Consider the following 144,179-nt stretch of genomic DNA (forward strand, 5'->3'; position numbering starts at 1 on the left):
CAACCCGAAATGCTTCACAGTAAAACACATCATGATTTATTGTTCTGTGAAGCATATCTTTCCGAAGATCATCTCATTTTCTAAACATTTATACAAACCCTTTAATCCGCGCAAATATACGAGGGTCTGTGGTCTCTACAGCACCTGAGCTTCCAGTCACTTTGACTTGATTCAATAAAGTTTGTGTCACGTAGGTGTTGACACAGTCACAGCATCACCTATATCTACACAATGCCTCTTAAAATCTGTCCGACCAGGCATATCCAGAATGACGTGAATGAACTGTTAAAATACCTCGGACACTTGGTATCAGTGCTCTGGTTTCAGTATCACATTTGAACCAACGGCGGAGATCTATCCCTGAGGATTGTTTGTCATGTTTTGTCTTGAAAGTTTGAGTAGGCGCATTGTGATTTCCTTTACGATAATTTCTGTTCATAATGACACGAGAAAACAAAAACAGGGTCATCGACTTTGTTATCAATTGCCCTTGTACCACTTTGTGGTTGTCAAGGGATTGGCAAAATCATTTGCCTTTAAGCGCTGAAATTTATCTCTGGAGATTGTTTGTTACGGAGTTTTTTGTTTTGTCCTGACGGTTTGCAGATCATGCACATCATATTCAAAGGTTTTCGAGAGGCTAGTCTGAAACGATGAAACACCATCCAACAAATACATTGTAGTGCCATCACTAGGCTATTGTTTATTCAAGGGCATATGATTTTCACGAATGGCATTTCCAAACACAAGTTGAAAATGATTGCAACCTACAGACTCCTGAACTGACTTTCTTCCTAGCAACAAACAACAACACATAAATGCCTCATCCAAGTCTGTCTCAGTCCCAAGTCAGTATGCCTTCATCATACTCATAGGTGTCTGATGACATCTTTCTATAACTAACTGCCATTCAACATGATATGTCATAGAATGAAACACTGCGGGGACTCTCAGTGAGCATGTATTGTTTTAGGCAGAGGTCCACCACAGATAAATGTGATCAACTTTGGGCCACGTGCCACATGCCATGTACGGTGATGGTGATCTTTGGCCTGTTTGGGTTTTTGGGGGGATTATGTATTGTTGGAGTAGTGTTATTATAATTTTAACGCTGCATGTTATTTTTAATTCTTACTGTGATACCTTTTTCGTTTTACTGTCCATTGAAGTCAGGTTTCATGGTATTTCTTATCAGTTCGTGCCTCGTCCATTCCAATATTTTGTTCATTATGTATCCAAGTACCTAAACGTTCCTAAAATGTGGTACTGGGCCTGAAACGGGAAATTAAGATGTCAAATATAACACCCATCAAGTAAGTATTCTGTATTCTGTGCGGCTCAGAGTGTCTTTAACGGCTTTGCGCTCGCTCTCTCTCTCTCTCTCTCTCTCTCTCTCTCTTTTCTCGTAGCACATGTGCACATATAACTATTTAAAATGTGCACATTTTAAAATATGTGTGACAAAATATAATGTGCACATCTTAAAATATGTGTGACAAAATTGGATCACCTGTATCCTCTGCACAGAATTCTGAATACCCATTCAGCTTACACTTACACTTCACGTGATAAGTATTGTACAAAATACAAAATCCACTTTCTGGAGTGAATAATAATTGTGTTTTCTTCAACATGTCATTCATGCCAGGGCGCGATGCTGCTTCCTTTGTTGTTTGGATGCCAACTGATGGTTGCCACGGCGACTCTTCGACTAGGCGGCCCTTTGGTGGATTATTTCAACCTAACGGATGCAGAACTGGGAGAAATAGTACTACATGCTCTGGAAATAGTGAAGAATGAAACTAATTTACGGCACACCTTTGCAGATATAGGTACATATTTAATGACATTTATATTATTTGATGAGACCAGTGCAAAGAAATAGAACGAACACGTTGCATGTCCGGCATACTCACAACACCTATCTTGTTCGTTTTTCATGTAAGTGAAACCTGGAAGAAATGTTCAGTTAGATAAGAAGACCATTCAACAATCATTAATTTTAGTTATTGCATTCACCGCTGAAAGCGAAGTGTCCATTCACCGCTTAAAACGAATATGGTTCAATTAAATCTGTGGCAAGAGATTCAGTTGCAACCACATGACGACATCATTGTTCAATACATAAAACTTTTTAAAAAAATAATTTTGATAGATATGATGACTGAAAATATGGTTTACGGGAAGCAAATTGTTTAAGTTCTTTTATATAATATCTCTAACTAACAGAAAAAAACATAAACTGATCAACTCAGATGTATGTTTCAACTGTTCCAATGTTTGTGTTTTGATTCGTTTTGCAAACAGTATCCTCACAATAGTGGTTTCTCCTCTTACAATGGCTCTAATCAGTGGTTAAAAGATAAAAATATAGTGAGTGAGTGTGTTTAGTTTTTCTCTGCTTTTACCAATATGCCATCCGTATAAGGGCGTGGAACAACAGGAATTGTACCAGTGTGGGGAATCGAACTCGGACGTGCGAATGCTTTAACCACTAGTCTGCTCCACTGCTCCTCTAAAATGTGAACAAATATGCATATTCAGGAAAAGAGGGTGGGTTCAGACTTTGTTAAACGTTTATCGAAACACTGTCGCCAACAACTGGATAGACGAAAACGTAAAATGTTTCTTTCAGTTATAAAAGAAGAAAGAATGTATTCAGTTTAGTTGCTTTGAGTCATTAAGCCATTATTCTTGATTTTCTCGTGAAGAATGTTTTCAAGCAAAGTTGCTCCTTCTGGCGGTAGGAATACTGTTTTTTAACGATCCTAATACCATGGGACTTCGCATAATTTGTGTTGCAGATAAAGCTGCAAATGAGCGTGCAAAGAAGTTCAGCTCAATTACATTCACGTCGCTCATCAGCAGTCGTCGGGGAGAGGACCATCGTCTGAACGTAGTTATATCAAAGCTTATTTTGGAACAGTAAGTTTATTTTCCTTGGCTTTAAGGAAACAAAAGTTATCTGTTTTCAGATTTGCTCATGTTACTGATGTTGATGCACAGAAAGGACGAGGTGGTGCATAAGCATTCAGCTCTCTCAGATTTGAGTTGTTTATTGATGTTTGATAAGCAAAAAGGACAAAGTGGCTCATAAGCATTGTGCATTGTTAGAAATGAGCTCGTTATTGATGTTTGATGTCCAGAAAGGAAGAGGTGGTGGATAAGAATTATTCGTTTTCAGATTTGAGCTTGTTGTTAATGTTTATGCCAGGAAGGAAGAGGTGGTGGATAAGAATTATTCCTTTTCAGATTTGAGCTTGTTAATGTTGATGCCCAGGAAAGAAGACGTGCTGGATAAGAATTATTCGTTTTCAGATTTGAGCTTGTTGTTAATGTTGATGCCCAGGAAAGAAGAGGTGTTGGATAAGAATCATTCGTTTTCAGATTTGAACTGATCATTGATGCTGACGTTCATAGAGGAGGGTGTGGTGGATAAGCATTTAGCGATTTCGGATTTGTGAATGTCAATTATTTTGCTACTCAGAAAGAAGGTGGTCTGGAAAAGGAATATGCGTTGTCCGATGTGCAGGTGTTGTTGATGTTAATGTTCAGAAAAATAGAGACAGCCTTAGTTTCCCCTTCACGTTTAAAACCCAAAGCTCGATATAACAACATCAGTTAGAGTGCAAAGATTTCGAACCTCAAGAAACAATGCAAATATTGGTACCATATACTTGTACTATTTTTGTTCACATCTCCCGAGGGAATCAGTTCTGTTCAAAAGGAAACGGACAACCAAACTATCAATTTACCTTGACGTGTTTTATGTAATCGGATCACTCAGTAAATAGAGAATGTAGAATAACCAAATTTTACACAGGGTTAGGCACATGTTTCACTACGCTACGTTCAGTCATTTACTGCCCTTTGGACATCTGTGTCTGTGACGGCATTGTGACAAGGTCAGTACCTGGTGTGACCACCGCGAGCATCGATCACTGCTCTGAGCCTCCTGGGCGTGGACTGAATGAGTCGTCGAGTCTGGCGTTGTGAAATCCTTCTCCACTCGTCCTGCAATGCATGGCTCAACTATTGTAGCGTTTGTGGTAGAGGCTGTCGGTGTCGCACACGTCTGTCTAGCAGATCTCACAAATGTTCAATACGGTTGAGATCCGGCGATTTGGAAGGCCATGGCAGCACATTCACAATGTTGTTGGCAAGATAGTCTATGGTAACACGTGCACTATGCGCTCTGGCGTTGTCTCGCTGGAAGACCTCTCTTCTGAGGTCAGTTGCGGGAATAAAGTGATATTTGAGGATTTCATACGGCAGCTAAATTTCCCTGTACGTGCACCAGATCTGTCCTACCATTAACCTTTAGCCTGCTGAATTAATTTCAGCATAAGGCGCTAATAAGAGGGTGGGTGATTTCAAATACTCAGTGCGTCACTAAATAAGGGACAACTGAAAAAATATTCAGCTCATAAATACTACATACAAAAATAAACATTATTATCAAAAAATATCCAGATAATTTCAAACGTACAGATATTAATTACAAGACAAACATAAATATAGTAAATTTTCCTGAATTTACCTGAATTACTCGATTGGTAGCCGGATGCGTTTTATACTAGGAACCGTATAAATTGTCCAATTATCGCAAACCGATTTCAATATTCTTACTACTGATATTTCATAAGTATCTGAATTTAATTTTTTTATTGGCAAATATCCGCGCGACGACAAATTAAAAAATAATTCTGAAAAAAAAATAATCGAAAACGTTCAACGTAAGCAAATAACATTTTCGATGTCATGACAGGTCTTACTGAAATGGCACTATTACGTTTATTTAAACGTGTCATGTAATGAAAATAGCAGAATAAAATACATGATTCATAAGCATTCATGAGTGCAAATATCACGTTTTATGGTTCATTAATTTTTGCACAAACCCACAAAAAGACGGTGTTAAATCGTGTTACGCATACTAAAAAACAAACATGGCGCGCTTCGTCGAACTCCTACATAAAATATAGCTTTTTTGGTCAGAAGAAAGATTACAGAACTCTTCTGTGTAAGACCTGGTGAAAGAGGGAGAATTTCTCATTCTACAAGTGTTCCATGTATCATTTTCCGTTTAGCATGACGAAAGACGGACGAAAATTAAGATCGTGAAATCTAACTTGTTTTCTAGTAAGTGCAAAGGTCACCGGATGTGATGTCACAGACGGGGATTGCCTGATGAAATTCATTCGCTATTGAATATGAACAGAAAAGTTGGAGATATTTCGTCTGAATTTAGCACAAATAACTGTTTAAAGTGATTAATCAGAGCTCATAGAATTTTCTTGGTGTATTTTTGACTATATAATTCGCACATAGCCGAACCAGTTTGACCTTGTATGCTCCCGTGACCCGGAAACAGTAGTCGATCAACACTGCAGATGCAAGTTTTTCAGTATCTTTCATTTGAATTTTTGTTCATATTAGGCACATTACTTTATTGTCCGCTGAATATAAAGATAGCAAAGATATAATTGTGATGCATGTTGATCCCAGCTTATTCTTTTTTTCACATGGTCCAATACAGAAACGTGTACAAACATCATTCTCAACAACAGGTGCGCGGATATGGGCGTGGCATTTGTGTTTCAAAATAACATTCATGCTTTTCTTTTTATGACGATGTAGTGTAGTAAGAACTGCAGTATACATGTTTTATAAATAAAAATATATTTTCAGTTATAGTTTCACATGAAATCGGAGATGATTTGATAAAAATTGTTTTCATATTACATGATTGGGAAAATTATATGTCTCACTTTAGAACAAGTTGAATTACATTCATAATTTTATGCAATGAATTAACGTTCTTGATGAATAATTACGATAGATTTGTCAATGCTTTATGTTTCATAACTGGTTACAACTTTAAATCTTTTCATATACTTTAATATGTTAAATGATATTAATAATATGACAATTATTTTTCTCTCTCAAATAGACAAGGGCAAAGACACTTAAAATCTGTCAATGCATTAGCAACGTGTAAATAACCAAATTTTAATTAATGTCTTTCAGTAATGTGGAAAGCTGACAGTTTTGCACAATTTTTTATTACAACTACATGTATGCCATAAAATATATGGATAGATGTTACAAATTATTTTGTGTATTTTATTTCTTCATAATATCGTGACAAAATGTACATCAAATACAAATGAGTGATGAGTTATTTTTGTTTTCAACAGTACCACTTTGTTTGCTGAATTATTTTGAATCGCATGTGACAAATAATGTCAATTATGTTGTTGAAGTAACAGTACATGTAAATTTATCAGAAAATGTTATCATTTGATAAAAAAAGAAACCATATACATATAAGAAGTTATATTGTCTCTGGTGAAAGTAAACAGGCTTCATATTCTGTAAATATATATTATTCTACCTTATTGTCTTTTCCTGGGTTTAGGAACAATGTCACAATATGAAATGGGTCTAATGAACTTTCAAGGATTGTTTCTGTTTGCTGAAGTGTCTGATGGTGATATACTCCAATTATTTAGTGTTCAATAGCCTAAACCATCATGAAACAAGAAACATGAAGAACTGTCTTCCTTGAATAACAAAATGCCAAGGACTGAGCAGTCTTCCGTTAAAGATCTGGAAGCATTTGATATATATGTCTTTGCCATATACACATGGCAATGAAAAAAATCCAAATTGAAATCTTAAAGAATAGCTCCAAACTGGACAACAAAAACCACTCACTGCAGAGCTCAGTATTAGGAAAAAAGAAATTTACTTGCCACCACATGATTACCTTGATGCCAAAGACTAACATAGGTTGCACCTCCTACTCAACACTTAATTATCTGTCACTTGTAGTTTTGATATTCCATATTCAAAACATCACTACAACAAAATTATTCTAGATCTGGTATGATAATTTCATATTACTTCATGAAATTTCATCACAAGAAAAAAATGAGTCTGTCTTTCGATCACTGTCAGTGTAATCACTGCTCCAAGAGTTTGGATCATCAGTCTGTTTCCCAGATGAAGTCTGTTTTAACAGTAAAATATGAACATAGACAGTGTGCAAGTAGGTAAAAAGTATGGCCATAAACATGAGGTACATTTTGCAGTTCAGATTGCACTAGTGCAATATCTAAAAGCTGTATGGAACCACGGACTGAGCCACATGACATGATTTTTTTATACAAATATGCACACACGTCAAACAATTTGATCTGAAACATTACCTGCATTATACTAGGCAGAATTAACTCCGAAAGCTCTGCTGTTTGGAGTAACAAAATAATTTCAATTTTGCTCCAAATTCGTGAACAAAAGATGTGATGTTTAGCTGTTTTAATGTCTAAAATAAATACTGATTCACAAAGACGATGACAGTTGTTTTCTAAGCAGTAATTAATTTTTATGAAATACATTTACTGTACGTTACATTCTCACACTAGCTCTGGTTTCGTTCGTTTCTGTAAAAGGAAAAATGATTTTTTTTCATGACATCTTCATTCATCAAAATTGTACTTCTTGTAACGATATACACAGAAGAATATTCTGTTATTGTTACGACACACTGACAATTTATATGTCTCCCCGTGTCAGAACATTCTTTGAAAAAAATAGACCGCGAAAATCATCGACTTCGGATTTGCTAAACTAAAGATCAACACATCGACTGCTAACTTCATGAGAAATACTACAACACAAGCAACAAATGACAACTGCTATTGAACACAACTAACAGTAAATGACTGAGGATGACTGAAAGGTAATTCTGGTGTATAGTATGGATCTTACGGGAATTTGAATCAGTTTAGAAAATGTATCAATGGTCGTTTTCCAACTCGTTCACATTTTACTTCCACGAGTGCCATGCCGTGTACGTGCTTCCGGTTTCATCAAGGGTGGGTACAATTACAAATATTGTGATACTGTTTCACGATCTGCATTATATAGGTATTGAGTCGTTTTCTTTCAATGTATATGAGTTCAGATTCTGCTTATGAACGCATATTTTCAAACATCCTTCGTATCTTGTCACTTAGAAAGACCGCGAGTTTGGCCACGCCCTTTTGGGTCACCAACGGCTGTCAACTTTGTGAATGTTCGAAGGTTTATCAAACCAAATCAAAATAAAATCGCTAAATCTGGTAATTTCTGTGCAGAGGCAATAACATTTACCTATTCACACCGTGTAATTAATTCCAGATAAAATAATTGGATATGTCAAAAGGATGGCACATTTTCTTCGGCATCACGATACATGTGGAGTTGTTTGTTTACCGCCGTTGCCATGATCGTTTCTATTCGTCCAATCGATGATATAACATTGAGATTGGTTTTGTTTATATTTATTTGAGCCGAAAGTTACTAATTTTTAGAAAATGGGAAACTTATGAGCTTTCTCTTCGTCAAGGAACAAAAAATATCGACTAAACTATCAAAAAATATTTCATTATGAAGAAAATATTAGACTGGGTACCACACGGCGTGGTGCGCTGGAAGTCAACAATGGCCGTTATTTTCAACTGCGTGCCGAGAAATTCGGCGATCTCATTTTTAATTCGCGGGCATTTCGTTTTAATGTATATAAACGTATTGAACATTACATATTTAAAAAGGTGAGAATTAGTACATTCCATACATAATTCATATGACACGTAAATCCGACTCGTTGAATAATTATTGCAAGTTTTATTTGGAGATGTCATTATCCTGCACTCCTGTCGAATGGGTTCGACGATAGCATTGAGAGGATTAAAGGATATACTTGCCCACGTCATCATGCTTCCAACGCCGTATCTTTCAACTTTACGAATACCGTGTCGAGTGTAGAGTTCGTTTCTCCGTCGGTAGACACACATCCTACCATCATGGCGATACAGCAACAACCGCCACTCATCACTAACTCAGATCCTCCTCCAGTGCACGGGGGCCCATGGCCGGACGTTTCTGCACCATTGCAGTCATGCGCAACGATGATGATACCGCAGAACATGTGGTGTATATGGTCGCATATCCTATGCTGTCGTAGGCGATTTCTGATGGTATGTGCTATACGAAATCCAGTAGCATTATTGGTTGTGTATGGTGCTCTGTTTGTCCGTTTGCGCAGATGCAAGATCCACATGAGTTGTGACCCCTGGCCTACCAGTTCCCGGTCGATCTCTTGTAAAGTTGTTGAGTTCGTAGCGCTGACATGTTGTGTTTCTCCTTCAAAATATTACCCATGGAATTGCAATTAAATGCAATTAACATGAAAAGGTTTAGAGTAGCACTTGCTCAGTTTAGATGTTGTTCACATGAGTTACGCACTGAAACTGGAAGGTATTATAATTAGATAGAAATAATACAATAAGCTTACAGTGCGATGAGAGTTATATTGAGGATGAATACCACCTTCCCTTCGTGTGTTCCAAATTTGAACAGCTCCGCTAGAACCGTTTACTTAAAACCTTGTATCGTCCAGGTAAAGTCAAATTCAAACTCCTCATTTGATCAAGAGAATGTAAACTTATCAATAATATAGGTAGATTAATCTAGTATGCACTGTATCTAAGATCTAAACTTATCAATTTATACTGCACACACCATGCCTTGACATGCACAATGTAACCTGTGTGGTTATGACCCGATGGCCTATACCTCTGTAATAAACGAATTGAATACTAGACTAAGTATATTTCATTCATAAAATCATTTCAACTGACTCTTTTGAGGCACTTAAAGTGGTTATAATTCCCATGGGTTCATTCCAAATTATGTGAAAAATTCTGATGACTCTACTGTATGTTAACAGTCATGTACAGGGGCTGTTGTTTATTTGGTTGCATTACTGAATCGCTAAAGCTTATAGTTGCATGCGATCTGACCAATCAAGCATAAAACATGTTTATATAATTAGTGCACCTGTGCTAACATAACGTGCGTATTCACTATCACTGCGATAATTACTCAGACCATTGCTCGTAAATGTCCCTTCGTCGATTTACACAAGTGTCTTCGGCGTGACGAGCGAACGCTTTAACCATGAAGCTACCCCACTAGACTACCCGCGAATACCCGGATTAGACTTCAGTAACCGATGCTTTTCGTAAGAGGTGACTAACTGGATCAGGAGGTCAGGCTCGCTGACTGGGTTGACTCATGTCATCCTATCCCAATGCGTAAATCGATGTTAATACTGTTGATCACTGGATTGTCTGGTCCAGACTCTATTATTTACAGACCACTGCCATATGGAATATTGCTGAGTGTGGTGTAAAACTAAACTCACTCAACTCACTGGTGTCATTCCTGAGTTTCAGGGATATATTCAAGGTTATCACAGCTAATTTCGATTTACACCAAACGGATTTTATGATAGTCAAGATTTTTTTCTTCTTTCTTTTTTTGGCATTTTATTATTTTTTAAAATATTTTTATATATTTTTTTGTTTGTTTTTTGCACCGACGTTCTACATCATGATACTGTCGTTCGGTTTTACTTAAATGCAGAGATACTCTAATGTCTCACGATTGTGGAAATGCCTGTGTTACTACTTTTTCTAATTACAGTGTTCGAACATTAGGAACAGTACCACCGTCTCTTTTGGAGGAAGGATTTGGACCCCAGATCCGCTGTGATGTTCAAAACGCATGTAACACGAAATCTTACTACCGGTCAGCCGATGGCAGTTGTAACAATCACCTTCACCCTAGATGGGGAAGTGCGTTTATTCCAATGAGACGCTGGATGCCTCCGGCATATAACGACGGTGGGTGTACTGTCATTTACATAATTATGCAATGCGACACAGTACAATATATTTTATTTATGTGCCACCATTTGTACAGCAAGAGTTAAGATACAGCAGTCTGAATATTAAAAGGGTAAAAGTACAAATGCCCCCAAAAGGGTTAAGGGTCACAAAATCAGTGAAGGTCATAACTATATGAAAGCAGATAAAGTGTTACAGATCATCTTGAACAAAGGCACAGTATAAAAATAAGGAATTTAAATTTTGAAATACACAATTAAGGATAGATTATTAAGTCTGTTGTGAAATTTCCTACCTATAACCATTTTGAAGCACATGCTTATAGTATTCCCAGAAATTATTGAGAATCATGTTGCGTCATGTAACTCATTACGTTTATTATCTTCTGGCGTTTTACTTACATAAACATGTTAAAACATCATCCTTTTACAGTCTCAGTCTTGTTTTAGTACTTTGTTAGACCTCCTCGCTCAGCAATGCATGCCTGAATACGCCTAGGCACACTACCCATCAAAGTTTGTAGGTAATCGTGTGACAGGGTATCCCAATATTGGACCACCTCGGCCTTCATATCTTCAATATTTCTCAGTCCCTTTTGGTTTATTCTGTCCTTCATGACTCCCCACACATTCTCAATTAGGTTTAGGTCTGGGCTGTAACTGGGCCAGTCTAAAACTTGAACATTTTCGCCCGGCAACCACTGTTTTGTGTAGCGCGCAGTGTGTTTTGGGTCATTATCATGCTGGAAAATCCAATCATCTTCATACAATGTTTGTGCTGTCGGAAGAAAGTGACCATTTAGAATGTCAACGTATCTTTCTTTTGTCAAGTTTCCCGTGAAAACACACAATGGCGTCACTCCGCGAGCCGATATGCCACCCCACATGTGAAACTTCGGGCTATGTTTTGGTCGCTGGTAGATAGGTTTGACAGTATCTTTGGTCCAAATTTTCACACATTTAGGGAAAGGCCAAACAGAACTTTCATCCGAAAAGAAAACATTATCCCAATCTTGATTTTCATGAGCCCGACACCAGTTTAAACGTTTTTCCTTTTGTGCATCTTTCATCAACGGCGAGGGAATTCCACGTTTTTTCACCCAATTAAGTCTCTGTAATTCCTGCCTAACTGTTTCATTGCATACCTGAGGACTTCCTCTGCTAATCATTTCATTTCTGATGTTCTCAACACTTTTCAATTTGCCCCTACTCACAATCTGCCCAAGTCTTCCGCTTTCCACAACACTGAATTCCCTAGGCCGACCTGCCCCTGCTTTGTGCTCTATCCCGATTCCTATTTGAATATTCTTCAAAGTTCTATATACTGTAGACAGAGGAATACCATGTCTACACGCTAACACTTTACCATCAGCCTCACCCCTTTCAAAATCATCTAGAATGAGCTTTCTTTTTTCTCTTGCTGTAAATTCTGCCATGTCAACACAGGAAGCCGTCTGCTCAGACAAGGGAGATAACTCTTGACGAAATGAGCTGCCTTCTAAGCCTTCAAGAGTTGTCTCCCTTATTTAGTATGCTTAGTGCATAGTGAAAGCCCTTTTTCCAATCTTAGCATCATTAGAAAAAAAAACAAAGATTTTCTCAATAATTTCTAGGAACACTGTATTTATGGTTATATAAAATGGTAATATCTACTGGAGGATTATAAAACATATTCTTAAAGTATAAAGTAAGGGTATCGTTACGGCAACGTGTTTCGTTAGGGGTTGTCGGATGTGGGTATTGCATGCAGGTATTGTTTAGGGATTAAAAAATCAATAGGTATAATTGCTAATACTAATACACGAATATGAATTATGTCACAAATATGGTGAAAGTTGACATTTTTACTGCAAATATCATTTGCAAATACATATATAAATGTCTGATGTCACAGGATTTCACACTAAACGTGTGCGCACTGAATGCTCAACTCATGTCATATTTGATTAATTTTAACGAATGATTTCACTAATCATTATGAACTGTGAGTGAACTTGGTGGTGAGTAATTATGCAAGCTCAACCCTAATCCGCATATAACCAATTAAAGCACAGGCAAAAATAGAAAACGCTGTCTGATGGCCAAGCAATGTGCGAAATAGTTTCCAAATTTTGCTAGTCATTCGTACCAGCTTAGCCAGAAAGTTACTTGCCCACAAAATAATTCACTAGCCCGAAATGTAGACAAGGGTTTCATCATTAAGCTGCTATTATGATGAGAATTTCTATCATGCATGATTTAATCGTGCTCTACAACTTAACAAGTCGTGAAAGTTATGTATTCAAAAAATGACCCCATGAAAATTCCTTGCCAGTCGGGCCGGGAACCATGTACATTTGCTAGACCCACTCGATTTTTATTAGCCACGGCCTAGCGGGCTAGTCACTATTTCGCACACTGTGGTCAAGTGAGTTGAAGGGTGAAATGTCTCATGTTGTTTCCATCCATGACAATTTTAGAATGTTTGTGTGAGGGATGTTAAAGGTAAGCTCACCCATTTATTACCCAGTCCTTCAAGCGGGTGGTTGACTCATGTCATCATAGCCACTCATGATTGAGTAGATCGTTGCTCAGATATGTCTACATAGACGATGTATGTGTTTCAGTTAACGTGGGAAGATGTGTTTGTTTGGGGGTGTTTTTTCTTTGTTTTTTTGGGAGGGAGGGGGGGGCTGTTTTTGTTTTTTGTTTTGTTTTGTTTTGTGTTTTGTTTTTGCCGCGTTCACAAGTATTTCAGTTATATGGCGGCGGTCTGTAAAGCAAGTCTGTTCCACACCTGCCAGTGATCAACAGTATGAGCATCGATCTATTTGGTTATGATGACATGGATCAACCAAGTCAGCTAGCCTGACCACCTATCCCGTTAGTCGCCTCTTAGGACAAGGACGGGTTGCTGAAGATCAGTTCTAACCTGGTTAGACGTGTAAAGAACTCACAAGGTACACTTACACAGGCAATTTAGTGTTTGTCACAATTTTTTATGTTTGTGAAGATACAGGTGAATATGATACAATTTACTTTGAGAACAGGTGTGGCGAGCCCAAGACAGTACAGCAAAACAGGCGCAAAACTACCCAGTGCTCGTACAGTCAGCACTACCGTCCACGCCCCTTCCTCAGCAGATGACGTTAACCCAAAGTTCACCGTCATGCTGATGCAGTGGGGCCAGTTCCTGGACCACGATGTCACCAGCACACCAATACAAGAACTGTCACATCTTGAACGTAAGTGCCAAGAAGAGTCAGTGAGTGAGTTTAATTTTACTCCATACTCTGCCATATTCCAGCTTGTTACGAGTATGTATTTCCTGTATATTTTGTTATTCAGTAATAATTATTATTGGGTCACAATGTTTAGTGTTTTGAATATTAAATATGATGGGTCACATTTCGTTTTGATAGATGGTCAGCACTTCTAGGATTCTGGTTTTCTGTTCTTAGTTTTCTATGTGTTTACTTCCGGGAGACTTATTCGAGGGCATTCCGCAGTGTTGACGATTGTCGTAAGTGGCCGAACTTTCGGGAAATCACTTGGTATATATAAAAAGGCTGATTGCCGTGTTGGGGGCGACACTCATTCATATTAACTGGTGGATATACATCACTGCCAACTCTTTATCATCAAAACCCGTCAACGCCTGAATCTACATTATCTGCAGTCAGGTGGAGGTCTGTAAATAATCTTTTGACAAGCATGGATCTCTACGGGTGTCCACGAAGATATTTCAGTCCATAAATACACCAAGCTTTGATAACTCTGACCCAGGATCGTTGATTACAGACAGTCAGCCAGAGTTAGTTACTATAGTGTCACATGTCAAACACAAAATTATGAATCAGCAGTAGAAATTAAAATAATATTGAACATCCAGCCATATCCTGGCTTTTGAAACACTGGCGTATAAAACATATTTAAAACACATCAGTACAAAATAAAGGTGCGGTATAAAATGGGTAAAAAATATATGGAAAACGGATGTAAGTGGTGGCGGGAGTTAAATGAACATTTGGGATCTAAAAACAGTTATTATTTGCCCGTTGTAGATACTGCAGTGCAATATTTGTACGGCAATATTACACTAGTATAATACCGCTTGACGCATGACGTCAAAATGGTTCAAAGGTGCGACGTCACAATGTTAATATCGCTGTCGCAATTTTACTAGACCTTGCTTGACTCGCCGCAGTTTCTGTCAATTTATGTTGGCGAGTAATGAACAGAATATTCGCTTTCGTGAAATACCAGTTCATTAAACTAGTATAAGATTTAGTATTAAACTCGCCATCACTCGTTTGATACCAAACTCGTTCAATAAAAATGGTATCACACGGAAGGTCGTTTAGTATCCTCTTTATCTCGGAGTTGGGGAGGGGGCAGATGGGTGCATCCAACCGTATCGAACTTTTAAGGTGGGGTGGGCATAGTTACATTCCATGAAAAAACATTACGACTCATACGAAACGAACAATCTGACTTTTGGGTTTAAAACCAAGAAATTCGGGCGACTTCTCTGATCTTTGTTCATAAAATGCACACGAGACAGATGAAATGTAAACCCGAAGGTCTTCAGTTCTCAATAACTTGTAAGGCATCGTCGCCCCGAGAAACCAAGAGGTGTCGAGAATGTGATATCTGCTGCAGGTTTAGTTGCATGTTTCACTCACCTTTTCGTATCTTATGGCCGTGCATTAATTTACCTGCACAACTCACTTTTTGAGAAATTCATATTTGGTATTCATTTTTACATTCCTCCTACCTTTGCTTTTATCTGTTTTGGAGTGTATACGTTCTTTTGTTCGGCAATATTTTCCAGGTGACCATGGAGCACTGATTGCTTGCTGCACAGGCCTTGTCGATAGTACCAACATAACAAAGGCCGAGTTAGATGAAAGGTAACTTGCTTGGGTCTTTGAAATACTAATTAGGCCATTGTTACATTTAAAACAAGAGTAAATCAGGTGTCGCGAACAAGGTGTATTTTCGTAGATCAACGTCTCTGTGTAAATTCACCCATTGTTATCACTCCTAGCTTGACAACGGTCTGCAAATCAACACTGCACCATGCAATAAACGCATTGTTATCCCTAGGGTCGTATGCTTCATTACTGACTCACCAGTTTCCAGAATTCAGATAAAACAAAATCCATTTTTGCATCGGGTGTTTTTCGTCAAAGCATGTAATTATGCCAGGATGGCATTCCTAAAACCTGTATCTAACATCAAGTCCCTGTTTTCGACAGACCCCAGTGCTTTGCTATTGACATTGAACGGAACGACAGGCGCTTTCCTTACAGCTGCATGAATTTTGTGCGATCTGTGCAAATCGAGAACGTCAACTGTAAATCAGGTATGTGTTTCTGGTATAGCTTGTCTGCCTGCATTAACCTGGCATGAAACAATGCATGGCTTTTGGGTGTAAATACACACTGTAGTTGTTCGGCTTCCGGGACGAACGGATACCTGCACGGAAACTGATAATACCTACCTAGCAGGAATTCAACGCGTGATTCAAGGATGCCAATACCCGTGTTGTTGTGTACCCAATCTCAATCTCAATCAAGTTCCAATACCAGCGTTGAAAAACGTTGAAAATATCTTAGATATACGGGTATCAATACCTGAACTGGGTGACGAGATTAATGGATGGATGGGACTTACAATATCTCCACTGAAGGATCATTATACTATCTTACCAATACTTGAACTGAAGGGTGAGAACAGAAAAATAGCAGGGTGCCAATGTACGATTAAAGGGTTAGAATAAGTAGCACGATATCGGTATCCAAAGTAAAGTGAAAGAATGCTTGTGCTGAAAAAAAGAGAGATAAAAACGTTAAAAGGTTGTGCTGAAGAGTACCGATTTCTGAACTGTAAGGTGGGGTGACCTAATTTGTAGGGTAGCAATATCTGACGTGAACGGTGAGAATAAACGAGTGGTATGACATTAATAAATGTACTTTGTGATTACTTGGTAAATAGGATATCATAGTTATTTGCAATAAGGCAAGCATGAAAGTGTCCTAATGGAACGTACCAGTACACCTGATCTAAATTCTAAATCTGCCCGACCTCTTGTCCAGACCATGTGGTAAACTTGTACCCTGATCTGGGTCTCCTATCACGAAGTAACTTTTAAGTAACCTTAACTCCCATCCTTTAACACTGCACTAAGGTCACCTTAGTGACTTACGATCACCTCAGTGCTTTGTGAAAGGACCGCCGGATCACGCAGCTCTTGAGACAAGATGTTTGTGGAACTAGGGTACCTGTTGTCCTTATGTATCGTTTGATAATTCACAGCTCCAGAAGAACAGATGAACCAGATTACTGCCTTCATTGACGGCTCTCAGGTATACGGGTCATCATATGATGAACAGATCAAAGTACGGACATTTGTTGACGGTAGGTTATTAAGGACAGACTGTATATTCCCCTTTATTTGCTCCAAATTGTAAGGCTTTGATTAATAATTTTAAAAAACCTACATCACATTTTTTATATTTCTTCAGGGCAGAATATGTTTGGTTCCACCATCCATGGAAAGAGAAAGCAGTTAACCAGTTTATCTATATTATCAGATAAGATAATAAAATATCCACACATCCTGAATTATTTAAAATAGTGTAACGAAAACACATGAAAAACTCGTTCTTTAATAATGTTAATTTTGGTATTGGGCTGTATGTGCTTGTGACTGTGAAACCTCTGTGTTATCAGGAAAACTGAAAACTGCAAACCACGGCTTCCTTCCACGGGACTTGGAGAATCAAGACGCCTGCAGGACTCAAACTGGTCCTGATTATTGCTTCCTCGCAGGTTAGTAGACTAGGCAGTGAGTGAGCCATGTTTCCGTTATCATGGCACAACACGTTGGTGAAAACCTGACTGTGTTTAAGTCAATCATTGGCATTTGCCGCCATGACGCTGTTGGAGTACCCACTCACCTACTTAACCCACAGTGACCCTCATTTGTGGCCACGGTACTTTGTCTGATGTGGAGTGGTGGGCGCCAGGCTATTGATCAAGTGAACTTAGAGGTGCCGGGATCGAGCCCACCTGCGACCGAGTGTAAAAATCAACCTTTTGTGCAGCCTCTTACAGTGTTGCCACAACCCCAAGTGTACAGTACAGAACACTGTGCACTTAACAGAATCCACGAATCCGTCGGTGGATGACCAGATGCCACATGAACACGTGCAAACACCTGGTTGCGGGTACAGTAACGTGCAATAAACTTGGACATGACTATGCTAAGCGTTCCAGTCCACCAGGAAAACCCCAATAACTCGATGCGCCTAGTGGCTCCACAAATTGTATGTTTCCCAGGGAGTTGATATTGAAAATACGATGTCGTCGTTGAGATAGGTATCCATTGATCGAGAGAAAGATGCCAGGACGTTGAGCACGTCCTAATTGCTTGGATTTGCGTTCTATATTAAAATCCTGTGATAATAAAAATAATAATAATAATGACACTCTGGGTAATGAAGAAGGCGGCTGTGTTGAGGAGCCTTCATATTCTCCGGAGAGTTCTTTGTGGGTTCGATTAGGCAGCGTTTCCTGGGAAAAGTCCCATTCGGTATCTAGACTGCGTCTGGAGGGGGCAAGGGCCCGGTGCTGCTGATGAGCTTTACCAACCTGACTGTGCCAGGATCACTCGAACCCTCTCTGCTGCAGTTTCATTTTAATCTGTAAAAAACATATGTATAAACGAAAGATTGTTCCACTTTCCTAGGTGATCATCGGGTGAATGAGAACCCTGGACTTCAGAGTATGCACACGTTGTTTATGAGGGAACACAACCGTATAGCCACAAGACTAAAGGAATTGAATTGTCACTGGGAAGATGAAGGGATTTTCCAAGAAGCCAGGAAGATAGTTGGGGCCATCCTACAGGTACAGTATCCCCGTGTAAACGCATGGCAAACAAGGATAAGTTGGGCATCGACCTGACTATTGGCCTGTATTAGCATGTAGGAGTGCCGCCCACTGGCGCTTGTCATTGTGAGTGAAAGGGCCCCAGGTTATCCATGATCAAGTGCAGTGCTAAACAGAGTGAGAGTTTTATGAGTAGGCCTATGCGATGGATCAATTTCATCGTCATGCACTACACGTGCACCAGCCTACATCTGCTGTCCCTTTCATTTACCTAATGGGTTTGTTCATTGCCATGAACCGCCTACTTCTAGTAAACGCGTCCTCTGTACAAGTCCAACTTATCCTTGTTTTTTAGTAATACTGTACACAAAATCTCGAGATGCATCCCTAAGACAAATAGGTTCTATGTGAACTCCAAGACGTATGCTCTTTATAAAGACTGGAATCAATAGTAACAATAATATTCATAATTCGTTCAGGATTCAGGACTCCTGCATTCAGTCAATAACAACATATCTATAAAAATACTTTGATCGAAACCTGATTAAGCTGCATTGCTCACAGATACGCACAGTGTTGTCATACCATTCGAAGTGTTTTTGGACATGTTTGTTTTCAAATGTATTGATTAGTTATTTTAAGCATCGCTGCAGTTATCTGGAGATCTGAAGACGTATCGATCCATTAGCTCCTTGAACAGATACCTCCCATCTTTTTTTATCCCCGTGACCCTATATACAGTATAATACATGTACCGCTAATCAAAAGACCGCACGTGCAGATCGTACATACAATAAACTTGCAGCAGTCTTTTTATATGCCACAAAATAAAAGAGATATTCAATACCATAAATATACTCTTCAAAAACGCAGGGAAACCTGAACTTTGAAGTCTGGTAGAAAGAAATCCTATTGAGGAACGTTACAATGACATTCATCTTATGTATGCAGCATCATGTCACGTTATCACCGCACGCAAACACAATGTGTGGAAAGCACGTCCACAACGTCAAAGCCTCCCACACGTGCATGCGGTGTCATCATGAATCCTGACGTTTTTCAGGCAGGTCGATAAATCATTGTAGACCATTTTTTCAGATAATTTTCTTGCATCTGTGCATGGTTAGTTTTCCAGGGTCAAATCACACACTACTGACTGAAAATTGTAAACCTGAAATTTTCATGTCATACTGCAGTCACCTAGCAAGAGGGATAACTGAACGAATAGCTTTGAATGAAATCTATCTGGTGATGCATTCTCAAAACATTCATTATTGTTGTACCAACATTGATTCAGTCCAATATATCTCCCAAATGCGACAACCGCACATTGAATGTACAGTTCCCCTACTTTTTTAAAAAGTATACATGTAATATTTGCGGGTTATTTATAAGCATGTTTGTCATAAACGTCGATTACCGTATTTTCCAGCCACATGTTCTTATCCGTGTCTGATTTCTTTTCAAAGAAAATCACCTACGGCGACTACCTGCCTATTATCATGGGGGATCAAATGTATACATACAACTTGAGCCTCCTCTCATCAGGTTACTCCACCGACTACGATGAAACAGTCGACCCCAGCATCAGAAACGCCTTCGCAGCAGCAGCGTTAAGGATGGGTCACTCAATGGTTCGGGTATTCTTCGCAAGCTACAGTCCGGACTATGACGACCTCGGACGAACGCCTCTGAGGGACGTGTTCGAAAACACACATCTTATTATTAGCGAACAAAACAGAACCGTCGGTGGATTTATCAGGGGTTTGGTAACGGAATCTGTACAGTCCGTAGACCGGAAGATATCACAAGAGATAACCGATCACCTTTTCCCCGATGGACACAGGAGCTTGGACCTTGCATCTCTTAACATCCAGAGAGGACGAGATCACGGCATACCGCCTTACACTGCATATAGGACCTTCTGTGGGAATCCGAGTGTTACCAGTTTCGACGAGCTGATAAATACGACCCATTCTAACGTCACAGTGAGCAAGTTCAAGGAGGCATACGCGTAAGAAACGTTTTAATCTCGGGGTCTCGAATAAAATACAATAGCAAAACAACTTGCCGGCTATATACCGACGACCTGTACATAATTACAGCCAAACATCATTGTGTCGACGCTTGAAAGTGAGTGAGTGGGTTTAGTTTTACGCCGATTTTTAGCACTATTCCAGCAATATCACGGCGGGGGACACCAGAAAATGGGCTTCACTCATTGTACCCATGTGGGGAATTGAACTCGGGCCTTCAGCGTGACGAGCGAACGCATTAACCACTAGGCTACTCCCCCACCCCCCGAAGCTGGAAAGACCAACCTTGGTATTTCGAGTTATCCGTTGCTCGACACAAACGCGTTACGTTATAAGAAAACGCTGGGACTAGGCTTTCAAATCGGACGAACCAACAGTTCGACATACCGTTGTTTCGCTGTATGTCCAACAAGTCCCTGAATCGGGAACGGAATCTCAGTGTGAGCCAATCAGCCAGGACACAGGCCTAACGTCCTGATCGATGTAAGCCAACAATTGTCTGGATTACATAAAAATTAGGAACGCGGATGTTCAGTCGTCCAGTTCCCTTTGCAGAGTTGCGGCCCTTCGCTGTTCCAGAAACAAATGATTGGGTTGACGGTCGTACTTTTGCTCGTGTGTGTTACGGTCTAAGCTGTGTAGTCCTCTTACGCTAAGCTGACAGGCCGTGGGATTATGGAATACCGAGACTTCGAATAACATTTAGAAGTGATAGAAATAAAGGCAAGAATTTTATGGATTTCAACTTCTGTATCGTGATTTACACGACGTTTCGAGGTATATTCTTGCTACTTCAACTACTGAAGGAGTAAGCATGTATTTCGAAACGTATGCCAGGAACGTTGAATGTGTAAGAATATACTTCGAAACGTCTTCCAGGAGTGTTGAATGTGTAAGAATATACTTCGAAACGTATGCCAGGAGTGTTGAATGTGTAAGAATATACTTCGAAACGTATGCCAGGAGTGTTGAATGTGTAAGAATATACTTCGAAACGTATGCCAGGAGTGTTGAATGTGCAAGAATATACTTCGAAACATATGCCAGGAGTGTTGAATGTGTAAGAATATACTTCGAAACATATGCCAGGAGTGTTGAATGTGTAAGAATATACTTCGAAACATATGCCAGGAGTGTTGAATGTGTAAGGATATACAAGGAGTGTTGAATGTGTAAGAATATACTTCGAAACGTCTCCCAGGAGTGTTGAATGTGTAAGAATATACTTCGAAACGTCTCCCAGGAGTGTTGAATGTGTAAGAATATGCTTTGAAACGTCTGCCAGGAGTGTCAAATGAGTAAGAACTAAGAAGCTGACATACATATAATTCTTCCCTTAAAGGAAACATTGTTCAAAGCGGTGTTAACCTCAACGCGTCCACTCATTCACTCGGATTCGACTATTTACAGACCATGACATAATATGAGTAGCTTGGCCCAACATTCACTCATAAACACGAGGTTAAATATGACAGGAGCCATGTTTGTCTATCGTCATCTGAGATCACTGTATTATAAATTATCACCAACTATTTTTCAGAGACGTGAACGACATCGACCTGTGGTCAGGGGGTGTAAGTGAGGAGCCTATAGAAGGAGGGATTCTCGGACCAACGTTCACCTGCCTTCTGGGAAAACAATTCCAGGCTTTCAAGAAAGGAGACAGATTCTGGTTTGAGGGAAATAACGAATACGTTAAATTCTCACCCGGTAACGTTATACCCCATTTGTGTTATTCGCCGGAATATATACTGAGCAGCAAAAGAAACGTAGCTCTGACTTTGTCAGGTTTCAAATAGAATACATAAACGTGAACACTTAGTTATGTGAGAATTATTCGAAAATTGCGTTTCTTTTGTTGTTCAGTTGGGCCATCATGTGTCATTATGTCATTTGAAATTTATGTTGTAACGAGTGAGTGAGCTTAGTTTTAAACAGCATTCAGCAATCTTCCAGTTACATGACAGCCGTCTATTAATAATCGAGCCTGGACCAAACAATCCAGTGAGCCAACAGCACGAGCATCGATCTACGTAACTAATACGATGACAACCCGTTAGTTGCCCCTGAGGACAAGCATGGCTTACTGAAGATCAATTCTAATATATATGTTGTAAGAACAAAAGCTACAAAAATCTTATGGATTATAATTAAGAAAATTATTAAACGAATTAATTCATGCATTGTTGCAGTGTAAGGTGTTAAAGAGAGGCAATATGTTAAAGAGAGCAATATGTTTTACAGAGCAGTTGGCAGAAATCCGCAAGGCAAGTTTGTCGCGTATCATCTGTGACAATACCGACACTGTCACCATACAGAAGAATGCATTCGGCAAGGGCAGCAAGTAAGTTATACTAAAGTCGTTCACATTATTTTATCTTACCTCACACATAAATGTCGCTTTCAAAATGGCTGAGGGCCCTTCTGATATTTTCAATGTATCCCACTTACAAGCGAGTAACAACTTAACGATGTTTTGCGGATGCAAGTCGATGGAAGGGAGATAACTCTAAATCTGTTTTTCTTGTCGCCTACTAAATCAAGCGAGGACTTCAAAAAGTTTTATACCAGTGCTTCAAGCAATTCAAAAATCAGTCTAAGTAAACTTAGTCTCTGTGCTTTTCGTTACACTCCACCACTGAGTCTAACAAAACCTTATGGGAGGTCGCGTCAGATAACCTTTGAGATTGATCAATCATAACACAGCTTACCAAATCGCGAAAGTGGACATTAGCACATACCTTTTGAACTTTGTATCTCGAAAAGGTTCGTACCCGAACGATTCCAAATGTTATTTAGCTTACGCTCTCTTCCGGGTGATGCACACGGCTTACGTACAACCACGACAACGGTGAGTAAACATTCGCTGAAAATGGTGTTTTTGGCAATATTAAAGCATGTCATCTTGCGGTAATATTAGCTAATGGTAACCATGTCAACAGAAACAGAAACAGAATCAAATAATTGTGTTATATGCGGATTTTTGTTTGTGGAGAGTTCTATGTCAGTGACCTGAATATTTTGAAAGTCCCTCCGATCCCTAAATAGTAGCCGTTGTTTGATCGGTTAAATCTATTTAACCGTCTCACGTTTGATTGGACGGTTATAAGTCGCTCAAAGGTTACCTGACACGACCTTCTACTAGGTTTTGTTAGACTCATTAGTGGAGTGTAACGAAATACACTGAGACTAAGTTTACTTAGACTGTTCAAAAATTAACCTTGAGGTGTTCGGTGAGATAAAGACGTTGTTCCCTTGTCCATCGGGCTCAGGGAACACACACATTAACAACTGCTGTTTAAAACACACACTTAAAAAAAGAACCGCACACCCGTTTTCAGCAGGTTTTTTTTTCAGCATTTCTATATATTTTGATAGCAGTCATCATTAGGACAACTTCTTTGTTTGAATCTCGTTCATCATGTCGAATATTTTCTGTAATTTCAGTTGTGTCTTTCTCTTTAGTTTAATTCTAATCTATAAACCCGACAAACTGATAAATGAAATATTCCAAGCATCGATACAAATCGAAATTTCATCAACATAAACAATTAATTGAAATATCGAAAATTTCTGTTTACAAATGATATACCAAAGTCACAAGTCAAAGTCAAAAGTCACACTTGGAAGTCAGAGAACATATCGAGAGCAGTTCAAACACCTCGGATGGGGGTCCTTACTCAACTTCCTACCGTTGCAGGCAACACAACGTGGCATAAATCTGCAACATAAGCAGATCCAAATCAATCCTGTAACGTGTGTAAGAACACCCAGAAGGCAAAAAGAGAAACCTGGTTTCCTACGTACCAAACGGGATACAATACGCGATACAATACGCTATAAAATATATACTAAATCAAACCTACACAATAAGAGCAAAAAAGTGAAAATAAAATACATGTAATAGGTAATAAACAGATTGCCCACTAGTAGTGAGTGAATGAGTTGCATTTTACGCCGCACTCAGCAATAATCCAGCGATATGGCGGCAGTCTGTAAATAATCGGGTCTGGACCAGACAATCCAGTGACTGACAATTGGGATGCGATGGCATGCATTAACCACCCGATCTCGTTAGTTAACTCTTGGGCCAGCATGGGTTGCTGAATTTCTAACCCGGACCTTAAAGTGTATTTGAACCCTTCAGGAAACCAGTTGCGTAACTCATGTTACATTTCAGATGTGCTTCCTGAGTAAACTTCAGATTCAAGTACTTCGTATAGGAGAAAACACGCCTCCGAGGTTTTAGTAGACAATGTAAAACCGGGGGTGGGTGGGGGGGGGGGGGGGGGGTGGGGTGGGGGTGGGGGGGATCCCAAACCGATGAGAAGTGTTTTCTCTATCATATGTACCGTCAGTGATGGGTAATTACAATGTAGATGATCATTTATTGTAGCTACATAACAATAACTGAAGCGAGCGTAAAATCAATTTAATGACAGTAACTGTAAGTAGATAATTTAACCCCTCCACCTTAGTCGGCACGGTGGCCGTGAGGTAGAGCGTCTGAGAGAATGGTGGTTCCACTCCCACTTCTGAAAACCTTTGTATTGTGACCGTAATCTCGAACGCTATTTTTCAATTGATTTCAAACACTCATGTAACATTTGAATGTTGATGTTCATATAAAGTTAGAAAAAGTGAACCCTTGGAAACGGTCATACTAACGAAAACAAAAACCTCAAATGCGGTTATTCTGGGAAAACAAGAGATGACCTAATATATAGTGAGCAGCACACTTTAGGTTTATATTTTGAGTCCAGATCTCATACTATATATGTACCCATATGACAGGTTTAAGACTTCTTGCTAAATAATTATTCTTCCTTCCAGGGTGCCCTGTAGATCACTGGACGCGATGGACTTGACCCCATGGAAGTATAAGCTGGGGTCGTGGGGCCCCTGGAGTGCATGGGGACCTTGTCGCAGGCGTGTCCAGACACGGACACGAACATGTGAGCCCTGCAACTGTGATTGTGATGGTCCAAATGCTGAGTCCCGTTCTTGTTAATTGTCGTTTTAGCCTGCTTGTAAGAATTCGTTTGTGTCGCGCATATGACGACACAGACCCTGTGTTTCATACAAGAAATGAATGTCCATAACGACATGCAGATTGTTTGGTCTCTTGTGTGTGTATGAGTTTTTGTTTTACACAGTTTTAGCAATATTCCAGCAATATCACGACGGGGAACACCAGAAATAGGCTTCACACATTGTACCCATATGAGAACCCAGTCTCAACAGCGTTACGAGCGGACGTTTGCAGCACAAGGCTACTAACACGCACACACACGCACCGTTTGTCCTGAAACTGTGTTATATGACCGTTGAAACCCGAGTGAAAATGAAATGTGCATCCCCCGCCTTCTCAAAAAGCTGTATAGGCCCCTGTGCATGATATATCTGTGGAACTACCATGTGTCAGCATCTACCTTTAAGCCTTCTATTATCATACTGATAGTCTTTTTCACTCATCTGTTCCTGTTTCAATGTTTGTCGGTGTTTATCTGAAAGATGTACCATGGCTTAGTGGACCTCCAACACTTAGTGAGTGATTAAATGAATTGACCTCCGCTTCGAATCTTCAGATCAAGACTGGGAAAGATATGACCCTTGGGTACAGGTATAGTGCTGACCAACGTTCACATATGTTCAGGGTAGGGTAAGGCAATAGGGGGTGGCGTACAGAGATAGACCCAGCCCTAGTTCAAGGCGAAACAAGACCCGAAACGACAACCATGACGTTCACAGCTAGACAAAGGGACGCAAATTCGTACAAGGAACTCGGGCATTTTGGTAGCAGGCGCGTCCGCATTGTATTTTAAATAATGCGGGCACATGCGCTCACACCTTGTCTTCTCACACTCACTCTCTCACATACCAACACTTGTGTGTGTGTGTGTGTGTGTGCGCGCGCGTGTGTGTGTGTCTTGCATTAAAGACTTGCAGTCATTTATCTGTCATTTACTTCCAATTCACGAAAACATGTATCATGACAACTCAACTCGTTATTGTTGGTGTTCACAGGCACACGCGCCCACATTGTGGTTGCCACAACACAGCCATCCACTATATATGTATACTGCACAAAAACAGTTAGGGATATATCCAAATTTTTAAGTATGAATAATGATTTATTTCTTCACTGAAGCACTGAAGAAATATCAATCATAAAAATACCAATATCCCTAACTTATTTTGTGCAGTATGTTTCACCAAATACAGGCACGTGCATCAACATCGTAGTTCACGCCCGTCCCCCGGCGGACGCTCTAACCATTACCTCACAAGTGTCGGACCAATGAGCATCGGCCTAGTTTTAGGACAGGCATGAAGACCTCTTACTACGGCACTAATCTACTTCACACACCATAGTAATCCTGGGTTAAACACCCCGATTGGGTTTTATGAAAACGCAACCGGAAGTTTTTGTCAATGCACCATTGTCAGTTCTGACAAACCTCTTGTGACGTCACGCCACGCCACGCCACGCCACTATACATTATACGCATGCCTTGAAGACTGATAGAACATCGCCCTCCTATAACTGAATGCGATCGTAAAACACCACAACATCGATAACTTCTACGATACAGTGCCGATACCTGGTTTCGAACCTTTAAACTTCGCTTTGTAGCTTGGCGGATTTATCCACTTGGCTACGAAGGATCGCTGTGAGGAATGAGACTGTTGGTCAGCACGAATCGCGTGTTCCTAGCAAGACGGTTAGTGCGGGCAGCGCACGTAAGACTGGGTGACAGTCTCATCCCAGTTGATTTCAACAATAATACCAGATATTGAAGTTATATCTAAAGTATAGGTTCAATCGGTTTGTAAGTTTTATAAAACATGAGATTTAAAGCCCCAACCCTTGGTATTTTTAAAAAATGAAAACCGTCTGGCATGTTTTATCATACACAAAAGTATCACACAAGAAGGCATATAGACAGATGCGGTCGTAAAATACATTTTCAGTTTTATTGCCTATAAATCCAAATGTTACATCCGTATGAATATTTGTTGTTATTTTCAAAAAAGAATAAAACCGTCAAGTGTCAACTACAAAGTCGACGTATGCGTATAGATCAGTTTTAGGAAGTATGTGACTGGTTTATGTGTACAACTCACCTTTGAACGTCTTTCAAGACATCTCGCGGCGTTTTATCTTAGGGCAAGACTGAAAGCCCGAAGTGTGTAAGTCTCAGAGGTTTGAGGAGTGGTTTAGGTACTACAAGTGGTTAAAGCGTTCAGGGTTCGATTGTCCTGGTACAGCGTGTGAAGCCCATATCGGGTGTTCGCTGTTGTGATGTGGTTGGAATATTTCTAAAGGGGGCGAGCAACTATACTCATTCATTCAGACGTTTGCTAAGAGAGGTTTGAAATTTAAGGGTGGCAAACTAATAATTCTGGGGAGTCTGGCGTTCGTAAATGAAATAGTGGGGTAGTATAGATGTTGACACGTTCACTCGTCACTCCGAAGACAAGCACGGGATGTCGAAGACAAATTCTAACACGGAGCTTCAGGGGTTCCCTATCGAAGGATTCAGTGTTGGCGGTTGAACCTTTCGGATGAAAACGCTCTCTTTCAAAGAAACCCATTTGTATGGAAACTCTCAACGCTGTTGCCGGTCACGGGTAAACTTGTTTACAAAATTCAAAATGTAATTTTATGTTATGAATGTATGCAAAAACGTACACGAAAATTGAAAGATGAACAAAGTCGCAAAATTAAATTTAAAACCATTTCGCTGAGGGCGACACTGTTTTCCTTTGATCAAAACTCAACTGTTTCTCCAAGAAAAGATTGTTGCTTTTGAGAAACCCCTTTTCATTTTTCCACCATATGAAATACCAATGACTTCCTTTACTTTGTCTCCATTGTCTCAAGTTTAGAGTCAGCATTTAAATGTTTTACAGTATTTAGTTGGAAATGACCAGCTTCTAAAAAGATTTTAATGAATGTCACGCAAGTCATGCAGAAAGGGTGTTTGTTCAGAGTTTAGATAATCGAAGTCCAATTACAGCTATCAGAGAAGTTTGTGGAGGACATGTCTACGCCACAATGACAAACATAATGTCTAATACAGCTACAGCATTGTCTTGACTTTGCATGTGTTATTGGAGGTTGCCATTAACAACTATAGCTGCGTGTGTTCGAACAGGTGCCCATTTCACGGTTTCTGAACCGACGCTGTCACAGTAGTGTCGGATTCTGAACCAACACTGCGACTGTGATACCCGTGAAGGTCCCGGGGTAGAATGTGCCTTCAGCAACCCACGATTGCCATAAAAGGCAACTATACTTGTCGTAAGAGGCAACTAACGGGATCGGTTGATCAGACTCGCTGACTTGGTTGACACATGTCATCGGTTCCCGGTTGCGCAGATCGATGTTCATGTTGTTGATCATTGGATTGTCTGGACCAGACTCGATTATTTACAGACCGCCGCCATAAGGCTGGAATATTGCTGAATGCGGCGTAAAACTAAACTCAGCCAGTAACTGTGACAGTGATGTCGGTTTCTGTACCGTCACAGTGGTGTCGTTTTCTGTATCAACACCTTCACTGGTGCCGAAGTTAATACATTGATATTTGAAAGTGCGAAGATTCGAAAGATAGCAAAAGTGAAATTAAAGTAAATCTCCTTTGAAACTGAAACTAGAAGTACTTTCGGGGCAAACAAGAGAGAGTGTCTCGAGGAAGAAATTCATCCTCTGTTCAGAACACAAAACCTGCATAAAGTGATGAAATCTGAATTCGAGTTCACGACAAAAACAACAAATGATTTGGACAAGGCTGGACACTAAAATCAAATGTTGCAAAATGTTTCCGCGATTCACGAGCTTTAAAATGTACTGAAAGAAGAAACAATTTCCCTGCACATTCTTTTGAAGTCCACAGTTGTGTGTTTATGTATCTGTGTTGCCATCATCAGAGCATCAGTATTGTATTAAAACGTTTTCCACCAAGATCTGCTACAGCCGATTGCAAATGTGGCAGTCTGATACAATTGCAGTGTACGCATCCTAGGTCCCTTTACCTTTACATATCTGTGTAACAGCTAAACAGACATTATATAAAATACCAAGCTACGAACTTGTTGCAGGAAATAGTTCTACATCATGTAATGTAAATATTACCAGCTATTTATGAAGGGTAGCCTTCTTAAAGCTCTCGCTCGTTACCTTGAATAATCTAGTTTGATTCCCAGTTACATATGACAGGTCCCTATCTCGGAGATATTGCCGAAATATGGCAAAAGGCGGCGTACAATCCATATCTTACCAGATTTAATATGAAGTATTTGAATCGTTGTGCTTGGCCAGAATATCAGACAATCGTGTGTGGATTCTGGATTAAATTCTGAGTGAGTGAGTGAGTGAGTGAGTGAGTGAGAGTGGGATTACGCCGCTTTTAGCAATATTCCACGTAAGAGGTCGTAAGAGGAGATCCAACTGATAGTGTGGTCAGGGTGGGTGATGAGCTGACAGCTCCTGGATGGGTGGTTGGCTGCAATAATACTATTTTGTGGAACAGGCAGGGCAGGACATATTTATCCTTGTCCCAAACACATGGTGTCATCACAACATACATACAATTCTTATTGCGTCCTTTGTATCAAATGATACTCTTTCTGAGGCCAATCCAGACTGGATGTTCTTGTTCTTTTCCAAGGACTTAATACATTCACACTATTGTGGTTTCAGCGATGTTTATTGATCAACAGGCATATATGCTCGGTATAAATCCTCTCACTATACAAACACAATCACAAACTAGACTGAAGATTAGGAACATTTACAAATTAAAGAAATCGCGGGACTGACTTCATTTAAATAATTGGAATAAATTGAAGAGATCAAGCAAAACCGTTTTGCAAAGGTAATACAACTATGTACAGAATCTATCATTTTTAATGTCAACCTGTAGAAAAATATTTACAAACAACCCAGTTTAGATTTGAAGTGAGCAGAGGAGCCGAAGAAATGTATATCTGCAATGTTATTAGGTCGAAAATCGCCAATTCTGACAACCGCCACTAACTCGGTGAACTTCAATGTACAAATATTTCATGGACAAGACTATTAGAAGGAGACACTTCATGTTTCAAGTTCATCCCGTTCAGTCTAAGATATATATGTCACCCAAAACTGGCTTCCAAAGTAGAGAACGCTTGTATGAGATAAAGTGAGATATACATAGAGGATATTACATGTATATGAGTTTCAATGCCATACGATGTTTACTACACGAGTACCTAAATGTTGATATTTCCCGAGCGAGAGCGAGGGCTATACCGATATTTAGCCACGAGTGGTGAACATGATATGATACTGGCACGAATGTAATATTCTGTTTATTACCGAAGGGGTCAAATTGAAGAAAATAGACTAAATCTATTTTCCTCTCACAGAACCCAGCGTCATAGAAGAAACGTGGCCATGATGTCATAAAACTGATGACGTCACAATGCTATGACCTCACTGAGATCACTTAATGGCAGTTTTGTGTTCAGATAAATTCATTCGTTTATTGAGACATGATGGAGAATGATTTTGGATGATAAATAAAATCTCACCCTCGTAACTGTGTGAGTACTTAAATACACAATACTTATACATATGTTTCCTTTCCAAAGTTTTCGATATTTACAGAAAAGCCTACAAGAAACCACCCTCAAACAACCTTTACAGAGTAATTCAAATCTGTGTGTTTGTACTTAAGGATTGACTGTGTTTTTTCTCTCGTTGCATTGAGGTGTGGAACTAAAAACCAATGTGCAAACTTTTGTAAGAATCCGCTACTACGCGAGCTACAGTAAACCGCGTTTATTACGTGTACACGTATAAGGTATTGATGGATTGAAGTCGACTATCAAACCAAGCCAGATCGTGAGCAACGATCTACACAAGTAGGGTACGGTGCCTTGTGTCAATCTCTGTGAGCATAGATCGTTTAAACCTTGTCCAAACATGCAAATGTCATATGCAAAATGCTTCATAGCGACGACAGTATCACTGTCTTCTTGGATGGTGTAATAATACCTTGAAGTTGTATGAAAGAATGAGTGATATAATAGCAATAGCAGTAGATTTTCAGCAGAGATGACTCTGGGGTATTTTTCATTTCTGAATATTTGGGAAACCTTTTGACTACTTTTCACGATGATTCTTGAATGTGGAGAATACCACAACGAATATAAGGAACAGTTACCATTCTATCCTGTCAGTAAATCCATTATATAATAGTACATTACCACACTTGAAACGTCACTATTGTCTGATTATGGAACTAGTCAACCTAAATTATACCGGGTTTAATTCGCCTGACTCGTCTGACCTTTGTAACACCAACAGGACTTGATTCCAAAATTCAGCTTCGTTCTGACCACTCCCGGGCCAGCTTAAAACGTTACTCTCTTGTAGAAGACGGGAGAGAAATTCTGACATATATCTGTCATCAATATCCTCCAAAAGGACCACAACAAATGCCTCGTGTGTGTCCTCCAAGCGTTTCTGTACCAAGGACAGCTCGAACTGACATCCGGTGTCTTTACAGAAACTGGTGGACACAACAATAAGAACCTTTCTGCATCCATTAAGGTTCTTCACAATGCTGTCCATGATGTGAATCTTAGGATCAAAGTCCCGTGGACGAAAGCAAGTCCGTAAACGACCTTTGTCTTCCAAATTGGGCAACGCTTGATGCCTAACCCAAACGAAGTCTTCATCTGAGTACAGAAGGTAGACGTCACTTGTTAGAAGAGGTATGGTTTCGGGTGAGGCCCTACGTCTTCGCCTCTTCCAAACCAGAAAGTAGCGGATATTCCACCTCCACTTGTAGCCCAACGCAAAACACACAAAAGACATCAGAACAGCTACAACGGCACAAACCAACAGAGAGACGTACTGGCTGTCATACAAGCAGACAAATTTTGTAACAGATGGAACATCTACCAGTCTCTTTCCTTTGGTGTCTGGGGGACTAGAACAAGTATAAAAGGATAAGCGACGACTGAACAAACTCCGGGCGCCGATCAACCAATCTTTAAACCACAGTAAGTCACAGTTACAATTAAAGGGATTGTTTTCAATGTTAGCATATTTGAGACGACTTCGTATTGAGACTGGTATGAACAAATAGCTGAGATTGTTGTCATTTAATGACATGTTCTGAAGTTTAATGTTCTTGATAAACGCGTTGTCGCTAATGGATTTAATGTGATTATGATCTAGAAAAATTTCCTCCAGCCCAGTCAGTTCCGATGTGACCTCCGGTACTCTTTGTAAGCTGCAGTTGCTACAGTCAAGGTATTTCAATGATTTAATCAAAGGTCGCACAAGGTTTTCGAGTTTGTCTGCAGTGATATTGTTGCCAGAGAGGTCAAGATAGTTGAGGTTGCTGCAGCCGACGAATGTCTCGTCATCGATATCAGTCTGGGCAGATGATAACTGTTTCATTACAAGCATTTGAAGACTGGGAAACTGACTGAAGGTCTCACTACCAATCATTTCAAAGGGATTGCCTGATATTTGCAAATGGGTCAGACACCTTCCCGTACATTTTGACAAACATCCGAAAGTATTCTTAGACAGATATGGAATCCGATTGTAACCAATCCGAAGGCTGTACAGGTTAGGAAAGGAAGACTTATTATTGTAACAGAAATCAGGCATTAATGTGATATTATTATGATGTATCCACAATGTAGCCAATGTCTCGGAAAATACGCGACTGAAAGAATCTGGGTATAGACTTATTCTGTTCTGACGTAGATTTAAGGTTGTCAGTTCCGGAAACTTAGCAAAGTGGCTAAAATTGAATTTAGATAAATTGTTTTCAGCAAGATGAATCCCTGTTATTCTGTTATGGAGACCATCTAGAAGATTGTCTTCAAGATCCGAGTCGCTGATGCCAAGGTCATTTAGGTAGATGTAACCTAAATTAGGCAACGAATGAAAAGCAACAGCCAGCGAGTTCAAAATGATGGGGTTATGACTTAGTTTTAAGCTTTGTAGCTTAATCAGTTTGCTGAAAGCATTTTCAGACACATTGGATATCTTATTGTGTTCAAGATTTAGATGAAGAAGGGCTAACGTTGTAAGGTTATCAAAGGTATTGTCTCTAATTCGTGGAAGGAAGTTATTTTGGAAGAGAAAAATTGTTATATTATATTCGCTTCTCACTTTGGGGACATATGTCAAACGGTCGCCATTTCCTCTACAAATAGCAGTACTATTACAGCACCAACACAGGGTTTCATAACACGGCTTCCCAAAAGGGAAAGGATATCCCATACAATGTATGTACAGAAAAGTCAAAGATCCCACCAGCAAGAGTGCACGCAGTGGCATCCTGATCGTTTTGCCTTTCCTCTTGCAGACAGTATTGCCACAAATGATGCTACTTTTCTCAGACACAACCCCGGAAATGATTCCTTTCTATATACACATGGAACTGTCTGTATATCCTGCTAGTTTACTTCCTGGACAAGAACGTATCCGCTTAGATGAAACACAGCGCACCAGTAGAAAAATACTGTAAACCCAGAGCGAAACGGTATTAAAATATATAAACTCGTGTTCCTTGGATAAAATGCATATCATGAATCAGCCATACACAAAGTTTCAGGATGATACTAATTATCCTTTAGATCTCACAGCTGTGTAGGGTGTCACACAGGTTACCTCCACTGTTACGTAGGTCTCACACTAGTTACCTCCACAGTTAGCTGTCACTCTGGTTACCGCCTCAGTTACGAAGGTGTCACTTTGGTTACCTCCACAGTTAGCTGTCACTCTGGTTACCTCCTCAGTTACGAAGGTGTCACTTTGATTACCTCCACAGTTAGCTGTCACACTGGTTACCGTCACAGCTACATATGTGTCACAGAGGTTACCTGCCACAGTTACGTAGGTGTCACATTGGGTACCTCCACAGTTACGTAGATGTCACATTGGTTACCTCCACAGTTACGTAGGTGTCGCACTGGTTACCGTCACAGCTACATATGTGTCACAGAGGTTACCTGCCACAGTTACTTAGGTGTTACATTGGGTACCTCCACAGTTACGTAGGTGTCACTTTGGTTATCTCCACAGTTAGCTGTGATGCTGGTTATCTCCAAAATTACGTAGGTGTCATTCTGGTAACCTTCACAGCTACATAGGTGTCACATTGGTTACCACCACAGTTACGCAGGTGTCACTTTGGTTATCTCCACAGCTAGCTGTGATGCTGGTTATCTCCACAATTACGTAGGTGTCGCACTGGTTACCGTCACAGCTACATAGGTGTCACAGAGGTTACCTGCCACAGTTACGTAGGTGTTACATTAGGTACCTCCACAGCTACATAGGTGTCACAGAGGTTACCTGCCACAGTTACGTAGGTGTCACTTTGGTTATCTCCACAGTTACGTAGGTGTCACTTTGGTTATCTCCACAGTTAGCTGTGATGCTGGTTATCTCCACAATTACGTAGGTGTCACTCTGGTAACCTTCACAGTTACGAAGGTGTCACTCTGGTTACCTCCACAGTTAGCTGTCACTCTGGCTACCTCCACAGTTACGAAAGTGTCACTTTGGTTACCTTCACAGTTACTCGGGTGTCACACTGGTTACCTCCATAGTTATGGAGGTGTCACTCTGGTTACCTCCACAGTTACGATATGAACGGGTCAGAATGGTTACCTACACAGTTGCTGAGCTTATTCTTACAGTTGCACGTATGACATATTGCTTACCTCCGCAGTCAAGCTTATTCCGAAGTGATTATACTCACAGGTACACAGTTTACGAATTACTGTAGTGATTACCTCTATGGTTAAAAGCATGCCATCGTTGGTGCCCATGTCAGTTACGCAGGTGCTCTGCAGACTGCATCCACAGTTAACAGATGGCGCTCTGGATTCCCCCTAAACACGTACCTCCTGAAGAGACGTGGTTACCACATTCACGCAAAATGTGATTCGGTTACCCCAGCAGTTTCAGTGATTTTGTATGAACCAAGATATGCTGCACGGATACGACAAGCACAGCGTAGACGTACCTCTGATTGAAACCTATCACGCAGATTAGGCTCAGGTAGCCAACACTACTCATCAAGGTAAATATCGCACAAGACAGCCATGGTAACCACAACTTCTCAAACCAAGGCAACTGCCAGACAAGTTACGCTGTAGGTGTAGTACCGCTTAATCCAGTTCCTGCACTAGTCACTGCACACACATCGGATTACAACAATCACCTTCACATGTCATGCTCAGGACACAGCCATCACATCTCGATCCTATTATTAGCGGACCCCCCTCACTAGTGAGTCACACGACAAATTTTACGAAGCGAGTTACGAGGAAATTTATACTTATTTTCAACAAAGTCTGACAGCCGCGAGCGATAGTATCATTTATACAGGGAAGTACAACGCTCACGAAGCAAAGAAAATATGCAATCTCAAAATTGATTTAAGAGAATATAATGACTCTGCAGTGTGTTCGCTAGTCAAGAACAATCGTAGCCTAGAGGAAACTATTTTGAATTCAAATCACCCGAGAAGGAAAAGAAAAATGCACGACAATCTGTGACAAGATAACCACCATTAATGGACTTCACACATAGCATCTATGTGTCCCCTAGACATTAATTTACTACCAATTACAGTGTTTGGCATCTCCAGCCAACATATTTTCACAATTTCAGTGTGATAAGCCCATTTGTAATCAGACATCTTTTACCGTCAAAAGACATCAATGGCCTTATGGGTGTTATTGCATTTAATATTTCAATCCCAGGCTTAAGTGAATGCAATATATAACAACACACAGAAGATAATCTTACACGACAAATCAGGACAAAGGGACTGCAAACTACTACCTGTGGAATTTTGCTTCTCTGTGGGACTGCACACTGATTCATTATTCGATACATGTCATTCAAAATGTCACTTTCATCGTATCAGATCTTCTATTCATCAAATGTAATGAAAAGCAACAACAGAAATCAGGACATGTTGACCCCAAACGAAAATACAGTCCAACTTTTAATCAAACATATTCTTAGTGCAAAGAAACCTCCGCAAACTCCATCTTTGATGTGTCCAAATTCACTCATAGCACTTGATAAGTCTGAACTATATACAATGGAATATGTCTATTACAGACAGCGTCAACAGTGCCTCATCCTAACCTTCAGCCTCAATCTCACAGTGATGGGACATCATGTAAGTAAATCCACGTTTATCACCATTGATAAAGAATAACTATTGTCTCATTTTGCGGTTGTCCATAAGAAATTGTAATTACATTGCATTTAATGCGCCTGACTCGTCTGACCTTTGTAACACCAACAGGACTTGATTCCAAAATTCAGCTTCGTTCTGATCACTCCCGGGCCAGCTTAAAACGTTACACTCTTGTAGAAGACGGGAGAGAAATTCTGACATATATCTGTCATCAATATCCTCCAAAAGGACCACAACAAATGCCTCGTGTGTGTCCTCCAAGCGTTTCTGTACCAAGGACAGCTCGAACTGACATCCGGTGTCTTTAAGGAAACTGGTGGACACAACAATAAGAACCTTTCTGCATCCATTAAGGTTCTTCACAATGCTGTCCATGATGTGAAGTTTAGGATCAAAGTCTCGGGATCGAAAGCAAGTCCGTAAACGACCTTTGTCTTCCAAATTGGGCAACGCTTGATGCCTAACCCAAACGAAGTCTTCATCTGAGTACAGAAGGTAGACATCACTTGTTAGAAGAGGTATGGTTTCGGGTGAGGCCCTACGTCTTCGCCTCTTCCAAACCAGAAAGTAGCGGATATTCCACCTCCACTTGTAGCCCAACGCAAAACACACAATAGACATCAGAACAGCTACGACGGCACAAACCAACAGAGAGACGTACTGGCTATCATACAAGCAGACGAATTTTGTAACAGATGGAACATCTACCAGTCTCTTTCCTTTGGTGTCTGGGGGACTAGAACAAGTATAAAAGGATAAGCGACGACTGAACAAACTCCGGGCGCCGATCAACCAATCTTTAAACCACAGTAAGTCACAGTTACAATTAAAGGGATTGTTTTCAATGTTAGCATATTTGAGACGACTTCGTATTGAGACTGGTATGAACAAATAACTGAGATTGTTGTCACTTAATGACATGTTCTGAAGTTTAATGTTCTTGATAAATGCGTTGTCGCTAATGGATTTAATGTGATTATGATCTAGAAAAATTTCCTCCAGCCCAGTCAGTTCCGATGTGACCTCCGGTACTCTTTGTAAGCTGCAGTTGCTACAGTCAAGGTATTTCAATGATTTAATCAAAGGTCGCACAAGGTTTTCGAGTTTGTCTGCAGTGATATTGTTGCCAGAGAGGTCAAGATAGTTGAGGTTGCTGCAGCCGACGAATGTCTCGTCATCGATATCAGTCTGGGCAGATGATAACTGTTTCATTATAAGCATTTGAAGACTGGGAAACTGACTGAAGGTCTCACTACCAATCATTTCAAAGGGGTTCCCCGATATTTGCAAATGGGTCAGACATACATCAATACATTTTGACAAACACCCGAAACTACTCTTAGACAGATATGGAATCCGATTGTAACCAATCCGAAGGCTGTACAGGTTAGGAAAGGAAGACTTATTATTGTAACAGAAATCAGGCATTAATGTGATATTATTATGATGTATCCACAATGTAGCCAGTGTCTCGGAAAATACGCGACTGAAAGAATCTGGGTATAGACTTATTCTGTTCTGACGTAGATTTAAGGTTGTCAGTTCCGGAAACTTAGCAAAGTGGCTAAAATTGAATTTAGATAAATTGTTTTCAGCAAGATGAATCCCTGTTATTCTGTTATGGAGACCATCTAGAAGATTGTCTTCAAGATCCGAGTCGCTGATGCCAAGGTCATTCAGGTAGATGTAACTGACCGATTTCGACAAAAAGTGAAACGCTTTGGCCAGCATTGTCAGTATGAAGGGGTTATGGTTGAGGTTAAGACTCGTTAAGCTGTTCAGCTTGGCAAAAGCATGGGACGAAACTAATGTGATATTGTTACCGACAAGATTCAAATGTTGGATATTCATGTACGGAGTTGTAATGTTATCCAAAGTATGGTTTAAAATACGTGAAAGGTGATTGTATGAAAAGATGAATATAGATATGTTCTGAGCTCCTGAACAGAGAGGGACAAACGTGAGACTGGGATTCCGAGTACAATTAGCAGCAATGTTGGTGCACCAACAAAGTTTCTCGAAACATGGTCTTGGATCAGGGCTGAACGCAAAGATGCGAGCAACAAACCACACAGCAAGAAGTACATGCATTATCTTTGACGACATATTGGAACTGCTGGATATGTTGTTTGTCTGCCACAGACGTTTCTCGTGTGTCTTTGGGCGTAGATGAAAGTCTAGATGATGCAAGATCTGTTCTGTTAAAGTCAGTGATCTCTAACCCCTTACGGTTGGTGATTTCTTAATATCACGTGTGTGCCTTAACTAAATAGATCAATATCCGTGCTGAACGTAACCGTAAGTATGTGTAGCGCTTTGGTGAACCATGGATTCGCCTACTTCAATCAGTCACTTATAAATGGCCTACAAGTAATTGTTAATGGGTAATTGTTTTAAGCGGGATTATTTTCAGAGCATGTTTGCTTTACTGAATACTACCTGATGTTCTGAAACTGTCGTGGTATCCATATGGCACTGGATATTTTAACTATCACAAACAGCGTCAAAATTGTTTTGCACAGGAGACCACTACTGTCACACTGGTAATGTACTTGATTCCAACTGGTGTTTTACTGCATACCAACACTGTTACAATGGTGTTTTAATGGATACCAACACTGTCACACTGGCGTTCAACTGGATACCAACGCTGCCAGACTGCTGTTATACTGGACAACACTGTCACACTGGAAATGTACTGGATAGCAACACTATCACACTGCTGTTATACTGAATACTGGATACCAACACCGTCACACTGCTGTTATACTGAATACTGGATACCAACACCGTCACACTTCTGTCATACTGGATACCAACACTATCACACTGCTGTTATACCGAATACTGGATACCAACACCGTCACACTGCTGTTATACTGGATACCAGCACAGTCACACTGGAACTGCACTGCATACCAACACCGTCACACTGCTGTTATACTGAATACTGGATACCAACACCGTCACACTGCTGTTATACTGGATATTTTAACTATCACAAACAGCGTCAAAATTGTTCTGCACAGGAGACCACTACTGTCACACTGGTGATGTACTTGATTCCAACTGGTGTTTTGCTGCATACCAACACTGGATACCAACACTGTCACACTGGTGTTCTACTGGATACCAACACCGTCACATGGCTGTTATACTGGACACCAACACCGTCACACTGGTGATGTATTGGATACCAACATTGTCACACTGGTGATGTACTGGATACCAACACCCTCACATGGCTGTTATACTGGATACCAACACTGTCACACTGTGTTGTACTGGATACGAACACTTTTACACTGCTGTTCTACTGGATACCAACACCGTCACACTGCTGTTATACTGGATACCAACATTGTCACACTGGTGTTGTACAGGCTGTCGACACTGCCTCACCGGTCTTGTTTGAAATTAAAACCATTCACTCAAGCTGTAAGTGCAAGCATCCTTGTTCACTCACTGGCAACAACCTGAGGTGATTCCACAAGGAAGTATCTTCACGTTGCCCCGTCCTGTCAAGCACAACAAGCTCCGCCCCGTATCAGACCAACGACAATACTGGCAGACCGGACGTTGAACTAGAACGGTGTCCCTTTCAAGGACAAGCGTGACATTAAATTTTCAACTGCATTTGAAAGTATTTATCTTTTGAAACAAATCTTGGAACGAGGCTTGCATTATGCTGTTAGTGTTAAGATAACAGTTATAGGGGGCGTTGTCAGGGGATATACGACGCTTGAAGAGACCTTGTGGTATGTCATCGCGGGTGCTGATCGCTGCAATGAAATAGATCCTATGAAGATCCGGGTTAATATTTATATCCTGCAAGCAATGCTAACGGGTTGTGATTAACGGATTCGAGTGTTCATAGCATTTGTCACTTTGCGATACGTTATATCCCTTCCCACTTTATCCTACGCCCTCTATCCACTTAACCTATAAGGTTTAATCTGGTGCTTAATTATTTAGGTACGTAAGAGCTCTAATATACTGGACAAAAATAGTTAGGGAGATTTGTACATTTTGAAATTATGAATATTAATGTGTGTATTTATTCACTGACATACTGATAAAATATCAGTCATAAAATACCAATATCTTTGACTTGTTTTGTCCAGTATAGGACAGAGTTATTTACAGTTTTTTTTAAGTCACGTTTTCATACAATTCTCAGATCAACGCCATTTCAGTTGGCCTGCTCCTTCATTTCAAATGAGGTCACGACAATTCTTTTTAAACCTGCAATGACTTCGATGGAGGCGTCACTGTAAATATGAAAGGACGGCCATTTCTACTGGTCCACTGATATCCAGCCACAAACAAATGTTATCCCATGTAGTCCATTGTTCTCTTTAACCTACTTTTATGCAACGGGTCAATTTATCTTACGATCATACCATGGGACAATGGATGTATAGCTTAAGTTTTTACCATGGGTCAATGTAGTCTAAGTTTATATCATGGGTCAGTTTAAACATCATTTCTACTACTGGTCACTTTATCCTACGTTTCTACCACTGGTCAATGTATCCCACGTTTATGCCAAGGGTCAATTTATCCTCCGTTTATACCACGGATTAATTTATCCGACACTCATAAAATGGGACAATTTATCTTAGGTTCATACCATGGGTCAGTGTATCCTACATTCATGCCATGGGTCACTTATCTTGCGGTTATGCCACTGGTTAGTTTATCCCACGTTCATACCACTGGTCAGTTTTTCCTACATCTGAAACATGGGTCAATTTATTCTACTTTTATATCGCTGGTCAGCTTTTCCTACGTTTACACCATTCAGTCACTTAATCCTGCGTTTTTACCGCTGGTCGCTTTATCCTACGTATATGTGGGTCATTTTATCTTATGTTAATACCACTGATCATTTTGTAATATCTTCTAGTGCAGGGCATTTTATCCTACGTTTACACCATTTGTCACTTTATAATACCTCACACCACAGGGTGTTTATACCATTGGACACTTTACGATCACTTTAATATCATAGTTTGTGGTTGCATCATGTTTTTATAATGTTGTCAAACAAACTACTTTATTTTTACCCAACCAGAAATATGTTGGTGAAGCGAGTGTAAAATGTCTTCATGGGAGAAACTGAGACATTGCGTCTCACTCATTTGTGTAGTCATTAAATTTTTAACAAGATGTAAACAAATGTATGGTATCTGTAAGATTTGATTCAAACGGCCATGTTAACGTTCGACATCATACATGCTGCATGGTTTGATACACACACACACACACACACACACACACACACACACACACACACACACACACACACACACAGAGGGAGAGAGAGACACACACACAAACACACACAGACACACACAGACAGACACACACACAGACACACAGACACACAGAGAGAGACACACACAGACACACACAGACACACACACGCACACACACACAGACGCTCGCGTAGGGAAATGTTCATAGCTCAATAGTCTGCATATCTGACTGGGCATATAGTTGTTTGAGTCCTTCGATCCTTTTGAAAAAAGTAATAGTTCTGGTTAAAGGTATGAATAGTCTTCTCATGATAATATTAAACCATAAAAGCATTCGGTGGTATAATCGTGTATGGCATGCATTATACACGCATATGCTATGGTGTGTGTCTCATGATGTGTCTCATATACCATTTGGTCTGACATTCTACACTGTTTTCATAAACATTTCTATCGTGTTGTCAAACTTGTATTTTGCAATTTGCTACTCTTTAACGAAAAAGGGTTCTCCGTCTTCAGGAGAAAAGAAGGGTAATGCGTACAGAATATTACATGAGAGTGTCATACGACTTGTACGAAACGAGTGTGAAATTTGGACAATTTTGCACAGGTTTCGTATTAGCTGTGTGACACACTTACAGGTGTAACAATTTCTTTATTATACATATTATTATTATACATATCACTCACGTACATTTGTACAGTAAAACACTGTATAGCAAGTGTGACTGTCCTGTTCAATCGTTTAATGACGTCACAGGGGATGAAATACAGAAACAATGGCTGCTAGGGCAAAGTGACCTGTGCACATATGCACATATTCAGGACACTAAACGGCCTTCCGTGTGATGCCATTTTATTAAACGAGTTAATGATCTGGTTTCATAAATATGGTATTACACGGGACACAGTTTAGTATTTCATTTATTACTCACCCAACATGCGCATAATATTATCGCGCAAAGTGCTTCACTCCATAGAATTCAACCATGATGACTCTCAGCCTTGTAGCAGAGGTAAAAACATTGTGACGTCATGCATACGGCATATGAGTAAAACTATTAAAACAGTGATATCTTCAACGGGTGAACAATATATGGTATATGACACGAGTTATCTAGTACCATATGGATAATACTTCGAATTATCGGACGTTAGTCACACTCGCAAAAAGATCACTAAATATACAGGCCAAGTCTTTATTTCGAGACATCAAACTTTGACACAAGGATGTTTGACAATAATCAAACAAATCAGTTTCATGAGTTTCATCATTTAGTCATAACGAAACGGGATACGACTAATCATGTCACGAAGCCACCAGTATAGAAAGGATTCCCCACTTATGAGTAATAGGATATGAAACCCTTAACTCGACATCGGCCTGTCTCTATCTTCGTAGTGTCACTGCACACTGCCCAGCGGAATCTCACAACTCCAGTTTCACTAAGCTGTTGTATCTATGTGAGGTTTGGTGTTTCGGAATCATGCCAGGAAACAAAAGGGTGAGCTATTGTGATGCAAACAGTTCTTCAAAATTATTAGACGACAAATTTCCGTGTTTCAGCGTTTCACAATACATACTTCTTCCGTGTGTGCGAATGTGTCGTTGTAGTTTCTGCGTGTACATTCGCATGTATAAGAGTTTCGGAAAAACAGATGTTTTGTGTAATGTTAAAGTGGTCATTTGCTTAAGTGCAATGCAAACATTTTTCTACACATTTTACGATATTAAGATCTGTAATTAATGATAATCACAGTGATCAGAAACAGCCATACGTTGTTTTGAGAATGTGTTTTCAATATACTCTCAGACTATGTGCCAACAGTCACCTCATTTGTTTTACCTACGTTTTTCAATTTACTACACGTTCCAATGGAAGATCCGGTAAAAATCGTACGTAACGTCCCGAGACACACCCCCTTTGTTGTAAACATGGAGTTGTCGTCCCTAGTTCTATAGTTACCCACAAGAGGTCGGTGTGAGTGTGTCAAAAATGGAGACTCAATCTTGTTGACTGGATGTCAATATAGTAAAGTTAGTCGATAATTATCCAAAATACTGCGTTAACATGTCGTCCCTGCATTTACCAAGGGTGGTTAGTCAAAGAGGGAAGAGTTCTTTGGAAGTTGAACGTGAAAACTTTGAAAAAAGACAGGTAAGTTGCACATTTTGTTTTGACAAGTGCCAGCCTAGGCTCAGATATGCATGTGGAACGATCAGTGGATTTCGGTGGCAATAAGTTAAAGAACACCGTGTCCAAGAGGGAAATATTGTGTTGCGGTTGACCACAATTAATGTATGCATCCACATGTATGCGACCTAAGTAACCACCCAGTAGCAACCCGCAAAATATCACCGAACCGGAAAATTGCGCAAGAATTCTGTATTAGTTATTATGCAATGTGTTTCTTGAAGATGGTGTTGATTATTAAAGACGCATAGGAAAGAATTCCTTCAGTTCCCATATATTCTTTCCTCCTGGGATTAACAGAGGTACCAATGAGTAGTTCAACTCTATATATTCTACTTAATTGTTGGACTTTTAGTTATTGTTGTGAGTCATTTTAGTATTTGTTGTTAGGTTTTGTTAATTATTCTAGTGTGTATCAATTGATAAATATCATTTGGAATGTGGGTAACGGGACAAACTCTTGCTGATACATAGATGGTTATGGTCAGGCAGCCCTTGCAAATGAATAAAAAATGTGTGGTGCAAGGTATGGTACACCAATGTTCAATATTATTATATAGATTTGGGATAATGATTTATGTGTATGTGTATCACTGTAGCCAACAATCCGTGGTTGAACAAGGCAGTGTCATGTCAGTGCAATTTCAAGCACTTTTATTTCTGAACAATAACAGAGCCATGGTGGAGCTGTAGCTAGTAAAAAGATCACCTGATAACTGACACACGGTTATCTTTTCAGAATGCAGCACCTGTGAAAGTTTTCCTCCAAGCCCTACTTGTTATCTGTGCATACTGGTACACAGAGCTGTGACGATATATATCATATTATCGATAATCGTGATACTTTATCAAATGATAAATATATGGGTACTTTTTTCGTATCGTGATACGTATCTTTCACCTCAAATTGTTAATTGTTTCTAGAAATTGATGGTTTTGTCAATATTTACACTGTTACTTGATATCAAAATATACATTTCTTAAGGAAATAACTGAAGATAGCATATTGTGATGTGTATCAAATCGTATTGTTCCAAGACTTTGTGATACGTATCATATTGTGAATTTTCTGTATCATGACACCTCTACTGGTACAGTGGTATAACAGTAGGAAATGCCAAGTAGAATTTCAGACTTTTTGGGTACAATGTCAGTGTTTCATTTATCTCTGTGTAACATAGAATGTCGATCGTAGGATGTTGATCTTTGTTGTTACTGGCCATAGGACATCTATGTAGCCATTTTCCATTACTTTGTTGGTATATATCATTATCTTGCCTCACACATTAATGTCACTTTCTGATTGGGTAAGTGCCCTTGTATTGTTTTCAATGTACCACGCTTACACTGTTACAGACGACATATTTTTTTCAATGCACACCACTGGGAATGCCGAACTCATTTGGTTCTTCATGGTAGTACTTCTTTATCTTGAATAACATTGAATCACCCATGATGCACGGAAATTACCCATATTTTGCAATTGAAAGTAAATGGAAGGGAGATAACTCTAAATTTGTTTTCCGTGTGTCGTCTGCACAATGGCGACAAAACATTTCGCCTCACATTCAAAAGTAGCAGTGCTTCAAACAGTTCAAAATGAAAATTCAGGTGTTCAGTAAGATAAATATGATGTTCACTGGTCCCTCAGGGTACATGAGCCCATGTATTCCGAGGGACCAGTGAACAACTTATATTGTATCCCAGATGCATCATGTGCATAAACTGATATCCCTCTTTCACTGGATTGTCAGGTTCAAACTCATTTATTTACCATGTTTACTGTTGTCATATAGTTGAATTATAGGTGAGTGCAAGGTTAAACATCAAACAAAGTATTAAATCATAATTGTTTGGACAGCAGGGCTTTATAGGCAGCGAACTAAATGTATCTTTCACCTACATAGGTGAACCTGCCTGGTCGCTTAAGTTGTCATTTTGAATCTTGTTAAACTGTTAGCATTTTAAGCATATGAGGTTACAAAACGTTATAGGACGTTGAGGAAGCATAGTGGATAAAGTAAAAATTTATCAGGACCAGTAAATGGTAAGTTTGCATTGAACCTGGTGGCTAGTGAATTGTGTATTGATAGTTACGTAAAACTACAAATGAAGTACAGACAGAACCACTGAGGTTCACCAGTATTTTTGGTCTACTCACTGGTCCTGTGGTCTGGTGGGAAATTTTGAAAGGTTTCTTTACTTGGGACATGTTAGTTACTAAGCAACTGTGACTTCTGTCATTATTTTTGTTGTCGTCATGTCAACTTTTTAGCTAATACACTTTCTGGTTCATTTCTATCCCTGCATATTCAACTTTGACTTAGTACTGTATTTCAAGTACCATAACTTTCTGGTGTTGGTACAGGATATTTAGGAGAAAGCACTTGTTTTCCTTCCATTGGGACGTGGCCATCTTTGCTTAGTATTAGTACACATGGTGCAGGGGTTTGGATGATAGCCCCAGTTGTTGGTTGAAGAACAAATCTGTGTTTGAACATGTTGACAGGAGTCTGCCTGTAAACATGGTAGAATGGAGTAAAAGATTTATTTCAGAAAGTAGTAAATATAATTGTCAAGACATTCAAGCACATATTTATGTTAACTTGTCTCTTAATAGTTATTCCATTTGGAGGAAAATATGATGGTTGCTATTTTTGGACATATCATAAGTTTTGTTATTTGAGATTAGTCTTTTGACTTTTACTTTTAGGGGTTCACAGAAATATCTGCACTGAGCTTTGTTCTTTTGTGGTCAGAAAAGAAAACAGTAGTTGAAGAATTCTCTAATCCCTCCAAAATGAAGTAAAGTTGATAAGTTTGTCTGCAGACGATTTGTACACTTTGCCAACTGTGGAGTAGTTACAAGCAATGTTAACAGATCTAGGTGCCTAAATACTTCATCTGTCTTCATACATCTATCACATACTATAACCATGCAATATGCATTTCCTCCTAATAGCATTTCTTTATTCAAGCTTTGTATTGGTTATATTGGGTACATCATATTTGTTGAAGTGTATGTTTCATGGTCTACAAATGGTGATATGTAACAAATAAATTACCGATAACTAGTATTAAATTTGGTAACATGAAAGTGTGCACCCCAGCATTTTCAATCAGTCAGAATACAGAAATAGAAATTGTTTTGGTATGGCATCATGAGTTGTGACTGTTGAATCCAGGCATGTTGAGATTGAACATGTAATGTTAACAACATGGTTGTCTTATCATGACTCAACTCACGAAGTGTGATTGTGATCAAACTGTTGTATAGTTTATGACACACGAACATGATAAAAGTCAATGTTTACATGAAAATATGTAATTGACTTGCAAGCAACTGATATTGAAAATACCAAATGACTGTCATTGAACTTTTAATGAAAACACTTATAACAAGTTGACTGATACACTGAACTCAATATTTTTGCCTCAGTCACTTGTATATTTTAGTCAAGGTGCAAGTAATGAACGCTGGGTATAGTGAGCAAAATTGGTGATCTCTTTGAGATTGTTATAATGTATTTTATGGACAGATTCAAGGATGTCATTGCCAACACGAGCAGGTGATCTGCTATTCTGCCTATGTATGCATTGGTTATCTCCACCTGGAACCCTAGGTTAACAGGATTCATCTGTCCGATGCAGTGTTGTAACTGAACCCTAGAATAATGATTGATGCTCGTGCTTTCACACATAGGTATGTTTGGACCATACTGAAATATTTATACTTCATATTGATGACATAGCATTAAATGTCATTCAGTCATTCAGTGTTAAGTGAGTGAGTTTAGTTTTATGTCACACTCAGAAATGTTCCAGGTGTATGACAGTGGTCTGTCAATAATCAAGTCTGGACCAAACAATCCAGTGATCAACATTATGATCATCAGTCTATGCAATTGGGGAACCAATGGCACATTTCAATATGAGCCTGACCACCCCATCCTATTAGTCGCTTTTTACGAGTCATGAGTTATTGAATATCAATTGAAACCCGGATCTTCGTGAGTCTAATGCTAAGTGATCTGTGTAAATTCTATAATGTCATGTATAACTATCTTTAAGTTTTTGCTCATCAGAAATAGAGAAATATTTAAATTTTCAATGTCGATATATACACTGGGGCAAGATATCAGTGAATAGGTTGACAATTCTCTAGATGTGTATAGTAATGCTTCAGTTATGAATGAATAAGCTGTTTCACTCTGCCTTGATAAAAGAGATAGTTTGGACCCCTCAAGTGTTAGCACAGTTTTTAAGAGCAGTTCATGGATTTCACCACTACAAGTAGGCCATAACTTTCTGTTGTGGTATAAGTTGTTAATATGTTATAGGTCTGAACACTGTGTAAGATTTGACAATCATGCCAATTTAACCTTCTTAAAGTACCTATTATGCTCCCTTCAAAGAGATTATCATGCCTCATTGAACACTATTTACCTTTGTACATTCTTAGTTAAAGGTCTGTGGATGTGCAAAAGTGGTATGTGGTTAGTGCTAACTGAAATCTCCTGTTGATTAAGCACTGGAATGTTAAATGTATGGGGGTAATAGTCTTGTTTATTGATGGTAGGAGAATTACCAGTCTTCATAACAGCCAAACATTAAACAATTAGCTATATCTTATATCCTTTAGGATGTTTATATTTCTCATACTTACTTACTGCATTTGTCTTAAAGTTCATTAGCCTGTCCTTGGAAATAGTCATTTTGAATTTTACACCAGGTACGATGTGTGAAGCACATCTGGTGAAAAACCTTTCTTTCATGGCTGTGTGTCATTCAGTAGATCACTCGTGAAGGTCCCGGGGTAGAATAGGCTTTCAGCAACCCATGCTTGCCATGGAAGGTGACTATGCTTATCGTAAGAGGCCACTATCGGGATCAGGTGGTCAGGCTCGCTGACTTGATTGACACATATCATCGGTTCCCAATTGTGCAGATCCATGCTCATGTTGTTGATCACTGGATGGTTTGGTCCAGACTTGATTATTTACAGACTGCTGCCATATAGCTGTAATATTGCTGAGTGCCGCGCGAAACTTACCTCACTCACTCACTCATTCAGTAGATAATGTATATCACATCCGTTGAAAGACCTTAATTCTACATGCATTAATTCTACACGCTTCAGTCAGCTGGTGCGTTGTACTTAACAAGTGGCGATGAAATCATCCATTGTGCTCTTTCCTACTCATGTACAACTGACAACACATTGAGTCAGTTTATATATCCTCTGTATGCAGTGTTTTGTTGCAGCGTGTAGTTATTACAGTTCAGTGTGGATATAACAAACTGTTTTCTTGGTCCCAGACTCAAGATGTATATTTTGGTTGAAATACGAGTGGTTGACAGGGGTTGGGGTTAGATGAACAGGGATTGGTGGGTATCGAACAGGTGCTCTGGTGGTGTGCAGCTTTCATCATATACAAGTGGGCCAGTAACTTTAAATATAAGCCACCCAGTCATACTGTTAGGGATCATTTCTACAGTATGCATCACTGTTTTTAAATCTACCCCATGCAACTGTCAAGTTCATCAGGTCAAGTAATAATAATGTACGTAAAAGTGAACACACTTAAAAGTGAGCCGGCTCCTATATGCATCATCTTTCATCTTTTATTAAGGGTAAGGTAGGGCATGTTCAGGCTATTGGTGTTTGATTGACAGGACATGCCTTGCAGCATTGACTGTATGTAATGATACTATTGATAGAGCTGCCAAAGTGCTGAAGGCAGTGGGTTCGATTGATATTGCTAGTTTACACTTGAGTAGAGTTAAATGGTCTGTATATACTTTAACTATGGTATATGTTCAGTAAGTAATAGGTAATAATGAAAAGTCAGGCCCCTTTCTTTAAATCCGTTCTATTGTAGTTGCTTGGATAGTATTGATGCAGTTCTATCTAATTTGAATGCAGAAAAGTATTATGTGCTATCAGCTATATGTTGCATGTCTTGGTCCGAAGCCCACTGATATTTGTGGCAAATGTCAGTGAAACCAGTGTCTATTCTAGAACTGAAAATCTAGGGGGAATTTGTTGCCCTCTCACAAAAAAAAAGGATTGGCGATTTGGAAAATGTAGCGGGGAATACCTGTATTACCATCTTTCAAAATAGTGTGGATGTACAAAAGTTATTGCAACCACCACCAATGAAACTACTGCTCATTTTACTTTGGCTACAGTTGTCACATATCATAGCACCAAGCTCATTTTGAGAGAGCAATGGCCATTCTTACAACCATTTTTTTCAATTTTCCAAATTACCACAAACCGTTGTAAGTAAGAATTTAATGTTCATTTGTTGTCTGCAACTTCAAGTGATAATATTGTCTGATTTCGAAAACGAAGCTAAACGAACTGATGTTCTAAAAAAGATTGACAATACTGTGTTTTGCAAGTGCTGTACACAAGCACTATGTTTAGAGTTCGTACTTTAACGTTGTCAAGTATTTAATTAATCAAATCATATCTTCATCGATAAATGTTATCTATTTTCATACTGATATGAATGGAATTTCGTTTCCCCAGTGCTGATAGTGGTTTTAACCAAGGGAGGTTACTCTGTTACGTTTACATGTTGTCAATCGACCTTGAATCTGTGTCTGATTCCGATTTAAAAAGTCATTCCTTGTCAATATAAAGCTTTTTTCGTATGTTTTTTAAGGCTTTAACCACAAGGCTGCCCCCTCCTGTATTTACCTTTAGATTGATGGTGAAGTGTACAGGATCATGTCACCAGACTTCAGAAACAAATTAATGTCTGACCCAGAAGTAAACTGAGACCATCCTCCAGATAGACATCTGGGCAGGATGTATCCTCCCTGTGACTCACTCATTCTTCATCACTTCCTGCTCTTTGGGACTGTATCAAGGTCAGGGTGACCTGCGATGACCTTTTGTTAGCCTCTGACAGCTTTGCCACCTTGTCTGAAATTATGACCCAAATGTTGTGTTGCCCTGTAAGAAATTGCATTAGTCTAAAAGTACTTACCTCTGATGATTCTGATACGTTTGTATGTAACAATAAATAATACGATCTCATGGAATGTTAAGTGTGACTGTGATGTGGCATGTGCTAGCATTGTGGATGCCTAAGACACCTGGGCCTCCTTCCACAAATCACTAAGGTGATCGTAGGTCACTAACGTAACCTCAGTACAGTGTTAAAGAATGGGAGTTAAGGTTAAACTTAGTATAGGCTGCTTCATGAGAAAGGTTAACATGGTACTAAGTGTGACCTGTCTGTGGTGATTCCTACTGCAATATTGCAGAAAGAGGCATTAATTTGATTAAACCAGAGACCATATATTATATGGTCTCTGATTAAACAACAGTCAGTCATCACACATCAATTGGTGCAAGTGCATTTTGCATGTTAGTAAGCAAGTGCCTATGTCATTGTGTATACAGTATAAACATGCCTATTTCTTGTTATCAATATATGGAGATCAGATATAACAATTTGTCTAATTTCAAAAGAGAAGTTTTTAGATTTCTTACATCACTGATTATAAAGCAATTCATTGCCCATTTCACAGTCACGGACACATTTTTGCTGAGTAAGCAGAATGTTCTTGTGACAGCTGAGCCAAGGACCTCATGTCTAATAATAACTGGTAATATTTCCATGGGCCAGTGATTTTATAATGTTCAGTTCTGTATCCTGCTGTGAAGTTCAGACAGCTTGATATCAGTCTTTATGTCCTGTGAAAAGCAGCACCATGTACACTGACCACATGCAATGTTGAGAAATTTGACCTCGTTTTAGCTCTGTATCTAAGTATGAATTGCTGGAACCTGTTTGTGTAGTTTATACAAAGGTAGCAGGTATCAGTTCTGCATGTTCCTCTGTATGGTCCACACTTTTATGCTTGAAGTAATTCTATTGGTATTCACCGCGAGATATGGAGGAAACAGGTCTGTCTCACAGTACCTAAACCATATATGTTCTCTACAGCCCAGACCAATGCCTAGTCTCTGAATATAGATAAATTTGATGGTAACAAAGTATCCCGTTTAAATTGAAAAGGAGTGCAAGGGGAGACCAGACATTCAGAACCTGAGGAAATCTGACTTGCTTCATTTAGGGCTTTAGCATTGCAGAGGGGGCTAGGCAGAAGTGAAAATAGTATCAGGCCTACCATACAAACAGTGAACAAACCATCAAAACTGAACTCATATACACCAAAGCAGAACTTATTTACACCAAAACGGAACAAAAATCACCAGAAACTGTCACAATATCCTCTAAAACCGAAACAAACCTCCTGTAATAAAGTGTATAAAGTGTTTTCATTGGCCTATCAATGTTATTACCAGTCATTTCCTTCCTACATGTCAGAACTCACACCAGTCTACCACCTATCTGGAGTCCTCCGATCTGCCCAACAACATTTATTCTCTGTTCCAACCTCACATCTGAAACGATTTGGTCAGAGGTCTTTTACTTGCAATGCCACCACTCTCCAAATGTTTAAAGACAGTCTCAAGATGTTTCTCTTCTTCCAGTTCTATAGACTTTAATCTTTGTATAATAATTGATATTTTTTAAAAAATAATGACTCCTCTAGAGTTGATTGCATTCTCTACTGGGTGTGCCCTGCCCAGAAAATGTGGAAAAAGAAGCTATGTGCTTGTCCAAAATATACAAGTAACCGAGGATATGGTTTAATGCCAGGAAGACCATAGGGCTGGTTAGGTGTAAAACTTTCCTGCCCACAAACTATCTTCATATACATGTCTAAAATTTTAACCTGACCATCGGGCAGGTGAATTTGAGAACTTGGCAGTCTGTGTTGACAATAAGAGGTCTGGGCGGTCAAACAGGCAGATATTTCAAAAGCAATCTTGGCATAAATATTATGAATCCAACATTCTAAATCTCTCAGAACTAATATGAATGAGTTTAGTTTTACGCCTCATTCAGCGGTATTTCAGCTATATGGCAGCGGTCTGTGAATACTTGAGCCTGGACCAGACAATCCAATGATCAACAGCTTGAGCATGGATCTACATATTTGGTACTGATGACTTGTCAGTCAAGTCAGTGAGCGTGGCCACCATATCCCATTAGTCGCGTAGGCTACTTAGGGCCAATATTCTAACCCCAACCTTCACAGGTCACAGATCTAATATAAGTCAGTTGCTTTCATTCTTAGTTTTTACACAGGGAAGAAGCAGTATTTTGTCAAATTCAGTGTCACTTTCCTCAGCTCAAGTAGAAATAGGAAAAACTGAGAGGGCTTGTTTGAAGCACAACAACAGAATATGTTGCATGGCAGTCATGTTTGTACTTGACAGATTTGGTTAGTGGAAATACTGTTGACACACATGAACTTGAATCCAAGTATTGATGATCAGTCGATTAATCTAGTGATCTGGATTAGTACAGGCTCTTTGAGTGGAAACATTTACACAGTTTCTGATTATTTAGTTCAATACGGTACAAGTGTTGTGGGCGTTTAGGCCATCAGTTACTTACAGTGTTGGTGTTTCAAGCCAAATACCCAGCCAGTAACTCAGCACATATATGAATAAATATCAGGCAGGTGTATCCACCTGGTAGAGCATTCATCAATTATCACTGAATCATAAATCAGACATCATACTCACTGGGACATTTGAGGAGTAAGTTTTTCGGTTATCAGAGTAAAAAGAGTTTACGTCTACAGTCATGGCTGTTTTAACCTTGGATTAGCAAATAAAGAAGTAGTTGTGGTCAGTTCATAGTCAAACCAAGATGATGTCAATTATTTTACAAAGTATTTAATTCACGTGTCAGACTCATTTCTCTGCTCGCATGACATCTTCTCGTTATAAACAAGACATCCAAATGCAGTAGTATAAGAATCTGTATTCATTATATACCCAAAGACTATAACACCATCATCACTATTGCGCCCCTGTATTACTATCCTAAGTTTGCATGGATATATAATAAAATGGTAGAATACGCAATACACAGTAGGTTCAAGCTGAATAGATCTCTTCTGAGTATGGGCAAAAATCCATGGAACCTGTCGACCCTTTAAAACTTCTAAATTTATGTGATACAGTGACTGACTTCAACTGATGGTTCAAAGTCTGACTCTGTGACTAGTATAATTATTGTTGGTCTAGTTGGTTTGATTGTTAACAGTAAAATGTTCGAAATGGAGCAGCAAAATTTAAGTTTGAGTGAGTGGACGACACTATTTTTGTGAGAGACTGATGATGATTTGGACCGAAATAAAAGAACTGTACCTTATGAAGATGGTCACAGCCTGTAATGACAGCTAAATGACTCTTCCCTTTGTTGTATGTGGACATGCTGGGGCAGGGGTACTGTAATTTCTCTGGTAAGAACACAATCATCTGGACACCAGTGAGATACAGTATTGGCATTTGGAATATTAACTCTTCCTGATGTGAAAACTGCTCTTGTTCTCATGAAAATTATATCTTTTTAGAATTGACATAATTTTTTTCAAAATATGAATGAACCTTTTAAATAAGATATTAGATTGTTTGCTGATATGAAACCGTTCCATAGCAAATGACATTTAGAAAAAAGCCTGATGCTTGAATTAATACATGTTCATCAATTTAGTGATTTTCACATTAATTTGATAGCAGATCATCAGACCAATGTGATGCAAGTAAAGGAAATGAGCAAAATGTCTTAGAATGGGTAATTTGAATGGTCTTATGGTCATATTGTTTGCCTGTTCTATATCCAGGGTCCTGATCCAAAAAGCGCTCTTTAGCTTACAACCTGTTTTAACTCCATAGTTGATCACAGGCTTACTAATGTTGTAGTGCATCGAATGTTTTGTGGATCGGGGTCGCTATCACTGATATTGAGAATAGACAGAGAATCAACACATGGGAATGCATATCATGAATTGCCGCACCAGGTGAAAGTTTGTAACAAACTGATTGCCAAAGCTGTCTAGCTGACTATTTGCGGTAGTGCAGCCTGTGCATATGTCCACCTACAGTGTCTCTGTAGGTCCTTCAGTAGGTGGGCACTATTAATAAACTGTGCACATGCACCCTATGGTGGTAGAATGACTCTACTTTGGTGTGATATCTATTGTGTTTGTAGAACACTGGACACGGTAAAGTACTTTGGTTGTCTTCACGATGGCTTCCTATTTGTTGTCCGTAAGTTGACATATGTAGCCAACTGAGGCTATTTGTGCAAGTTCTGTGTTCTGTAGATATTTGTTTGGTCAAGTACTTTCAGCTATTACTTTATTGTTATTACTTTAATACACCTGCTGAAAATGATGCAAAGCGACAATTTCAGACTGGTCCTCAGAAGTGTTTGACAGAGACTCTTCCAAAACTTATTTGAGTACATGTCATTTAAGTACAATCTGCAATATAGGACTGTAGAATGATAATAATCATATTGTGACAAGCAGACGTGTTTTGATCATGATATAAACTCAGACTAGATGGATATGACCAATATTGTCCTTCCATATAACTCTAGTGATGTTAAAATATAATAAAAACCATTAATATAGTTGGGAGAATTTTGTTTTTTTAAACTTTGTGTCATTTTTCATGTATAGATTGTTCTTCAATGACATATTTTTATGTACTAAATGATATGTTCTAAATTTATTGATTTTAATACTGATATGAATAAATTGTTCTCATCACGACATGGCTGAAGTATTGCCAGTGTGATCCTAAATATTAAGTCAGTTACTCATGTATAAACATTGACTTGGCATGTATCAGCAAGAGGTCATTCTCCCCTCATGTCACTTCACATCTCAAGAGAAGTGTTTGAGTTGTATATATCATAAATGAAAACTTGGTCAAACTGAGTACATTCTGTTGCAAAACATCACTGCAGATTTATTGAGTGAAAATTATATGAAATATTACAGTATATTTTGGACCATTTCTGCAGAATGATAAAAATTAAACAAGTGTATATAGTGGTCAAAATCCACAAAGTCAGCATTAGTGTTATTAATATTAGAAAAATGACCAAGCTAGAAATGTTTTGTGTATGAAACAAACTATATGTGAGATGATGAGACAGTATAACCTTGCCTTGGAGTATAACATGAATAACAAATATGGGTAACAGGGCTGAAAAGAACTATATTCTCATTGCATGCATTTGATTTTTCATGGGACTGTATTAGTCCAGTACTGTGTAATTGAACATGGCCGAACAATTGGATATTTGCGTGTGACTCACAGTTACTGTGCAGTGAATGTGGAGAATGTTTGTGTAATTACATGTACCAGACTGACCACGACCCAAATTAGCTGTCGAAACACTTTGATGAAACACATCCAGTCACTGACGAACCCTTGACCATGTTGACCCAGCACATCCTTCAGTGTAATCATGGTGATTGCCTGTCCAGCCAAACATGGTGGTGTCCAACCTGCCGTTATGTCAAACTTACACTTATCTCAACGCGTGTTCCCAGTTTATTTATATTTTTCACAAAGCTCTGAAGCAATCGTAAGTCACTAAGGTGACCTTAATATACTGTTAAGAACGGGAGTTAAGGTTAACCTTAGTAAAGGCCTCTTTAATGTCAGTAGCACAGTTTTGGACTGTATTTAGTCCGTCTCACAGTCCCTGAACCACATTTTGCCTGTGGCCTTGTGATACAATGGTAAATCTGTAAGTGAAGCCTGAATCTCTTCGCTAGCTGGGACTCTTTTTTGTATGAGTTTGTTTGTTACTGTCAAAATTATAAATATTTAGACTCTAAACATTAATCTAGACTGTATCATGATTTGTATTAATGTCTCTGAGAAGTAATGGCAGCTTCTTCATGGCTTTAAACCTTTTTTTCTTAGCATTTTTTTATCATATTTATCTTGAAACGTAACATTTATATTTTTGTGGAAGCAGTTAAGTTACTGCATTTAACTATGATCCCACGGTGTGAGATCATATTTGAATCAAGGGACCCCATAATTTCATTGTAATTCACAATATCATTATAACAGATGTTAGAGTATGTACATGTTTTTTCTCCCCTTCCTCGAGCATCAACAGGACTTACTGGAATAGAGCAAGGATGCTATCTCTGGTTCAGGTGTCCATGATATCCCTGTAGAACTGGAAAACTAGAGAAACTGAAACGTCTGCTTATTTCAGGCTACCAGATGTAGAATATTACAACTCAGACAGAAAGTGTGTGTCAACTTTGAGAAATTCTGTAATATTTACATGTCAGTCAGACAGGAATCTTTTGGTTGCATGATTTAGACAAACAGTTAAAAACGAGGAAACATTGATTGTTCCTTTTATTGTTTAGCATGTCCGCCTAAGCTTGACAGTCTTTTTTTCAAACATGTGCGGCCTTGCAGCCACAATATGATTATTGTGCAGCTGAATACATTATGCCTTTGTCAGATCTACCAATATTAATTTAACACATTGAAGTGCCTCTGTGCTAATAATCAAGGGAACTTTCACAAGTCAAGTAATTGTTGGAGTGGAAAATGTAGTCGAGGTAGGCATCCTAATCATGTTAATGTTATTTGAAGTCCATTGGTTTGTTTGCTCGACCAGTTGCGTTAATCCTCTTTGGAATCCTGTTAGCATGGCTGTTGATGCTCCACTTCCTTGGCTAGTAGAATGAAGAGACAGGGCAGATGGACATGATTCTGTTCCCAGCTTCATTTTGATAAAATAAACTTTTACAAATTGATGTTTAGAGTTTTGATGGTGTTATTTGGTTCAAGGTCACAGGGGAATGAGGATAAAGTGTGGAAAGCTGTTTCACTTTCAGGTTTGTTTTATGGGAGTAGTTTCAGTAGGATTTAGATAAGCTTAGAATTAGTATAAGCTGGTATTCCAAGATCTGAAGACATTTTGCTGCGAGTGACCTCAGACTTAGGACCAAAGATACAGGCTGATATTTTTTAAAAAGTTTTTGACAATTGGGACATACATGAATCCAGACTAGAAGAACCTGTTTAAGGGAGAGAATATATGAACTCATCAAATGAAAGCACCATTTCAGGATACAAGTTCCCTTGCACTCATATTGGCCAGATACTTGATCTCGCTATTGCAAAATGCCGGAAAATTGCTATTTCACTACATATAGGTTGCAGATTGATTGTATATGTTATGGTGCATTATTGTGAGCTATCCATGCACAGGTGTTGTAATTCTATGTTGTATGTCAATGTTGTATAGTGACAAACTGCATTTATGGCACCTGTACAATGTCAGCATTGATGTACAGGCAGCTAGTGGGAGTCAAGACAAGAATGATACATACATCTATGAGGAAAAGTTTGTATTGAACAAAATAAATGTAGAGGACTAGTGGCAAACTTGTTTGAATATTTTTCAGAATTTGAAGCAGGGATGGCAGGTTTCTGGAATTCTACAGATTTAAATGCAAATCAATTGATTCTGGTCCCTGTTGGGGGACTGCGGCCCCCAGACTCACTGTGAGCTGACATTCAGCTGAAATCACTTTCACCTGTTGCCATCCCTGTTGAAGTTAATGTTTCTTGAGTGCAAGAAAAGTATGTGGTCAGTTTTATGCAGTTGAAATTTGTACCTTGAAGGTCACATGCAACATATAACACTGAAACAAATCATCAAAAATGCCAATTCAACCTATATAGTGGAAAAAAAACGCGATGAAAAAAAGCCTGAGTTCAAACGATTCACTAATTTTCCCCCAGCACTGGGGACTTGTGGAAAGCGGAGAGTCATCACACTGTAGGCAGTTTATATCAATTCAATGTTGGACAGTAATAAACAGAATACTGCACTTGCTTCCATGAAATATGCTTTTTACAAGAATCATGAAAGATTTAGCATCAAACTTGCTTTTGCTTGTTTTACAAAATCATTAATGCGTTTAATAAGAATGGTATTGCATGGAAGGTTGTTTAGTATCTTCTATTAAACCAATCAAGTGACAAAGGCTAACATATAAATACCTATTTGACTGAGGCAACATGGACAACCCAGAATGGTAGCTAACATTTCCCTGTAATCTACGTACCTATATTTACTGGCAACTACATCCTGCTGCTCAGAACAGTTGTTTATTTATGGCATGTTATCACCATTCAGTGTCAACATGGGAAGGATGAAACAATATTTTTGTTGTAGCAAACTGGGATGAATATGTAGGAGTGACCAGTGTATGTGTGAGAGCAGGTGTGTGGTCCCCTGATCAACTTCCTCATCAGATGCATGTCTATATTTATTAGAGCAGTATCTATTTTAGATTGGATCAATGTTGTAACTAGCCTCATTTCCTTGTCAGAAATCTGGTTGTACAGCTTAGGACTGTTTGTTGGCTTTGTCTCTGCCAAACCACCTGGCTCTACTGGCATAATATATTTTTGACCAAGGCAATGTTTTGGAAGCCAATCTGACATTTAGGAAGAGAAATTAAGTATGAATAAATCATGTAAACATTTTTAGAGCCATGTTTCAGGTTTTAGAGTAAATGGTCAGAATATTATAATGTCTTTAACATGTGTCAGATATTTGGAATCTTCCTGAATCTTTTAATTGAGATTAATAGTTGACATGTTCACTCATCGTGACTCAAAGACTCTTTTGATTCTCCTTATTGGTACAATGTGTGAAGCCCATGGTGAGGCATCGTCATAATATTGTTGAAATATTTCTAAAAAGTGCATATTTAAGTCGTTCTCGCTGAGTCTTAATTGAGCAACTTTGTGATAAGGCATGGGTGGTAAACATAGTTATGACACTAAAATGGATCAGAATTGTTCCAAATAAAGGCTGGTAAGGCTGATTAATTTGTTCAGCTGATTAACAAGTTAGGCTAATTAGGGTCGAGTTCATACATGGAAATCAGTGACTGGATACATTCCACAGATAAAGAGTCTTTGATGGAAAACAGCTAGGATGATAAACCCAGACAAGGATGGTAATGAATGGAAGGAAACTTGTTTGATAGAAAACCTGATCCTGTTCTATCAGGAACCTGTTCTTTTACAGACTGTTGTGTTATTTTAACACTGCACTTGTTGTACGTGATGGCCTGGCTGAGTCAGCTGGCTACACTGTCTGTGTTGTGTGCTGCGTTTCAGTACTGACTTGGCTGTGCACTTGCATGTTGATCATCGGATCGACCACTGAATTATTTATAAGTTTCTGTAATGATAGTGTGGGTGGGATATTCCCTCTCCGTATGCTAGATTGTATGTTATATGGTGGATAAGTCACTAGAACCTGTCAATAAGCCTAAAAACTGTGGTTTTGCAAGTTGCTGCTTTGATGAACTATGAAATATTGAATATAATTTCGCTTTTCATAGTATAATAACCAAAGGGTTAGTGGATTAGTCAGATAGTTCAAGCATTGGCTTGTCACTGTGAAGGTCCTGGTTTAATTGGGTACAATGTGTGAAGCCCATTTATGGGTCTCCCGCCATGATATTGCTGGAATACTCCTAAAAGCCAGACTTGCTCTCTCACTCTCTCACTCTCTCACTCTCTCACTCAATCACTCAATCACTCACTCATAATGACCATTGAAAGTTGTGTCAGTTTTGCTTACATGGAAAAATACATGGTCAGAAAGCCAATGATTTCTGGAACAGAATCAACTGGTTAGGTAGGGTAGCTTAGTGGTTAAAGCGTTCACTAGTCACACTGAAGACCTGGGGCCTGTTTCACAGAACTCGTTAGCCTAAGATCTCGTAACTTTTCTTGTAGCATTCATACATCCTGCGTTACCATATAAGAGATATGATCACTATGAGAAATGTTACGAGATCTCAGACATAGGAGAGTTTTGTGAAACAGGGCTCTGGTTCGATTCCCACATGGGTACAATGTGTGAAACATATTTCTGGTGTCCCCAACCATGATATTGCTGGAATATTACTAAAAGCAGCGTAAAACCAAACTCACTCACTCACTCACTCACTCACTCACTCACTCACTCACTCACTCACACACACACACACACACACACACACACACACACATACACTCACTCAGAATCAACTGCAACAATAACATGACATCACTGTGATTCACTGATTGTTAATCAGAGTTGATGTTTCATAAGCTGATGGCCAGTGCCCAGGGCTAACCTGAAATATATCATGGAATTAATGTGAGTAGACCTACCTTGATGTGTTGAAAGGGACCACCATGTTATTGAACACTATATTATTGATTAGATGAACCAGGTGTGGGCAAACTGATGTGAGAGTGACCTAGCCTTACTACAGGCTGCACCGAGCCATAACTCCATGGAAATGTAGCTCGTTTGTTTAAATTTTCCAGCTGTTTGATGTGAGGTTGTATATAACTGAATGACATCATCAGCATATATCTGTGAATGCATCAACAATGTCAGTTATCAAAATGGTCAGCTAGTCTGACCACCAGATCCCTTTTAAGGCACCTAATATGACAAGCATTAAATCTTTCCTCATAAGCGAGCCTAGGTTTTTCAGGGACAGCTTGTTCTTATCTGTATGTAGTCATGAAATATTAAATAAATTATTGATTATCAATGAGGAGATTGATGCAAGTTTAGACGGAACAGCTTGATTCCACAAGATATTTATTACTTTTTCTATATTTGATTATTTCGGTATTGCCATGTTCACCATACATAAAATCAGTGTAATATATTCATTATTGACCATAAGGTCAGTTCATATCACGGATCCGTCCACTCACAGAAGTGACAACAATGTATTAGATCTATACTGAGTCTCTGTAGATAAGCATTATTTATTTGCTTAACATCAAATAAGGTGTTTATCTAGCATATGTCACTATCTTTATTATCTCAGTTTGGCTTTTGTGGCGTTTTGGGCAAATATTGCTATAAATGAAACATGACTTTTTACATTGTTCTTAATGTACAATCAAGAAGAGTACATTGACTGCAACACTTGGCAGTACTTTATTTTATTTTGAATGACAAGTTGCTCATGAACTGACGAGTTGTAAAGAAACCGTTAGTATCACTGAAACAGTTGCTTATGACCCAGGACAAGCTTTGCTTCAACCATGTCAGCTGTGCAACTGAGTGTAGCTGTGTATCATGGCCTAAGTGACGAGATGATATATCCCAATACCAGTTTAATAAGGTGAAATGATGTATCAGGAAAGTATTGGCAAAGAACCTGTCAGGTGATTATTATCATGATGCAGTGGTGGTGATATGATACATGTCAACATAACAGAAAGGATAGATAAAATGACTGAGGTTTTATTTGTTATGCATCAGAATTTATGTTACATTCACACACACTTAAAAAGCTGTATAATAAAGTTTCAGCATTTAATGCTAAAGAGAGTGCAGTTGAACACATTCAATGTATAGATATATTTAAAAGTGAAGGTTCCATTTGGAAGTTCTCTTTCTGCATCAGAGTTTTTACAAAAATTCAGTGTAATATATATGAGAATGCAGAGCCACTGAAAAAACTCATTAGTATGCATTCTAAATATATGCTCTTTGTTATCTTTCTTAACAAAGCCAACACATCATCCACAGCTCTTAATAAATGGTATCTTTTGTCAAACGACTTAAACATATTTCATTTGCTTAAAAAGACAAGTATTTTGCTGTTCACAGAGTTTGAAAACTGTTCACATTCTTTCACTAATACACTAACACCTTTGTTCATGTTGCAAAGATTGCAGACACAAACAAATTCATATATGGTTCAATTTGTATTTTTTTTGCATTCAGATGAATTTCAAAGAGACCCCCTTCGTGTTCCTAATGCTGAAGTCCTTACAAAGTGGTATCAGGATATATCATCTCATGTGGAGATACATCAATGTATCAAGGACAATTGCGATATGAATTAATATATTTTTTTGAATACTGAAACAAAATAGTGATAATGATTATCGAAAATTGAAACTAAGATGTCTGATTTTTGATGAATCAAACTGAATTGTTGCAGCACTAGTACTCTTATGAAGTGTGTCCTCATGACATGTCCAGCTCCTGTCATATATTGGGAGGCAGTTGTGAAACAGGGACCAGCTGTCTTCCTTCTCACTCCATGGTAATAAGGGCATGTGTTCAACATGTGGGTCACCTCCAAGCTACTCAATGAAGCAAGTGACACAGTGAGACTGGAATTTCATGAGTAATATCCCACTCCTGTACAATGAAGCGTAGGAATTTCACATCTTAAAACACTCACTGATTCTAACTCTAGCAGCAGCTGTCTGTGTTACAGGCAGCTTGGCTACAACACTGACAGTAACAGGTCTACCCCCAGTTGTACAAGTCTAGATTATGCAGCAAGTCTAGATTTTCACAAATGAAATGAAGAAAATCTCAGTGCTCCTTTTCATCATCTATTGTTTTTTATTATGTTGTTTTCCTGTAAAATATGTTTATCTTGGAGACTAGTTGTTGGTCTACTGAAACAATTCCTGATCCAGTACAGCCAATTAAAGTCTCCAATTGTTGTCAGATCTAGATGACTGCCGATTCTGAAAATCTTCTGGCCGTTGTGTTACTACATTTATGTGCAAAATATTATCCGAAGCACCTGTTTAATTGAATGTCTTCTAGTTATATGGCTTTACTGAGCCTGTGCCCAAATCCACTGATATGATGCCAAGCCTTAGAGGACACAAAAGTTCTAACTGTTCTATGACTGAACCAAGGATTTCATTGGGATATTTGAGTCAGTATCAAACAGCCTATGTTAAATCTAGTTTCACCTGAGGTATGTTCTTGTTAGTCTGGGGTGGTGGGGTAGCTTAGTGGTTCAAGCGTTCGCTCGTCACGCTGAAGACCCGTGTTCGATTCCCCACATGGGCACAATGTGTGAAGCCCACACTGTAGTTAGTCTTGCAAGTGTTGTTAATGTTTAGTCTTGGTCTGTGGCTTGCTGTTGAGAACCAACCGCAAGTATACAGCTGGACTAGGTCCTGTAAGCAGAGAAATAATATATCTTTCTAATGTCAAACTGTATAATTTATTCCAGCTAAAGACGAATGATTGATTTTAAAGGAAAAGTATTTGCATTCTCCCACATAGAAGATCTGCTAGTATTAGAATGGAAGATGGTGAGAGTCTTGTTGATGAAATGTGTGATCATTGTTCCCTCTCTTCCTGCCAACTTGGAGATTTGTTGCTTACACTATCAACCACTGGTTTCAGTAGTCTAGACTTCATCATTTTCAGACAGACAAGATATATGCGGATATTGTTGTGTATTCCTAAAAACAGTGTTCTCTAACACATGATTTATGATTATGTATTATTTTCCAGAAGTCTTAATAATTGTTGAATGCGACATTTAATCAATGATTTTATTTTTCAGGCAGTGGCAATCAACAAGGCTATCAACAGTCAAGAAACACCAGTGAAAGAAAAACATGTCCGAAGTATCCTTTTGAAAATTGTTGTTACTGTCTAAAACAGCATACATGGATTTGGACAGGTATCTAAGTTCAGTCATACATAATTTGATCATACTGCTGATCAGACAGCAAAGTTCGCGCTTCACAGATTTCTGGACCCAAGCATTTTCAAGAATGAAATTGCAAGACCGACCCATGAAGGTCTGGGTTAGAATTCAGCAACCCATGCCTTTTAGCGACAAAAGCAAGGTGGTGTTTAGACTCCCTGATTTAACAGATGTCATTGTGTCCCAATTAGACGAGGCTCATGATGTTGATGACTGGATTGTTTGGTCCAGACAGTTTATTTACTCTCTTAGTATGTTATTTTTGTGTTACATATACTTTTTTCACATCTGGTACAGTAATTGTTATGTTCAATATAGTAAGATAAACTTGAAATAGTGTAATAGTGAAACATACTAAATGCGGAGTTTTCTTGTGAAGTGCTAGGATGGCTATAGTTGATGTCATCAGTGGAAACTGAAAGTGAAATAGCTGGAAAAAACATGAGATCTTCTACCCCGTGTATAATGCGACCCCCTTCCTTCCTTCCTGATCCCCTTATTCTTGGTACGAAAAACTCGCATTATACGATGGTACATGCGGAAGTTTTGTCAGTAGATTTTGCACTGACTGTACTTACACAACAATCTTCTGAAAAATATGTCCAAATGACAAGATTTGACTGATAGTGTCTGCACAGAACACCACATGGTCAATGAAACCATTTTGTGTTAAATATGCAGTCACTGATGTCCATGTTGCCAGATTTATGTCCATTAGGCCTAACAGCCAAGATGGTGGTCAGTGTCTTAGAACTGGACACACATTGTCACGCACAGCACCCCGAGCAATATGAGACCATAGTCGATTAATCTCTTAATTTGTTTTGATAGAATTACTTTGACTGAGCATGACATGTGGAGGATTCACAGGCTCTTGGTGTGATATTCTATGCTTGTTAGGGATAAGGTTCCACATGAGGAAAAGTAGCAGAAATGCCATCAGTGTTGATTGTCATGATGAAATTGATGGGGATTGACCAGTCCACCTAAGACCTTGACTCATGATCAAACTGAAAATGATGAAGGTCAGAGAAAGTTGCTGAGAAGATTTTATGTTTTATGATATTATTTCATAAAGAAAGTAATTAGGGAGTTTTTTGTAATGAGAAAAACCTTTTCAAGATAATTTGTATCTGAAATAAATCAGTTTATGGAAACATGAAACTTTGTGAAGAAAAATAAATTTGATCAATACTTCGAAGGCAAAGTTGAATCATTACCAGCTGAGCTCAAAGCTGTGGGTTGGTTTGAGTTTATTCCTTTAGTCATGATACCAGTAATTTGTGGTGAGTCCCAGAATCAACTTGTCAGTACAGGCTAAATTTGTACTTTGACTGTTGATCCTCGCTGATTTGGTAAACGGTCTCTTTGCCAGAGGAAATAGTTTCAGACAAACTCACAAGCAGAGAGTCCTGATTGTTGCCAAGATTGTCCGACTGATCAGGAAATCTTCTCAGCTGTGTGTGCAGTCTGTCTCAAACATTAAAAAATATCAACTTGTTTATGCTGATTCAGGACCATCTCAGTGGTCAAGTAGATAGATGGTCTACCGGGGGATATAAGGCTGGTGGTTCTCTTCTCCCATGAGCCATACCAACAGATGATGAAGATGGTGCTTGCTGTTTTCCTACCTGTTGCTGGGATACAACAACAGTCGGTAGTCTGAGAGTCTGTATTCTGTGTTAATGCAGCGTATCTATTTGACTAAGAGCTTAGTAAGTCTCTGAACTAAACATATTTTACAGAAAAATAAATGTTGAAATTAAAATAAACAACAATGAAAACATGCTCTTAGACTTCATTTTGAGAAACTGTGGTAACCTAGACTTGCCACACATTCTAGACTTGCATGGTCTACATTGGGCATATTTGTTTCAGGGTCTGTATAATGGACTAGGTATCTATGATATTATCTAATCCCCATAGGCTATCATTGTAAAACTGACATTAGCCTTAAAGAGTACAAGCATGTGCAGACTAGCACAGAGTAGTACAATAGAGAAATATCAGGCCCCCCTAAGTAATTGAAGGAATTACAGCAAATTTGAAGGAATTGCATCTCAAATGTAAACAAACGCAGCCCACTCGCGAAACAATTGCAGCGATACCGGTAATTTAGCGGTAATAACAGAAACACATTGGCCCTATCGGAAGCAATGTCGGTAATACTGGAAACACGCTCGGCCATCTTCGGAGATTTTTCGGTCGCGAGCGGAAACTCACGCAGCAAAACATGGCGTCGTTGGAAGAAGCACCCGTCTCGGTGAGTTTTGTTTGTAGTTCCTACTATTACATTTTTATACTTATCCATCTTTGACCACCCGTGTTGAATGCGTTTAGGTATGAGGTGTTGTCGGGGCAGTAGCTTATGTTTTTACGACTTCGATGTTCAGATGTAAACAATCTCCAGGGGCATGACTTGTGACTCTCTCCTAGAGTGACTATCTTTTCCTAAAAACATAAGCTATTGCCCCGACAACACCTCATACCTAGACGCATTCGACTCGGGTGGTCAAAGATGGATAGGTATAAAAATGTAATAGTAGGAACTACAAACAAAACTCACCGAGACGGGTGCTTCTTCCAACGACGCCATGTTTTGCTGCGTGAGTTTCCGCTCGCGACCGAAAAATCTCCGAAGATGGCCGAGCGTGTTTCCAGTATTACTGACATTGCTTCCGATAGGGCCAATGTGTTTCTGTTATTACCGCTAAATTACCGATATCGCTGCAATTGTTTCGCGAGTGGGCTGCGTTTGTTTACATTTGAGATGCAATTCCTTCAAATTTGCTGTAATTCCTTCAATTACTTAGGGGGGCCTGAATATGGGTCTTTGTTGACCCTATGGTCCTGATACCTGTATTTTCACCCGACCTGAAAGTGATCTGGAAAGCTTACTGACAAAGGTACTGTTTTTATAAAACAACCTGAGCACTAAGACTACCTAAGCCTATGTTAAGGCATGGGAGTGATGGTGACCTTAGCGCAAAGTAAGATCGTTATGTACGACAGCACCGTCACAGGGCTGGTCCTCTATTCACAAAGAATTAAGGTGATCATAAGTCACTCTGGTAACCATAGTGGAATGTTAAAGAAAGGGATAACCATAAACAAGAACTACACCTACAATATCATCACAAGTTATTGATTCTTGATTGAAGGTACCATACAGAATCAATAGGATCAGATGTGCAATATCAGAATCAGTGGATGAGGGGGAAGCTGAAGATCTACATACAACTGAATATCTTAGATGTTATGACAAACAATTATTCCTTCGTGCAGTGAAAGCTGAAAATAGATCTTTAAAATTCTGGGATTTCAATGAAGTTAGAGTACTCTTCCAAGTAATTACAACAGCATCCAAAATTATTGATGAAGGATGGTGTATAAAGAATACTATGTGTGAAGTTTATATATACAAAGGGAATAATCACCATTGGGGGATTTTATGTCTTTGAATTTGAGTCAGTATTTCCAGTATCACTTTTTCGGAAACAGGACTGCTTTAAGAGTTGAATCACAAATGAGTACTAAGTAGTTTGTTTGATTGTATATTCTAACGCAAACTATTCATGTTGGTGTCCCAAAGTTTAGAACTTAGAGTAAGTTTTCATGTTGGTGCTACACAAGCCATAAGTCAATGTTACTGATCATTTAGTGGGCAACACTTTCAAATGGAAAATTAGAATCTATGACGTAGGTAAGTCCTTGCTTTTGAATGTGTCAAATATGAAGTTTCCCTTTTGAAAGGCATGTTTCCTAAATGCTTCAGAGGAGGCGTACCACCTTTTTATCCCCCCAGCATGTAATGCGGGAGGGATATAGTCAATGCCTCGCCTGTCCGCCCGTTCACCCATCCATCCATCCATCCGTCTGTAACCATTTTGTTTCCGGAGCGTAACTCAAAAACTGTTCAATATTTTTAGACCAAAATTGATAGACACAGTAATCTGAACCTATGGTTGTGCGTTTTCGTATTTACAGATTTTTGGCATTTTTAAATTTTTTTGTTTTTCCATGGAACATTTTGGTGTTCGTTTCCAAAGCAGAACTCAAAAAACGTTCAATATTTTCCTGCTGAACTTGGTAGATATATCAGTCAGAACCTAAAGTGGTGCCTTTTATTTGTTTTTCACAGGTTTTTGTGATTTATTATTTTCTCAGTTTGCATGGAAATGTTGCAGACTTTGTCTCAAAATGGAGGCATGGGCTTTGTTTCTGTAGCAGAACTCAAAAACCGTTCAATATTTTCCTGCATAACTTGGTAGATATATCAATCAGAAGCTTAAGTGGTGAGGCAGACCCCAAAGTGGCGCCTTTTGCTGTTTACAGATATATGGCATTTATATTTTTCATAAATTCCATGGAAACAATTCAAACTAAGTCTAAAAAAACATTAAGTAACTGTCAGATGATTTGTCCTTTCAAATATGTGGGGGCCGGGGGATACGTCATCTTCTGATGACTCTTGTTCCTGTTTATTAATTTTGCAAACTTGAGGGTTGACACATCTATTTAAGAAATTAGAATATGTATTAAAATCAGACTTGTTTAACCACAACAAGCGTCCAAAAAATTATGATGATCATGAACACTCACAATTTTGTGTTTTGAAGGCACTTGACCTTTGCTGCAGAAATATCTGACTTGTGAGCATGCTCTTATCTGTGGTGCAGAATTCAGTGCAGTACAGATGCCCTTATTCTTATTAGTATTGTTTCCTTAAGTCTTTAACTTTTGACGCTGGAGTTGTAACAAGGGATGGTCATCATGCCTGAAGTGTCCTTAACACAAAATGTACCTGTGAAGGTTCAGAGTAGAATAGGCCTTCAGCAACCCATGCTTGCCTAAAGTCGACTATGCTTTTCAAAAGAGGCGACTAACGGGATCAGGTGGTCACGCAACTAACAGGACTTGGTTGACACACCTCATTGGTTCCCAGTTGCGCAGATCGCTTCTCATGCTTTTAATTACTGGATTGTCTAGTCCAGATTCGATAATTTTCTGACCAATGCCTGATATAGGTGGAATTGCTGAGTGTGACGTAAAACTAAACTCACTCCTTAACTTTAACACTATGATAAGTCTTAGCGATATATTAATCGATGTTGTTACAAGTTATTGATGTGTTTAGCACTAAGTTGTTTTGTGGAACTGTTCTTGTCTCTTTAACTTCCATGGGTTAGTTTTGATCTTTTTTGAATGATTTATTAAAGGGGTGAATCTTTATATGTTTGATAAAATCCCTCCTGACTGTTTATTTGTGTTACTTCGACATCCCCAGGACACGTCTAACGCAAAAGAAACAGTGACGTCATAGTTTCCTCGGGGCCTTTTACCACAGTTCCAGTCTTGTCTATTCTAAGACTATTCATTACAACACTGACAGACATCATGGGAGTCCCCGTAATTAACTTATCAACTTGTCTATGTAGAATGGTCTTTTGAGAGTCCTGTTTCCTGTCATATCTGATGTCATTACAACCTTTATGTGGGGCTGTCAGAACATCAACATCGGCTCATGAGAATTGTATCAATAGGTCACTAGATTGATGGTAAATTTGTGGTAGAGTATGTGAGAGCATGTATATATGCCTCCTACAAACATCGAAGGTAGGGAAAAAAGCGTTTTATTTCCGAGGAGACCTTTAAAATATGGTATGTTTTCCTTGATGCATTTTCCTTGATGCATGCATATGATTCTGTTTCCGATCATGTTGCTGTGTAATGAACCTTTAAATATTATATAGTAGGGGTACTGAATAAAAATCCAGGGCTTAGGTTATGGATTTTCTGACCGGCAGTGGAGGCCTGTGGTAAAAATGCATGAAATATGTCAAAAACAGAAATATTGGTAGGTCCAGAATCAAGACATTTTCTGAAATGAAATATGCAGTCAAATCTGGTTAATACGACCTTTTGTCTGACAATCAGTTTTATCCGACGCTTTTCTTGGTAACAAATTGAATAAGCATAACTTAGTCTCATTTATTATTCTGACATCCTCGGTAATCCAACAATTTGTTGTGCAGCAGACAGTATCGGATTTAAGAGACTTGACTGTATACATACCTGAATTTGAAAGAGTGTGAATGTAGTTGATACATTGTTGTGAAGATGATGGATTTTGAAAGAAATTGCATGTGAATTGGAAAATAGTTGGGTCATGTTGGATCACTGTTATCCCAGTATGTCTGAAGTCTTGAATATTGATGTTACTGACTGGCTGTCCCTCCCCCATTTGTCCATGCACCTCCAGTGTGGTCACGTTATGTGATTAGTCACTGCTTGTCAGTACCTCATTGTCGAGTAAAGCTGATTTTGAATGGAAATGGGAAAATAATGATTTTGGTGAGAAACCTGAGATGTTGGTGAATCTGGTGATTTGATGACAGGAGGCCCAATTTGGGTTGAATGGCCAGAGAGTGGGGAAAATCTGTTGATTTGATAGCAAGAGGCCCAGTTGGAGTTTAATGGCCAGAGTGTGTTGGGAAAATGTGTTGATTTGATGACAGGAGGCCCACTTGGAGTGTAATGGCCAGAGAGTATGGAGAAAATCTGTTGATTTGATGGCAGAAGGCCCAGTTGAGGTTGAATGGTCCAATAGTGTGGAGAAAATCTGTTGATTTGATGGCAGGAGGCCCAATTGGGGTTGTGTGACCAGAGAGTGGTGAATGGTCAACATTGGAGGAGATTATTGTAGTCAGCATTCATCTCAAAGGACATCATCACATAAGGGTCTGTACCATAATGTCATGGAAGAATAATACTTGTACACTCATATGCACTTTAAGGGTCCATATTGTCAGAACCTACAGGATCCCCCATGGCTTGAGTGTCTCATAATACACAAATCATATTTTTTCATTCTGTTCTGAATGGCACAACTGATTGTAACTCCTTTTGAGAAAAAGGAAATTTGTTTCTGTCAGAATTATTTATTTTCAGAGTCTGAATTTAACTTCTGTCAGTGTCTTAACAAGTCAGGCTAACTCATGCTCCTTGAACTCTAAATGGTCTTGCACATGAACAGAGCATTGTAGTGCCAAGACGATTGTAACTCACATACTTAAACATAGACATTCTCACTAGGTTTCCATGTTATCATATCCCAGTGGAAGAGATGCCAACCTCTACGATTTTATCGTAGTCATTACGAATTTTAACTTCAAACTACACCAAAAAGATTCCACTAGGAATCCTACGAAATTTGAATAAAATGCATTAAAATTCAGATATATAGACAAAAACATATATTTTCAACGATGAAATACATTTTACGACTTCACGTACCTTCCATTCATCATATTTAATGACATATTTGAACTGGAATGATTGCAAGTAACAAATGTAATTTTAGCAAAGCTGATTTGAATACCTTTGTGATTTGACACATTTAATAACTTAACCAAGTGACCGTAATATCATTCATTTTTTTCTCAGAATCCATCATGATTTTGTTTATTTAGTTGACTACGAATTTTATGGTCAAAACTACTAATTCTGAACATTGAAACTACTGTTTGCAACACTTTAGGGTTGGCATCTCTGCAATCGTGTTACTGCTTGGCTCGGATTGATGGTCATGATGTGAGTTACTGGATTGTCCGTTCCCTGTTTGATTATTTTACAGACAGCCGGTAACTGGATTATAACTGGGGGCAGACTGCAAACATACAAACAAATAAACCCATAACATCTACTGACATGCAAAGACAGGAAATGGATTGCATGTGGAAATTATGACAATTTTGTACATGTATGAGAATTATTTGTCATCAAAAGTTTATATGCAAAAGTAAAAAAATGACAGTGTCTACTTTTTTTCCTCTGTGAATAATGGCCTTAACTGCTTCAAGACACTATCCTTGGTACCTTTCAAGACAATGGCGGAGGGATGTTCTGGACCGTTGCTACCAAACTCCCTGTTCAGGGAAACCCCATAGTGTGCTGGAAGTTTCTTCACGTTCTCCACAAGATACTTCGAGATGGGCACCCAAATGTGAGTACATAATGATGAAAAATCCAAGTGTCAGCAACTAGCTTGTTTATCTATGAGATGTAAAATGGATTACAATGAGACCCTGGATGCCTGCAAATTGTCTGGATAACTGAATATCTGGATATCTGGATTTTTCATTTTCATATACATCAAGGAATATCCAAAATGTTCCTAATGATCAACCTTTATCGCACAGACATTAAAAGCCAGTTACTACAACATAACAATCATAGTGATACCTTTACAGTTGTTCAACACACTGCACTTTTCAACACACAATGGTTCACTCAGTGTCAGGGAGGCCTACTAATCACCATCTGTATCATGCTGACCAGTCATTAATGCGGATTAGCAGACCTTGTCTCATGTCAAGACACATCAGACCCTCGTATTTCACTTCACATGGTCAGCATGAAGATCAAAGCTTCAGGTGCGCATCAGGTGCAATAGAAGATGTTCTTATCCTTAAAGAATCATACTTCGAAAATGCCCATCAAACAGATCATCTTTCTGTACACACAACAAGCCCTCAGCGTATCAGTATATGTACCAGCCAGTGGAAGCAGTCGTTACACTTGAGTGCACACATACCCATTATGACTAAGTTCGGTCTCCTGAGGGCCTCGTTTCAAGGGAAGCAAGCCCAAATATTGCACCTTTGAATCGCGATTGTACGCCTATAATTTTGTTTGTTTTTTTACAAGCAGTGTATATTATCTGTCAGGAATAAGTGATTACTGTGTTTTAATTATGTTTGATTTTTTGGTTACATATGACCTTTAACTAGAATATTAGGAACATAAACCTACTGGAGTCTTTAAGATAAAAATTCAGTCCTGACTTGGAATGAGCTGGTAGTGTTTTACAAATGTAATCAACAAAACGAACCTTGTGAAAAATATTGTTAAAGCGAAGAAGTGACTTAGAATTGCTACTGTTTGATTAAATGAAAACGTGATTAACTGCATGGTTGTTCTGTCATTGTTTACAGGATGCAAATTCCTGCGTCCAAAACATATAAAAATTGACAATGGACGCAGTGAAATAGATTAGCGCGTCCACAGGGATGCAGAAAAGTCCAAATAATTTCTTTAAGATGTTGATCAAGACACAATACGTTGTCGCTGAGTCACTGATTCTGCTTCTAGCCTGCTTTTGATATCAGTTCCAGTTTAATTAATGTGATGATACACAACAGAGTACAATTCCAAGGGACCCTCAAAAGGACAAAGGGTAAATCCCTGGGGTGGGTGGTTGGGGGAAATGAAATTGTCTGGAATGCAAGGCAGTTTCTGTGTATCAGGAGAGGAGTCAGGGTATCAGGGGTCTCACTGCGTATCCAAGCAAAGCAGAAGAATAAATTTTAGTCATTTTGTTAACACCCCTTGTACATTCATGGCATTGTGGTTAAATACTTGTGCTTTACAATTTGGACAGTCAAGGGGCTGACAGATACAGATAACATTCACACTGTCACAGTGTATGTTCCAGATGATGGAGTGTCATAGTGCCCTGATAATATAGACAGTGGCTCATGCTCATGAGGCACTAAGTTGAGTGACAATTACAATCCACCTGAATATTGTTGACAGCATCATGAAACAACCTTTACATGTTCTGGGTTTGTTTGGATGTATTAAAACAATGTTAATCTGATCCAGATCACAACCCCATGAGTAAATATCATGTGACACAGGTGATACAGGATTATGGAAGTAAACAAAATGCAGGTGTTACGCCTTAGTGCTGGTGGGATATATTGGCTATAATGACCCAGATCAGGAGGTCATTGGCTGGTTGGTTTGCTGGCAGTCAGGAGGCCAGATATTATTCCCCTCTGGGATATGAATGGTTCTCCACTGGAGTAACAGTGAATGATGCAGTTTTTGATGTCTCAATTTAACATGCTGCAAAATTGATATTACAATCTGATGCTTCATTCACTGACACAGCTCTAAAGGTTTACATAAAATCAATAAATGGCAAGAGCACGGTGGCATAGATGAATTAATATAACGTGTTGTTGTCATGCTGATTTTATTAATAAAGTCCTGCAATTTTTAAAAATTTTCTAAATAGGAGGAATGAAAAATTCTGATCACAGTTTTGAAAGAATTTTCATGGTACTTATAACCAATAAATCGGTGTAGAAAAGGAGTGCTTCTCAGGAGAAAACTTTCAGGACGTACACGTAACATCATAATGACAGCATTGCATCATGAATCTTTACATATCCTGAATCTTTACAACTTCCCTTGGCTGTGTGAGGATCAGCTTGCTCTTTGTTTACATCCTCGTCAAATTTTGATAGGTCAATTTGCTGTATATTTCACCAAAGTAGTAAATACTGTTATTAAACTGGAAAACAAGGTGCTGTAAAGTATAGAAATTGCCCAAACTCTGCCTTCTTCTCTCAACAACCAATGTTGATGAATAGTTCATTTAAAAGTAAAGGTCAGTTGGAGACAACACAGAACTTGGCTCCATATTTCTGTTGGTGGAGGGGACTACCAGGAAATAGTTTGGCAGGAATAAATGTGATGTACCATGCACTTCCTAACTTTGTCAGCTTGACCCTGTCATTTCCCACTCATGCAGTTACTGGACAGAGCTATGGAGGTGGCCATTACTTAAAGGGATATGGTCAATTTCTCGTCAAGTGATGCATTATTTTCTTAGGCTTACTTGGAGGATAAGATAACCAGACACTGGATTCCAGTATACACAAATAAGTTCCAAAAGCACACCTGAACACATTTGTGTGTACCATGTAGCATACCTGAACACATTTTTGTGTGCCCTGTAACATACCTAAACATGTGTATGTGTGCCCTGTAACATACCTAAACACGTGTATGTGTGCCCTGTAACATACCTAAACATGTGTATGTGTGCCCTGTAACATACCTGAACACGTGTATGTGTGCCCTGTAACATACCTGAACACGTGTATGTGTGCCCTGTAAAATACCTGAACATGTGTATGTGTGCCCTGTAACATACCTGAACACATTTATGTATGCTCTCTAACATACCTGAACACATTTATGAGAGCACTGTAACATACCTGAACACATTTATGTGTGCTCTGTAGCAACATGTTTATGTGTGCCCTGTAACATACCTGAACACATTTATGTATGCTCTCTAACATACCTGAACACATTTATGCATGCCCTTTCCCCCAAAACCCCTTAAAATGACCAAGATTTTCTCTCCTTTCATAGTATTTTCACAACTGCTGTGTGGTGCAGCCGTGGTTTGAATCTTTCTATAAAATAGTGTTAACTTGCTAAGCATCCTGTTGGATGGAGAAAACACATTTTCATATGACGAGAAACTTCGTTTAAATGATTGCAGAAGTGGGCAAGCTATTGTTCTCTTAGTCTAGGTCAAGTGTTGGGTTAAATATCATTCACATGGCAAATTACAATTGCATTCACCGAGGAATTGTTCATGTACTGTCATATGTTAGTCATTTGGTGGTTCTCATGTGTCTGTGATAACTGTCACATTTACATATATTACTACACATCAGTACAAGGTGTCTTCATGAAATGACGAATCAGTACATGGAGGTTGATGACACTGATACATATTCAGACCTGTCGCTTATCTCAATACCAGATTAATTTATTTCTTGTTTTACGGATATATGTCCTTAGAAAACCTAAACTCGGGAGGGATTGTTTTTTAAGAAGCCATAGTTCTGTGAAACAAGAAATAAAATTGGTCTGGCCTAGCATAACATTTTGTGTATATAATACATGCTGTTGTTGCTGCTGCTGCTGCTGCTGATGCATCGTCATCGTCATCGTCATATCAAAAAGGAGTAGAGAGTAGTGCGAATGTATTTGTCTAAGTTAAAACTGTGATGATTATCCAAACATACAATAAACTACACCATGTTGCTGATTTACAGCAATTGCGTCCTAAAATACACTGTTGGGGGACTCCTGGGTGTTCTTCGATAAACCAGTATTATGAAAGTCTTGAGAATTACTGTGGCATTTGCTCAACTTTACTTGATACAACTCCATGCTGGACACCCCCTTTAGTGTAAGAAAATGGTTGCAGGATGCTGACTGTTTAGTGTTTCCTTGTTACATTTGCAGGTCATTATTGATTCCATGAAGTACCGGAGTCACCTGACAGATCTGGGAAAACTATGGGTAAGTAGTTCTTCGGACTGTGTCAGTGCTGGTCAGGTTGATTGTGTGGCCACACTGGCTGTCTAGTTTGGACACTGCGTGGTGACCTCATAATCATGATCACTCAAGCTCTGAAGACCTCAAATACTTCGGGATATAGCTGTAATAACGCATTGTTTTAAACTTTGGTGTGTCAAACATACATTTGTCTTAACATAACAGCTCAGTTCAAGAGAGTGTATTCCTGCAAGAGTCATCAGTTTTGCATTTGTGTTGAATAGCTTTGAGATCAATGTTTGACAGTACTTGTATTCATTCATGAAACGATCAGAAGAAGTTTACCATATTTCCTCTAATAAGGGCAAAGGTGCTTATTTTTTCAACGGACTTCCAGACCCGGCCAGGGTCATTTGAGGCAAGCATCTTTTGCGCTTACAGGGCTGCATACCCCAGCGCTTATTAGAGGCTCAGTGCTCATTAGAGGAAACACAGTAATCTATCTATGGTAATTGGTCACAGGGTCTACTGTGTGATAAGAATCAGTGAAAGCATGCATTTGTAATAGTGCTTGTTTCTCAGTGCTTGTTGTTGTGTTCTTTAGTTTGTGTGCCTTTTAGTTGTTTTTGTGTATTTTTGTCTTCACAGGTTCAGCATCATACATTTTATTTATCATGGAAAGCTTTGTAAAGTTACAATCTTTGATGTCTGACTGTCATTGATAATTTGTCTAGTGGGTATTTTCCTTACACTGGTGCTCTATAATTCATTAATACACCTGTGTCCCTCAAGATGAATCACTCTATTTATCTGAGCACAGTGTTTCCAGCCTAGAGAAGCTTCTGTGATAATATTTCCCACAGGACTAGTCATAGTATGTTGAGGCCAATTACATTGTCAGCTTCATACCAGATAAAAAAATATTTTCCAGAAGATTTGTTACGGTATAGGAAGAACCTCTGTTGATCCTTGTGCTGTGAGACCCATCATTGGACCTGCTTACTGCCTTGTAAAAGAATTGAAAGTTTCTCCTTACAATGAAAATGGAAATAGCTGTGAGGGAAGATTTTTTTGTTGGCTAGGGAATAATAGTTCAAGGTCATTTATTTGTCATTTTGATCACTCCATCTGTGCTATAAATTGAACAAATGCAATTTCTGTAAACAGTGGATGTGTTTATTGGATTGAATTGGTTGTGTTATTATCGATTATAGTGTTCTGGATGTAAGATGTTAGGTAAAAAAGATAAGTAAGAAGTAAGTCATTAAATTTGTGGAGAAATGTTTATTGAGAAAAATGTAGTTCTAGTGATATACCGACGTGCACATTTTTCTGCCTTTTTTCTGTATTTATGTAGTTTTAAGGAAGAAAAAATCTAAAGAATTCAGAGAGAACTCTAGCAAAGTTACACATATGAAAGAGTTGCTTTGTTAATAAACTTTTTCAGGGTTCCCCTTGATTTGGAAAACCTGCATGTGTGACATAGTGTAAAATGAAAATAGGCATAAAAACAAACATTGAGTCACTTCAATTAAATCACTAATCAAAACCACACAGTTGAATGCTATGGGTAATAAATTTCACTTAATTAATTCCTCATTTCATACGATAATCCTTTAGAATTCAGCCTTTGAGGCACATAAGAAGTCAGTTGGAAACGAAACAAAACAATTTTGGAGAGTCAACCTGACCTCCAAATATTAATGTCTTGAGGGAACCCTGCCAGTTAGACCAAATGTGAGGTCATTGTTTTGAAGCAATGCAATTCTAAGTGTATTGAATTGATACAGTGTGAATGTACAGCTTCAACAATCCATCAACATTTCTGCAATTCCTGTGATATAAGTGTATTTATGGGCTGAGAAGCATGAAAAATGTAGAGTATTCATTCATTGCCCCTGTGAGAATATCACATATTGTGAAAGTAAATTAAATGACCAAGAGTGCTACAAGATATTTTCAATATCCAGAAGGATGAGAAGAAAGTCCAAGGTACTGGGTACTATCTTTTTCCACTCACTGAGCCTTTGATTGCATGTGCTATGCATGTTTTTCTTCCAGGGTCATCTGAAAGAGGGGTATGGCAAACTAATAGCATCCTACTGCAAGCTGCTGAAACAGAAGCTAGCCTTTCACAGGAAGGTAAGGAACAGCTGATCCAAGGTACGCTCAGGCTGCCTCAGTAGGCTGTCATTTGTCATTGATATTGTTTGTATTTGCACTGAATGGTGTGTTTGTTTCATGTCATACACAGGAGTATCCTGATGTATGGTGGCTGTAAGTAATTGAGTCTGGGCCAGACAATCCAGTGACAGACGTCATGAGCACTGTAAGCAATTGTCATCAAGCCTATCAGTCTCATTTCACAAAGCGATCATACGTTAAGTTAAATTATAATTGTCATAGTGTTACATTACTTTTGTTAAACATCAGCCTTTTTATGTGTGATTCCTTTTACGATGTGATTGGTGAATACCAGGTCTAACTCTTCAGACATAGAAGTATAGTGCCATTAGAGGCTGCATTGTTTTGAGCAAAACACTCTCACTCACTCACTCACACTCACACATTCTCTGACTCATCCACTCCCTCCCTTACTCACTCACTCACTCACCCTTTAGCATGTTCTGTTCATGTTAGAGATGAGCTGTTTTTGACTGGTTTTCTTTCAGTTCCCAAGGATTCCAGGAAATATGATGATGACAGATGAAACGTTCAACAAAATTTGTGGATCTGATGTTAACAGCTAGTAAGTAGATAATATTCAATCTTTATGTATTGTTTGCTGAAGCATAGTTGCGGCAATTCGAACTGTATATACCATAATAATTTCCCAGACACATCAACCTTTTTGTCTTTTTGTCCTCATTGACTATAGAGTGTTCTTCTTGTTTCAGCTTTGAGTTCTCCATCGACATGCTGGACTACCTGGACGAGATACTCAGCTTCCAGCAAGCAGGTAACAATTGAACGATCCTACAAATACCAGTAGTTCCATTTACAATTTAGAAAGTGGTCAAATGTAACAAGTGATGTTTTTGATGAGATTTTCTCTAAAAAGCCGACTTAGTTTGCTGACAATATGTTGACTGGCTCAAAGAGGTTGGGTTTTGAATCCTAGATCAGACTAACCCCCCAACAAGAACTAGAATCTGTAAATTACTAAGAAAGTGTAATCCCAAATATAACACATAGTACAGGTGCTAGCAAATATTGACTTAGTTAAGCAGTCATCACATTTCAGATTTTTCATCTTGTAATAATCAAGGCATCTATAACACTTTAGACCTAAGTCAGTGCTTGCACTGAAGGCTACATGTCTTTAAGTTTCTGTGTTGTTTGATTTCTCTCTAGTGTTTGGTTCACTGGATATGTCCCGTGCCAACTCTATGACAATGTCAGGACAGTGCCGCCTCGCTCCACTCATCCTGTGTATCCTAGATTCCTGCCAGCTGTATGACTACCTGGTCAAGTCTCTTTTCCGACTTCATTCTAGTGAGTGACATCCATGAATATTGATATCTTACATATGTTTAAAGGACACCAAAGCATTTTTTCTTACTTCTTAACGCAGATATTTATCAAAGACTTCTGAGATATATGGCTTCCAAGATTCTTACTTGAGCATGTTTGAGGAAAGAGATTGCTAAAGATCAGGGCTTCCTTTCACAAAGCACAAAGGTGATTGCATGTCACTGAGGTAACCTTAGTAAGTGAAGTTTTAAAGAATGGGAGTCAAGCTTAACTTCAGTAAATGTTCCTTCATGGAAGTAGCCCCTGGTGGTTGCTGTGTCTGACCTTGCTGAGGTCAAAGTATAAGTTCATAATGTCAATCCCTGGTTTGAAAACAGCTTGACATTATTAGATTAAATGCAGTCACTCTTGTGGTTTTCTCACTCCCTCGCAGGCAGTGGGGTAGCCTAATGGTTAAAGCATTTGCTTATCACCCAAACACCCAGGTTTAATTCCCCAAATGGGTACCCATTTTTGGTGTCCCTTGCCTTGATATTGCTGGTATATTGCTAGTAGCGGCACAAAACAAAGCTCTCTCACTCCCTTGCTGTTGCAGGTCTGACCCCTGACACACTCTCAGGTCACCGAGAGAGATTCCTCAAGGGTTACAAAAGGTAGGTTTTTACTATAAGTTATCACATCATGTCGAGGGAAATACAGGGTTTTATCAGTCCCTCATAAGGTTGTATTATTATAAGGTTGTATACAACCTTACTCAGGACTGATAAAACACATTTATCCAGCTGAATGTTTTCCCTAATTTAAAAGAAAACAACACGCATCGAATCAACTTGTGTTTATATACGTGAGATGCCACTGTTTGATCTCAATGCACTGCAAGTCACTAAAGGCTTGCCTGTGCATGCTTTTCTCCCTTCACCGAGGCGTAGAGGGGTGATATGACTTTCGTAGCGGGAGTACACGACTTTTATACTCCTGCTTGCGGATAGTGATGGATGTACATGGTATTTTATCAGAGTCACGTGGACAAATCAAAACTCGACATTCTTACATGAGGCTAGATAATAGTCTTTGTCAGAACAGGGCTGTGGTGTAGCTTAGTGGTTCAAGCATTGGCTCTTCACACCCAAAGAGCTGGGTTTGATTACCCACATGGGTACAGTGTGTGAAGCCCATTTCTAGTCTCACCCAACATGATACCACTCGATGAATGCTAAAAGCAGCATAAAACCTAACACACTCACTCTCTTGTCGGAACAATCTGCTTAAAAAGACTACACCAGTTATTTTCTGAGTTTGTACTTCACACATTAAGAGATGACTATTAGTCATTTATTTTATTTCATAGGATATGTATGGCAATGAAGCTGTAATAATGCAGGTTTCTCAATGTGAATAATTGGTGTTTCAGGTTAAAACAGTTTTACCACAGCAGTGCCACACTTCAGTATTTCAAGAACCTAGTCCAGGTTCCAGCATTGCCGGAGGTGAGTCATTTAATGTCAGGACCTGAGACGATCCGGGGTAGAATATTCATTCAGCAACCCATGCTTGCCACAAAAGGCAACTCTGCTTGTCGTAAGAGGCAATTAACGGGATCTGGTAGTCAGGCTTGCTGACTTGGTGACACGTCGTCGGTTCCCAATTCTGCAGATCGATGCTCATGTTATTGATCACTGGAATACCTGGGCCAGACTTGATTATTTATAGACTGCTGCCATATAGCTGGAATATTGCTGAGTGCGGCGTAATACTAAACTCACTCATTTAATGTATCGTGAAATATTGAGGCACAGCATGTTTGTAGAAAGTGCCACAGGTGGTTAAGATATGCAAAGGCTGCTTGGGGAACTCTTCTAAGTCCAAGATTTGTCTTCATGTACTGACAGTTTCTTGTACCTTTGCATCTTGATGTATATCATCCATACATGTCTGAAGCAGGAGCTACCTTCTGGATGGGATCAAGAGACTCTTAGGATAGCCTGATGCTTGTGACTGTTCTTGACATTTGATCTTTGAAGTCTCTCAGAGTTACATGCTCTAAATTAGGTGCTCATTTTACCTTCTTCTGTAATAGGCCAAGTCATTCTTGGAAGTTCAGTTTTGGGTGATAAAGAGGGATTATGGTATTTTGGAACAGTCAGTCCGAACCCTCCTAGTTTAGCTTCAGGTGTTCTGGGCAGAGCAAACAAATGCCAGTTTTGATGGAAGGTGACCATGACCTTTGACCTTTGCACATTGTTAACTGGTATTTCAGTAAACATACCAGCTAATCTGTTGATCCATTTTATGTATAGTTGACTTTCATATTTCTACTCATTAAATACTTGAGGGACACAGTTGGTGCAGTCGTCTAAGCAACCACCTGGTCCAATTGTGGGTTGATTTCTCTTCAGCTTTTGAACTGAGAGCATTTTGGGATGGTAGCTAGCCTAGTGTCAGTCAGACTCGAAGACTCGAGTTTGATTTCCCACATGGGTACAATGTGTGGAGCCCATTCCTGGTTTTCCCCCACCGTGATAATGCTGGAATATTGTTAAAAGAAGAGTAAAACTACACTCACTCCAACCAGCATTAAATTCGTTTCCCACACTTGAAATGATTCTGTGGTTTTTTTTAGGAACCACCCAACTTCTTGATAGCATCTGACATCAGTAAGCATGTGAAGCCTGTAGCAGTGGTCCCATCGGAACCAGAACCAGAACCAGAACCGGAGCTCGACACACCGGAGGTGGAAAGTGTGGGCAACCTCATAGACACAACTGAGGTAACAGCTCTCAGCAAGGCTTCCATGTCTGAAGACTTTATGACTACAGCCATAAATGCTTTTGATTTTTTACATTTGAGGCCTCTTTATTGAAAGATTTTAAAAAAGCAACGAAAGTCATGTACCACTCACCTCCCTTTTCTACATCTTAGTGGTTCAAAATAAATGCAGTTGTAATGACTTTTTGGAATGGTACTTACCTACCATATACTTACCTACCATATGCTGTTTGTGCTTGCCATCGTAAGGAGCAAAGAGACAAGTCATGTGACATAGGTGGAATAGTGGGGCACTGGTTGAAGTTCACTATGCAGAACTACATAACATGCCATGTCAGAAACATGGTTCTGGGTTCAAATCCTTGTTATCGGTTTGTCAGCACCATACCTGAGATTGTGGATTTTACCAAAGTGGTGAACACCTGCATCACTTTTGGTTTGTGTCCCACATTGAACTGACATGCTGCAAAGCAGCAGGATAGTTGTGGTGTTAAACCCAACCCACTCACTCACTCTTAGCTGGAATATTGGTGACAGTATTCTCTTCCTGTGTGTTTAGTTTTTATACTGAATTATATAAAATGTTCAGATTTTAGGTTGCCTGATTTGGTCTGTATGTCACCATTGCTGTTAAATGTGATATAGATAAAAGATGTGAAGCAGGTTTTTGTTCAAAAAAAATTGTAGCTGTAATTACAGTGATCAGACTGGTTTGCATGTGATACTTTCAGTGCATGATTGAAGAAAAGCATTTATCTTTTTAACATGACTAACAGAAATATTAACAGCTCCACTGCCAAGTTACTGACTCATTTTGCCATGTTTTAGCGCCTAACTCTTTGTGACTACATGATCATGTTCATGAAACAACTCTGTAGAAATCTCAGTTGGACTAACATGCTACTGAATCTCACAAGCCCTTTTGGGGCGATGTGGTAGCCCAGTGGTGAAAGTGTTTGATAATCCTGGGTTTGATTCCCCACATTGGTCCAATGTATGAAGCCCATTTCTGGTGTCCCTGCTATGATATTCCTGAAATACTCACTCACTCACAAGCCCTGTTGTCTCTATACTCTATAGTATGCACCCTCTTCAATCAAATGTGTCATTCCTCCATTCTATTTATATTTATATACTGGGTCCATAAACACCACAGCCATATTGTATTAGACACTGTGACATATAGGTGAATACTGCCATCACCTATTGTTTTACTTGTGAAAGAATCCTGCAATGTGATTGGTTGACTATGTTCAGCATAATTTGGTTAGAACCTGAGTGAAGATTAAGCTGGTGGTGAATGCATCCATGGTATCTGTCATGAAATAAATAATATATGCTTTACTTGCAAGTCGTGGATGTGTGGCATACTAACTACAGATACCCTGAGCTCAACACTGATCTTTGCATGCTTGACGTGGAGTGTTTGGCTTAGTTGTAGAGAAATACCTCACCAATAACAGCACTCATACACATGAAGGAAGGAAAAACAGCAGTAATATGTTTGGGTCATCAAGATCTGGCTTCATATTTGAAAAATGTCCTTTGTTTGAGACTAGTCCTCATGATAGACTGTGCATACATAAGGAGAAATTAAGAGGTCATCGGATGGTTCAAATATTTCAGACCTATTTCTTAGTTTGTCATAAGATTATCATGATCATTACAAAAACACTTCACTTTCAACCACTATTTTGATAACTATGATTGAAATTTGGTTATGGTGTATACCCTTTATGTCTGAAATGAATCCCCTCATTTTTCTCAAGAATTTGGGATAATTTGGACTGATAGTGTTAACTTCCACTCTAAATATCAGTCAAAAGGATTACCATAAATCCATGGAGTATCAGTAGATGTCTCCCTCAAACCATCATATCAAAATTTTGTGAAATTTGTTAGGATAGAACTGCATATTATAATTAAACACTTGAACATTACGTATGGAGAATAGTTTTCTGGATTTGCTGTTTGACATCTTACCCAACATAAAATTGACCGTATCACCTTAACCTCTGACCTTGACCTCACCTTCTTGCATCTGCTCTAACCGTCTGCTGTGCTTGAGCCTCTGCTGACAGTGTGGCATGTTCTTGTTTTCCTGCATCAGAATGACAGATTTGACAAAACTTTTGGACAGGAGATGGGCGCATTCAATTTCAATGGAAGGCCACCTGAACCAGATGAACGGTGAGTTATGGGATAATGTATTGCAGACAGGGACCAAAACTTCTGTTTTGAGTCTTATGAAACAAAGTGTCCAGATCCAGGATTTTCAAATGGGAGAGAAGCAGGACCAAACTTTGACATGCCAGCAGAAATGAAGGAGGTGTCAGTTCTTGAGATGGCGACTTTCTGAGATGATTCAACTTCAATTCTGAAATTTCCATTTTATCCAAAAAAGACCCGTACAGAACACAAATTTGTTCTCAATAGCACACCATTTGTGTGAATATCCCATGGTTCTCAAAAATGACAATGTATAAAATATCCACTTCTTCAAGATATGCCCCATGCATGGAGGTATCATATAGTTCTAATGATATTGTACTTGCAGGAAGTGATGGAGGCAATAGTTCTTTCAAGTGCCATCCTTTAATTTAGACTTAGATCTGTGACACCTTTGGCAAGTACAGGTTACCCTATGTATAAAATTTGAAAATGGAAAGTGATAAGGTTCTCTCTAAGGTTAGAAATATCCATTTCAAAAACTATTATTTATTATGTCTTTTAGTGGCATTTAGTTGTTTTTGTAGGTGACCGAGATATTTTATTTAATTTTCTTTTTTTTTTCTTATTATTATTCAAATTACTCAAATTGTTAAATGTAAGCAAGCAGTTCATGAAAGATGATATTCAAAGAAATGATAATGCATGCATTTTATGAAAGTTAAGTGGCAAATTGTCCTGAAACAATCATATGATATGCTATTGTTTTGCATTTGTCCTACAGCGACCAGCTTATAGAACGACTTCAAAGAGAGATTGAGTTCCTGAAACAAGAAATGCACAGAATGAAGACAGAGGTATTGGTTCCATAATCTCTGGGTGTTGGTCGATAGGATGGTGAATCGTGGAAATATCAATTTGTGACCAATAATGTCTCCTGATTGAGTGAGTGAGTGAGTTTAGTTTTATGCCACACTCAGCAATATTCCAGCTATATGGCAGTGGTCTGTAAATAATCGAGTCTGGACCAGACAATCCAGTGATCAACAACATAAGCATCGATGTGCGCAGTTGGGAACCGATGACATGTGTCAACCAAGTCAGCGAGCCTGACCACCCGATCCTGTTAGTCGCCTCTTACGACAAGCATAGTCGCCCTTTATGGCAAGAATGGGTTGCAGAAGGCCTATTCTACCCCGGGACCTTCACGGGTCTCTTGATTGAGAGGCATATCATGATTTCCTGCAATAAAGAGTCACCATATGTGTCGTTTTTATTTACTAGTTTTTACTAGGTATTGGCCTTGAGTAGCCCATACTTGTCATGAGTGGCGACTAATGGGTGGTCAGACACGCTGGCTTGGTTGAGCAATTGCACAGATCAATGCTCATGCTGTTGATCACTGGATTGTCTGAACAAGCTGAACAAGCATTGTAAGCATGACCTGAAACTGTACTGTATAGATGTTTATATTTTATTCACTTATGTATTCTTAACATAGATGTATTTGTGGGAAGTTCTGAATATCAGTTCATAGTTATAATAATTAACTACCAGAGAAATGACTAGATTTATTGAGATCACCATGTTTATGATAGTCAGTCAGAGGGCTAGAAATGCAATGAATCAGCCAAACACATGTCTGATATTAACATCAATAACTGCTACACAGCTACAGGCCTCCACATGTTATTTATCAATATCTTTCATTGGCCATTCCAAAAAGCCATCATAGCACAAAGATGATCCTAACTCCCATTCCTTAACATAGACTTGCAACCATCATAGTGCTACAGTTGCTTTGAGAAAGGGGGACTAGAATGATAAATGCCTGCATTGATTATTATGATACCTTTTGTGTCATTTTTATGATTCTGTCACTTCAAATCAATGTCACCTCAATAACACAGCTAATATTGCTGTTAACATGAGACTTTGTACTTTTTGAAGTAAAGAATACATGTATATATATGTGTAGTAACTTTTGGTCATGAACCTTGATCAATATATGACCCAGCAGTTGTCATGAGAATTTATTACATGGTTTTATCTCTGTCTTCCAGGATGGTAGAATCATTCAGTCTTTAAAGGATGAAATCAGCAAAATGGAGAAGCTGTTATCAGAACTGAGGCTATCAGCCGATAAAGCATTAAAGGTAAAACATTCATTCAGTCTGCAAGCAAAATTTAGCAGTGTGTTGATGGTTCAGTTATCTGAAATTCTCATCTGCAGCGTTTGCTCCCTTTGGCACACCATGATCCAATAACTGGGGCTTTGACTCTTTATTGAGCCTTATAAGTGCTCATGAAATATACCAAAGTGCTACGTATGTGATACTTACAACTGCACATTAAGCTGATGCTGTGAGGTATGACTGGAATCTGTGTGCAAAATATATTTTGGTCCAGTGGTTCCAGGCTAGTAAAAATTCATCAGGACCACTAAATGATAAGTTTGCAGTGGTCCTGGTTTTCCAGTGAATATTTTTCCTAAATTGCAAATGTTATTCTGGACAGTGAAGTGTAGACAGGATGACTAATTATTGTGCTCTCACTGGTCCTGTGGTCTAGTAGGAAACTTTGAAAGGTTTATGTCCCTGTGGAATACTGTAAAAGTGGCCAGAAAATCAAACTCACTCACTGTAAGACTCTCTTCTTGACAAAAGGACTTATTACTGTTTTTCAAGAACAATTTATAATGGTGTCATGTGTTTTTCAGGACAGTGAAACATTGAAGAAAGAGAGAGATGAAGCACAGGCTAGTCTAGATGCCCTGGCAAAGCTACCTGAAGCTGAGAGTGAGTATGCTACTTTTGTGCCATTCATCTTGCGTGTCATCTGTAACACGGTAGATAATTCTGGGAAGATAAAACTTCATCATTATAGTGAAGGTGATTTTTTATAGTAGGTTGAATGAAAGATATCTCATTCACTGTAAGGAAGAAGTTATATTTCCATAGAATTATCTCCATTTTTCATCAAACCTATTTCTGTTTGCCATTTGTTGAAGATATTGTTAACATCAAGGTTGCAAACCAGATTTGGCATTTCTATTATCCCAAACAAAATGTCCATCCATTATCTTACCACATTTTATAATTTTATTTATATTTTATATTCAGCACTATTTGGTCATTGTACACTTGGATTTTCAGGGTGTGCTACAGGTAGAATATAATTATCTAAGTACAGTTTAAGGCACTTTTCCTTTTGTTGTTTGACGATGCAGAACAAGCAAAGGCCAACCAAGAGAAGTTCCAGAAGATGAAGGACATCTATGGGAAACTGAGGGAGGAACATGTGCAGCTTCTCAGGAATGTGAGTATCAAGGGGATGTGCGCATACAGGATGTAAAGGCTGGGAAATGTACACTCAAGGACTTATTAACTTTGTGTTCTGGTGCTCAGACATCAATATATTTTGATTTTTATTCCAGCTATCTGGTGGAGCTGTAGCCACTGATTATTATTTGCCACTGAAGTGGGTATAAACTGACAACCGAGCAGAATGGGTTTGTGATGATGGTGATATGGCAGTATGGTCAAAGTTTCATTGCATTGGTTAATAGCCTACCGGTAGACTTCAGGACAATCTATCATTTAATCTTTCTAGCATGCTGATGTAACAAAACAACTTGCGTCTGAGAAGAAGGCAGCTGATGAGAAGGAGCAAGTTATTAAGGTGAGGGATCATCGCTGCACATTCACCTAATTTGTTCATTTAATTTAGTGAAAGTAAATTTGAATAAACTCCAAAAATGGTGTCCAGTATTTAAGAAGCATATTTACACCATTTATCCAGTTCACCCTGATTACATGATTTCAGGGTGTGGAGAGTTATCTCCCTTAGGTGTGCCAAACCATGTCCAAGATCATGGGTTTGGTCCTCAATTCTCCCTGATTACATTTGTCAACACCACTCACGAGGGTTGCTGCAAGTCTTGAACATTCCTCCCCTAATATGATGGAAAAAATATTCAAAGAGGCACTAAACCCAATGCACTGTTGAACGTGGTGGTCTTTCAAAATCGGGAAACAAACAGGCCATGTTGATGAGCTGAGGGGGACTTGACGGTCAGTTACTGATCCTTTATATTTTATGGGATGAGGTTGTAGCACAAATACACAGGGCTTTCACAAGTAACTAAGGTAACCGTAGTGCAGTTTTAAAGAATAGGAGTCAAGGTTACCTTAAGTAGTAAAGGTTGCTTTGTGAGACCCTGGTTCTGATCCTCACACGAACATAGTGTGTAAATCCAATTTCTCAGTTGTAGGATGTCTGATAGTTTGAAGATTGCAATCTCACTCAGTCACTCAATCCAGATACTTTATTCCAGGATTTTGTTTGGTTATAAATCACAACTGTATACATGTAATTGTTACATTGGAATCAATTCTTTTAAGTAAATTAATTTATTACAATGATTTTGTCATCAAATTTGTTTATTTCACACTGTTTGCACTAGTTAAAGCTGTCACTTGCGTTTTAAACTGATCTTTTTGTGTGTTGCATGGCTTTGTGTTCTAGAGAGAATTCAGGTCACAACGAATAATTTCACACAACCTCATTGCTCACTCGACTAACAGATTTGACACAGATCCCTTTGTTTGATCACACTAAACAATTAACAGCTTTGTGATTTCCACATCATAATGTGAGAGCCTATAAGCAGTCCACTTGGAGTTTATAAGGAGTCCACTTGGATGTTGTTACATTTTCACTTTGTTTGATAATTCTACCAGATGTAAATCGTGATCTGTATATCGCAAAGAAAGTTCAGGAAAATTCTTCTATTTTACTATGGTTGTCTACATTTTTAAGAATTTTGTTTATTTTACTGTAAGGATACTGCTATGGAAATGGAGGCCTTAAGAGCATTTTTAGAATTGTACTGGGACATGTGTGTTTGCACATTTTCATCAAAGTTACAAAATAAGTCAGAATGGTGACAGAACCTAATTTTGACAGTAGTTTTTGATGCACAAATGCACAGAAAATAATTACCTTCTTTTGGTTGACCATCCCCACGATCAGGGGTAGTTTTTGATAACCTTCCAAGTTTGTCTTACTCTCCATTTTTCACAACAGTCAAAACCTACCTGCAGTGTGAAACACCTCAAGTCGAGATTTCCACAGATTCTGCATCTCCAGGCCCACCAGGGCTTATTTACAGTTAAAGTGAAGATGTACTTGTATCTGTCCAAATAATTTTTCAGAGACAAAGCATTAGTCTGTGACCCTCCCTGAAAAAACTAAAGGCGAAATCCCTAACTTCCAGTATAGAGTGTACCTTTCTTCATTATCTTTCCTAAAAAATTTTATGACCCCTCCCCCTAATAAATAAGGTGTTTCAGGGAAGTTGTAGATTGTGAACCTACCTGAAATTGGTTGCATAAGGTATTTGATAGGAGAGTGAAAACTCACAGCTGTGTAGGGTAGCTCTAACCGTCTATGCATGACCTGCCTATTGTGATGTGCATGCCCTGTGTTGATGTCATGTCAGGAGGCAAAGATGGACCTCCAGCGCCTCGAGGAGGAAAAGCAGGTCATCCACAATAACCTGCAGAAAAGTGCAGATGAGGTCACTGGACAGCTGGCTGAGGTCACTGGTAAATGTTCAATGCTGGAGAAGCAGAAAGAGGTGAGGGTCAAGGTCATGTTGGCAGCCGCAGATCCTGGCTTGTGCATGCTGCTACTGTGATTTGCTTTGTGTTGGTGAATGGGTTTTGTTTCTTGTGGTGAAAGGGTCAAGGTTCGATGAATACAGATAATGAAAGGTAAGTTGGCTTTAAATGCAGAAAGTACTACAGAGGACAGGCTATTTATTAATACAAAGTTCATTGCTTGAAATTAATTTGTTCACTTGCTGTGTTTCTGTTTTTCACTGTTTTTGATGTAGGCATTAATTGATTTAAGGTGTTGTGCATATAACTGTATGTGCCCTAAAGATTTCTCTACTTTCCCGAACATGACTCTAAACGTCATTTCAGCTGACCTTGCTCCGAATGTTACCAGAATCAGCACAGGAGTAGTGACTGAATATTTTTTGGAACTATTGAATAGCAGCCAAAATATAATATATGTTTGATTGGCCGACTTATGGTTAGAGCCGTTGGTCCCTTCAAACATGATGGTCTCTTATCACAAGGTAAGATTTTCAGAGTCATGTAAGCATGCCTGCTTGTATGCCGTCATAGTGGAGACAACTCTCAACAACAAGCATGTGTTATGGAGAGATAACCCTGCCAAGCAGTGTGGTATGTATGGTCAGCATGAACTAACAGCATGTCTTATGTGGCTGTGTAAGGTCTCTACAGCTCGCCTGAACATAACGATGGTGTCGGTTAATGTATTGGCAGGCTGCTGGCTTGGATGAGTTCTATGAGGGATGGCAGAAGAGCAAGGTAATGCTAGCTTTCTGTCAAATCAGTGGTATGGTATTGTACACACATTATTTGTAATCAGTCCAGCTTTTGTATCATAAACATTCCCATTGTAGCCACTCCTGCTTATATGCCAGTGTTGCTTGTGAAGATCATTTAATAACCTACCCTTGATCTTACCAATATCTTATGACATATTTTTGTATATACTGAAGGAAATAAAATCGGGAACATGTATCTGAGGAAGATCACCTTGATAGTCCATTTTTAGTCTGTGAAATGTCCAGGTTAGAACTGGTCTGACGCAATTCATGGTTGTGAAGATCATTCTGTTAGCCTACCCTTGATCTTACTATAGTCTGTTTGTCTCAAAAGCGGACCAATGAATTGCAATCTATCTCGAAAAACAACAAACATAAAATACTCATTGAGTATTTTATGTTTATCACTTTTCGAGGTAGATTGCAATTCATCCGTCTGCTTTTGAGAAAAATGAACCATAACGTCTTATGATATATTTTTTGTATGTACTGAAAGATTTAATATCGGAAACGTTGGTGAGTAAGATCACCTTTACAGCTTTATAGTACATTTTTAGGCTGTGAGATGTCAGGTTAGAATGGTCTTAAGCAACTCATGCTTGTGAAGATCATTCTGTTAACCCATCCTTGATCTTACAGTGTGTAATGACATAGTTTGTATATGCTGAAGGAAATAAGTCAAGGAACATGTAGCTGAGGAAGATTATGGAAGATGTCTTCCTGATTTATAGGTTTGGTCTTGTGTTTTTATCCCGCTGGAATTGTCTGTAATGTATCAAAGTGTACACTTAAGAATGGACAATTATGATACTCCAATGTATATTACATGCTTACTGTCTTATATGTCAAAATGTTTTCCCAGTAGTGTCATAAAGCAAAACAATCGCCCATATGTCACCTTATAGTATCCCTTCTGACCAAGAGGCAAGTGATTATGTTGAAGGAAAGTACCTGAAGGACACTGTAGATAGATGCATCATGTAACGTGCATTTTGTTTGTTTTCCATTTTAGGACCTTGATAGTAAAGTAAAGAATTTAGAGGACAGTAAATCTTCTCTTGAATCCCAGTTGGAGGAAAGTCAGACATCAGTTGCCTCCCTTGAATCTCGTCTCTCTGAAGTACAGCAAGGAGGGGACCAGCGAGAGCAGGAGCTTTGTGGTCAGCTGTCATCATTGCAGGCAACTTTGTCCACCACGCAGAAGGAATATGAGGAGAGCGAGAAGAAGCTGAGTGAGCAGGTGTCCCAGCTGCAGGCTCAGTTGGACCAAACTCTGGCTGAGAAGGCCTCGAAAGAGGAGTCTCTGAACCAGACTCTTGACGAACTGCAGAAACAGTTGGATCAACTGAGGACAGAGAAGCAGGACAGTGAAAGTCGGCTTGGTGGTCAGATTGATGACCTGCACAAGAAACTGTTAGGTGAGGATGTAGTGAGTCAGTCAGAATCTGAGGTTGCATCAGCAGTTTGTTAGGCATACTGCAACGAGAACGGCAAAACATTCCTAATTTGTCATATTTGTTCTACAAGCTGAATTAACAGCGATCTTGTCATTACATTGACAACGATAAGGCTGATTGTGCATAATTCTTCCCGAAGTTAGGGTTTGTTGCTCGTGCTATCGAACACATGTCTGGATTATTTACATGCCACTGTGATACGTTATAAACCTCCAGTGACGTCACTCTGTTGTCTCGCCAGATTCTCTCTTTACTGAGTATATCTCTGTTCAGCCTTACTTTTTCAAACAAAACCTTGGGGTTGGTTTTCATCCTTTACTTGAAACATGGATGATAGGGACATAATCACTACATCACTTAGGGTTCTATAAGGTAATATGAACTGTTTTAACTGCTAATGTATACAGTACTTTATTATGAACATTTTCTGTTGAGTGAAGAAGGCTGACATATCTGTATTGCAGAGAGGGGTGTGTCAGAAGGAAAGGCCATAATACAGGATGCCCTGGAGCAGAACGAGAACCCTACCCACACAACTGTCACCTGTACAGCAGGTAGGTTGACAAATATAGAGATAGGGGCACAGCCTTGTGAAAGCAATATGTGATTAGCTGCAGGGATTAAGCTGACCTCTCATTACCCAGTACCATATGAATAACCAAAGTATAGTAAAATAATATGAATGAACAGGGTTTGGTCTGGATAGAATACAGAATGGAAATATTTGTGTCCTATGAAGTAAGGAGTTACAGTTACCATTCAAAACATTTAGAGCTTGTCAGTACTAGTTACATTTGACATTTTCTTTGTTGATGCTTGCAGTAGGAGTCAATCACTACATCCTATTCAGTAAAATGTGTTCATGATGTCAGTGTATAGGTTGTGTGCTCCAGGCCATCATGATATGAAGCTAAATATTTTCTTTCCAGAGTATTTACTAATGAGGGCAGAACCTGTGTTGGAGAGTCTGACACAGCTACAACAGAGTCATGGTGCATACACAGGGGAAAAGAAAGGTGAGGTTTTCATCAGTCTCATAGGCGTGGAAATAGCACCTGCAATTCTACCTTGGAGGACTGGTATGAAAACTTGACTACAAATAGTAGCTTATTAGTGTAAACTTCCCAAAATTATTATGCTAGAAAATGTCAAGGACAACATGATTCAGTTCATGTCACTATTCTATGTCATCTGTATGGCTGATTTTGAAGGGTTTTGGGGGTATCAGATTGTGTGTTACTTCTTCATAGTGCAGAATGTAACTTGTTTGTTTCAGATTTAGATATCCTGATTGGAACAATCAGCATGTTTTCACATCGAATGAGTGACTGTATCGTGCATGGGTTTGCTACGTCCCACTCTGCACAGATAGAGCCGGGGGAGGAACTAGCCAATGCTTGTCGAGACACAGGGAGTTCCGGCATGGCACTGCTTGATGCTGTTGGCAAAGGTATTCTGTCTGTATTTGTTGCTAGGGGCCTTTTCTCAGATTAACAGTCCATGACCCTTGTTCCTCAAGGCAATAGAACTATGATCATCGCAACTCTATGTTAAAGTATGGGAGTTACGGTCGTCTTGGCGCTATGATTGGGCCCAGTTCCTCAAAGCGATTGTAGAGTTGTTGCAGTCGTAACTCCCGTAGTTTATCATAGACTTATGAACTGTCAGAGCACTACACTCGCTTTGAGGAACAGAGCCCTGAGTGGCTACCTGTGACAGACTAACCTGACTGAGGTGATTGCTGTTGTGATGGGACTTTGCTTTTTTCTGTCCGTTATAGTGGTGGTCACTTTATTCTATCAGAAGGAGGATAATTGTGTTAAATAATACACCTTTTGATTAACATTAACAGTGTGGACATCACTGTACCTTCATGCTCTTGGATATCTGTGACAGCAAGTACTGTCAGCTATTTGGGTTTTGTTTTCAAGATTCTGACTGTAACATCTTAATGTATAGACAACTAGGGTTGTATTCACCCCAAGAATAGTGAACAGGATCGATACATTAACCTTGTTGTTTTCTGACCAATTTATGAATCACTGCTGACTGTGAAGTAAGTCTCTTTAATATAAAGTTGTTTGCCTTTTCTTGTAGGTGGCAGTGCAACATCTGAGGTGGATGATTGCATCCAGAAAGTGCAATATGTGATGAAGCTGGCTGAGGACCTTGTCCCCAAGATGGAGGACGTCAAGGCAGAGGAGATAGGGGACCTAGTGGACAAGGAGATGTCCTCAACAACAAAAGCCATTGAAGAGGCAGCCAAGAAGATAGAGGTGAATAACACTTGCTCTGGATGCAAACTAGGCTTCTTTCAGTGGCATTTAGAAGAATGTGTGATGAACAGCGAGGAGAGTTCTATGGATATAGAACTTTTTTCATATAATATGAGCGATGTTTAGATGTAGCGACTATATGTTGCTTGATAATGTTGTTAGCAGCTGCAACAAAATGTTGCTCATATTATGTACTGAGGAAAAAAATGATCACATGAAAGCATGAGTGTTCCCTTATTTTGACATATGTCTCTTCACAAGCCATGCGATGCCAAGGTTGGAAGAAATCTTGGAAACAAATAATTGAACACTTGTCCTCCTTTCATGTGATCCTTTACTTTTTTCCCTTCAGTATAATAAAGAAGTTTTATATACATAGAACTCCCCTTGTTGCACGAACTAGGCAGATCCTTCAACAGGTTTTATCCAACACCTTTAGATGGTGGGGGTATCACTGTAATAAAGATGCTTGCCCAACAAACTTTGTTCCCTGTTGGGCACATGTGAATCTGATCTCTTTCCTGAGTAAGGGTAGTGAGGTAGTCTAGGGCCTAAAGCGTTTGATTCCCCACATGTCTAGGATAAGTGAAGCCAATTTCTGGTGTCCCCTGCTGTTATGCTGCTGTAATATTGGTAAAAGCCACATAAAACCATACTCATTCACTCTCACACTTTGCAGGGTTAATGTCATTTGTCTCCTGCAAACAAGTGCATGTACACACGCACCATTCAAGCTTGCTAGATGTGGAAATCTGGATGTTAATCTGAACCTTCACTGTGTTTGTTTAACAGGAGATGCTTCAGAAGACAAGGGAGGACAATACGGGTATCGAGCTGGAGGTGAATGAAAGAATTCTAGACGCCTGCACAGCTCTCATGAAGGTCAGTAAACACATGGATCTGTGACATGGATCTGTTCCTTGTATGATTATAAATAAGCTACTTGAATGCCAGTGGACCTTATGCCTTCTTTCATTACAGGTCCATTAACTCATGAACAGCTTTGGTTTCTTGACAACAGTTATTTTTCGAATATTTTGTTTGTGGACATTCCTCCTTAAAAAATTGCTCGTTAGTAGATGGGCCTGGTTTGGCATATATCTTTCTCACTCACATGTTGCTATTCCAGTTTAACTCTGGCATGTGTTCATGAAACAGCAACCGTAACCAGTAATGTGCTATTTCTCTATTTTTGACTTACATTGTCTGGTTTCAGGCCATTAAGGTGCTAATAGAGAAATCCAGGGATGTGCAGAAGGAGATTGTACTTCAGGGCAGGGTGAGTAACCAACTGTCAAGGATGAGCTGTTCTAAGATGCTTCGGTGAGAGATCAAAGGCGCCGACAATACTTTATCAGACGATAATGTGCACTTTTTGCATTATGTCACAATGTGTTGACATCACTGAGCCATTCCAGTCTGCCCTTGTAATCAAACTTTTTGCATTACGTCACAATGTAACTGACGTCACAATGTTTGTCAGTTGCCATCGCCTCGTACAGCCTACCACAGTAAACTGCTTCATCGCATCCTGTTTCTTGGTTTGCAGTTGCATCACACAGCTAACATCACTGATGGAAACATTATGTTTATGTTTTCCGAAGGATAAAATCTGTCATAGATTCGACTCAAAATTTTACAGAGACACAGTAATGTTTGCAGTGTTTACATTCCCACTATGCAATCATGGAATGTCGCATGACTAGTCAGCTTCAGCTGAATGTACTGATCTAAACTTTCGTTTGTAGTAGAAATGAGGTTATGTTGCCTTGTATGGTTTAAGAGAATCACAGATGTAATTAAAATGATGTAGAGAAGATATTTAACCCGAACATGAACCGTCACCAAACTGTTCATCATTTGTTTATCTAGTAACATTTGTCTTAATGTAGGGGGCTGACATGTCAAAAGAACAGCACGTCAGTTAGCCCTGTGTGAGGATTCTTAATTTAGATCACAGACACCGTCATTTGTTTTCTGCCATAGATTAATCGAAATTAGGCTTAGAAATTATTAAATACAGCATCTTAGAAAAGAAATACTGTTTGCTCTATCACCATGTATAGTGTAATAAAGCACGCTTTCGCCCTGAACTATTATATCATTAAAGCACTCGGACACAAGCGTGGTAGAATGGACTGTATTTCTTAATTATCATTGCTACTTTTGGGAGTGTCACAGTTGACAAGAACCATATATGGCCAGGCAGATGTAGTCCATCTGTCCACCCAAGCTGTCACATTTCTTTCTCTGAAGAATATGAATACTTTCACTGTTTAATAGAAGAGGCTGTCTTATCACCCTGAATCATTCTACATGTTCCTTCTACACAAAGCTGACAGACTTTTTATGTGTGACATGTTGTCACTCTGTGTCTGCTAGCCTTGCATTAAGATCCCGGCCGAAGCTACCAGTGTTTGTACCGTTTACAAAACTGTAATGTGTAAATGCAACACTTTATGTAATCATAACAGAGAAGACCCTTGAAGGTCCCGGGGTAGAATAGGCCTTCAGCAAATCATGTTTGCCATGTCATCGGTTCCCAGTTGTGCTCAGTGCTCATGCTGTTGATCACTGGATTGTCTTGTGCACACTTGATTATTTACAAGCCGCCGTCATATAGCTGGAATATTGCTCAGTCCAGCTAGAACTGAATTCACTCACTCACTGCAGCGCTTCATGTAATCGTTACAGAGAAGCAGATTGTTAAGAGTGAAATCCTGAATTCACTCACTATTCCAGTGTCAGTTCCATGTGTCTTTCTCAATGTTTCAGGGGCCGTAGGGTAGTCTAGTGGTTAAAGTGTTTGCTCATCATGACAAAGACCCAGGTTTGATTCCCCTTATCTGTACAATGTGTGAAGCCCATTGTGGTATCCCTTGGCTGTGATTTTGCTGGAATATTGCTAAAATATTAACTGACTCAATGAATGTTTCAGGGGACGTCAACAGCCAAAGATTTTTACAAGAAACATCACCGCTGGACAGAGGGCTTGATATCAGCTGCCAAGGCTGTGGGCTTTGGTGCCTCCACACTCATGTAAGTAAGATTAGAAACAGAGAGAATATGTTCTTTGCTTGCTGTGTTATGTCATCGTTCACTCAGAAACTGAGTCACTGAAAACTGGCAGAAGCAGTTCAAATCCATCAACACAAGCCCTCAATCAACAGAGATCAAGGATACCTCATTCCATCCGCCTACAATGAGCTGATAAAAAGTACAGAACATCAATCATTACTAATTAATTCCATCTGCAATGTATATCCTGAACATGTGGCTTCCCCCTATTGTTACTGTATTATAACCAATTCCATTGTTATCCCCCGCAATACGTTTTGTGGTGGATATTAAAATGCACCACATTCATCATTATTCATCAACTTCTAAAATGCCAATCAAACAGGCAATGAACCAGATGGTGCACTGAGTAGATGTTGATGTTTGAAGGGAGGCAGCAGACAAGCTGGTGAAGGGTGAGGGCAAGTTTGAGGAACTAATGGTGTGTGCCCAGGAGATCGCAGCCAGCACTGCACAGCTTACTGTGGCCTCCAAGGTAAAAGCTGATCGAGGGAGTCAAGGATTGTCAGAGCTGTCTCGAGCATCAAAGGAAGTTAATGAGGCCACAGGAAATGTTGTGGCATCTGCCAAAACTGCATCACAGATAGTTGAAGATAAGAGTGAGTTTAGTTTCTGACATTTTTGTCGGGATTGGGTATATTGATCATACTTTTAAGGATCATTTCTGTAGTATGCATCACCATGACTTCAGGTAAAACTGACAGTCTACCAAACCATGAGGGTGGTGGGTTAAACATAGGTTTTGTTGTTATTTTTCTCATTTAACCAAAAATGTACTCACATTTTCTTCACAAGTAATGTTTTCTGTTAGAATTGCATGCCCAAACAATGCAAATTCAAGTGAAATTTCTTTCAAGTTATCTCCCCTGTATCCAAGACATCAAAATGATAGCAAGTGACTGAGTCATATTTACTGTGTTGAGTAATGATCTGCATGTACAATCAAAGTCAATCACTGTCAAACACTTCATCTTCCAATATATACCATTGAAATAAAGTAGGGGATATTCCATCTTGCAAGCACACCACTAACCAATGCCAGTGCATATGAGAAATAGTAATATTTTTCCATACAATGAGACATTTCCTAAGTTATAAATTGTCACATTTTCCCATAATTTCTCTTCTTTATCCATTTCCTCCTTGGCTTCATCATTTACATTTTATAAATCTTGTAAATCCAATACCCCACTTTTTTAAATGGTATATTACAGTACTGGTATCTATATCACAGTATATAGTCATGCAGTTGTTTTTGCCAATAAACAGTCCTGACTGAAACATTTGCACACTGTTGAGTCCCTGAAGGCAACATGGGTTTGATGAAGTCCGCAGGTCCTCATGTATAGGGTTGACCAGTTCCAGATAGGGTCATCCTACATATTAGTGGATGCTGGTTCAGAATGTGTCCCAGTATCTCATGCTCATCTAAAGCATATGATTTGAGAAATCATCATTGATTCATTACCAAAACTCATGTAAAATTGTATTGAGCAGCAAGTGCAACCTGTTTTTGCCTGGTGCAACAAGGTTATTATCAAATGTTGCACTGAGTGCAAGTAGGTTTCATTTCTTAAAACTGAGCCCCAAGAAGTTTGGCCCCATGGCCAATACATTCAGACCCAACTTCACTTGTAAATGCTTGCTACTTCCTGTAAGCAGATGTACACTGTTGTTACTGCTTTAGATCTGATGGACTTCTCCCAGCTGTCTCTCCACGATACAAAGAAGATGGAGATGCAGACCCAGGTTAGTGGGATACCCAGTGGTTTTACAAATTTCCGGTAGCTAGCATCACATGCTGTTCACATGATTGTTACTCTCTCAGCATTTTTCATCACCTTATTGTCTCACCATGTCTCATCACAAGCTGTTACTGTCTCACCACATCTCATCACCTTATTGTCTCACCATGTCACATCACAAGCTGTTACTGTCTCACCATGTCTCATCATCCTATTGTCTCACCATGTCTCATCACAAGCTGTTACTGTCTCACGATGTTTCATCACAAGCTGTTACTGTCTCACCATGTCTCATCACCTTATTGTCTCACCATGTCTCATCACAAGCTGTTACTGTCTCACCATGTCTCATTATCCTATTGTCTTACCATGTCTCATCACCTTATTGTCTCACCATGTCTCATCACAAGCTGTTAGTCTCACCATGTCTCATCACAAGCTGTTACAGTCTCACCATGTCTCATCACCTTGTTGTCTCACCATGTCTCATCACAAGCTGTTACAGCCTCACCATGTCTCATCACAAGCTGTTACAGCCTCACCATGTCTCATCACCTTATTGTCTCACCATGTCTTATCACCTTATTGTCTCACCATGTCTCATCATCCTATTGTCTCACCATGTCTCATCACAAGCTGTTACTGTCTCACCGCCTTATTGTCTCACCATGTCTCATCACAAGCTGTTACTGTCTCACCATGTCTCATCTTCTTATTGTCTCACCATGTCTCATCACAAGCTGTTACTGTCTCACCATGTCTCATCACTGTCTCCAGGTGCGTGTGATTGAGCTGGAGACGATGCTGGAAAAGGAAAGGAGGAAGCTGGGTGATCTGAGGAAGCAGCACTACAATCTGGCTGGGGAGAGCGAGGGATGGGAGGTGGGTAGTGACTATTCTTATCTCACACTGCATGACCCATACATACTTGTACTCAAACTGTATTGTGGACTATTACATGTATGACTGGAAGATGGGATTTAATGTAGCATATTCACCATAATAAGCACCAAATGGTCAGGATATTGATGAGAAGAGACGAGGGATGGGAGGTGGGTAACTAGCTGTACATATCTCACACTGCATGAACCATATACACTTATTCTCAAACTATATAGTGGACTGTTACATGTATAGTGGGAAGACAGGATTTACTGTACCATATTCACCATAATAAAAATGGTGGAGTGGCAATTGATGAAAGCATCTCTAAGTTGTATTTTACTGTAATAAGTTTGTTCTGTACACCATGAAATACAGAGTATTGTAACTGTTCAGTTGCAAAGACAAACTGGTTTGGAACTTTGGGGTCCATATGAAGCAGCATGCTTATGATATGGTTAATATGGTAATGACTTTATTACATGGGTCACAGTTGTATTTTGTCAGTATTATTCCAGCAGTATCAGTTTTGGTCATGTCTGTACAGAAACACAAAATCAAGCACACAAGGCTACATTTGTTCATGTCCTCCTCATAATCATACATCATAGCTGGTTTCAGGGATACTTCACAACCAAATAGTAGTGATTTCTAGTCATAACCTTTTTCAAATAATGCTTTCTATTCCCTAACACCATACAATTGTGGCTGAATGCCTGGATTCACATCCTGGCACGGGTACTAAGTGTGAGGCCTGTCCGGTGTTCCTCGCAGTGATATTCCTAGAATATTCTGGAATATTGCTAAAAGCAGCATAAGACCATACAAGCTTACACACTAGTTTGTCCTGTCAATGTACAATTTGGTTTTCTTGATCGTATTGGGCAGTAGTAACATCATTAATAACACAAACATTGCCAATAGGAAGGAGAGGAGAATGGACTTGGGGAAGATGTCAACGTAAGTTTCTTCAAATCAAGACATTTTGTTGTTTTAGCAGCCACAAATTTCCATGTCATTTCCATAAAAACATATGCTCATTGATATGAAAAGAAGTTTGAATTAAGAAAAAATTGAAATGACATGGAAAGTTTGCTGTGCTCCCAAACATTCAACAGGCTGGCGTTATGAAATATGGGCTGGAACATCAAGGTTGGCATAAGTGGCAAGTGTGTTTGTGTCGGAACATCAGATTTGTGATGAATTTATTATTGACGTCTCAGTCATATTTTAGTCTTACATCTTTGATTTGCGATAGAAGATCTTTTTGAAAATATTCAAATATTCACTTCACCTAGCATGGCACTGGTCATTGATTATGATGATTCTGTTGCACACCAATAAAATACAATTTTCACTTGTGCATGTAGACAAACCACAGTTACTATGACTCTAGTGCCAGCACGTGTGGTTAAAGACCAACCGAAATACTTCACACCGAGTCACCTTGATAGTTCTGATGTTTGGATAAGCACCACCATAGACTTTCAGCTTTCTGCACAGACAGTGGTACATAGTGATAGCGACACATAGTGTATGTAGTGGTGTGTGGAGACATGGAGTACAAATGGTTAATTTGTCCCCCAGTATCTCATGTATACCATAAGAACTCTCTAGGAGAACCTATATATAAGGCTGAAAGTATGTCCTTGACCTTGAATACGTTACTGCTTATAGTATCAGTCACTGGTTTGTCTTTCTCTTCTAACAACCCCTACTGGAACTTCTGCCTGGGGTACAGCACTGGGGCTTAGACAGAGATAGAAATAGCTCTACTCTAGGAAGATGTCTATTTGCCCCAATGTACTCTACAGAAACTAATTAATGTTTTGCTTCAATATTCATCATTTATCCAGGAATATTATCAGAACTAATTCAAGTAAATGCTAATTTCCTACCTTCATATCAGTCCGGGCATTCAAGTATTTGAGTAATATATGCAATATATAATACCCAGTTCTACTGTTCCAAGATGGAACAGTGTCAAAAGAAGTTGTATCTCTGTATGTAGAGTTACATCCCTATCAGTCACAGGATTATCTACCTTAAGAGCTGATTCATTCCAAGTGAATTGTCACCGCTTGGATCTTAAATGAACTTAAGCCCCTTTTAAGCAAAGAGTCTAGTTGATATGTACTATGCACTATAACACACAAGTATTTTCAATGCTCACGTTATAGAAGATTGTCCAGTTTTACTGTCACACAAACCTGCTGTGTTTCCACTGAATAGTCTATGCAGAAAGCATGAGCGTTGGTATGAGTTGATGTTGCTATGTCCACATCATCCAGTTTCATACTTCAGCCTTGTTGATACATGTCACTAGTCACCGATAGCATGCTTCAAGCATCCGGCCATGTCCAATACCTGTTGTTATCACACTAACATTCTGTTACCATGGATATGTTACCATGAGGGCATTCAAGACAGGAATGTTCATCGTACATCATTCAATCAATATCTTGTCAGCTCTAACAAACACACATTGATTATGTCAAGTTACTGAATTTGCACAAATATTGGTTTCTGATAAAGGGTTCAGATTTGTTACAAGTAGGTCCCATTTTAAATTTGATATGTCCATAAATTTGAAGACAATCATCTCTTGTGTGTGCTCAGGTTTAGGTTTTGTGAAACCCAAGTCGTTTTGTCAAAATCAGTTTCTGTTGGACAAACTCAATGTGTGTTTCCTACTGGGACAAATCTAACGTTGTTAACAATTATATTTAGTTCTTTTTCACTCACGCTATGAATACTGAATCCATGTTATGGGCAAAGGTTGATTTGAAAATGTGTAAAATTTTTATAAAACCATTTTCTGTCTTGAGCCTCTGAAGTAACGATCTTCTCACTGACAGCATTAGCTGATTTTTCATCCAACCAACTAATCAAATAAATATGTTTACCTTAAAGGTGAAATGTCAGAATAACAACATCTGGTTCATGTAGTAATTATGAAATGGTTAAATGGAGAAAAGAAATTGCATATAGAAACACGACAATCATTAGCAGCATCCTTTTCAAATATTTTTGCCCAAATATGACTTGGTCTAGACAAGTTAACATCAGTTCTTTGCTTGCCAGTTCCAACATTTTTGGAATGACTTATTCCATACATACCACACAAAGCAGTTAACATGCCTGTTGCTGCCATCTAGAATAGATGCACAGAATATTTTTATGGCTATATTTGTTTTCTATCTTTATTTGAAAATTGGATGACATCTTTGGAAACTTGTCTTGCTGTTGTGAAATATTCGTTATACACTCTTTGACATATACATGGTATAACAACATTCTGTTTTCGTAATTTTTTTTCTGAGACCTTTCTGATCAAATGATCCTGTTTCATTTTGCATTGACTCAAGACATAGATTTTCTTGGCATGTGAATTCTTACATGTAGCATTTCACTAACTGTTTTTAAGAGGATATTGTTATTTTTGACATACATTTTTGTCACTTACTACAGACCCATGAAGATCCAGGTTAGAATGCTGGCCTTCAGCAACCCATGCTTGTCATATGAGGTGACAAACGAGATCGGGTCATCAGACTCGCTGCCTTGTTCCTCATTGCACAGGTTGATGCTCATGCTGTTGATCACTGGATTGTCTGGTCCAGGCTCAATTATTTACAGGCCGCAACCATATAGCTGGAATATTGCTGAGTGCAGCATAAGGCTAAACTCACTCACTCCACATAATACATCAGTGTAGTTGATGTTGGAATACTTTGAAAGATTTTCCAATGCTTTTATCATGTTTGTTCCATGCCTATTTTTCGATGAGTGTTAAGAAATCCTGTTTGGCTTGAGAAAGCATGTTTGAGTGTCGTCTTAAGTGTTTTAGGTTTGAAATATGATAGATGTGCATCCAACTTACAGATCAGATATTGTAATTGTTTTTTGTGATAGACCATAAAGTTTTGGGGTGGTGGAACAGAGAGTTGTGTGCCAGAATGTTTAATACATCCCAAATGTACACCATTTATGTGTTAGCGAATAGTCTGTCTGGTCTGGTCTGTTATTAAAACAGGGCAGTGGCATGGCCTTGTAGTTGAAAGTGTTAACTCACCACACCAAACACATGGTTTCGATTCTCAGATGTGTACAATGTCTGAAACCTACTTCTGGCCCCGATTTCTCGAAACATACTAAGTCTCAATTTTGACCTCAGTTTGAGCTTTTACTCAAATTTGAGTAATCACAGGAAAATTCATTTCCCAGAATGTACTGAAATCAATATTAAAGGCTAACACAGTAGACAATTTGAGTTTGGTGGATAGACTAATTAAGTATGTATGTGTTTTTTTTATTTTAAAAATACAGTTGAGTTCAGGTGTTTCATGTTGCCAAAGTCAGTTTGAAATTTGAGTAAAAACTGAAGTTTGGGTTGAGAAGTCGGGGCCTGATGTCTCCTACCATGATACGTCAGGAATAACGCTAAAAGTGGCATAAGGGACTGTTCATAAATTTATGGTTAGGGGGGTTGATGATGAGTTTTTTATGGAGTTGCAGGTACAATGTGAATGACCACCCCCCCACCTCCCACATCCCAACCTTAATGTTCCAAGTAAATGACCCCCCTTCCCGCTGCTTGTCATGTACGAAATCAATTAACACCCCCCCTCCAGAGCATGTTACAAAATTGATGCCCCCAACCTCACTTAAAATCATCATTACCCCACCCCACCCACCATCCCCACCTCCCTTAGCTATAAGTTATGAACGGTCCCTAAATACACACTCTTTCTATTATCAAAATGTTTTTAGAGCATTCTCCACAAACTTTTTTAGTTTATCACAAAAATTTAAGGATGATTTGAATATTTCTGTCATGATAAAGACTGGTGGCATTGTGTTCTTGAAGCTTTCACTATTTATGTTGAAGATATTGATTGATCCTCGAGGAACACATGCAACCCATATTGGTGTCCACCAGTGCTACACAGCTTTAATATTGCTTCCAGCAGTGCAAATCCCAGCTCACTCACTTGCTCAAAGGAAGAGTAACCTGTTACTTGTGTGTAATTTCAAGACCTGATGACTTGTCATGTCAGGACAATCCCTGCCTACTCTCTCATCCACCTAAACACAAGACCACCTCTAGTCCTCCCCCCAGAACAAATATATGTTAGTTATCTTCAGTCAGCTACATGCTTGTCAGAACTCATGTACCTTAATGCTCCCACAACAGACCACCTCTAGTTTCCCCTAGAACAAAATATATTTTAGTTGGCTTCCGGCAGCTACATGCCTGTAGCAAATCAACTCTAATTTTGCAACAAGTGAAATGAAGTTGAATGTTTTTGTTAAAGGGTGTTGTTGATATTAATATTTCAACTTTATGACATTACAATGTTCATGAATATTGTTTTATTTGAACATGTTTTTTCATTACAAAGAAAATTGAGTGCTTATGAAGAATGATAAGACTGTTTTAGAATCGTAGTATGGCATGTAAGTTCGAGGGATGGGTAATTGTCATTGATTTATGATGTCTTAGACGAAGTTATAGGGGATAATGCCAATTTTGATTCAGACTGAAAAAAAATGATTTCATTTTATCAATTTTAATTCTTATTTTTTAGAAACTACAGCTGTTACATGTATGCATACTATTCAAAAGACACGAAAGAACTCATGTTACATAGTAATATGGAAAGGCATGACTGATAATAATATTGTATTAATGCTTAAAAAAATAGAAGTTCCGTAATTCTTTTAAATAGTGTATGTCAGTAATTGTTCATGATTAAATACTAAGACTGCTGAATGTCTATGGTGTTTTTCTAGTCCAGCGTGCCAGTGTACAAAGACTGGCTGGGTCCGTGGGACTCTGATATGTTGTGAACATTCTCGGGTAACCATGGTAACTGGTAAGAGATGCATGGTGTGGTTTGCACCAGGTTTTGCCACATATTAGGTGGCTGCAGTAATAATCTTCATGGTTCATTAACAGCATGGTGTATCTTTCATTGTACTGTTGCATCTGTTATCTGGAGACAAGTTCAACTTTTATGAGAGGCTAATGACAGGTTGTATGGTTTTTACATACTTAATGGGAAACAGGCATCCTTGAAGTTTCAACCATTTGAACATCCGGGTTAGAACTGGTGTTCAGCATTCCTTATTGGTCATATGACTTGACTGACATGGTAGTGTGATCAGGCTCGCTAACATGATTGATGCATGTCATTGTATCCATTGTTACTGATGTCAGTCACAGGATTGTCTGGTCCAGGCTCGGTCATTTACAGACAGCAGTCAAAGTGTGGTGTTAATCAATTAAGAAAAACATGTCAGGGAATCTGACTATGTCATGGTGTCCCACTGAATACATTGGTGCTCATACTATCAATCACCAGTTTGGCCCATGCTAGGCTCTCCATACAGCAGTGAAAAATGTCTGATCTATTTTTCAAATTGGAATTTTTTTCTTGCTGCTTTACTCAAGAAGAATGAAGATGCTTCCCATCAAGATAGTCTTTTTGTTTGAGTTGCCATTAATCTTTGGAAGTGGTATAGTTTTCATATGCTGGACAGCAGAAGACCTGCAAGTTTCATAAAAATGAATTCTCTTAAAAGTAAGCATTCATGTTTGTGTCTTATATTTTATAATCTTACAAAAAGTCAGAGTTGTGTTTCTTTAACTATTCAGTATGTCAAAAAGAGTTTACAAAGTCAAGAAACTACATACATTTTTGTAATAGTCACCACAACTATGGATTGTTTGCATGATTTGTGATGTCAGTGATCAGTAATCTAATAAGAGCTATTTGAATCCAAATGGAATATATATTCAGATATATTTTATGTTTCATTGTAATCTGATTCAATCATTGTTTAATTCTAAACATTATTTGAAAAGTATATTAAGTTCACATTTATGTGAACTTTAATGTTTCTACTCAAGAGATGCTGAAGACTAATCTTATTGATACATCAAAAATGGGTTGTTATTAACTTGTTATTGCGTAGTGTTTAATACCAACGTTTTGGCAGTGGGTAGGCTGAGTGATTAAGCTTTTGCTCGTCACACTGAAGATCTGGGTTCTATTCCCCATTGGTGCAATGTATAAAGCCCAATTATGGTATATTGCTAAAGGCGGCATAAAACTAAGATCGCTCACTCACTAATGCCAACACTAGAGTTCAAACAGTTTGATAAACTGTTTGATAAATAGAGTCACCGTTCATGAAATATATTTAACCACAGTATGTGCAGATTCTGTAGTAGGATAGCTTCTTGCAAGGCTTGCTGTCAGAATTTCGCATGAAGGACACAGTTGTCTCCCTTCCTGATGTTATGTAACAGCATGGTTGGAGTGGAGTGCAAATCTGTTATGGAATCTAGAGTTTGGGGGACAAGCATGATGTTTTACTTTCAGTCTCAGAATGAATTTGAAAGTTTTAGTGTTGTTATTTTGAGTAATATATTCTTGTTATAAAATTTTAGAATGTAAGTTGTCTCTGTTATGAAGCGTCAAGTGAGCCCCTGAAATGTTTGGGTTTTTTTGTTTTAATTATTTTTTGTTCACGTAGGCTTTGAAGATGTATTATATTCTGATGAATGCCACTTCTAATTTAGTGTTGATTTAGCTTTAGTTTTCATTCAAGTAGCGTCCTCATAATGTAATGTTAGCCAAATTTAGTGCAGATAATGTTTTTTGTTGAGAAAATGATTACTCTTATAATGAATGCTTATTTGTATTACTGTCACGTGTGTTTGCAGAAAAGCTGACGTGGTTGAGGAGAGATGACTGGCGATGGTATTGTAATCTGAGTGCTGTATAACGACGCCCCAGGAGAATGTCATACACACATATTATCACATCAGTATCCCAAGAGGTCATCAAGGTCACTAGGTCATCCAAGGTCATCAACTTTGTAAGAGGGCTTCAACAGTCAATTGGTCAGCAAGAACAGTCTTCATGTGACACTCAACAAAGAGGTCATATGTCCGCGTGAAACAGTACTATGAATTATTTCTTTTAATGATTTGAAAAATATAGGGGGTGACTGTCAGATACACAGGACTTTTTAATGTATTTGGTGACATGTGTTAATTACACCCATGTACGAAACATTCATCGGCACTCTCACACTTGTTGACCAGACAATAAAATTATTTCCAGATATTGAAATACCTTAACAATATTCGTATGTAAAACTGTATCAGGTTATATCACACAAAACGATGTACCCCACTACTTAATATGTAACATTCTTATTCACATAAGACATGACTGATAAGTGATGAAAATACAGAGGGGGTTCAAATTGGGTTGATCATCAAGTGGTCCTTGTATTCAAATACCATTGCCAACACCCACAAGAGCTGCTTATACAGATCCAGCAACAAGATTACATCTGTGCATTTGTTCCCATTGCAGCTGCACTGATTGAACACCTTCATACATCTATGTGTATAAATTGAATCTCATAATCACATAAGGAACGGATATCATTTTGACATTTCACAGGTCATCAGAACATGATCTCCAGTATGGCTGCCTTGTCGGCCAATATTGGATATCTGCATTGTCATTGATGTAAAAACTTCATATCATCATATCATTCACTTTTTGGCAAAGGTTTTAACTCGTTTCCCTTGTTTTGTATATTCATCATCTATATCTCCCTGGCTCGCATTTTGATAAACCTGTATTAACCCCTGCGATATGGGATGAGATGTGTTATGTTCTTATAGTATCATGTATGACTTGTTACTGTTTTTTACCTACAAACTGCAGATAAAAGTAGTATTGTCCATGGTTAACATTTTTTATTCTGGAATAAGTTTGTAGTGTTCAGATTTCTGTGGCATTTTACATATTATTTACATGTACTTTCACAAGAGAAAATGATATGCTTTCCTGTCTCCAGTATATTTTGTTAATACTTTTGATTTTCGGATGAAGTTATGTTAGTCTCATTTGAATCCTGAGTGGTGAAATATACTTAATTCATTGACATGTGTACAAAATGGAATGGCTATTAGAATGAACTGTTCGCCTCACTAAATCTAGGACTTGAACAATCCAAGAAAGTGATGATGCTTTGTTTGTGATGTGGACTCGATGTATTACATGATTATATTTTTGTTTTGATATGACAAGGAAGCTGAGTATCATTTGTTTATTATGTCTGGCCATTATGCCAAATGGTTATGATGAATTAATGATGAATTGATAGATTTGATACAGCTAATGGACTTTTGATGTGATGTTAGGAAAACAATCATGAAAAGAATTCTAGTGGATGAAGCTTATGTATTATAATTATGAGGGAAGAAGGATTCTGTGTAAAAGATAAACGATATTTGCACATGTGCACATCAGTTCTTAATGCTGATTGGTCGATTGAAACAACCTGACGTCACTGTGCTTCATTGTTAAAAATGTACAACATGGCATCATCCGTTGTTCATGGCCCATCTGAACAGTCAATGATGACTTTTCTTGCGTTTTGTCTTCAGTTTTGCCCAAAATATTAAAAAGTAATGCATGTATATAGGAAAACTAACCCAAAACTCAGTTCCGAATTATTGCAATTCAAGAATTTTTTGCATCATGATATTTTTTAGAGTAATGACCAAATTGCCTAATTCTCAAAAATTAATTTCAAATGAAAGTTCTATCTGAAGTAGATCCAGCCACATATTAAAAGTTGTTGCTAATCTTGGACTGTGCTTAGTAGAGTACTTTGTGTGTATTCAGAGCCTGATGTTTTCCTGAAAAGAACACCTGCTGCAAAGGCCATATAAGCAAAGGGATTATATCAGTTGGAATGCCTCTATTAAATTGTGGGACTTGACAACAAAGTATTAAGAATGTGTCAAATTTTTAACAGTCACACGCTTCACAGTCATGTTGAAGTTTGTTACAGATACTAAGCACCAACCATTGTGTGTACCAAGGCCTCCACCACAGGTTCTTTAATACATTTAATCAGTAAGTTGTGTCATGATATTTTTGCAAGCTCAAGTCACTGGCAACATGTCATGCTGGCAAAAATTTTGTGATTTAAAGTTTGTTCCTCTTGAGAGAATGATTTTCTCACCAAAGTCTTTTGCTACCATTCACGTGTGACGTACCTATAATCAGTAATTCTCCTTAACTTGTTGCTTATTCTCTACAATCCTTTTATAAAATTTTGGTGTTCTTTCCGTGCAGGTAAGTGGTGCAAGTAATATTAGTTTTGATACTTTACTGTGAGCTGATATTGCAGTTTATTTCTGAGATGCTTTATGTGCAGGTGTGTGGTTATAGTTTCACTATAGAGGTGTCTACAGAATATGTTTTCAGTCCTGCATGACTGATTTTAATTCAAGCTAGACTGTAATTGGCTATGTCTGTGTATGTGTGTCTTACCAAGTAAAAATGGCAAGTTCCATCCGGAAGGAAACTTGACAAATGTGATACAATTTGATCTTATTGTGCCAAGCGATGATTTTGTGTAGTTCCATATGCAGCAAACAATGTAGTTGGGTCTTTTTTCAAGGTTTCAAATATCAGTATGTCTCTTAACCTGATCTTCACTTCATCTTGCCTCCTTTTCTGTAATGACAACTCAAATATGTGTAGCTTTCAGACACATTAATCTTTACATCTTTCTTGAGGATTGTCTTGAGGTCTAGCTGTGACTTGAGGGCAGGATTTTATGTTTGTGTTAATATAGTATAAAAACTGTTACTTTGAGTTTCTGTTTTTATTGTACTGTCAGTTCAGAATGTAGTCTTAGGTTTCCTGTTTGTAGAGAAAAAAAAGTAGTTGTACATGCTATGGAGGTGTTGTACAAATTGTGTATATTTGGTACTGCAGGCTCATTTCACAAAAACCTTGTATGCCTAAGATCGTGTAACTCTTCTTGTAGCATTTGTACTTCCCATATTACAGTATAGGAGATACAAATACTAAGAGAAAAGTTACATGATCTTAGGCCTAAGATAGCTCTGTGAAACTCAGTCCAGCTTGATATAGCTAGGTCAGCTAGAATCTGTTTCAATAAATGTACAAATTTGATTATCCTAGTTGGCAGGGGAGTTATCAAATGGGCTGGAAGATGTGTTTTGTTGGGTTTCTTCTGTTTGAACATTAATCTTTTGTTATTACGTGTGATTGACAAACATTATTGCTTGGTCAATATTAGCATTAGAGGTGCCATTTGTTATGTGTAAAACTCCACCTAGTCATAATTGTGAAATATTGCAGTGTTCAAACTTTTTGTTGGGTCTCCCCCCTTCACCTTCGTTATGGACTGTGCCTGAGACTTTTGTCAGTCCCAACAAGCTAGACATAAGTGATTGAGCATCGTTAGAGTTAGGGTTTAACGACAGATGAAACTACTGATGGATTGTATTATCCTGTGCCTAATGCTAATACATGGGAACAACTGAAATGTATGTAACATTAATACTGCCATTGTATGAAGGGTTAACATTGTCATAGTACTGATGGTGAACATAATATCAGTAGTTAATACTGGTAGTGTTGTTGTTCAAAGGGTTTACATGATACTGCCTAAGTACTAATGATGAAAATCAGTACTGCCATAGTAACATAGGTAAACTTCAGTATTGCCATAGAACTAATGGAAAATTTTGGTACTGTCATGGTATCAAGGGTTAATTTACGTTTGCCATCATACTGATGTTTAACTTCAGTTTTGCGAGAGTATTAAAGGTAAATATTGGTACTGTCATAGTATCATGGGTTAACATTAGTTTGCCATTATACTGATGGTTAACCTCCGTATTGCCATAGAATTAATGGTAAACACTGGTACTGTCATGGTATCATGGGTTAACATTAGTTTGCCATTATACTGATGGTTAACCTCCGTATTGCCATAGAATTAATGGTAAACACTGGTACTGTCATAGTATCATGGGTTAACATTAGTTTGCCATTATACTGATGGTTAACCTCCGTATTGCCATAGAATTAATGGTAAACACTGGTACTGTCATGGTATCATGGGTTAACATTAGTTTGCCATTATACTGATGGTTAACCTCCGTATTGCCATAGAATTAATGGTAAACACTGGTACTGTCATGGTATCATGGGTTAACATTAGTTTGCCATTATACTGATGGTTAACCTCCGTATTGCCATAGAATTAATGGTAAACACTGGTACTGTCATAGTATCATGGGTTAACATTAGTTTGCCATTATACTGATGGTTAACCTCCGTATTGCCATAGAATTAATGGTAAACACTGGTACTGTCATGGTATCATGGGTATCAGTAGTTTTGATAGATACAGTGGAGAAAGAGTTATTAACGTAACATGAACCCCATTAAATGCTTGTGAAATTTGTCTTTTGTTACATATGTCATATTTGGGATTTCATTTTCTTAGTAAAGTACAAATTCTAGTACTTGTTTTGGTTGAGTCCCATCTGGTATTCGAACAGGCACCCTCAGAGTCAGGCACCTAATTGCCAGCACACAAAGTCAGCCGGCTAGCCCTTCCATAAGTCGCAGTGGCTGAGTGGGCTAGACAGCTGACTTTGTGTGCTTACGATTAGGTGCCTGACTCTGAGGGTGCAGGTTCAAATCCCATATGGGACTCAACCAAAACAGGTACTAGAATTTCTACTTGTAAGAAAGTGAAATCCCAAATGTGACATATGTTGCATTTGACCACTTTCTAAATGGCATTGTGTAATCATGTCTTTTGTTTTTATCCATACTACACCTTGTTTGTAGAGGCATATAACGTTATTAATCCGTTACAATATTCAGAGCATTGACTTTACGCTGTGACTGGTTTTCATCCAAGAAATGTATGAATTCTGATACTTATTTAGTCAACCTCTGACTCAAAGTACGAAGAAAATGAGAACATCATCAACTGAACTCAACAAGTGTTGAATCCTGAAGCTTCTGTTTGGTATTGCCAAAAACCTGCTTAACACACTGCTTTCTACCAATATGTTCATGAGGGCTGTAACAATTTGCCCAGACCAGGATTTGATTCAGTTTTCAATATTGGGTCAACCAATCACGTTTGGCCTAATTTCAGTGCGCAAAACCACCTGAATTGGAGTTAAAAGTATGTTTTTGGTGTGTGGAAATAATTTAAATATCGAACCCAAGTAACAATAAATAAACAAAAATCTTTGTCAAAAATCGAAAACTCAGGTTTCAGATTCAATTTTCGATGAATCAAACTGAATTCTTGCAGTCCTAATGTACATGTGGCATTCTTGTAAAGTTTAACTTCCCCTAAGATCTGCCAAAAGATTTGTTCTCTTCTTCCAGTGTTGCTTTGAAGATCAGTGAACCTGTTTGTTGTGTTTCAGGTGAACAGATTGTAAACTGTTTCTGGTTTTTGTGTGTACATCTTATTTGTTATTGATCAGGATTTTCTTTCTGGTGCTGTTTAAGTCTTTGTTGTAGCGGATTCCTCTGTGCCTTAGTTTCCATGTGTACTGTCTGATTTTATGTCACAAGCTGTTAATTATGTCACTTTGTCATGGCAAACACCAGAATAACCAAGAAAAACGTTTACTCAGTTTTTTCTCGTATTTCTGGGAACTGATGGTTGTTGACATCAAGCAGGTCAACAGATATACCTAAGTTCGGTATAAATCTATTTACTTAATATACTGAGGAAAACAAATAAGGGATCACACGAAAACACAAGTGTTCCTTAATTTTTCTCAAGGTTTCGTCACAAGCAATGTATCATGCAGCTTGAGAAGGAAGCTGGGAAAAAGTATCAGAACACTTGTGCATTCATGGGATCCCTTATTTTTTTCCCACAGTATGTTTGATATTCTTATGCTAGCAGATGAAATTATGAAAGTGAACTGATATTTGATCAAAATGCTCGGATTACAATTCAGATATTGTCAGATTCATAACAAAGCTTGTGAAGATTTTGATCTAGGCACTTGGACACTTGAACCTTACACAAAGACTATCGTCATGCCCAATACTTAGACACAGACGTAGATTCTTCATTCTGATGTCAGTTTGTCAGGATCCCTGGTTCGTTGTAAAAGACGAAAGGGTGACACCTTTGTACCTTGATGCTGTGGACTCTTTAACCTAATTACAAGTCAGTATTCAAATAGTGCTGACTCTACAGTAAATCTTTGAATGGATTTTGAAATAAAACAGTTACTAGAATGCTTTTCTCATTGTTACTGATTTATGGTCATTCCTGAGTGCAATACGATTCTTCAGTTTTTTAAATTGTGGAACAGTAATATATTTAATTGTAATTGTCTCCAGCTATTACATTTCAAAGCATACTATACCTCAGCATTTCACCCATGTAGAGTTTGAATTGACAAGGTTCATGACTATTCAGACACGTTCATTGTATTTTTGACCAATGAAATGTATTTATTTAAACTTGTATTACAAAGTTGTGTCATACAGGCTATTTGTGAATGCATTATTATATACTACCAATCAAAAGTTTAGACTCAGTTGTGTAAATGTAGCCACTTCCTTCAATCAACTGATCTAAACTTGATTTTGCAAAATTGTCTATGCTGTTTAGACTTGAACTGACGTATTATATAACAAATTAGTAATGTTGAAAAGATTATTAACACGAGTTTAATAAATTATAAGAAATTCACTGAATATTGTCTAATTCTTAACAAAACTTTACATCAAAATGCAGTGGTTCACATGCACCATATTTACACATACTTTTCAGCCTTTAGCGATTCATCTGCATAAGGTTTGCACTTGGTTTCGCCAACTTTGTGGAGAAATTCATAACATATAGTGAGTACTTTTCGTCTAAACGTTTGATGGGTAGTATATTTTCCTTTAATATGATGTGTATTCAGTTTACAGAGATCTTATCTACTTGCACACAGGGCTGTGAACTACTGGCTGCAATGTTCCTTGTTGGCTTCGTGTTGCACATGGAAGTTAGTTTGTCCATCTTGTCCTTAAACAATCATCTGGAACCATGTTTATGAAACCCCTCTTCATAGTTGATGGAAGTTTGCGTATGACTGAAAATTGTTTTCATGGATTTGATGAGTCTAAGTTTCTATGTATCTTTGATATACGAAAAGTGTTCTTGCTGGTTATACTAATCTTTCAATACTTTAAGTAGTTTGCAGTGTGATTCTAATTATCTGTATGAGCAGTATTAAAGAAGGGTTTTACCAAGAATCGCAAACAGGGGGGTCCCTTGAACCCCTATATTTTAGTTTTAAGGGTCCTTGCTGGCATTATGTGAAGCCTGTGAAGTAAAACTTCAGAGAACTGTTTGTTTTGAGAATTTCCTTAGAGTCTGGATTGAATCATTGATCATATGGACTGATTGATGGAAAGATGCATGTTAATGCTCTGAAAGAAGCAACCAAACACTTAGCAAAGTCTCAGATGATTGCTGGAGGACAACTGAAGTGTTTGTTTGTACACAGCAGTTTGTGTATGTGTGTCTAGGTAGTGTCACTCTACATGCAAATTATTTATTTCAACTACTGACATATGCATCAATGTAAACCTTCAACAGAAATAAATACATCATGTCTACACTCACATCTTGAGTTGTCTTGTATTTCTTTCACAAAATGGCATCTTTACCAACATGATTATGCTGTATTATCAAGAAGCCTTTTGATAGTGTGTGTGAGTGAGTATGGTTTTACATCTCTTTTTGCAATTCTCCAGTAATTTCACGGCAGAGGACACCAGATATGGGCTTTGCACAATGATCCCATATGGGGAATTGAACCTGGGTCCTCATTGTGGCAAGCGAACACCTTAACCTCTAGCCTACCCCACTGCTCTTTCATCCTCAGGAAGGGCACAGGTAGATCATTCATCTGATGTAGAGTGTCGCATGTTTTCAAGTGAAGCTTGCCACGCAGGAAGGTCTGGTAAGTCACTATGCAGATGTACAAATATACTTCTTTTTGGAACATGCTGCAAAACACAAATCTGTGATCATGGGCTGTGATCGTTGTTATCGTTATCCCGTTTCTCTTTGACGTTTCATCGTGTGCTTGAATCACTTAGGTTCATTACTACATAGGTACATAAGGGACCTCTATCTCACTCACTCACTCATTGCCAGGAAACAATACTGCCACCTGTCTTTGCTACTCGGAAAAAGATGACAAAACATTAATGAAGCAGATATTAATTCAGATTTATTAAATAAACTTTCCAGACAAAGAATAGTCAACAAGAGAGTTTAATAACTCAAGAATATCACAGATTGCATTCCTAGAAAATTTTAATGACCAGCTGGATCAAATTAAGATTTTGAAGTTAAATTAAGTTTGGGATGTGTATTCCTGGCTAAAAAATCAACAGTAACATTTGCGTGATGTCATTATTATTGGTAGATAAAAAGTGCAACGTATTTGCTGAGAGTAACAATATTTTTATGACAAGATGATGCTATGAAAACTATAGATAGAAACATTTGTGACTAGTGATGAACAAAAAATTGATTACTAGAAAACAAGAATACCCTTGGGACAACTGTTTCTTTTTGATAAGCAAAGAAAATTGAAGTACCTGGGACATTAAATGTTAAAATATGAAGGCATTTATACAAGCAGCATAAATACTATCTTCAGTAAATGTCATCCCTACCAGCATTTGACAGTGGTGCTTCATATTCTTATCTGTCAGTCTTGATACACTGCTTTCTGGTGAGGCAACTGAAGGCCTAAAATGACGCAGCCTCCATTCAATGGTTCACAAAGAACATTACCATCCCTGTCCACTGTTGATGGTCCCCAGAAAATAATGGTTCGCTGTGGGTGTTTCTGATGTTGTGATACCAAACCTATGTCTGAAGTGAGTGAGTATGATTATACACTGCTTTCAGCAATAATCCAGCAATATCATGGCAGAGGAAACTGGAAATAGACGTCACACATTGTACCCATGTGTTGAATCAAATGCAGGTCTTAAGCATCACAAGAGAATGCTTTTACACCAACTGGGAATTCCTGTATGTAGGCTCATGCAATACAGGATTTCCTCCATGGTTAAGATAATTCATCACTGCATATAACACACACTAATAGAATCAAGTGCTTCTCTACAAGCAATAAGTGCATTTTAAAAAGAAATCAGATCTATGGCCGACTAACCTTTTTTTTTCAAAACACTGATCTTAGAGCAGCACAAAAATACTGAAGGTTTATTCATCACAACACATCACTAACCCCTGTGTTCTGTGTGATTCGTTACATGCAGATCTGACGTGTACTTTAATACAATGTGCATGGCTGACCTCCTTGAGGGGCATTTTGGAAGTTAGGGTGATGAAGAATGATGCTAGTTTGCAAGAAATGTAACTTCTTTATTGTGAAAGGTGAAATATCTAATGTCCTTGTTCTTGATGCTTGTCTTGCTTGACGACATTAGAATCTTTGTCGAAATATCAACTTTCACAATAGATAAGTTGTATATCCTTACAAAGTATCGTCATTTTTTATGTGCATTTACACTTTAGGTTACCATTTTATTATTAATATATATATGTATGATAATAAGCTGTTGGATTTGTGCTAGATTACCTCTTTGATTGTATTCATGACGCTTCATATCAAAATAAATTATAAATAGAAAAAAGTAACATTATTGATACAATTCAATGTGATGTTAATCCATCAATGTGGATCAAGAAGCAAATTTTAATCGGGGAAAAAGCATCAAAGAATCTCTGACTCCAAGTGGTAAATAATAATTACAAAGTCAAACCTGGAATTCAGATCTATATCATCCATATGCTAAATGTGACAGAAATGCATAGGATGCCATATCTACTTCTTCATGCTCATCATCGGAAGCATCATTAGTCATAGATTTGCATGAACGCTGATTTTTCAGCTGGTCTGTTGTCTTCTTCCTCCTCAGTTTCTGAAACATCACAGAAGAATCTTTGTCACTATAGTAACCATGACAGCATTGTGGAGCTGTATTAACAGGGAAAATGGTTGTTCCAAAATACAATGTATATTCATGTCCACTCATGCAGATAACAAGAAATAACGTCACATTTTCGGCCTCAAGGAGTGCAGTCCACATTCATTTAGGGCAACCATTTTACTATCATACTCACTGCTATTTCTCATTTATTGCATATGCAATTGCAACCATTTTACTATCATACTCACTGCTATTTCTCATTTATTGCATATGCAATGTCGAAAGAGTGATTGGATTCAGGAATGTAGCTTTTGTTCATCATGTTCAAGCTTACACTGGATAACAGTCAGCTACCCATTCACTGCTGGGTGAACAAAGGTGTATTCCAGACAAAGTCACTTGCCTATACTCTGCAATACCTTCGACTCAACCCTGTATGATTAATACATTTTGGGAGTTAAGAGACAAGCCAGCGGTTTCTGGTCAACTGTGTACCTGCTTGTATAAGGCAGACCTCTGTGAGCAGCTGCATGGCCACAAGATCATCTCCAGTAGACAGACACAGTCCCACCTTCTCCACCTGCATCCTGGCTGCCTTCAGTGTTGGACCTGGACACAGGAATCTTACATGGTTACATTGGGCAGTTACATGGTGTTAAAAGGCAGTGTTGGACCTGGACACAGGAATCTTACATGGTTACATTGGGCAGTTACATGGTGTTTCAGGGCAGTGTTGGACCTGGACACAGGAATCTTACATGGTTACATTGGGCAGTTACATGGTGTTTCAGGGCAGTGTTGGACCTGGACACAGGAATCTTACATGGTTACATTGGGCAGTTACATGGTGTTTCAGGGCAGTGTTGGACCTGGACACAAGAATCTTACATGGTTACATTGGGCAGTTACATGGTGTTAAAAGGCAGTGTTGGACCTGGACACAGGAATCTTACATGGTTACATTGGGCAGTTACATGGTGTTTCAGGGCAGTGTTGGACCTGGACACAGGAATGTTACATGGTTACAGTGGACATTACATGGTGTTAAAGGGCAGTGTTGGACCTGGACACAAGAATCTTACATGGTTACACTGGGCAGTTACAGGGTGATAAAGGGCAGTGTTGGACCTGGACACAGGAATGTTACATGGTTACACTGGACAGTTACATGGTGTTAAAGGGCAGTGTTGGACCTTGGCACTGGGATGATACATTAGGCAGTTACAAGTGTTAAAGGGCAGTGTTGGACATGGACACAGGAATACTGCATGGACATAATATACAAGCATATTTGCATTATGTTAAACCCTTCAGCTACACTGCCCCTCCCATCAGGTGGGCAGGCAGACAGCTCTTACAAGATGAATTAAAAAAGAATGAACCCAGGATGTACTGAAACATTATGCATAGTGGTATCGTTTCCCTACAGCAATCACACAATCTCAAAATGTACACAGTCATCAGACAGAAGAACCAAAGCAACGATCATGTTCCATACCCTTAAGGAATGGGGCTTTGGATGACCGGAGTTTCTCCATGAAGGTTTGCAGGATGAAGCCCTTGGACTGCAGACATGGCAGTAGAGCTGGCAGATCATCAGGGCACAGCATTTTCAGCATATGGAAGATGGCCTCTATGATCTGTGTGACAGAGTGAGTGAGTGACTAGTGTTTTACATCCACTTTTAGTGTTGGTTTACTTGAAAGAGTTCAGTATTCTTTTCAACAATAGAGGACGATAATTAATGAAAATTTGTGGTAAGATTTCTGAAATTTTCAGCTGTGTTGCACATTTGTATATTTTAAGACACTGAATCTACCAAAAGTCAACATTTCTTTATCAACCTGCCCACTCACAGTAGTTCACAGCTGACCAAAACTAAGCCACATTTTAGTGCTGCTGACCACCAGGACACCTTGGATCCCCATTGGTGATCTGAACTGAATCAACTTCCAGGTACCTGATCAGTCAAATTGTCCCTGTAGCGGAACTCAGCAAAGTCAGAGACATCCTCTGATGACCTGAGTGCCACAATAAGGCTCTCCCACACCGAGGCGTACAGTTCTGGTGAGCCGTAAGCATTCCTCTCCCGGGGCACAGACAGAGCCAGGGCAGCATTGATGCGGACCTTGAAGTTCTTGCAGTCTTTCACGACAGAGGAGAGGGCCCTCATTACTTCAATCTACAAAACAACAGGGAGTTTTGAACAGTGGTCTACTTAATCAAAGTGTTCCAGATTAATCTGGCAAACTGTCACGCAGGTCTCAGACGACATCCCATTTACCACAGAAGAGAGTTTTCATCACTTCAATTTACATAATAACAGAGAGTTTATCTCTATAGGAAGAATACTCAAGATTCTTCAAATAAACAAGAACACACTTACTGTCCACTCAGCCTTGCCATGGGGTAGGAGGTTGTTCTTGAACATGTTGCTGATAGCATAGCAAGCATTCCATCTCACCTATGGGAGAACATCAGATGAAAATACATGAAAATGACAACCTAAATCCATCTCTGGAGTACATGTCACCCTTAAGGAATGTCAGTTGTTGGCTTGTTGTTTAACCCTGCATTCAGCAATTTTCCAGCTATATGTCGACAGTCTGTAAACAATTGGGACTCATCCAGACAATCCAGTGATCAACAGCATGAGCTGTCCAAGTCTATCATAGATCTTCACGGGTATAACCCATAAGGAAAGCACTAACCTATACATAACCCATGTGTACTTACCTTCATTGTACCTGACAGGATGTTCTTCACCAATGCCTTCACACTCTCTCCAACAGCACTCACAAAGTTACTTTTACCTGTTCACAAAGAAGATGTCAAGTAAGAGTTTAAAAACCAATACTGACTGCAAATAAAATAATGTGACACACCTGATTACACTGTGCTTAGATCATCAATTTCTCCATCACAACTGTAGTGATCATGAACGAAGACTGGCCACATAATGTTATCAGTGTGTTGTCACTAGTTAATGTCAAAACTGTATGATGCTCTAGGATGAAAAAGACACCTTTCTTTTAACCAAACCTGACATTAGTATGTGACCTGACACCTGTATGTGACGTGACACTAGTATGTGACCTGGCACTACTATGTGACTAGTATGTGACCTGGCACTACTATGTGACTAGTATGTGACCTGACATTAGTATGTGACCTGACATTAGTTTGTGACCTGACACCAGTATGTGACCTGACACTAGTATGTAACCTGACACCAGTATGGGACCTGGCATTAGTATGGGACCTGACACCAGTATGTGACGTGACACTAGTATGTGACCTGGCACTAGTATGTGACTAGTATGTGACCTGGCACTAGTATGTGACCTGACATTAGTATGTGACCTGACATTAGTATGTGACCTGACATCAGTTTGTGACCTGACACCAGTTTGTGACCTGACACCAGTATGTGACCTGACACTAGTATGTAACCTGACACCAGTATGGGACCTGGCAATAGTATGTGACCTGACATCACTTTGTGACCTGACATAAGTATGTGACCTGATATTAGTATGTGACCTGACACCAGTATATGACCTAACACTAGCATGAGACCTGACACCAGTATGTGATGTGATGTGAAGCATTGAGGAAGCTCACTAAGTAATGGAGATGTCATTTGCAGGTGGCAACTGAAATCTTTTAACAAACCAGAGACCATGATCAGACGGAATTCATGATTCAGACACAAGAGACACAGCTCTGTACATTTTCTAACAAACTAACCAAAAGGTGGCTGCAGAATTACCTAGACTTCTTTCTGTGAGATACCGCAGCAAGTTGCCAACTGCACGGACAGCGTTTGACTTGACTTTGTCTGTGTCCTGAGACGACTTGGTTGCCACTGTGAGGAGCTTGAGCAGCAGCATGTCAGAGAACTCATCCACAAACTCCAGGTCACCACATTCCCTGTCAGGGCAGAAACTTGTTAAACTCTAAATATTTTAGATATTTAAATACTTACCTTATCATAGGTCTATAGCATATTACCTCAAGCTTCGCTTAATAGGAGATCCGACGGAGTTGAATTGCCTTCAATCTTGAATGGCTACCTCGCAATTTACGACTGTCAGGATACTAGCAACATGTCTTGCCACTCGATTTGTTTAGATTGGTCATGAAACACAAATATAAACCATATTTCCCCATTCTTTCTTTGATCGCCATCTGTTTGAGTAGCCAATTACCATGGTTACTTGTAAGATGTTCTGTCGCAATATCTGATTGGACAGGACAAGAACATTTTGCCAAACTCTTCCTTTGATTGTCTTTTAGCAGTTCCATGACCATCTAAACAAACATCTGACACAGAAATCTGGTCTGACCTGTTGAGGGCGAGGGCATCACACATGTTAGCCATGGACCAGGCTGCTTTCATGCGGACATTGACGCTCCAGTCCTCCATTGCTGTCAGGATCGCATTTGCAGCATCAGCGATGAAGGACACATCCTGTTGGACAGAAGGCAATCAATAATGATAGATTTATACCACACTGATGGATAAGCTAGGCACCTGTCAGACTGACTGTGTGGAGATTTATTGATTATATAATTAATGGGTATTTTCTATTATCCCTTATAGTATGAAGATTCAATGTTACCAGCCCAAAGTGGACTTAACCAGATCAGACATCAAGATATGGTGAATTACTCAGAAGTATGGAATATATAAAAATCATACCAGACCATCAGGCTGACTAGCTGTAAATTTAGACAATCTGTCAGAAATCTAGCCCGTCTCAGACGGTTCGATGCGCCTTACTTATGACACTGACATACAAACGGTATAATAGGGTCTTTAAAGAAACGCCCATCATGTTTGCCATATTTCCTAAAGTACTTGTCCCCTGTTGGTAACCTCGTCTTTGACAAAAAGTAGATGAGTGAGTGAGTGAGTTTAGTTTTACACCGCACTCAGCAATATTACAGCTATATGGCAGCGGTCTGTAAATAATCGAGTCTGGACCAGACAATCCAGTGATCAACAACATGAGCATCGATCTGCGCAATTGGGAACCAATGACATGTGTCAACCAAGTCAGCGAGTCTGACCACCCGATCCCGTTAGTCGCCTCTAACGACAAGCTGAGTCGCCTTTTATGGCAAGCATGGGTTGCTGAAGGCCTATTCTACCCCGGGACCTTCACGGGTACAAGCGTGGGTTGCTGAAGGCCAGTTCTACCCCGGGACCTTCACGGGTACAAGCGTGGGTTGCTGAAGGCCTATTCTACCCCGGGACCTTCACGGGTACAAGCATGGGTTGCTGAAGGCCTATTCTACCCCGGGACCTTCACGGGTACAAGCGTGGGTTGCTGAAGGCCAGTTCTACCCCGGGACCTTCACGGGTACAAGCGTGGGTTGCTGAAGGCCTATTCTACCCCGGGACCTTCACGGGTACAAGCGTGGGTTGCTGAAGGCCTATTCTACCCCGGGACCTTCACGGGTACAAGCGTGGGTTGCTGAAGGCCTATTCTACCCCGGGACCTTCATGGGTACAAGCGTGGGTTGCTGAAGGCCTATTCTACCCCGGGACCTTCACGGGTACAAGCGTGGGTTGCTGAAGGCCAGTTCTACCCCGGGACCTTCACGGGTACAAGCGTGGGTTGCTGAAGGCCTATTCTACCCCGGGACCTTCACGGGTACAAGCGTGGGTTGCTGAAGGCCAGTTCTACCCCGGGACCTTCACGGGTACAAGCGTGGGTTGCTGAAGGCCTATTCTACCCCGGGACCTTCACGGGTACAAGCGTGGGTTGCTGAAGGCCAGTTCTACCCCGGGACCTTCACGGGTACAAGCGTGGGTTGCTGAAGGCCAGTTCTACCCCGGGACCTTCACGGGTACAAGCGTGGGTTGCTGAAGGCCTATTTTACCCCGGGACCTTCACGGGTACAAGCGTGGGTTGCTGAAGGCCAGTTCTACCCCGGGACCTTCACGGGTACAAGCGTGGGTTGCTGAAGGCCTATTCTACCCCGGGACCTTCACGGGTACAAGCGTGGGTTGCTGAAGGCCTATTCTACCCCGGGACCTTCACGGGTACAAGCGTGGGTTGCTGAAGGCCTATTCTACCCCGGGACCTTCACGGGTACAAGCGTGGGTTGCTGAAGGCCTATTCTACCCCGGGACCTTCACGGGTACAAGCGTGGGTTGCTGAAGGCCTATTCTACCCCGGGACCTTCACGGGTCGACAAAAAGTAGATAAAACATGCACCAGACATCTCCGGGTCATATGTGTGCATGGGGTATCCATGTTAACAGTGGTGAAGTATCTCCATGGGCAAGAACTGTCAGCAACATCAGTCTACAATAGTAAAATAGTCACCAGCGTGTGAAATAGCTACTGGCCTGCTGTCTCCTGACTGAAAAAAAAAAAAATACAATCGGGCCTGCTAATTTCCATAGTCACTGGCCTGTTGAATTTTCATGGGGTCATTTTCTAAATATGACTTCTCTGACTTGCTAAGTTATAACATACTTTTAAATCATGCTAGATCATGCCCGATGACAATGTTCATCATATTAATAGCCTAATGTTGCAACTTATGTCTAGACTTTTTGGGATCATAAAAACAATATTTTTCGCGGAATAGTAACTTTCAGGCATAGCTCGCCTGACTGACTTGCACAATCTGGATACTATTGCACACACTGATAGTCACACACATGCATACACAAAATTTTGTACTATTTAGCTGTACAGTGCACCTTACCTCTCTCAGACAGGGAAAGAGCACATAGACTCCGAGAGCTCTCACGGCCGCTGACTTGACCAGCTTGTCTTCTTCACAAGTCAAGCCTAGGATCAGGGTAATGCACAGCACACGGCGATCCATCTGAAACCAGATTCTGGTGGTGAAACCTTCTGTTTCCACATCCATCATCAAGAAATGATCACCAAAATTAAAACATTAATGTTTGTTTTATTACAATTGTGGGATTGTGTCCATAAGTGCATGAGCTGTACAGGAGATCAAGTTTGATGGACACTGACCGGCAGGTGGGACAGGACGTCTGGGCCGATGTTGGAGATGCAGTCACAGGCGTTGGCACGGACCTGGTTGTTCCGTTCCATCTGCAGCATCGTGGGCAGCGGGCCGCTCAGTAGACACTCCCAGAATTCCTGGACCTGACACAGGAAATAAAGCCATGTAACATGTCCATCAGAAGGCTCCCACACATTCAGGTAATAACCAAGTCTTTATTTGCGGGGATTTTGGATTCTCAAACTTGAGTCTTGTGAGGTATCACTGAACTAATGATTGAAGATCAAAATCCAGGTCAAACGGTACAAATATAGAGACTGTGCATGCCCTGATAATGTGCTTCATTCACAGTTAATTTTCAGACAGGGTATATAATTTATCAGAAGAACAATCAGACAAATATAGTCCAGAAAACACTTGCAATCATCATAGGCAATGCCATACTGTTTCATGGGAGTGTGTTTATTGGATTGGCCATTCATAGTTCCTAATGCTACACTCAGCACTATTACAATATACGAACATTAGGCTGTAAATAACAAAGAGTGGACCAAACAAGCAAGTAACTGACATCAAGACGCTGATGTACATGTTTGGGATGAAAAGACATTCAACAACTCAGCCAACAATTCTGACCAATGACTTGCCCCGAATGACAAGCGAAGATGAAGGTGTAATGCAACAGCGTGCCTGACCACCTGGTATCTTATGTTCCCTCTTACAACAAGCCTGGGTTGCTGAAGACCAATTTTGTTTCTTATCTTCTTGGGTACGGTGTGTTGTGGAAGAATTTATGTAGGATGAATACCTGCTGCAGAGTGATGGTGGATGTCACTGTGGAGTCCGCAACCTGCTTTTGGATGTCCTGCAGCATGGCCTGAGTCAGCTCGTCCAGCAACTGGCATATAGACAAATGAACATACTGACATATAGGTAGATGAACATATTGACACATAGGCAGATGAACACATTGACATATAGGTAGATGAACACATCAACACATAGGCAGACGAACACATTGACACATAGGTGGATGAACACACAGACATATAGACCAAGGATAACAGTATTTTCTTTCAGCTTATCCAGCAACTGACACATAGGCAGATGAACACATTGACATATAGGTAGATGAACACATCAACACAAAGGCAGACGAACACATTGACACATAGGTAGATGAACGCACTGACATAAAGGCAGAGAAACATATTGACTTATAGACCAAGGATTAACAGTATTTCTTTTCAGCTCATTCAGCAACTGACATACAGGCAGATGATTACATTGTCACATAGATAGATAAGTCGACATATAGACAGATGAAGACATTGAAACATAGGTAGATGGACATATAGGGAGATGAACACATTGACACACATTGACATATAGGTAGATGAAGACATTAACATATAGACAGATGAAGACATTGACATATAGACAGATGAGGACATTGACACATAGGCAGACGAACACATTTACAAATAGATGAACACATTGACAATTGGTAGATAAACACATTTGACATATACACTGATGAATACATTAACATATAGGCAGGTGAACACACTGACAAACAGACCAAGGATTAACAGTATTTTCTTTCAGCTTATCCAGCAACTGACACGTAGACAGATGATTACATTGACATATGGGTAGATGAACACATTGACACATAGACAGATGATTACATTGACACATCGATGGATGAACACACTGACACATAGGTAGATAATCACATAGACATACAGGCCAAGAATTAGCAATTTTTCCTTTCTTTAAACATGACTTGACATCTTAAACAACTTTCTGTGATCAAAGTGTTCACATCATATTGGTCTCAGTGTTCTGACAATGTGGAAGACAAGTCCAAAGTCATGACTTGATAAAACCATGAACCTGGGCTTCCTTTCACGAAGCAGCCTTTACTAAGATTACACTCAACTCCCATTCTTTAACAATGCACTCAGGTTACCTTAGTGACTTACAATCACCTCAGTACTGTGTGAAAAGAGGCTCTGTTGTGTGCAAACCAAGGATCCATTATCACACTTCAAACCCACGATCAAACGATTTTAATAAACGCTCAACACTACTGACACATGCATCACAAGTCAGCTCAAGTGTTCTATTAGCAGAGGAGATTACACAGGTGGCCGTTAGTCAAGTAAAAATCTGGGGTTCCTTTCATGAAGCAGCCTTTACTAAAGTCAACCTTAACTCCCATTCTTTAACACTGCACTGAGATCACCTTTGAGACTATCACCTTAGTGCTCTGTTTTGCATTGACAGTTAGGTTGATAACAGTTTATGTATAAACTCAACTGAAATGATACTGTAGGACATGTGAGGACTAGGGGAAACAAACTGTCTGTCCTCAGAATATGTAAATGCTAAAGACACTATTCAGTCTATAATTCTCCTGAAAACAGTTCACTGGTCTAAGGTTAGGTTTTGTGATTTCGTAGATAATCTGTCAAAAAAGCAATAGAATTTTTGCATTTCTAGTTATCTAAACATACATGAATTTTAGGCCTCAATTTAGGTGATGTTGGTTGTAGGGTCTTCATAACAGACAACTGAAGTAAGGATCAATGTACCTTAGTTCCATGAAGTTTAACTATCGGGTCTTTGTCCTTGAAGCAGGCCTGGATGAGGTCTTGAAGCAGTGCCACACTCTTCCTGCAAGACAGGTATATGGTCAGCAGATACATATCTTCACACTAACCTCCAAATATCTGGTAATCAGTATGGGTAAGTGAGTTTCCAGAAATATCACTGCCGGGAATACCTGAAATGGGTTTCACCCATTGCACCCATATGAAACCCGTGAAGATCTGGGGTAGAATAGGTCTTCAGCAACCCATGCTTGCCACAAAATGCGACTATGCTTGTCGTAATTTTTTTAATTTTTGGTCCAGACTTGATTCTTTACAGACTGCCACCATGTAGCTGGAATATTGCGAAGTATGGGGTAAAACTAAACTCACTCGCTTTGGCGTGCTCTAACTGCTAGGTTACCGGCACTTTGAGATACCATGCTGTAGTTTAACATGAATACTTCACGTTGTCACAGTACACTGACTCCAAATCACCCCCTACCTGTTTTAGATGGACAAGTACTAGGCGAAGGACCCTTTTACCTGTTTACAGGGGACATAACTGCCATTTCAAACCTCTAAAGCATGTTGCAGATGTGGAATAGAAACAGTACAGGATCCTCTCATGAACCTCAACGAGGCAAATCTGTCAATGCAGCACATGACACTTGTGATCAGACACAAATCTCAGTTTGAAAGGCAGGTATGAGTCAGTCCTGTTCAACAGCTACTGTGTGGTGGGATAGTCTAGTGGTTATAAATAGCAATCAGTTCATTCCATGATATGGCTGCAATAGTGTTGAAAACCGCATAAACACCTACTTACTACTATTGTCTCTAGTTGTTACATAAGTTGCTAATTGTTGGAATATTTGTTAGCAACAGTAAAGGCAGTACAATCCTAATTACCTGATTATTGGAAAGTATCCATTAGTGAGATTAGCGAGGACCTGTAGAGACTCCAGACGAACTGGCAGAGGTTCAAAGGACACGCTGGCGTCCCTCCAGTTGCTGGAGTTGTCTCCCTGTGGCTGCGGCATCACATTCCGGATGCACAGCTTGATGATCCATGATGTGTCATTTGCAAAGGCCTGCAGAGTCTGATCTGAAAATACTGGTGTCTGGATACCTGGTGTTGCAGCCAGGGCTGGGGTGTTCAGACCTGAGCTTTGACCTGAACACTGGCCCAGGATTTGATTGGTTGAGTCGGTCGTTGATATACTACTGAAACCGGAATCAGCTGATTTGTCTTCTGGTTTCTGGGACAGAACAGACTCTGAGGGGTAGATCCTGGTGCTGACTGGAGGAGTGGATGGCTGGACTATGTGACACACCTCCATGAGAGGGGGCTGGATACTGACCACGGACCCCAGGCAGGTCAGACATGCAACTCGCACGTTCGGGTCTGAATGTATAAGGAGTGATGAGACGTGAGTCATACTGACATTTCTACCACACCTACCATATTCTTGAGTCTGGGGTTAGTACCTGCCTCTATGTCAAAACAGAGAGAATACTTGGTAGAGTTTATATAGACACATAAAAACATACTAAAATGTGAAAATAGTAGCTTGTACCTCTACGGTCAAAAAAGTAGCTGATACCTGTCTTAATGGATAAAACAGAGGCAAATACCTTGTGGCTGCCTATGTGGTTCAAGAAAAGACTAGCACTCACTGTGAAAAGGCTGGAACTATTTGTGAAAAGACTGGTACCTTCTTCTAAGTTTGAGGAAGAAGCAACCACTCACCTCTGCGGTTGAAGAAGTGAGGTTAAGGATCTAGTGCCTACCTCTGTGGTTGAGGAAGAGGGTACCATTAACTTCTGTGGTTATGGAAGTGGTTTTTAAGGATTAAGTACGTACCTCTGTGGTTGAGGAAATGGCGTATCTGTTTGACAACCCTGGTCAACAGTCCTGGATGAAGCCTGTGATAGGGAACGTTCATCACCAGTGTGCCCAAACACTTGAAGGACAAAACAAAACAATGTCACAAGAAACACTTTTAGTTTTGTGTAAAAAATAAGTGATGCAGTGACACTGTGACTTCATCAGCACTTTACTCAGGACACCAATCTCTTCATGATAGTCTTCATGTCATTTGACTTTCACAACCAACAAGAAAGCTCAACACATTAGTTTCTTATGCGGAGTGAATGATTGAGCAATATTATGTCCGGAACCCCATCATATGGTATGTCAACATGTCTGACCTTTTGATTTAAGCTACCATTCATGGTGAACATCTTGGCCATCTGTGAATAATTGGCCCAGTCCACAGTCCTTACAATCCAGTGATCAACATCATGAGCACCGATCTATGCAATTCAGATACGATCACATGTATTAACCAAGTTTGGGTGCCTGACCACCCAATCTCATTAGCTGCCTCTTAAAACGAGCATGGGTTGCTGAAGACCGATTCTAACCCGGATCTTCATGGGTTCAAAGTGTAAGAGATGAGTTCAAACAGTGTATCTTTCGAACCTTGATGAGTTGGGTGAGAGCCAGAGGGAAGTTCTCGGCAACCAGGGCTAGCAGCAGACATCTGTGGAGTTCCTTGATCATTGAACCAAGGATGGCGGAGAACGGCACGAACGCTGTTCTCACTTGATAACTGTAAATGTAACAGTCACGTTATCACTGGTAAGCTATTCAAATAAACACGGTGCAAAAGTAGTCAAAGTGTCTGTTTCAAGCAAGCATAAATGCTTTCACATATTGTACCCATGTGGGAATTGAACCTAGGTCTTAGGAGTGGCGAGCAAATGCTTTAACCACTAGGCTACTCCACCACCAATGAAGAATGATTTATGTCTTAGTATATTCAGTATAGTGGGTAAGATGGTATAACAGTGAAGGCTTACTTTTCTTCAGCCTGGGCCAGGAAGGCTCGTGTTCGGTCTACTAGAGCTGTCAGAGCTGATAGTGCTCCCATTCGGCACTGAAACAATCAAGAGAGAGCTGATACACCAGATATCACATATCCTTACTCAAGGAATGGTAGTCTTTATTGGAATATAGATAATTCCAAGTGATCAAGAAACTGTACATAGATTTCATAATACACCATGCATAAATGCTTTCATCCCCTCAGATAAAAAAGAGGGTCCACAGAAGAAAAAAAGCTGCAGTTAGTTTCAAATGTATTCAAGTAGATTGATGCCAGTTCTTACCATGGGTGAGGGATCCTTGAGTATTGAAGTGAACAGCGTTTGATTCTGGGGAGAGTTACCTGCTCCTGCTGTGTCAGGAATGAATGATGACCAGTAACCAAAAATGACTTTCTTGTCTAAATTCTGTAAAAGCAACATGGTACACTTATTCTACTTCTGCAGATGTGAATATATGAGGACAAAGTTTCAAGTACTGAATTTTCCCATAATAAGTGCTTATTTATAACAGACTTCTAGACCAAGCGTTTATTAGAGGCCCGGTGCTTTTGCGCTTACTGGGTCTAATTACCGTAATTGATAGTGAGCTTCCATACCCCCATCGCTTATAAGAAAAACAGCACTTATTAGAGATTCACCACATACTTGAGAAAATATGGTAATTGAATTTTCCTGCTAATCCAAAAATAAATTGAATCACTCCATAAAATCTTCAGAAGACACACAGACAACTTCAACATAAAGTAATGAATTTCAAAAGCTTCAAGTTTTTCTCAGCAGTTTAGTCAGAGTCACCACTCTGTTCTCTTTGTCTGCTGGTCAGACTGAGGATGAGGGCTGCATTTGAGTGAGTTTAGTTTTACGTCGTACTCAGCAATATTCCAGCTATATGGCGACGGTCTGTAAATAATCGAGTCTGGACCAGACAATCCAGTGATCAACAACATGAGCATCGATCTGCGCAAATGGGAACCGATGACATGTGTCAACCAAGTCAGCTAGTCTGACCACCCGATCCCGTTAGTCGCCTCTTACGACAAGCATAGTCACCTTTTATGGCAAGCATGGGTTGCTGAAGGCCTATTCTACCCCGGGACCTTCACGGGTCCTGCATTTGTTAATTGTACATGAATCACTATGCAACCCAGATGCTGTTCAGTGTCTCAAGACAAGATGGTCAGAATAGCTGAGAAATCAAAGCAATAACTACTTTTGTAAATCTTCAAGAGATCATTGTTCCTATTGTCATACTGGCTATTGTCAGGCACCGTCAGATCAGATGGTCTGTGGTTCAAATCCCAGTAATGGACTTCATGGCTGCTACACAATTAAAATTACAGCAACTTTCCAAGACTTTTGATGTAAATTTAAGCACTTTATATCTATAATGTTTAGGAAATAGTAAACAGAAGTGGCCATAAAGATTCATGCTTGTCGGATAAACCAACGCCCAGCTACAAGCACTTTTTGAGGGTTAAAGTCAAGTCAGAATGAACTGTGTACAGTAACTTCTCATGATTGGCTCCTCAGTATAACATTCTCACCTTTGCTAAAGCATGGAAACAGCTGAAGGCTGTTTGCCTCACTTTCGTACACATGGACCTCACTCTGGAAGCCTGACCTCCCTCTGTGTCAGAATACTCGGAATCCGAACTTAAGCCCTTCATCCATGAGGTCTGAAAGGTTGAGGCTGCATCCTCGGCAGAGGTTGTTGCTGATGTTGCAGTATCTGTACTCTCTGTTTCTGTTGTTTTCTGGGATTCGGTGCTTGGAGCTTCAGAATCTTTTTCCTTCTCGGCCTCTTTCTTTGAAGCCTTCTTTCGTCTTGATTTCTTGGCGGGCTTAGCTGGAGTTTCTTTCTCCTTGGTGTCCAGCTTACTCTTGTCGTTTTGGGGAGATGCTGATCCGAGGTCATACTGAACCATGGGAGTTGGGTACAAGCTGGGTGGAATGGGGGACAGCTGATTGCTGGACAAACCATGGAACATGTAGGCCTGGCAATGTAAATGTTAAATGGCTGACACAGACAATTTTGTCATGTTCTGATACTCATTCTTACAAATGGATAATGATTGAGTGAGTTTTGCTTAATGTAGCATCAGAAACTTTGCGCCTATACTGCACTGCATGGTGGGTAGGTAGGTGGGTGAGTGGGTATGTTGGTGTGGTGTGGTGTGGTGTGGTGTGGAGTAAATTAGCAATCATCAGCTAAAAAATATTGTTAATGTTTGTCCATTACCTAGAGATTTTGATGCTGATCAACTGAATTCTGAGGCTTCAATTTTAACACAAATTATCCATAAACTAAGAAAACACTGTTCATATCCATTCGTCAATGAGAAAATGTAATGCAAACTGATTTGCGTTAGCAAACATAATGAGTGCAATGGGTTGAAAATTTAAATTCATGCAACAACTATTTGCCATGTTTACCCTGATCCCGGCCAAAAGTGGTCCAAGACTGTCTGACGGCATAAGCTTGGTTGTGAGAAGGAGATTCTGGATACCACGCAAAGAACAAATCAGGATCTGAAGAGAAATAGGGAAATCATCATCATCATCATTATCATCATTAACAACTTTATCATCACCAACATCAACACTGTCAAGACAACCACCAGCACTAAACATCATGATAGTCATCTGACTTCCAAGCCAGAATGTTATTTGACTGGTTCATGTTGTCTGTGAGTCAATGAAATTCAGGTTAACCTTTGCTAGAACAAACAGCATTCAGTTTGTTTGAATTCTTTTAAGACGGCAAATTGAAACTTGTTGGCTGACAAAAGAGTTTTAGCAGTATCACTTTGGTTATTTGTGGTTTTAGGTGTCCCTCGTTAAATTTTAAACCAATTTCTTGCAGTATACATACATAACGCAAAACAGTAAACCTCCATGATATCATGATACTGCTACAGTTTCAAAAGTACCAAGATTTAAATCAGTCCACTTTCTAGGACACTGACTGACAGTATCTCGAAAATATCCTCAGTTTTTTTTTCCAAACAGCAACAAAACTGATAAAAGCAATGGTGTATTTTCTGTCTGACAGTTGTATCATTATATTTTTTAAGAATACACCATGTTCATGGTTAAAGCTGTTTGACTCATGTCCTGACCTTGCATTGCACGATGAGGTCAATCTTCTGTGTGGGGACGGTGTGAAGCAGACGCAGGAAGATGGAGAAGATCAACTGACCATGTGCATCACTCAGCCCATTCTGACCAGGCACTCTGTACAAACGACAGTCACTTTGTATTACACATTCACTTTGAGACATGTTTGTAGCATCTGCCTGTCAGTCTAGCCATTGCTATTATCTCCACTTCCAATCTCTCATGTAACATAACCACAGGTAGTAATGTAAAATCTCCAGTGACAATGTGGCCTTATTGGATTAATCGCTTATGTCTGTAATTCAGTAATCATCCCAAAATGGAAGCATAAAAATGTACTGACTACAAAAGTAACGTACTTGGAAGTGAGGTTTTCAAGGCACTGTACACCACCTGTAAGGATGTCTTCGTCTGATACTCCTTCATCTGTCAGCTGCACCAAGATACCTTGGTTGCCTAGCAACAACTCATGGTACTGTTGCCATGGGGAACATAAAATGGATTATCACTCATAAATCAAGAAAGGTACAAGGAAATTTATGGCAGTCAATATTTGCTCAGCATAAAGGAAATACAGTGGAAGCTGTCTCAGCCGGCACTCGTCTGAACTAAACAAATAATCCGGTTTAGACAGCATGGTGGATTATAGAGCTGCCATGGATACCTATGATCAGAGTGAGTGAGTAAGTGACTTAAGTTATATGTCGCACTCAGCAATATTCCAGCTATATGGTGGCAACCTGTAAATAATCGAGTCTGAAACAGACAATCCAGTGATAAACAGCATAAGCATCGACCTGCACAACTGGAAACCGATAACCTATGTCAACCAAGTCAGCAAACCTGACCACCTGATCCCATTAGTCGCCTCTTATGACAAGCATAGTTGCCTTTTCTGGCAGGCATGGGTTGCTGAAGACCTATTCTACCCGGGATCTTCATGTGTCCCTACGACCAGAACAGAACAGTTTTTGTCACTCTCATATGTCTTGCTGCATCACATGGTTCTCTCAATACTGCACACAATGACGATGAAGGTCAGTGAGCTTGTACTCACTAATTACATGTACAACTATACCTATACTAAACTAAGATTAAGTTGTCTCAGTCGATGTTGTTTTAACGCAGCATTAATTTGGTGACAATACACATCCGGCAGACTCCTAGCCACATGTAGGATCAGATGCCGGATTGCGCAGTTTTCAAATAATGACAAATGTACTAGCCACGGACAAGACTCAAATTTTATGCTGATATTGACAACTTGCCAGATTGGACAGCTGCCAATTATAACCGCTTCCACTGATTGTTTGGTAAAAATGCAATCAGTTACTGATAAAATGTTGTATGTTGCTGACAATGTATGGTAAAAGGACACATGATTACAGGGTACAGGGAACAGCATGTCTATCAACAGCATTCTAATTCACAATTCAACACTGGAGGGTTACTGCATGTTATGTGGCGTGAAATGTGTTGATACAAAATACTTTGTGAGCAAAATAGGCAACAAATGATTGAAGCACTTGTAAAATATCATGTTTCTATTGAGCAGATCACAGTTCAGAGCCACTTCCCTTAGTTTGGGGTTGTTTGAGATGCTTTTGAAGCTGACAATTTCTAGAAGGATGACTGTACCAATATTATAGTCAAATGAAACGATCAGATGCCATTTTATGATTTGTGCCTCCTTTAATGCACTGGAACTTCAAAAGTACTGGTGAAAGTCAACTGTATTAGAAAGCACACAGATCTTCAGTGGCATCAATTTGAAGGCCACACATGATAAAGAAGGAGCTGACCTTGCTGACTCGGTTACTGTTGTCATGGAGAGAGGCGCTGAGTGCCTGCAGGATGTCGGGGTGGGACCACGGCTGGCAGCACTGCAGGGCTCTAATACAGAAGTCCAGCAGGGACTCCAGACACTGATCACTAACTGGATGCTGTAAACGTACATTACATGAATGAACATTTCTGAAGTTCCCCTAATGACATATAGCTTGAATACTGCTAAAAGCCACATGAAACCATATATTTTATTTGCTGACACAAACAAATCAAAAAAAAAAAGGCACATGAAAAGTGGTGTGTGGCTTAATGTTATTTTCCCTTTCTCCTAAAAGCATGCATGTATCATGTGAATTAGAAGTTTGTTTTCTGTGTGTTCGGTAAAAACTACTATATGACTGTACAGACAGTAGGAAGTGTTAATCCATTCATGTGAGTTACTTATTAGATGACGAGGCATTGGCTGATTTAACAGAGGGTACCTGAAAAAGTCACAGGTATGAAACAGGCAATCCTGCTATCTACACTAATGGGATATTATTTGGATGTCATACATCAACAAAACCACTGTGATACAGGACAAATTTTATTGAGTAGCAACTTCTTGGGTTTACTTTCACGACGTTTCGGGGCTTATCCTAGCCCCCTCATCAGGTTGAGCTGAACAGTAAGGCTAACAGTTACGTAATGTTCAGTTCAGCTCAAACTGATGAGGGGGCTAGGATAAGCCCCGAAACGTCGTGAAAATAAACTCAAGAAGTTGCTATCCATAAAATTTGTCCTGTATTGCTACGCTAACTTCTAAATGCCTTTGAAGAATCACAAAACCACTGTGTCTGATATTTGATACTGTCAGTTGCTTCTCACAAGTATGTGCTGCTGAAGATCAATATTAACCATGGTGACTGGCAAACTGACACACAAGTAAATATGAAACGTGAGTATACCAAGATAATCAATCTTTTCTACTCTTAGAATAGTAGCCTGCCATGTAAAGCAGCTCACCGAATGTCTGAGTTTGAAGTTGGTTATGGTCTGGCAGACTTTGGCAATAAGCCTTTCCTGATGAAATGGAACCAAGGACGAAAGTTTCCATAGCAACTCATTACCCTCCTGAAACAATACAGAGATCAAAATAAGGAACAAAAAAAAGTCAAAAGCTTCTTGTTGGTCAGAACATGAGGATGAGGATGCAGGCAATTTTAATTAATATTATTAAAGGTGCATCACGTTATGTTTACATACCTTAATGTCAAAAGAAAACTCTTATTTTAACTGATATATTATCTAGAAACATCAGCAAAAGATTTGAGCAGGTTGCATAAATTCAGTGCTGGGTATGTAAAATTGGTGATATTTCTGGATTGACTGATATGACAACCTAATACTTTGATTTGACAGTTTACGATTTCGTAAATGTAATGCTGCTTTCCTCATGACAGTAAAAGAAGGTGTCATCCAACAGTTCTGCATCACACTTTCAGTTTAGTAGTTGCACATAGCATCAGTCACAAACATAATTATCATTCTGATTCTAACCAGGTTCAGTTGTTCTACTCATTCTAATCACTCCCTGGACTCTTCTCTTAAAACAGAGACATGAAACATGTAGGACCCCACTGTAGCTCTATTTAGCCGGTTCCTTTTCAACAAAGGGTTAACATATTGTGTTACTTTAAACAAGATAAAAAGTTTGGGACATACCCAGTCAGGAAAGTTAAAAGTTGTATTGTATTTTTTAACCGTTTTATATATTTTATGGGCATAGAATTGCAAGTTCATGAAATTGACAGACTACCTAAGTATCTCACATGCTTGCGGCAATACAAGAAATACATAAGGCAGGGAGTAGTGCACTTTACTGAACGCAGTTTTTCCGATTTTTTTCGGATGGATATACTTGCACCAAAGGATCTAGAAGGGGGGTGCCCAAGGGCTAAGGATCTAGAAGTGGAGTGCCCAAGGGCTAAGGATGGAGCAGTGCGCTCATTTAGCGAGCGCTCAGCAGTCCCCGGGTAGTGCGACCGGTAAACTGCACTCTAGCCAAAGATTTCGATGTGGGCTTCGTTAACCAGGCGATGCTACTACTAGCACTAATCCTTACGAAATAAAGCGAGAGACAAAAGCTGTATCACTGAGCAGTTTGACAGATGAACGCTTGACATGTTTAACAATTACTTCTTCCGATACGCTCCTCTGTGAATTTTCGGCAGCAGTAAGCTCATCCAATAAGAGATTCAAGTTGGTGCGGCAACTGTCGTTGTCTTTATACACGAATCTGCTCAGCTTAAAACAACAATTGCGAAACGTCTCTCGTTCGCTTCTCAGGAATTCGCCATCCACCGCCATGTTTCCAAGAAGGATACTTCATTGTGCTAAAGAAATAACAAATACCTCTTTACAAGAAATTATTACTTCTTAGTTATTTTATGACTATACACATTTATAGTGTGTGTAAATATAAATATTTGGTGTTTAATTGTCACATTATAACTTGTGTAGTAAATGTAAATGAAATACATCCCTAAATTGTTATTGCTTTTACGAGTACTCCCAATATGGCTGCGCCCATGACAATGCGTGCTTCTCGGTGCCTAGCAGACGTATTTCGTCGTCGATGTAGCCACCAAAACCTATCGGGGGCATTTATTAGATGCCTGGCCACGGCCAAGAATGGTGACGATGGTGGGAAAAGGGAAACACATTTTGGATTTGAATACATCCCAGAAGAAGAGAAAGAGGGCAAAGGTAAACGTGATGGTGTTGACAAACACCCCGACAACACAGTCTACGTCTAGATCATATTCGGCCAACTATTTGTCGTTGTTTTAGGGTACACTCACCGATATCCAAAATATATGTCAGTGGCCTGTAAATAATCAAATAATTATGTCACTGCCAGATGACCTGACATTAATATTGTGAGCAACAATCCTCAAATATTAGTGGAAGGATGAATGTCGGGCTATCATGGTAATGTGCCACGAAATAGTGTGACATGGACCTTCAGTTTCTATTAAGGATACGAGAACACTATAAACATTACGTTATGTTTGAAAAATACCGGTACCGTTCGGAGATTTTTTAGTCACATTTTGTGTACCACATCTTCCAAAATTCTTTGTGAAAGTTGATCCTAGAAATAATGACATTGACTTGTGGACATGTGATCAGATGGTTCATGAACCACAACAGCCAGTTTGACTTGGGCATGATGATATAAATCTCTGAGATGCATATAAATTTTGAAATGTTATAGCCCTTGGAAGCCCCTTGAGACCTCACCTCTTTGTGTGGCTCAGGCATGCCCGTGTGATGCACACATATGCTTTTTTCCTACCCCAAACAGATGAATACAGATGAAATAATGCATGTAATGTATTGTACTGTATATTGAAATGCATGATTGAATCCTAATAAATAACTAAACATATTTCTGGTCAATACCTGTCACTTTCGCCAACATCTCCTCTGTGTGGAGATTTCTGCAATAGTGGTGTCAATAAAAGTTGAAACCTCTTTGACACTATATAATGATAACTGCTAAATTTCCAAAAATATGAAAAGATAAAAAATGAAAGATAAATTCTATTTGGACCATTAGTGACTTTCAGACAATTTTCTGATAGCAGTAACTTAGACAGAGAAATTCAGAACATTGCCTTTCAAAACATGAAACAAAGGCAGAGTGATATAAAATATTTTCGAGAATGTCATTAAGTTTCTTAATTACTAGTATATGAAATAGTTCAAATTGCAGGAGTGCACCCCACTGACCTTAGATATTATTTACTAGTCAACGTTTTATATCGAGAGTTCCAGGAGGTCATAGTTTTGGCCGGACACTTGTGGCGAGTGCTGGGCATATGATGTATGACTGTAAAACTAGGTGACAGTTTCATTTATATCACTAACAATCAGGTGTAACCAAGTGACAGGTTGCATTATCAGAATATTGATTGCACATGTCTCTGCAGTCATATTGCTCTCAGTGACAGTTGATACTGAGAGGAGTGTTGTGGTCAATGTTATGATCTGTCGAACTCTAGAACAGCTCAAAAACACTGATGTCACAGGGAATGTTTTGACAGATGTTAGCTATACTTGAACTAACATTTTCATTCAAAACTTTCATCTCATTCTGCTTTGAGGCAGTCATCAGCATGTTTACCTCTGACCTTCCAAGAAACATCACAAAACCGTGTACCCAATGTGAGTGTACATAACTGATTTGAGCAAGAAAAAGGACATGTCGACATAATCTTCATCTGGTAACTGATTCACACATAAGGAGAAGACTTATCTGACACTATAAATTTAGACCAATAAATACACTGTGGTGGAAAATGTTACCTGCACAAAATGCAACCTCACAATAGAAGCTACCATGCTAGTAGTATTTAACCTGCCTGGATGTAGCATCCCTGATACCCCAAAGCACACAATAAGACATTAATTCCCCATGTTTTTCTAAAGTTTTTATTTCATATGAAGAATATAGCATTGATACAAGATATTTTCTTTCCATTTAAAGGGTTAAAATTTATTTTGACTGGACTGTATTATGTATGTATGATACAATTTGTAAAATGACCATTGTCTTCTTCCAGTGTATGAAGTATTTGAGAATGTGGCCTCCCGCTATGACCTGATGAACGATACCATGAGTGTTGGGGTGCACAGGTTATGGAAAGATCACTTTCTGGAAAGCATGGCACCAACACCCGGGACCACTCTCATTGATGTAGCAGGGGGAACAGGTTGGTCATGTTTCATCTTATCATCCCATGCAATGCGGGGCGGATATAGTCGTCGCTTTGTCAGTCCGTCCGTCTGTCCATAATCATTTTGTTTCCGGAGCATAACTCAAAAAATGTTCAATATTTTTAGACCATAATTGATAGATATAATAATTTGAACCTATGTTTGTGCCTTTTGCTATTTACAGATTTTTTGCATTTTTATTTTTTTTTGTTTTTCCATGAAATGTTTTGGTTTTAGTCTAATGGTGGGATGGGCTTTGTTTCTGGAGCAGAACTCAAAAACCGTTCAATATTTTCCTGCAAAACATGGCAGATATGTGTGCCAGACCATAAGGTGGTGCCTTTTGCTATTGACAGGTTTTTTGACTTGGCAGATATGTGTGCCAGACCATAAGGTAGTGCCTTTTGCTATTGACAGGTTTTTATCCACTGCAGCATGTTTTGCAGGGGGATATTGATGACTGTGTCTTCTTGTTGTGATTTCTTATTTTCTCTGTTTCCATGGAAATGTTTCGGATTTAGTCTCAAACGTGAGAGGTGTGTTTCGTTTGTGACAAACTCTAAAGTGGTGCCTTTTGCTATTTACAGTTTTTTGTGATTTATCATTTTCTTGGTTTCCATGGAAGCGATTCAGACTCGGTCTCAAAATGAAGGGATGGGCTTTGTTTCCGAAACAGAACTCAAAAACGTTTCAATATCTATCTGCATACCTTGGCAGATATGTGAGGGAGACCCTAAACTGGTGCCTTTTGCTGTTTACAGATTTTTGTGATTTATCATTTTCCCATTTTCCATGGAAGTGATTTGGATATAGTCTCAAAAGGGATGAATGAGTTTCGTTTATAGAGCACAACTCGAAAATTTCTAAATATCTTTCAGCAAAACTTGCCAGATATGTGAGGCAGACCTCAAAGTGGTGCCTTTTGCTATTTGCAGATATTTGTGATTTATCACATTTTCCCATTTTCCATGGCAGTGATTCTGACTTAGTCTCAATAGAGAGGGATGGGCTTCGTTTCCAGAGGACAACTATAACACTTTTTGATATCTTTCAGCAAAACTTGGCAGATATGTGAGGCAGACCACAAAGTGGTGCTTTTTGCTATTTACAATGTTTTGGCATTTTTTTTCCCAGTTTCCATGGAAACAATTCAGACTTAGTCTCAACATGGAGGGATGGGCTTCATTTCCAGGGCACAGCTTCAAAACCATTTGGTATCTTTCAACAGATCTTGGCAGATACATGAGACATATCTTGAAGTGGTGCCTTTTGATATTTACAGATATATGGCATGTATAATTTTCATGATTTCCATGGAAGTGATTCAGACTTAGACTAAAAAACATTAAGTAACTGTTAGATGATTTGTCCTTTAAATATGGGGGGATATGTCTTCTTCTAATGACTCTTGTAAATTATTAAAGGTCACATGCAACCAAAAAATCAAACATAATTAAAACACATATATCACTTATTCATGACATATAATATACACTGCTCCTTTTAAAAAAACAAATAAACACAATTATAAGCGTACAATCGCGATTCAAAAGTGCAATATTTTGTACTTGGGCTTACTTCCCCCGAAACGAAGCCCTCGGGAGACCAAACCCAGCCGTAGTGGGTGGATATGCACTCAAGTGAAACGACGGCTTCCGATTGGTTGTTTCATTTGCTGATATGCTAGGTTTCATTGTGTGTACAGAAAGATGATCTGTTTGATGGGCATTTTAGAAGTATAGCCAGTCACCAGAAAGTAAAATTCTTTATGGATAACAACTTCTTTTTGTGTACTTGATCCGTCGTTTCAGTATGGATTCATATACTATTGTCAAACAAAATCATATACACTAAAAGAAGTTGTTATCCATGAAGAATGTATATAGAGATGTTGGGTTTGGAAAATACATATTCTCTGAATTTGCGCTCGATCCAATAAAAAAATCATGTCAGTAGAGATAGTAAACTACTGCGCGGCTGGAATCTGTCATTCGTCCAAGTACAAAGCAGGACTTGAAACTGACAAGAGTTTGCACCAGTTTCCGTCAGATCCAGTCATCCGAAAAAAATGGATGTAGTTTGTTTGCAACCCACAGACATAAAAACATATCATGTGTATCACATGTGCCTAATTACATAATGTGGCAGACACGGGACTCGGGTGCACGAGTCATAAATCAGCTTATTTTCTTTATGTTGTATAGTCTGATAGGTGTTAAGTTCAAATCGCACGTGGTCAATGACTGAAGCTGTGTATTGCATGTTGTCTTTAGCAGACAGTCAGGCAGACATATAGGTGTGAATGAACCAGACACTGAGCTTTCTCTGTGACAGACACTGCGCACCACAATCAACATGTTTTTTTTACGTAACGAGCAGATTATTTACTTGTTTGTGTACACAACCAAGATTAGACTACTGCTCACGACCTCAGTATGCATACTGTTTCAAGCTCCGCGAATCTATTCAGTGCGCATGCGTTATGGACGCAGCGCAGCACAGCTGTTGAAACCAGTTTTCCCCCCAGCGCTGGGGGGAATTTAGTGAAACGTTTGAACTCCGATTTCGCGGGCTTTTTTTTCATCGTGTTTTTTTCAACTTTATAGATTGAATTGGCATTTTTTATTATTTGTTTCGGTAATTGCATACCAAAAGGTACCAGAATCTGCAAAGTTGTGTTTTACGTTGCATGTGACCTTTAAGTTGCAGGAACAGGTTTATATATATAGCAGGGAGAACAAGTTCATCATGCTTCTTGATGGAAATGGCTCATTGATATAGCAGGGGAAACAGGTTGGTCATGTTTGTAGGTATATGTTGATAGAAAGTTCATTGATGTAGCAGGGGTAACAGGTCAGTCGTGTTTCTTGATATATGCTGATGGAAAGTTCATTGATT

The 144,179-nt window shown here is 39.2% G+C and overlaps 6 protein-coding genes and 1 pseudogene across 11 annotated transcripts in view; 4 read left to right on the forward strand and 3 right to left on the reverse strand.

The window, feature by feature from the left end:
• The first annotated feature begins 1,654 nt into the window (after positions 1-1,654).
• Positions 1,655-25,663, forward strand: LOC137276821 (chorion peroxidase-like). Its single transcript, XM_067808471.1, has 13 exons — positions 1,655-1,832; positions 2,805-2,925; positions 10,537-10,736; positions 13,768-13,962; positions 15,552-15,630; positions 15,979-16,085; positions 17,039-17,140; positions 17,456-17,554; positions 18,474-18,634; positions 20,086-20,630; positions 22,193-22,362; positions 22,897-22,996; positions 25,486-25,663. The coding sequence occupies exons 1-13, from the start codon at positions 1,655-1,657 to the stop codon at positions 25,661-25,663; spliced, it is 2,235 nt and encodes a 744-aa protein (XP_067664572.1).
• Positions 25,664-30,506: 4,843 nt separating this feature from the next.
• On the reverse strand, positions 30,507-34,043 carry LOC137299050 (toll-like receptor 13). The gene has a single exon (XM_067831534.1). The coding sequence runs from the start codon at positions 34,007-34,009 to the stop codon at positions 31,961-31,963; it is 2,049 nt and encodes a 682-aa protein (XP_067687635.1). The 5' UTR covers positions 34,010-34,043; the 3' UTR covers positions 30,507-31,960.
• A 2,871-nt stretch (positions 34,044-36,914) lies between these two features.
• LOC137283914 (toll-like receptor 13) lies at positions 36,915-39,040 on the reverse strand. Its single transcript, XM_067815591.1, has one exon. The coding sequence runs from the start codon at positions 39,000-39,002 to the stop codon at positions 36,954-36,956; it is 2,049 nt and encodes a 682-aa protein (XP_067671692.1). The 5' UTR covers positions 39,003-39,040; the 3' UTR covers positions 36,915-36,953.
• A 4,492-nt stretch (positions 39,041-43,532) lies between these two features.
• On the forward strand, positions 43,533-109,052 carry LOC137299057 (huntingtin-interacting protein 1-like). 6 transcript variants are annotated; one of them, XM_067831567.1, is made up of 31 exons: positions 43,533-43,662; positions 64,663-64,726; positions 72,672-72,814; positions 76,930-76,986; positions 79,024-79,104; positions 79,635-79,711; positions 79,860-79,921; positions 80,317-80,457; positions 81,032-81,089; positions 81,848-81,923; positions 83,057-83,203; positions 85,343-85,392; positions 86,156-86,228; positions 87,435-87,527; positions 88,091-88,169; positions 88,601-88,689; positions 88,984-89,052; positions 90,875-91,012; positions 92,808-93,213; positions 93,717-93,806; positions 94,182-94,268; positions 94,529-94,702; positions 95,350-95,528; positions 96,321-96,410; positions 96,745-96,807; positions 98,467-98,567; positions 98,976-99,205; positions 100,294-100,355; positions 101,129-101,233; positions 102,158-102,193; positions 108,969-109,035. In XM_067831567.1, the coding sequence occupies exons 1-31, from the start codon at positions 43,645-43,647 to the stop codon at positions 108,975-108,977; spliced, it is 3,147 nt and encodes a 1,048-aa protein (XP_067687668.1). In that variant the 5' UTR covers positions 43,533-43,644; the 3' UTR covers positions 108,978-109,035. The 6 variants fall into 6 exon arrangements, with proteins under 6 accessions (XP_067687668.1, XP_067687644.1, XP_067687678.1 ...); XM_067831543.1 differs by lacking the exon at positions 43,533-43,662 and adding an exon at positions 44,134-44,316; XM_067831577.1 differs by lacking the exons at positions 43,533-43,662; positions 90,875-91,012 and adding exons at positions 44,134-44,316; positions 91,731-91,775.
• LOC137259001 (small nucleolar RNA U3) lies at positions 99,246-99,332 on the forward strand (annotated as a pseudogene).
• A 9,784-nt stretch (positions 109,053-118,836) lies between the features above and the next one.
• Positions 118,837-138,891, reverse strand: LOC137299092 (HEAT repeat-containing protein 6-like). Its single transcript, XM_067831595.1, has 24 exons — positions 138,696-138,891; positions 137,523-137,630; positions 136,532-136,672; positions 135,089-135,204; positions 134,732-134,846; positions 134,046-134,141; positions 133,157-133,606; positions 131,895-132,017; positions 131,586-131,662; positions 131,206-131,335; positions 130,585-130,684; positions 129,630-130,125; positions 128,721-128,802; positions 126,929-127,018; positions 126,129-126,263; positions 125,848-125,970; positions 123,468-123,592; positions 122,891-123,051; positions 121,855-121,931; positions 121,505-121,582; positions 121,079-121,300; positions 120,617-120,758; positions 119,614-119,727; positions 118,837-119,109 (listed from the first exon to the last, which is right to left on the reverse strand). Exons 1-24 carry the CDS (start codon positions 138,864-138,866, stop codon positions 119,045-119,047), a joined length of 3,537 nt encoding a protein of 1,178 aa, XP_067687696.1. The 5' UTR covers positions 138,867-138,891; the 3' UTR covers positions 118,837-119,044.
• A 184-nt stretch (positions 138,892-139,075) lies between these two features.
• Positions 139,076-144,179, forward strand: part of LOC137276832 (2-methoxy-6-polyprenyl-1,4-benzoquinol methylase, mitochondrial-like) — a 32,301-nt gene continuing 27,197 nt past the window's right edge. Inside the window, exons 1-2 of the mRNA XM_067808482.1 lie at positions 139,076-139,265; positions 141,128-141,277. Of these exons, the coding sequence (XP_067664583.1) occupies positions 139,076-139,265; positions 141,128-141,277 (340 nt within the window). The remainder of the gene's footprint in view (positions 139,266-141,127; positions 141,278-144,179) is intronic.

The sequence above is a fragment of the Haliotis asinina genome, chromosome 1, assembly GCF_037392515.1.
Source record: "Haliotis asinina isolate JCU_RB_2024 chromosome 1, JCU_Hal_asi_v2, whole genome shotgun sequence".
Taxonomy (NCBI): Eukaryota; Metazoa; Mollusca; class Gastropoda; order Lepetellida; family Haliotidae; genus Haliotis; species Haliotis asinina.

Bases quoted from the DNA above. Each gene is read 5' to 3' on its own strand.
- LOC137276821 (XM_067808471.1), top strand. From the start codon at position 1,655: ATGCTGCTTCCTTTGTTGTTTGGATGCCAACTGATGGTTGCCACGGCG. The intron at 16,086-17,038 runs GTATGTGTTTCT...GATAATTCACAG, and splicing joins GAACGTCAACTGTAAATCAG to CTCCAGAAGAACAGATGAAC. The intron at 22,997-25,485 runs GTAAGTTATACT...TCTTCCTTCCAG, and splicing joins GCATTCGGCAAGGGCAGCAA to GGTGCCCTGTAGATCACTGG.
- LOC137299050 (XM_067831534.1), bottom strand. From the start codon at position 34,009: ATGCCACTGCGTGCACTCTTGCTGGTGGGATCTTTGACTTTTCTGTAC.
- LOC137283914 (XM_067815591.1), bottom strand. From the start codon at position 39,002: ATGTCGTCAAAGATAATGCATGTACTTCTTGCTGTGTGGTTTGTTGCT.
- LOC137299057 (XM_067831543.1), top strand. From the start codon at position 44,230: ATGTCGTCCCTGCATTTACCAAGGGTGGTTAGTCAAAGAGGGAAGAGT. The intron at 85,393-86,155 runs GTGAGTTATGGG...TTTGTCCTACAG, and splicing joins CCACCTGAACCAGATGAACG to CGACCAGCTTATAGAACGAC. The intron at 95,529-96,320 runs GTGAATAACACT...TTTGTTTAACAG, and splicing joins AGGCAGCCAAGAAGATAGAG to GAGATGCTTCAGAAGACAAG.
- LOC137299092 (XM_067831595.1), bottom strand. From the start codon at position 138,866: ATGGCGGTGGATGGCGAATTCCTGAGAAGCGAACGAGAGACGTTTCGC. The intron at 132,018-133,156 runs GTGAGAATGTTA...TTGCTTTTACAG, and splicing joins GTTTCCATGCTTTAGCAAAG to AATTTAGACAAGAAAGTCAT. The intron at 123,593-125,847 runs GTAAGGTGCACT...TCTGTCCAACAG, and splicing joins TCTTTCCCTGTCTGAGAGAG to GATGTGTCCTTCATCGCTGA.